The sequence below is a fragment of the Panthera pardus genome, unplaced genomic scaffold (genome assembly GCF_024362965.1).
Source record: "Panthera pardus isolate Hobbes unplaced genomic scaffold, ASM2436296v1 HiC_scaffold_13, whole genome shotgun sequence".
NCBI lineage: Eukaryota > Metazoa > Chordata > Mammalia > Carnivora > Felidae > Panthera > Panthera pardus.
Window position 1 is genome coordinate 106,766,318 of NW_026526688.1, and position 144,179 is coordinate 106,910,496.

At 35.8% G+C, this 144,179-nt stretch overlaps 1 pseudogene; it reads right to left on the minus strand.

Moving 5' to 3' along the window:
• Window positions 1-1,875: 1,875 nt before the first annotated feature.
• Window positions 1,876-2,707, minus strand: LOC109246672 (AN1-type zinc finger protein 5-like; annotated as a pseudogene).
• Window positions 2,708-144,179: the final 141,472 nt, after the last annotated feature.

Consider the following 144,179-nt stretch of genomic DNA (forward strand, 5'->3'; position numbering starts at 1 on the left):
CACAATGCAAATATGTGACTATAACATAATTGTCAATGTACTTGTTTATGAACCACCTAACTCTAAAATACCTTTTCAGACAACTCTATAGGCAACTCTGTAGAGAAAGGTTCTAGTATGTCATATATTACTATTGACTGAGATCATAGGGATACTTATAATTCAGATATAAAATCTCTCCTAGAATTTTAGGAAAATTTAATTGGAAAATTGTGAAGATTAAGAGATTTATCAAATTAGTTACATTTGCAAAATATCACATGGACATTGCATAATACTTAATGCAAGGAGTCTGGATTCTGATTGTTATAATAGCACTATGTTCACTACCATCCAGAGAATAATTTTGATCTGACTTTTTATGTTAAGGCACTTAAAATGAAATACACTCTCACAATGCTGTATTATGCACTCAATATTTTAACTATATGCACAATGTTGTAACACAGATCACTAAAAGGGATGCATCTTATATAACTTTAACTTTATACCCGTTGTAAAGCAACTCCTCATTTCTTTCTAGGCCCTAGCAACCACTATTCTATTCTCCGCTTCTATGAGCTTAACTATTTTAGATAACTAATGCAAGTTTCTCTTTCTGTGACTTTTTGTTTTTCACTTAGCATGATGTCCTCCAGGTTTAACCATGCTGTCACATATCACAAAATATCCTTTCTTTTTAAGGCTGAATAGTCCATTTTATGTATTTATCACATTTTCTTTATCCATTCATTTGTTGATGAGTATTTAGGTTTTCTCACTACTTTGGCAATTCATATAATGCTTCAGTGAACACAGATACACAAATATTATCTTCAAAATCTAGTTTTCATTTTTTTAAGTGGGATTGCTGGACCATGTGGTAGGTTTACTTAATTTTGAGGAATCTCCATATTGTTTTCATAGTGGATGGAATGTTAATCCAACAAACAGTCCAATGTCTGCTTATTTCAGTTACTAATTTTCATTTTTCAGAGATTTTTTGACATTCTGTTCCTTGATTTCTATTTTTTCATCTTTTATTCTTTGATTCATCTTCCCTTCTTTCTTTCCTTTCAATTCCAGTATAATTAATATACATTGTTATATTGGTTTCAGGTATACAAGTTAGAGATTCAACAGTTCTATACATTACATAATACTCATCACGATAAGTATACTCTTAATGCCCTTCGCCTATTTCACCCACAACCCCACACACTTAACCTCTGGTAATCATTAGCTTTAAACATCCTTTCTTGAACCAAAACATTCAATAAAAGTTGCTCATGAAAAATTAACTTTTCAGATACTTTTGCAACTTAAAATTCAGATGCGTGTTATTCAACAGGGACTCTGTATGTAAAAACCAAATGTAGTTTTAATTTCTTCTTATAAACAAATAAATCCTAGTGCAGTTCTTTGCTACACAACATTTTTGGCAATCAGAGTAATGCAGACATCTTCTAGTGCAGGCCAGCACAATAAGCTTCAAAGATAGCTCAAGACCCTATTGGCTTGATGGCTTTACTCACGATAACCAGTTGTGATGTTTACCGTTCACAGAATGTCTTATTTGACAGCTTTTAGAAGACCAATTAGCCAGGCTCATATATGGTAACAAATACTGATTTCATGGAAACGTCTGATCCTCTTTATAGCTTTCCTCCTTCCAAAGAACATGTTGTGGAAATTAACAGGATGAAGTTTAACTACGGTAGAAGTGGACTGCCAGTCTTTTTCTGGTGTACCATTAAAAATAAAAAATACAGGTATATAACACTAGCAAAAGATTATGTCTTGATTACATTCCAAAAGGCAGATATGCTGCAAGCCTGCAGATATTTCATGTATTATGTTTGGCACATGAAAACTAAATTTTGTCCCTAACTGTGTATTGCAATTTGCTGTGCAGATTTTCATCCTATTTTATTTATGGCAAGGGATATACATTTTGCAGGGCTGGATCTATCCATTTCTGCCTGTAACAAACACCCAAACATCCTAAAATTTTAATTATAAGACAGAAAAGTGTGAAGTAAAACTCTAGAGAACATCAAAGGAAAATGGCCATGCATCTGCTCTTTAATGTTTTCCTATGATATATTAAAATAAAAACAAAGTTTAAGTCTCTTCACAAGTAGTAATGTATATTCTTTGGATTTTTTTCAGCCACAACAACTGGATTCTCTTTTCTGATTTTTGCTTCATCTTTTGCTTTGTAATCATATGGACAGTTGTGCTTCTCGGAGTAATGGTGAAATCCACAAAACAAATTTCCACATCAGCAGTCACACCCTGTAAGGCCAAACTTTCTTTCTGCACATAAAACATCTCTTCTTTGGTTTCAGCAACCCAGGAGCTTTTCCTTCACTTTGAGAAGTACTGGACTGAGAAACTGGTGGACTGGGCTGAGTGACAACTGGGTCTGATACCTCTGTTTTGGAGGTATTTGTTTCGTCCTCTCGAAATGCTCATTTCTGTCATTTGGTGAGTTACAGGCAAGGCAGCCACGGGGCCCCTTCCTTGATTTTTCAGATATGTTGCCAGCAGCACCTTCGCAGTTGTTTGAACTAGTCTCTGCTTTCTGTACAGTAGCAGAATCTGAGGTAGGACTGTTGGAACCACTAGACTTACTGGGCTCATTCTGCCACTATTTCTGCTGTCTCTGATGATTTTCTTTGTAGCAAACGGAATCTTGTTTTTTTATTATTATTATTTTAGCCATCCTGACAAGTATTAAGTAATATATCATGGTGGTTTTGATTTGTGTTTCCTGATTATCATTTATTTGAGCATCTTTTCACGTATCTGTTGGCCATCTGTATATCTTCTTTGGAGAAATGTTTATTCATGTCTTCTGCCCGTTTTTTAATTGGATTACTTGTAGTTTTTGGTGTTCAGTTGTGTAAGTTCTTTATATATTTTGGATACTAAACCATTATCCAATACTACTCATTATCATTTGCAAATATCTTCTCCCATTCTGCAGGTTGTCTTTTAGTTTTGTTGATTATGGTTTTTGTTTTTGTTGTTGTTGATTACTTTCTTTGCTTTTCAGAAGCTTTTTATTTTGATGTAGTCCCAACAGTTTATTTTTGCTTTTGTTTCTCTTGCTTCAGGAGACTTCTCTAGAAAAATGTTGCTACAACCAATGTCAGAAATTACTGCCAGTGCTGTCTTCTGGGATTTTTGTGGTTTGAGCTTTCAAATTTAGGTCCTTAACTCATTTTGAATTTATATTTTGTCTATACTGAGAGAAAATGGCCTAGAAAATGAAACTAGAAAACTGCATGTTACTGTCCAGTTTTCCCAATACCATTTGCTGAAGAGACGGTCTTTTTCCCATTGGATATTCTTTCTTGCTTTGTCAAAGGTTAATTGACCATATAGTTGTGGATTTATTTCTGTATTTTTTATTTTGTTCCATTGATCTAATTTTTATGCCAGTACCATACTGTTTTGATAACTACTGCTTTGTAATATAACTTGAAGTCCAGAATTGTGATGCCTCCAGCTTTGCTATTCTTTTCCAAAATTGCTTTGGCTATTTGCAGTCTTCCATAGTTCCATACAAATTTTAGAATTATTTATTCTAGGTCTGAGAAAAATGTTGTTGGTATTTTGATAGGGATTGCATTACATGTGTAGATTGTTTTGGGTAATATAGACATTTTAATAATATTCTTCCAATCCATGGGCATAGAATGTCTTTCCAATTCTTTATGTCTTCTAAAATATCTTTTATTAGTGGTTTATAATGTTCAGAGTATAGGTCTTTCACCTTGTTAGGGATGCTTATTCCTAAGTATTTTATTACTTTGGTGTAATTGTAAATGGGATTGTTTTCTAAATTTCTCTTTCTGCCACTTCATTATTGATGTATAGAAATGGAACAGATTTCTATGCATTGATTTGGTATCCTGCAACTTTACTGAATTCATTGATCAGTTCTAGCAGGTTTTTGGTGGAGTTTTTTGGGTTTTCTATATATAGTACCACATCATCTGCAAATAGTAAAATTTTACTTCTTCCTTACCAATTTGGGTGTGTTTTATTTCTTTTTATTTTCTGATTGCTATGGCTGGGATTTTTGGTACTATGTTGAATACAAGTGGTGAGAGTGTACATTCTTGTCTTCTTCCTGACATTAGGGGAAAAGCTCTCAGTACTTCCCCATTAAGGATGAGGTTAGCTCTGGGTTTTTCATATATGACCTTTATTATGTGGAGGTATGTTAACTAATAGTATGTTAACTATTAACCTAACTTTTTGAGGGTTTTTGTCATGAATGGATGTTGTACTTTTTCAACATGCTTTTTCTGTATCTATTGAAATAATCCTATGTTTTATCCTTTCTTTTATTGATGTGATGTATCACATTGATTTATTTGTGAATAATGAACTGTTCTCTCATTCTGGGAATAAAACCAACTTGATCATGGGGAATGTATTGTTTTAATGTCTTAATGTAAGTTTTAATGTATTGCTGGATCCAGTTTGCTAATATTTTGTTGAGGATTTTTGAAATCTGTGTTCATCAGAGATTTTGACCTGTAATTCTCCTTTTTTCTGTGGTGTCCTTATCTGGTTTTGGTATCAGCATAATGCTGCTTCATAGAATGAATTTGGAAACTTTCCATCCTCTTCTATTTTCTGGAATAGTTTGAAAAAAAAATGGGTATTGACTTTAAATGCTTGGATTAATTCACCTGTAAAGCCATCTGGTCCTGTACTTTTGTTGGGAGTTTTTTATTATTGATTCCATTTCATTTTTGATAGTTGGTTCATTCAAAATGTCTATTTTGTTTTGATTCAGTTTTGGTAGGTTATTGTTTTAAGAATTTATCTATTTCTTCTAGGTTGTCCAATTTATTGGCATATAATTTTCATAATATTCTCTTATAGTTCATTGTATTTATGTGGTGTTGTTATTTCTCTTCCATTTCAGATTTTGAGTATTTTTTTTTTTATGGGTATGGCTAAACATTTATCAATTTTGTTGATCTTTTCAAAGAACCAGCTCCTGGTTTCATTGATCTGTTCTTTTGTGTTTCTAGTTTCTTTTTCATTTATTTCTATTCTAATCTTTATAATTTCCTTCCTTCTGCTGGTTTTGGGTTTTGTTTGTTCTTGTCTTAGCTGTCTTAGTTTGTTTATCTGAATTTTTTCTTGCTGTTTGAATTAGACCTGTATTGTTATAAACTTCCCTTTTAGAGCTGCTTTTACTGCATCCCAAATATTTTGAACCATTGTTTTTTTCATTTGTCTCTTTTTTTTTAATTTCTCTTCTTACCCATTCATTGTTTAATAGCATGTTTTTAATTTCCATGTAATTGTGCTCTTTCCAGATATTTTCATGTGATGGATTGCTAGTTTCATAATGTTATGGTCAGAAAAGATGCATAGTAGGACTTCAGTCTTTATCAATTTTTTGATACTTGTTTTGTGGCCTAATATGTGATCAATTATGGAAAATGTTCCATGTACACTTAAAGAGAATGTGTATTCTGTTTTAGGATGGAATGTTCTGAATATATCTGTTATCTTTCTGGTCTAATGTGTCTTTCAAAGCCACTGTTGCCTTGTTGATTTTCTGTTTGCATGATCTGTCTATTAATGTAAGTGGGTTGTTAAAGTCCCCATTATATTATATTAGTATTGATTACTTCTTTTATGTTTATTGTTAATTTTTATGTATCTGGATGCTCTCATGTTGGGTGCATAAATATTTACAATTGTTACATCTTGTTGTATTTTCCCTTTATTGTTATAGTGTCTTTCTTTGTCTCTTGTGATAGTCTTTATTTTAAAGTCTATTTTCTCCATACTTATATTGCTACCTTGGGTTTCTTTTGACATCCATTTGCAGGATAAATGTTTCTCCATCTCCTCATTTTCAATCTGTAAGTGTCCTTAGGTCTGAAATAAGTCTCCCACAGGCAGCATATAAGTGGGTCATGTTTTTTATCTACTCTGTCACCCTATGTCTTTTGAGTGGAGCATTTAATCCACTTGTACCCCAAGTAATTATCGATAGGTATGCAGTTATTGCCACTTGGTTTCTTGTTTCATTGTTATTTTTTTGAAGTTCTTCCCTGTTTCTTTTTTCTCTTGTTCTCTCATGTTTAGTTGACCTTCTTTAGTGATATACTTGAATTCCTTTCTATTTATTTTTTGCCTGTCTAACACTAGTTTTTGATTTGTGGCTACATCTTCTGCATATAGCAGTCTATATTAAGTTTATGGTTGCTTAAGTTTGAACGCATTCTTTACTCCTCTTTGCCCCCATGTTTTAAGTATGTGGTGGAACTCCACATTCTTTTTGCTTTTTGAGTCCTTTGACTGATTTTTATAGATGTACTTGTTTTTATCACTTTTGTGCTTTCTACTTTTATTACTCTTACTGTCTTTCCTTTCCACTCAAAGAGTCCCCTTTAATTTCTTGTAGGGCTCATTTAGTGGTCATGAATTCCTTTAGCTTTTGTTTATCTGGAAAACTTTATCTCTCCTATTCTGAATGCTTTCCATTACTCTGTCCTCCAGGTTGCTGATCTGAGCCTTGTAAATTGAATATTCTTGGCTGCAGATTTTTCTCTTTCAACACTTGAATATATCATGCCACTCCTTCCTGCCCTGCAAATTTCTGCTGAAAAATCAATTCATATCTTTTTAGGTTTCCCTTGTATATGGCTGTTTTCTTGTCTCTTGCTGCTTTTAAAATTCTCTCTTTATCACTACTTTTTGCCATTTTAATTACTATGAGTCCTTGTGTAGACCTTCTTGGGTTGATTTTTTGGGGGGCTCTCTGTGACTCCTGGATCTGGATTTCTGTTTTCTTCTCCAGATTTGGGAAGTTTTCAGTTATTACCTATTCAAGTAAATTTTCTGCCAGCTTTTCCCTCTCTTTTTTTTTTTTTCTGGGATCTTTATAATGCAAATGTTATTACACCTGATGGTGTTGCTGAGTTCCCTAAGTCTATTTTCACTTTGTATTGTTTTTTCTTCTTACCTGTTCAACTTGATTGCTTTCCATTACTCTGTACTCTAGGTTTTTGATCCGTTCTTCCTTTACTCTAGTATTTATTTCATCTAGTGTATCTTTAATTTCATTTATTGAGTTCTTCATCTCTGATTGGTTGTTTTATGTGCATCTTCTTACCAGTCTCACTGAGATCCTCTATTCTTTTCTCAAGTCCAATGAATATCTTTCTGATTATTACTTTAAAGTCTCCATCAGGCATATTGCTTTTCTCTGTTTCACTTAGGTCTCTTGCTGGGATTTTTGTCCTGTTCTTTCATTTGGGACATATTCCTCTGTCTTCTCATATTGTCTAACTCTCTGTGTCTATTTCTGTCTGTTAGTAAAGTCAGCTAGATCTCCTTTATTTGAAAGTAATGTCTTTATGAAGAAGAAGTCCTGTAGTGTCCTGCAGGACAGTGTCCCCTGTTCACTTGAACCTGGAAATTTAGGGTTGTTGCCTATGTGTATTGTATGCACCCTGATATTGTGGCCAAGCCACTTTTTCCTTTAGTCCATTGGTTTGTAATGGCCCTCTTTACCTGTTGTAGGTAGTGCTTAGTCCTTATGTTGTTAGTGGGCCAGTCTGGGGCCACCCTGGGCTTCAGTTGAGTCACACCAGATAGGTGCAGAGATACAATATCACCAAATTACTGCCCCCCACCGAAACTCTTATTTTTGTGGGTGGGGCATGTACTCAGACCAGCAGTCTGTACCCAACCCACTTCTGGGACTGCAGCCTGACTTGTGTATGGTTATCTTCCCATCTCCCCCAGGGAGTGGGAGGGGGAGCCACTTTGGATAATGCTGACCCCTATTGGGGCTGCATGCACACTGCCAGGCTTGTACTGCTTTTGATGGACTCTGACCAAGAGTTTATTAAAAGGGTAAGATTTACAGAAGCTTATGAAAATAGGATGTGATATTAGCAAAGTTTGTGTGCCAGTCCTCTGTTGAGAGGATCACCATTCACAGAGACTGAGGAAAGGTGGTCTGGAATTTGGCGATTTGGAACCCCCAAAGCCCCAGAGGCAGGATGTGTAGTGCTAGCAAGTTTTGTGTGCTACCTATCCTCTATGTGAGTGGACCTGTAGCCAACAGGACTAGTGCCAGCTGAATTGGTGCTTGATTTATATTTTTAAACATGACCTCAATGTGACTTTCATCAATCTCCACCATAGACTCTTTCAAGGTAAAGTTGTATTTTCTTCTCTGAGTTATTTATGTATTTTTTAAACCTCAAATCTCCTCTATAGTCAGTCCTTTAGATATGGTACATTAAACACATATATTCCCATATTTTATTTCTATTGTTAACCATAAAAATAAAACTGTCAGTTATTTTACTACTGAAAATTAGTTTATTTAGGAATAGTGGAGAACTGCAATTCAGGACAAGCAAGCTACAGCAAAACCATAGACAATTTGAAGAACAAAGGAGAGGAGTGCTCTTTTATAGAAGAAAGGGGAGTTGAGAGAAACTCATAAATAAAAAGTCAATTGGAGGGAGTGAACTGGCAGTTTGAAGTATAGTGGCTTTTCATTGGTTGAGTTGTGACACATTCATTTGCTATTACTGCACAAAGGGGAATCTTTCTTCCTTCTTCTTAGGTAGTAAAGTGCAGGCTTATTCCTGTTAAGAATGTAAGATACCTCTCTTCCCTGCAGTAGACAAGGAGGGGTAGTGTGTGAGAGCTCCCCCTACTGTCCCCATATCTAATGTGGTTTACTTTTATCACTTTCACACTATTAATTTGCCTTTTAATCATATTTACTACTTCCCTATAACTTGTCTGAACTTCTGAATCCCATCTTTGTATCCAAGTAATTAAAAGGAATACAAGTATTCAGTCCCAAGTTTCCTACATATGAATCTATTTAGCAAAATATTTTTTTGCTCTATACAAGGTCTTTAAAAAATAATATCCAAATGGCTTCAAGCTGTTTCTTTTCTTTTTATTGAGATATAATTGACATATAATATTATATTCAGATGCACAAGTAATTATTTGATATTTGTATACATTGCAGATGATTATAATAGTATAGTTAGCATCTATTACTGTACAAAGTTGAACTTTTTTTCTTGTGATCAGAAAATTTAAGATCTATCCTCTTAGCAATTTTAAATATGCAATACAATATTAACTATAGTTATCATGCTGTATATTACATCCTCATGACTTATTTTTTAACTGTACGTTTGTATCTTTTGAACCTCTTGACATATTTTGCCCATCTTCCATGCACAGCATCTAGCAACCAAAAATCTATTCTCAGTATCTGTGAGTTTGTTTGTTATATTTCACATGTAAGTAAAATATATATTAGTGTTCTCTTACTTAATTTTGCATAATGCCCTTAATGTCCACCCACACTGCCAGTGTGGAGCCTGACACGGGGCTTGAACCCACGAACCATAAAATCATGACCTGAGCCAAAATCAAATCAGATGCTTAACTGAGTGAGTGCAGGTGCCCCAGTTTTTAATTTTTTTGTTTATTTATTTTTATTTTTTTAATTTTTTTTTTTCAACGTTTTTTATTTATTTTTGGGACAGAGAGAGACAGAGCATGAACGGGGGAGGGGCAGAGAGAGAGGGAGACACAGAATCGGAAACAGGCTCCAGGCTCCGAGCCATCAGCCCAGAGCCCGACGCGGGGCTCGAACTCACGGACCGCGAGATCGTGACCTGGCTGAAGTCGGACTGTTTATTTTTTTTAAGAGAGAGGGAGTGAGTCCTAAGCAGTCTCCACACTGTCAGTGCAGAGCCTGTTGCAGGGCTTGGACTCATGAACCATGAGATCATGATCGGAGCCAAAATCAAGATGTGGACACTTAACCAACTGAGCCGCCCAGATGCCCCAGATTTAATTCTCTTTTATGGCTAATATTCCATTGTGTGCATATAGCATATATTTTTTATCCATCCACTGATGGACAATTAGGTTGTGTTCATATATTGGTTATTGTGAGATATGTTTTTGAGTTAGTGTTTTTGTTTCGTTCAGATAACTACCAAGAAGAGAATTGCTGGATCATATAAATACCTGTATTTTTAACTTTTTGAGGAACATTCATGCTGTTTTTCATAATGGCTGCAACCATTGGGAATTTACCTTCCCAATAGCATACAAGGGTTTCTTCTTGTCCAAATCTTTGCCTACACTTGTCTCTTGATTATTTGATAATAGCCAATCAAACAGATGTGATCTATTCAGACCTATTCAGATCTTCCCATTTTTTAAATCATTTTTTTATTTGCCGTTGAGTTGGATGAGTTCTTTATATAATTTGGATAATAACCCTTTATTAGATGTACAATTCACGACTGTTTTTCCCCATTCATTAGTTGCCTTTGTATTTTCTTGATAGATTTCTTTGCTGTGCAGAAGCTTTTTAGTATGATGTAGTCCCACTTAGTTGTTTTTTGCTTTTGTTGCTTTTGTTTTTAGTGTCCAAGCCAAAAAATCACTGCCAAGAATAACGTAAAAGAGTTTTCTATATGTTATAAGATAGTGATCTAGTTCCTTTGTTTTTCAGATGGCTGTCCAATTTCCCTATCACTATATACTGAAGAGACTGTCTTTTCCCCATTGTAAATTCTTATCTCCTTTGTTGTAAATTAATTGGCCATAAATGGGTAGGCTTGTTTCTTATCTCTGTTCTGTTCCAAGATCTATGTGTCTGTTTTTATGTCAATATCATACTGGTTTTGATTAGCTTTGTAATATACTTTAAAGTCATGGTATGTGATGCTTCTAGCTTTGTTCTTCTTTCTCAAGGTTCTTTTATCTATTTGGGGTCTTTTGTGGTTTCATACAAATTTTAGAATTGCCACTGGCATTTTGGTAGAGGTTGCACTGGATCTCTAAATTTCTTTGGGTAATATAGACAATTAACAATATTCTTCCAATCCATGAGTATGGAATTTTTTCCATTTATTTGTTTCATCTTTAATTTATTTCATTAATGTCTTAAGTTTTTAGCATACAGGTATTTTGTGATGGTTAAATTTATTCCTAGGTATTTTATTCTTTTTGATGGAAATGTAAATAGATTCTTAACTTTTTTCTAATAGTTTGTTATTAGTGTTTAGATACACAACAGAATTTTGTATATTGATTTTTTTATACTGCATTTTTACTGAATTCATTCATTAGTTCTAACAAATTTTTTTGGTGGAGTCTTCAGAATTTTTTATATGTAGTGTCACTATCATCAGCAAATAATGATTGTTTTACTTCTTTCCCAATTTGTATGCTTTTATCTCTTTTTGTTGCCTGATTGTTCTGGCTAGGACCTCCAATACTATGTTAATTAAAAGTGGCGAGAATAGACATCCTTGTCTTCCCGATTTTAAAGGAAAAGCTTTTAAACTTTTTACCATTGACTATGATGTTAGTTGTGAGCCTGTCAAATATGGATTTTATTATGTTGAGACATGATCCTTCTATACCCACTTAGAATTTTTACCAAAGACAAGCATTAAGTCAAATGCTTTTCTGCATCTATTAAGATGATCAAATAATTTTTAACCTTTGTTACTGTGATGTATCACATTGATCAGGTTCAGGATGTTGAACAATTCCTGCATCCCTAGAATGAATCCCACTTAATCCTGGTGTATGATCATTTTAGTGTACTATTGAATTCAGTTTGTTAAGGTTTGTTGAGGTTTTATTTTTTTAATTCTGTGTTCACAAGGATATTTTCCTGTAATATTCTTGTGATGTGCTCATTTGGTTTTGTTATCAGGGTAATGCTGGCTTCCTCATAAAATGAGTGTGGAAGTGTTTCCTTCTCTTGCATTTCCCCCCCCTCCCCCTTGGAAGAGTTTGAGAAGGATTAGTATTAATTCTCTGAATATTTGGTAGAATTCACAAGGGAAGCATTTTGGTTCTGGACTTCTGTTGATGGGAAGTTTTCAGTTGTGGATTCATTTTCCTTATTGGTAATCAGTATATTCTCATACTCTATTTCTTCATGATTCAGTCTTGACAGGTTTTAGGTTGCTAGGAAGTTATTCATTTCTTCTAGGTTGTCCAATTTGTTGGCATGTATTTGTTAATAGTAGTAATCTCTTCTGTTTTGTATTTCTGTGATGTCAGTTATAATGTCATCTATTTCATTTCTAATTGTGAGTTCTCTTTTTCTATGTGAGTCCAGCTAAAGATTTGTCAATTTTTCAATCCTTTCAAAGAACAAACTCCTTATATCATCTTTTCAATTTTATTTATGTGTTTATTTATGTATTTATGTATGTATGTATGTATTTATTTATTTATAAATTTCCACTATGATCTTTGTTATTTCCTTCCTTCTACTGACTATGGGCTTTGTTTTTGCTTTTTATCTAGTTCTTTGAAATATTGAGTTAGGTTTTTTAGTTTCAGTTTTTCTTGATTCCTGAGGTAGGCATTTATTGCATGAACGTCCCTTTTAGGACAGCCTTTTCCATCCCGTAATGTTTGGTATTTTGTATTTCCATTTTAATTTGTCTGAAGGTATTTTTACTTTTCTCTTTTGAGATTTTCTTTGCCTCGTTGGTTGTTCATTGTTTTTGTTTTTGGTTATTGAATTATAGTTCTTTATATATTCTGGATATTAACCTCTTAACTAATATATAACCTGGAAAGAGTTTCTTTCCATAGGTTGCCTTTTTACACTATTGATGTTCTCTTTGCTGCAGTGAAGTTTTTAAGTTTGAAGTGGTCCCTTTGTTTATTTTTGCTTCTGTTCCCTGTGTTTTTTTGTGTTATATCCAAGAAATCCTTTCCTATTATGGTGTTGTGAAATTGTTTCCTTGTATTTTATTCCAGGACTTTTATAGCTTCAGGTCTATCTTTAGATCTTGATTCTATTTTGAGTTAATTTTTTGTTGTAGAAAAAAAAGACCACTTTAATTCTTTTTCATGTGTATATTTGGTTTTCCTATCACAATTTGTTGAAACTATTCATTTTCCATTGTCTTTTCACCTTTTCTGAAGATCATTTAACTATATAAATGTGGGTTTATTTCTAGACTCTTTATTCTGTTTCATTGCTCTGTATATCTGTGTTTATTCAAATAACATTCTTTTTTGATTAATGTAGCTTATGTAACTTTACTAATTAGGAAGTATAGACCTTCAACTCTGGTTTTTCTCAAGATTATTTTGGCTACTGGGGTCCTTTGAGATTCCTAGTTAATTTTACAATGAGTTTTTCTTTTGTGCAAAAATTGTCATGAAGTTTGATAGGGATCATTTTGAACATGTACATTTCTTTACATAGAATGGACATTTTACCAATATTGTCTTGCAATTCATAAACATGAGGTGTCTTCACTAATTTATGTCATGTTTAATCTCTATCAACAGTGTTTTGCAGTTTTCAGTATACTAGATCTTGCCTTCTTCGTTACATTTATACCTAAGTATTTTATTTTTAATTATTATAAATAGCATTAGTTTTTTAAATTTCCCTTTGGTTTGTTCATTGTTCATATAGAAAAATGTAATTGATTTGTGTGTGTGTGTGTGTGTGTGTGTGTGTGTGTGTGTGTATTTGATGTTGTTTTATTCTGCAAATTTGCTGAATTCATTTTTTAGGTCTACCTTTTGTTTTTGGAATATTTAGCATTTTCTGCATAGATCTTGTCATCTGTGAATAGAGATAATTTTACTTTTATTCCCAATTTGGATAAGCTTATTTCTTGTTTTTGCCTAATTTCCACAGCTAGCACTTCCATAATGTGTTGAATTAGAAGTAACAGGAGGGGGAAACCTTGCCTTGTTTGTATTGGAAGAAAATCATTTTTCACCATTAATTGTGGAATATTCATATATGAACTTTATTATGCTAATGTAATTTTTTTTAATTTATAGTCTGTTTTTTATTATGAAAGTGTATACTCTGTCAAGTGCTTTTTCTGCATCAGTTGAGATGATCATGTGATTTTGTCTTTAGTTCTGTTAATGCGGTGTGTTATTTACATTATAAATGTTCATACATTGAACTACCTTACCTTTCAAGAATAAATCCCTCTTGGTCATAGTGTATAGTCTTTTTATGTGCTGTTGAATTTGGTTTGCTAGTATTTTGTATATCATTTCAACAATACTCATCTAAGATACTGGTCTGTTGTTTCATTTCTTGTGGTGTCTTTAGCTTTAGTATCAGGGTAATACCAGTCTCATAAAATGCATTTGGAAATGTTCTCTCTTCCTCATTTTTTGATAAGAATTTGAGAAGCATTGGTGTTAGTTCTTCTTAAAATGTTTAATATAATTCTTCGCTGAAGCCATCTATTTGGTTCTGGACTTTTCTGTGGGTTAGTTTTGGATTACTGATTCAAATTATATATTTGTTACAAGTCTGTTCACATTTTTTATTTCTTTGTTATTCAGTCTTTGCAGATTGCATATTTCCAGAAATTTATAATTTATTTCTTCTAGGTTCTACAACTTGTTGACATAATTATTCATAATATTCATAATATTCATAATTATTCATAATATTCTGTATAATATTCATACATACATACATATATATATTTAATTTTATTATAGTGTAATGGGCATAAAATCTTATATTAGTTTCAGATATACTACATATTGGACAATTCTATACATTATTAAATGTCTATCACAATAAGGGTAGTCACCATAAAACATTATGATGATATTGACTACATTCTCTATACTGTACTTTTCATCCCTGAGATTTATTTTAAAACTGGAAGTTTGCACCCCTTAATCCTTTTTATCCATTTTACCCATCTTCCTGTGTGTCTCTTTTCCGGTAGCCACCAGTTTTTCTCTGGACTTGAGTCTGTTTGTTTTACTCTGTGGATTCCACATATAACTAAAATTGTATGGTATTTGTCTTTCTCTGACTTATTTCTCTGTCTGACTTATTATATGAGCATAATATACTCTAGGTCTCTCTATGTCCCAAAGAGCAATATCTTATTTTTTACCATTAACTAATATTCCATTATGTATATGTAACTCCTCTTTAAATCCCACCTATAGAGGAACATGGGTTGCCATGTCAATATTGCTTTGGCTATTCAAGTTATTCGTGATTCCATAGAAATTTTAGGATTATTCTAGTTCTGTGAAAAATAATATTGTATTTTGATGGGTAGTGCATTAAATTTATAGATTTCTTCATGTAGAATAGGTGTTTTAACAATATTAATTCTTATACTTAATGAACAGGATATATATTTCAGTTTGTTTCTGTCACCCTCAATTTCTGTCATCACTGAAATGTCTTACACATTTTAGTATAGAGGTCTTTCACCTCCTTGGTTAAATCTATTCCTAGACATCCAATTCTTTTTGGTGCAGTTGTAAATGTGGCTGTTTGTTTACTTTGGGTTTCTGATACATTGTTATTAGCACAAAGAAATGCAACTAATTTCTGTGTATTTTATATTCTGCAACTTTACTGATTTCATTAATCAGTTCTCATATATTTTTGGTAGATTCTTTAGGGTTAGTACACTGTCTTCTGCAAATAGTGACACTTCATTCTTTGCCAAACTGAATGATTTTGTCTGGTTTGACTGCTGTACCTAGATTTCCAGTACAATATTGAATGAAAATAGTAAAAGTAGACATGTGTGTCTTGTTTCTGATCTCAGAGGAAAAGCTTTCGGTTTTTCACCATTAAGTATGATGTTAGCTGTTCGTTTTTCATATATGGTCTTTGTTATGTTGAAGTATGTTCACTCTAAACCCATTTTTTGAGATTTTTTTTTATCATAAACAGATACTGGATTTCGTCAAATGCTTTTACTGCATGTATTGAGATGATCATGATTTTGCCTTTGTTGTGTTAATGTGGCATGTCCTGTTGATGTTGATTGATTTGCAAATATTGAATCACCTTTGTGTCCCTGAAATACATCCCTTTTGATCCTGATGAATGATCCTTTTAATGTATTGAATGAAGTTTTCCAACATTTTTTTTGAGGATTTTTTCGTCTGCTTTCATCAGATATATTGGCCCATGATTTCCCTTTTTTTGTGATGTCTTTGTCTGGTTTTGGCATCAGGTTAATACTGGCATCATAGAATGAATTTGGGGTTTTCTTCCTCGATTTGTTTTTTGGAATCGTTTGAAGAGAATAGATATTAACTCTTCTTTAAATGTTTATTAGATTTGCTTGTGAAGCCAACTGGTCCTGGACTTCTGTCTGTTGGTAGTTTTTTTTTTTTTTTTTTTTTTTTTTTTACTGATTTAATTTCATTACCAGTGATCAGTCTGTTCATATTTTCTATTTCTTTCCAATTCAGCTTTAGAAGACTGTATGTTTCTAGGGATTTTTCCATTTCTTATAGGTTATCCAATTCGTTGGTATATAGCTTTTTATAATATTGACTTTTAATCATTTTCGGTTCTTTGGGGTTGGTTATTTCTCCTCCTTCATTTCTGATTTTGAGTTTTCTTGATGGATCTGACCTTATTAATTTTATCTTTTCAAAGAAACAGCTCTTGCTTTTATTGATCATTTCTATTGATCTCTCAATTTCTTCTCTAATCTTCATTATTTCCTTCCTTCTACTAGCTTTGGGCTTTATTCTCTTTTTTTAGCTCCTTTGGGTTTAAGGTGAGATTGTTGGAGATTATTCCTTTTTCTTGAGATACGCTAATATCACTATAAACTCCCCTCTTAGAATTCTGTTGCTGAATTCCAAAGATTTTGGACCATTGTGCTTTTATTTTCATATATATTCATGTATTTTTTATTTCCTCTTTGGTTTTTTGGTTGACTCATTCATTGTTTAAGTTCCATTTATTTGTGTTTTTCCAGATACTTTTCTTGTAATTTCTAGTTTTGTGATCAGAAAGGATACTTGATATGTTTTTAGTAATCTTAAATATATTGAGGTTTGTTTTGTGGAATAACATATGATATATCCCAGAGAGTGTTCCACGTACACTTGAAAAAAATGTGCATTCCATTGTTTTTGTTTGGAATGTTCTGTGTATATTTGTAATGTCCATGTTGTCTAAGATGTTATTCAAAGCTACTCTCTCCTTGTTGATTTGTTATCTTGATGGTCAATCCATTGATGTAAGTGGGGTAATAAAGTCCTTTACTATTATTGTATTACTGTCTATTTCTCTCTTTATGTATGTTAATATTTGCTTTATGTATGTATGTGTTCCTATGTTGGATTCCTAGATTTTACTATTGTTATGGATTGATTGGTGGCTTTATTATTATGTAGTGCCCTTCTTTGACTCTTGCTATTGTCATTATTTTAAAGCATAATTTGTATGATATAAGCATTGTTATCCTGGCTTTTTTTTTTTTAATTTCCATTTGCATGGTATCTATTTTTCCATCCCTTCACTTTCAGGCTATATGTGCCTTAAGGTCTTAAGTGAGTCTCTTGCAGGCAGCATACAATGGTCCTGGTTTTAGTATCTGTTTAGTCCTAATTTCTTTAGATTAGGGCACTTCATTTATATTTACAATAATTATCAGTAGATTAATGGTTCATCCTGGATGGCTGGTTTGTACATGTCCACCCTGAATGCCCTTGTCAATCATTATCTTGAAAATGTACGGATCTGTCTTCTCTCTGTGTTCCCATCAAGCAGGGTATGTAGAGAAACCTATGGTTCAGCATTCAAGGTCAGGGGCTCCGGCGGTGGCCAACTGGAATATCTCCTTTGTAATGACGAATGTCTGGATGAGGGGACTTGATCTTGGAACTCTGGCAAAAAGGAGGTAAAAGGCTACAGATAGTTACTAGGCCAGTTACTACACAATAAATGCCTGCTATGTAGGTTACAGCAGTGGATGCTTTGTCCAGACTGCCACTCCTCAGCTCCCTGTATATAACTTCTCCTAATAAATCTATGTCTCAATTGCTGTCCCAGGTCATTTCTTTTGGCCCTGCTGAGTTATTGCCCACTCTTGGCTTTGAGTCTTACACAACAGGTATGTACTTACTGCCATTTTTTTTTTTTTTCATTTCTAGGTTTGTTTGTTTGTAGTTCTTCTCTGTTCTTTTCTTCTTCTCTTGCTTTTTTCCTCTGTGGTTTGATGGCTGCTTTTAGTATAATGCTTGGATTTCTGTGTCTATATTACATGAAGTTTTTTGATTTGCAGTTATTTTGGGATTAATATATCTATGCGTATAGCAGTCTATGTTAGGTGGATGGTCACTTAGATTTGAACACATTCTGAAACAGTACATTTTTATTCCTCGATGTATTATATATATGATGTCATATTGTAATTACATGCTTTATTTTATGTATCCCTTGATTAGTTTTTGTATTCATTTTATTACTTGTTGGGTTTTAACCTCAATACTGGCTTTTCAAGTGATAAACCTACCTTTATTATATATTTGCTTTCACCAGTGAAATGTTTTCCTGTCATAATTTTTTCTAGATTTGGCTTATTCTTTACACTTGACGAATTCTTTATAACATTTCTTGTAATGCTGGCTTGGTGATAATGAACGCCTTTAACTTGGGGAAATTTTTTATCTCTTCTTTAATTCACAATGATGACTTTTCTAGGTAGAATATTTTTGGTTGTACAATTTTTCTCTTTCAGCATTTAGAATATGTCCTGCCATTCCCTTCTGGGCTTGCAAGGTTTCTGCTGAAAAATAAACTGATAGGGATTTCCTTTATAACTGTTTTCTTTTAGTGCTTATAAAATTCTCTTTTGATCACTACTTTTTTTTTTTTTTTTTTTTTTTTTTTTTTTGCCATTTTAATCATCACGTAGCTCAGTGTGGACCTCCTTGGGTTTATCTTGTTTGGGACTCAAACTCATAAACCACGAGACCATGACCTGAGCTGAAATTGGAAGCTTAACCAACTGAACCATCCAGGAGCCCCTGCCCATGTTTAGTAAGGTGTGTGTGTGTGTGTGTGTGTGTGTGTGTGTGTGTGTGTGTGTGTGTTGAGTTATATAAGTTCTTCATGTATTTTGGATATTAACCCCTTATGGGATATATCATTTACAATATCTTCTCCCATTCTGCAGGTTGCCTTTTTGTTTTATTGATTGTTTCCTTTCTGTGGCACAGCTTTTTTGGTTTTATCCCCCCATAGTATATTTTTGCTTTTGTTTCCCTTGCTTGAGGAGACTTATCTTAGAGAGGTGTTGTTAAAGCCTATGTCCAAGAGATTACTGCCTATGTTTCCTTCTATGCATTTTATGGTTTCAGATCTCACATTGATCCATTTCAAGTTTATTTTTGTGTGTGGTGTAACAAAGTGCTCCAGTTTAATGTTTCTAAATGTAGCTTTCTAGTTCTCTTGGCACCATTTTTTGAAGAGAAAATCTTTTCTGCATTGTATTTTTGCCTCTTTTGTCATAGATTAATTGATAATATAGGCATGAGTTATTTCTGGGCTCTCTATTCTGTTCCAGTGACTTATGTGTCCATTTTTTTTTTTTTTGCCACTACCATAGTGTTTTTCTGTTTTGTTTTGTTTTTATAATTTTTTTAATGTTTGTTTCTGAGAGAGACAGAGTGCAAGTGGGGGAGGGGCAGAGGGAGAGGGAGACACAGAATCCGAAGCAGGCTCCAGGCTCTGAGCGATCGGTCCAGAGCCCAATGTGGGGCCCAAACTCACTAACTGTGTGAGATCATGACCTGAGCTGAAGTTGGACACTAAACCAATTGAGCCACCCAGGCGCCCCACTACCATAGAGCTTTTATTACTACACCTTTGTAGTGTGTCTCAAAATTGGGATTCTGATACCTCCAGCTTTGTTCTTTTTTGTTTGTTTCAAGTTCGTTTTGGCTTTATGAGGTCTTTTGTGATTCCATACATCTTTTAAGATTATTTTAGTTCTGTGAAATATTCTTGTGGTATTTTGACAAGGATTGAACTTAATCTGTAGATTGCTTTGGGTGGAATGGACATTTTAATAATATATTTCCAATCCATGAGTGAGGACTGTTGTTATATTTGTGTTGTCTTCAATTTCATTCATCAGTGTTTACAGTTTTGAGAGTACAGGTTTTTCACCTTTTTGGATAAGTTTATGTTTAGGTATTTTATTCTTTTTGGTGCAATTATAAATGATTTTTTTTCTTAATTTCTCTGCTACTTGAGTATTTTTTTTAAGTTTATTCATTTTTGAGACAGAGAGACAGAGCGTGAACAGGAGAGGGGCAGAGAGAGAGAGGGAGACACAGAATTCAAAGCAGGCTCCAGACTCTGAGCTGTCAGCACAGAGCCCAAAGCAGGACGTGAACCCACGAACTGTGAGATCATGACCTGAGCTGAAGTCAGATGCTTGACCAACTGAGCCACCCAGGTACCCCTGTAGTAAATTAAAATACAACCAATCTGAATATTTTGCATTAATTTTACTGAATTTATTCATTACTGCTAATAGTTATTTGGTTCAGTCTTTAGTATTTTCTGTGTATAGTATAATTCTTTCTGCCGGTAGTATCAGTTTAAATTTTTTCATACCAATTTGGATGCTTTTTATTTCTAGTCTCATTGCTGTGGCTAGGACTTCCAGTACTATATTGAATAAAACTGCTGAGAGTGGAAATCCTTGTCTTATTCCTGATCTTAGAGGAAAAATTTTCAGTTTTTCATCATTAAGTATGATTCATGTTAGCTGTGGGTTTTTCATATATGATTTGTATTATAATGAGATATGTTCCCTCTAAATCTATTTTGTTGAGAGTTTTTTTAATCATGAGAAGATATTGACTTTTTTCAGCTACTCTTCCTGGATCTATTGAGATAAACATGATTTTTATCAATGTTGTGTTAGTGTGGCATATCATATTGATTAATTTGCAAAATGGTTCAATATCCCAAGCAGGCCCCACAGTGTCAGCATGGAGCCTGACATGGAGCTCGAACTCCCAAACCAAGATATCATGACATGAGCCGAAGTCAAGAATAGGACCCTTAACCAACTGAGCCACCCAGGTGTCCCACTGGCAAATAAATTTTTGTAGTAGTCTTTAATAATCCTTTGTATTCTGTGGTGTCATTTGTTACTTCTTTTTTATTTCTGATTTTATTTGTATCTTCTCTTTTACTTGACAAGTCTGACTAAAGATTTACTAATTTTGTTTATCTTAAAAAAACAGATCTTGGTTTCATTTATCTTTACTATTTTTTATTCTTAATTTCATTTATTTCTGGTCTTTATTATTTCTTTCCTTCTACTAACCTTGAGCTTTGTTCTGCTAGGAGCAGCCCTGCAGCCCAGGAATGAATCCCACTTGATCATGGTGAATAATTCCCTTTATATGCTGTAGAATTCGATTTGCTAGTATCTTATTGAGAATTTTTGTATCCATATTCATCAGGGATATTGGTTTGTAGTTCCCTTTTTTTTTTGCTGGGTCTCTGTCTGGTTTAGGAATCAAAGTAATGCTGGCTTCATAGAATGAGTCTGGAAGTTTTCCTTCCCTTTCTATGGTTTGGAATAGGTTGAGAAGGATAGGTATTAACTCTGCTTTTAATGTCTGGTAGAATTCCCCTGGGAAGCCATCTGGCCCTGGACTCGTATTTGTTAGGAGATTGTTGATGACTGATTCAATTTCTTCGCTGGTTATGGGTCTATTCAACCTTTCTATTTCTTCCTCTTTGAGTTTTGGGAGTGTGTGGGTGTTTAGGAATTTGTCCATTTCTTCCAAGTTGTCCAGTATGTTGGCATATAATTTTTCATAGTATTCCATGATAATTGCTTGTATTTCTCAGAGATTGGTTGTCATAATTCCATTTTCATTCATGATTTTATCTATTTGGGTCATCTCCCTTTTCTTTTTGAGAAGCCTGGATAGAGGTTTATCAATTTTGTTTACTTTTTCAAAAAACCAACTCTTGGTTTTGTTGATCTGCTCTACATTTTTTTTAGATTCTATATTGTTTATTTCTGCTCTGATCTTTATTATTTCTCTTCTTCTGCTGGGTTTGGGGTGCTTCTATTTCCTTTAGGTGTGCTGTTAGATCTTGTGTTTGGGATTTTTCTTGTTTATTGACATAGGCCTGGATTGCAATGTATTTTCCTCCCAGGACTGCCTTCGCTGCATCCCAAAGCGTTTGGATGGTTGTATTTTCATTTTTGTTTGTTTCCATATATTTCTTAATTTCTTCTCTAATGTCTGGTTGACCCATTCATTCTTTAGTAGGGTGTTCTTTAACCTCCATGCTTTTGGAGGTTTTCCAGACTTTTTCCTGTGGTTGATTTCAAGCTTCATAGCATTGTGGTCTGAAAGTGTGCATGGTATGATTTCAATTCTTGTATACTTATGAAGGGCTGTTTTGTGACCCAGTATGTGATCTATCTTGGAGAGTGTTCCATGTGCACTCGAGAAGAAAGTATATTCTGTTTTTTGGGATGCAGAGTTCTAAATATACCTGTCAAGTCCATCTAATCCAATGTATCATTCAGGGCCCTTGTTTCTTTATTGGCTGTGTGTCTAGATGACCTATCCATTTCTGTAAGTGGAGCATTACGTCCCCTGCAATTACCACATTCTTATCAATAAGGTTGCTTATGCTTGTGATTAATTGTTTTATATATTTGGGGGCTCCCGTATTCGGCACATAGACATTTATAATTGTTATCTCTTCCTGATGGATAGACCCTGTGATTATCCTATAATGCCCTTCTTCATCTCATGTTACAGCCTTTAATTTAAAGTCTAGTTTGTCTGATACAAGTATGGCTACTCCAGCTTTCTTCTGACTTCCAGTAGCATGATAAATAGTTCTCCATCCCGTCACTTTCAACCTGAAGGTGTCCTCAGGTCTAAAATGAGTCTCTTGTAGACAGCAAATAGATAGGTCTTGTTTTTTTTTAATCCATTCTGATACCCTATGTCTTTTGGTTGGCACATTTAGTCCATTTACATTCAGTGTTATTATAGAAACATATGGGTTTAGAATCATTGTGATGTCTGTAGGTTTCATGCTTGTAGTGATGTCTCTGGCACTTTGTGGTCTTTGCAACATTTCATTCACAGAATCCCCCTTAGGTTTTCTTGTAGGGCTGGTTTAGTGGTGACGAATTCCTTCAGTTTTTGTTTGTTTGGGAAGACCTTTATCTCTCCTATTCTAAATGACAGATTTGCTGGATAAAGGATTCTCGGCTGCATATTTTTTCTGTTCATCACATTGAAGATTTCCTGCCATTCCTTTCTGGCCTGCCAAGTTTCAGTAGAGAGATCCATCACAAGTCTTATAGGTCTCATATAGGTCACATATAGTCTTTATATGTTAGAGCGTGTTTATCCCTAGCTGCTTTCAGAATTTTCTCTTTACCCTTGTATTTTGCCAGTTTCACTATGATATGTCATGAAGAAGATGGATTCAAGTTATGTCTGAAGGGAGTTCTCTGTGCCTCTTGGATTTCAATGCCTTTTTCCTTCCCCAGATCAGGGAATTTCTCTGCTATGATTTCTTCAAGTACACCTTCAGCCCCTTTCTCTCTCTCTTCCTCCTCTGGAAATCCTATTATACGGGTATTGTTGCGTTTCGTTGCATCACTTCATTCTCTAATTTTCCCCTCATACTCCTGGATTTTTTTTATCTCTCTTTTTCTCAGCTTCTTTTTTTCCATAATTTTATCGTCTAATTCACCTATTCTCTCCTCTGCTTCTTCAATCCGAGCTGTGGTCGCCTCCATTTTATTTTGCAGCTCATTTATATCATTTTTTAGCTCCTCCTGACTGTTTCTTAGTCGCTTGATCCCTGTAGTAATAGATTCTCTGCTGTCCTCTATACTTTTTTCAAGCCCAGCGATTAATTTTATGACTATTATTTTAAATTTATTTTCTGTTACATTGCTTAAATCGTTTTTGATCAGTTCGTTAGCTGTCGCTACTTCCTAGAGTTTCTTTTGAGGAGAATTCTTCCGTTTCGTCATTTTGGATAGTCCCTGGAGTGGCACAGAACTGCAGGGCTCTTCCTCTGTGCTGTCAGAAGTAACTTGCGTTGGTGGGCGGGGATGCAGTCAGACCTGATGTCTGCCCCCAGCCCACCACTGGGGCCACAGTCAGACTGGAGTGTACCTTATCTTCCCCTCTCCCAGGGGCAGGACTCACTGTGGAGTGGTGTGGCCCCTGTCTGGGCTATTTGCACACTGCCAGGCTTGTGGTGCTACTTCCATGGTATCTGGCCTATTAGCCAGGGTGGATCTGCTAGGTGCACAGGGTGGGAGGGGCAGACTCAACTTGCTTTGCCTTCGGTGGTCCCCTGCAGGGGGGGGCCTGCAGCACCAGGAGGGAGGCACCCTCAGAGGGATGGATCCACAGAAGCACAGCTTTGGGTGTTTGAGCAGTGCAAGCGAGTTCAGTGAAGGGAACTAGTTCGCTTTGGGATTTTGGTGGGGGGATGGGTGAGGGAGATGGCGCTTCCCAGCACCTTTGTTCTTGCTGAGCTGAGCTCTGTCCTCCGGGGCTCAACAACTCTCCCTCCCATTGTCCTCTCACCCTCCTGCTCTAGGAGCAGAGTTGGTGACTTATAACATTCCAGATGTTAAGTCCTGCTGGCTGTCAGAACACACCCTGTCCGGCCCCTCCACTTTTGCAAGCCAGACTCGGGGGGCTCTGCCTTGCCGGGTGGGCTGGCTGCCCCTCCGCTACCCTGGCTCCCTCCTGCCAGTCTGTGTAGCATGCACCACCTCTCCGCCCTTCCTACCCTCTTCCGTGGCCCTCTCATCTACGCTTGGCTCCGGACAGTCCATTCTGCTAGTCTTCTGGCAGTTTTCTGGGTTATTTACGCAGATGTGGATGGAATCTAAGTGGTCAGCAGGAGTGGTGAGCCCAGAGTCCTCCTACACGGCCATCTTCCTCTGAAAATCTCTCATTCTGTAATTTCTTTAGGTCTGCGATAAGTCTCTTGTAGGTAGCCTATAGATGGGTCTTGGGTTTTTTTTCTTTATTTTTTTTTTAATGCTTATTTATTTTTGAGAGAGAGTGACAGATAGTGAGCATGGGAGGGGCAGAGAGAGAGAGGGAGACACAGAATCTGATGCAGGCTGTCAGCATAGAGCCTGACGCAAGACTCAAACTCATGAACCGTGAGATCATGACCTGAGTTGAAGTCAGAGACTTAACTGACTGAGCCACCCAGGCAGTCCAGGTCTATTTTTTATTCATTCTTTCACTCTATTTCTTTTGATTGGAGCATTTAGACCATTTACATTTAATTATTGACAGGTATGTGCTTATTGACATTTTATTACATGTTTATTGGTTGTTTTTGTAGTTCCTCACTGTTCCTTCAGTTCTCTCTTGCTTTCTTTCCTTAAAATTGATGAGTTGATTTCTCTTTAGATCATTGAGCTCCTTTAAAAATATTGAATTTTTTGCTTTGGATTCTGTGTATCTCTCTCTCTCTCTCTCTCTCTCTCTCTCTCTCTCTTCCCCTCCTTTGCTTGTGCTCTGTCTCTCTCAAAATAAACATTTAAAAAAATTTTTTTGAAAAGGGTTCCTGGGTGGCTCAGTTGGTTAAGCTTCTGACTTTGTCTCAGATCATAATCTTGTGGTCCATGAGTTCGAGCCCCATGTCAGGCTCTGTGCTGACAGCTCAGAGCCTGGAGCCTGCTTTGGATTCTGTGTCTCCCTTTTTCTCTGCCCTTTCCCTGCTCATGCTCTGTCTCTCTGTTCAAAAATAAACATTTAAAAAAATATTTTTTTTATTTTTTTTTATTTTTTTATTTTTTTATAATTTTTTTTCAACGTTTTTTTAATTATTTTTGGGACAGAGAGAGACAGAGCATGAACGGGGGAGGGGCAGAGAGAGGGAGACACAGAATCGGAAACAGGCTCCAGGCTCCGAGCCATCAGCCCAGAGCCTGACGCGGGGCTCGAACTCACGGACCACGAGATCGTGACCTGGCTGAAGTCGGACGCTTAACCAACTGCGCCACCCAGGCGCCCCTAAAAAAATCTTTTTAAATATTGAATTTTTCATGGAATCATAGATCTCCATTTCTTTAGAGTTAATTACTGGATTATTTTGCCCCTTTGTTTGGGCCATGTTTACCTGTTTTTTAATTTGTGGTGTGTCTGTGTGTGTGTGTGTGTATTGTGTTTAGTTTTATGCATTTGTAAAAATAATCACCTTTTCCAGTTTTTATGGACTATTCTATTTCACTCATCCCTCCACCTATCTCCCCTCTGGTAACGATCTGTTTCTTTTTTCTCCATAGCTCAGAGTTGTTTATTAGTTTGTCTCTATCTCCTTTTCTTCCTTTGCTTATTTTGTTGTTGTTTCTTAAATCCCATATGAGTGAAATCACATACCATTTGTCTTTGACTTATTTCACTTGGCATTATACACTCTAGCTCAATGTTCTTGCAAAGGGCAAGATTGCATTCTGTTTGTGGCTGAGTCATGTTCCAATTTACATATATATATATATATATATATATATATATATATATCACATCTTTTTATCCATTCATCTACTGGAGGACAGGTGGGCTGCTTCTATAATTAGGCTATTGTAAACAATGCTTCAATAAACATAGGGGTGCATGAATCCATTCGAATCAGAGTTTTTGTAATTTGAGGGTAAATATCCACTCGTGTGATTGCTGGACCATAGGGCACTTGTATTTTTAACTTTTTTGAGGGACCTCTGTACTGTTTGCCATAGATGCTGCACCAATTCTCTTCCCATCAACAACGCAAGAGGGTTCCTTTTCCTCCACATCCTTGCCAATATTTGTTCTTGTGTTTTTGATTTTGGCCATTCTGACAGATACATACGTTTTTTATGAACATTACAAAACTAAAACCTAACCATATATGTATGTGTGTGTGTGTGTGCACACACACACATATACATGTATACATATACACACACATATATATATGTGAATTAAAAACATTATGTTTTTACATAATGTTTTTCATACATTTATATGACATCAAAAACATAATGTTATATATATAACAGATTAGGGTTTTTTTTCCTAATGTTATATCTAGGCCAAACATAAGGCCTAAGTATTAATACTTATAAGTGCACCAAAATCCCAACTAAACGTTAGCTACAAATACCAGTATTACACTTCCATCGCAGCTATCTGTAGACAGGCAACCTTGAGTTCTAATTTGTCCCGATTGAGCAGTATTTTCCCACAACCAACTAACTAATCCAACACTCCTTGTTAATGTAGCTTAAACACACAAAGCAAGGCAGTGAAAATGCCTAGATGAGTCACCAGACTCCATAAACACAAAGGTTTGGTCCAAGCCTTTCATTAGCTATTAATAGGATTACACATGCAAGCCTCTGCACCCCAGTGAAAATGCCCTCTAAGTCATTAATGATCTAAAGGAGCGGGTGTCAAGCACACAACTATTGTAGCTCATGATGCCTTAGCCACACCCCCACGGGATACAGCAGTGATAAAAATTAAGTTATGACTGAAAGTTCGACTAAGCCATATTAAATAAGGGTTGGCAAATTTTGTGCCAGCCACCGCGGTCATACGATTAACCCAAACTAATAGACTTACAGTGTAAAACGTGTTGCAGAAAAACCCACACTAAAGTTAAACTTTAGGCTATAAAAAGCTACAGTTAAGGCAAAAATACAACACGAAAGTAACTTTAATATCTCCGACCACATGATAGCTAAGACCCAAACTGGGATTAGATACCCCATTATGTTTAGCCTTAAATTTAGATAATTAACCAAACAAATTTATCTGCCAGAGAACTACTAGCAACAGCTTAAAACTCACAGGACTTGGTGGTGTTTTATATCCCTCTAGTGGAGCCTGTTCTATAATCTATCAACCCCTATACACCTCACCACCTCTTGCTAATCCAGTCTATATACTGCCATCTTCAGCAAACCCTAAAAAGAAAGAAAAGTAAGCACAAGTATCTCAACAAAAAAAAAACTTAGGTCAAGGTATAGCTCATGAGGTGGGAAGTAATGAGCTACATTTTCTATATTAGAACATTCCCCCACCAAAGTCCCTATGAAACTAAGGACTAAAGTCCCTATGAAACTACTAAGGAGGATTTAGTAGTAAATTGAGAACAGAGACCTCAATTGAATTGGGCCATGAAGCACGCACACACCACCAGTCACCCTCCTCAAGTGACAAAACCCAAAGACAACCTATTCAAACTACAAAAACCATAAGAGGAGACAAGTTATAATAAGGTAAGCATACTGGAAAGTGTGCTTGGATAAACAAGGTGTAGCTTAAACAAAACATCTGGCTTACACCCAGAAGATTTCATATCAAACTGACCATCTTGAGCCAAAACTAGCCCAAAATGACTATAAGTTCAACTAATACAAGACAATAAATCAAAACATTTAGTCAATTCTTAAAAGTATAGGAGATAGAAATTTAACTTGGCACTATAGAGAGAGTACCGTAAGGGAAAGATGAAAGAAAAATTAGAAGCGCTACACAACAAAGATTACCCCTTGTACCTTTTGCATATGAATTAGCTAGAACAACCTAACAAAGAGAACTTAAGATAGGCCCCCCGAAACCAGATGAGCTACCTATGAACAATATTTACAGGATAAACTCATCTATGTTGCAAAATAGTGAGAAGATTTGTAGGTAGAGGTGAAAAGCCTAACGAGCCTGGTGATAGCTGGTTACCCAGAACAGAATTTTAGTTCAACTTTAAACTTACCCAAAAACCTCAAAATTCTAATGCAAGTTTAAAATATAATCTAAAAAGGTACAGGTTTTTAGAACTAGGATACAGCCTTTTTTAGAGAGTAAGCCAAAACACCAAACATAGTTGCCTTAAAAGCAGCCATCAATTAAGAAGGTGTTCAAGCTCAACAATTAAAATATCTTAATACCAAAAATATGCAACCAACCCCTAACCTAGTACTGGGTTGATCTATTTCATAATAGAAGCAATAATGCTAATATGAGTAATATGTAATATATATATCACTTAGATATAACACCCAGTGCTCATCACATAGTACTGTCTATAATAACCACCACCCATTTAGCCCATCTCCCACCCACCTTTAAACAACCCTTAGTTTGGTCGCTGTAGTTAAGAATCTATTATGGTTTGCTTTCCTTTTTCCCCCTTTCTTTATGTTTATATGTTTTGTTTCTTAAATTCTACATATGAGTGAAATTTTGTCTTTCTCTGACTTATTTCGCTTAGCATAATACATTCCATATCCAGTCATGTAATCGCAAATGGGAAGATTCCATTCTTTTTCATAGCTGAGGATTAGTCTCTTGTGTGTGTGTGTGTGTGTATACCACATCTTTATCCATTCATAAGTTGATGGACATTTGGGCTTTTCCCACAATTTGGCTACTGCTGATAATGCTGCTATAGACCCTGGGGTGTATGTGCCCCTTCAAATCAGTATCTATGTATCCTTTGGGTATATACCTAGTAGTCCAATTGCTGGATCATAGGCTAGTTCTATTCTTTAGTTTTTTGAGGAAACTCCACACTGTTCTTCACGCTGTTGCATATGCACTAACAGTGCAAGATGGTCCCTCCTTTGTCGGCATCCTTGACAACATCTTTTGTTTCCTGTGTTGTTATGTTTAGCCTCTCTGGCTGGTGTGAGGTGGTATCTCATTGAGGTTTTGAATTATATTTTTCTGATATTTAGTGATGTTGAGCATCTTTTCATGTGTCTGTTGGCCATCTCTATGTCTTCTTTGGAAAAACATGTCTGTTCATCTCTTCTGCCCATTTCTTCACTGGATTATTTGTTCTTTGAGTGTTGAGTTTGGTAAGTGTTTTATAGATTTTGGATACTAGCTATTTGTCATAGATATCATTTGCAAATGTATTCTCCCATTATGTAGGCTGCCTTTTACTTTTGTTCATTGTTTATTCACTGTGCAGAAGCTTTTTATCTTGATGAAATCCCAATAGTTCACTTGTACTTGTGTTTCCCTTGCCTCCATAGATGTGTCTAGTAAGAAGTTGATATGGCTCATGTCAAAGAGGTAACTGCCTGTGTTCTCCTCTATGATTTTGATGGCTTCAGGTCTCACATTTAGGCTTTTCATCCATTTTGAATTTATTTTTGTGTATGATATAAAAAGTGGCCCAGTTTTTGTAATATCATTTGTTGAAGAGACCATCTTTTTTCCATTGGATATTCTTTACTCACTTGTTCAAAATTGGTTTACCATAGAGTTGTGGGTTCATTTCTGGATCTTATATTCTGTTCCATTGGGTTTTGTGTATGTTGTTGTGCCAGTACCATACTGTCTTGTTGACTACAGCTTTGTAATACAGCTTGAAGTTCAGAATCATGATGCCTCCAATTTTACTTTTCTTTTTCAAGATAACTTCAAATATTTGGAGTCTTTTGTTGTTTCATACAAATTTTAGGATTGCTTGCTCTAGCTCTGTGAAAAATGCTGTGGTATTTTGATAGGGATTGCATTAAATGTGTAGATTGATTTGGGTAGTATACATATTTTGACAATATTTGTTCTTCCAGTCCATGAGCATGGAATAGTTTTTCCATTTCCTGGTGTCTTCTTCAATTTCTTTGATGAGTTTTCTATAGTTTTCAGAGTACAGATCTTTTACTTCTTTGGGTAGGTTTATTCCTAGGTATTTTATGGGTTTGGTGCAATTGTAAATGCGATAAATTTCTTGACTTCTCTTACTGCTGCTTCAATTTTGGTTTATAGAAATGCAGCAGATTTATGTACCTTGATTTTATATCCTGTGACTTTCCTGAATTTGTGCATTAGTTCTAGCAATTTTTTGATGGAGTCTTTCACATTTTCTACATAGAATATCATGTTGTCTTCATATAATGAAAGTTTGACTTCTTCCTTGCTGATTTGGATGTCCATGTATATCTTTTTCTTGTCTGATTGCTGAATCTAGGACTTATATGTTAAAGGACATACTACGTCAAAGAACAGTGGTGAGAGTGGACATCCCTGTCTTGTTCCTGACCATAGAGAAAAGTTCTTAGTTTTTCCCCACTGAGGATAATATTCACTGTGGGTTTTTCCTATATGGCCTTTATGATGTTGAGGTATGTTTCTTTTGCCCCTATTGGGTTGAGAGCTTTTATCAAGAATGGATGTTGTATTTTGTCAAATGCTTCTTATCCTTTCTTTTATTAATGTAGTGTCTCACATTGATTCATTTGTGAATATTGAACCACCGCTGGAACTCAGAATAAATCCCACTTGATCATGGTGAATAATTATCTTAATGTACTATTGGATTTGATTTGCTGATATCTTGTTGAGAATTTTTGTATCCATATTCATTAGGGATATTGGCCTGTAATTGTCCTTTTTAGTGGGGTTTTAGTTTTGGAATGAAGGTAATGATGGATTCATAGAATGAATTTGGAAGTTTTGCTTCCATTTCTATTTTGGGAACAATTTGAGAATAGAAATTAACTTTTCTTTAAGCGACTGGTAGACTTCCCCTAGGAAGCCACCTGGCTCTGGACTTTAGTTTGTTCAGAGATTTTTTATTACTGATTCAATTTCTTTGCTGGTCATATGTCTGTTCAAATTTTCTATTTCTTTCTATTTAAGTTTTGGTAGTTTGTTTCTAAGAATTTATACATTTCTTCCAGTTTTCCCAGTTGTTGATATATAATTGTTCATAGCATTCTCTGAAAATTTTTGTATTTTTATGTTATTAGTTGTGATCTCTCCTGTTTCATTTGTGATTTAATTTATTTGGGTCATTTCTGTTTTCTTTTTGAGAATTCCAGCTAGGGGGTAATCTTTTATTCTTTCAAAAACTAGCTCTTAGGTATGTTGCTGTGTTCTGTTTGGTTTGTTTGTTTGTTTGTTTGTTTGTATATTTTTTATTTCTGCTCTAATCTTTATGATTTCTCTTCTGCTGGCTTTAGGCTTTATTTGATGCTTCTTTGTAGCTCCTTTAGGTGTTAGATTATGCGTTTGAGACTTTTCTTACTTCAGGTAGGCCTGAATTACTATATACTTCTTAATATTGCTTTTGCTTCATCCGAAAGCTTTTGACCTGTAATGCACGCACTTTCATTTGCTACCATGTCTTTTTAAAATTTATTCTTTAATTTCTTGGTTAACCCTTTCATTGTTTAGTGTATGTTCTTTTACCTCCATGTATTTGTCATTTTTCCAATTTTTTCTTGTAGTGGACTTTAAGTTTTGTAGCATTGCAGTATGATAACATGTGTGATATGATCTCAGTATTTTTGTACTTTATGAAGCCTGATTTGTGACCAGGTATATGATCTATTCTAGAGAATGTTCCATGTGCACTGGAAAAGAATGTGTTTTCTGCTGCTTTAGGATGAAATATTCTGAATATGTCTGTTAAGTCCATCTGGTCCAGGGTGTCATTCAAAGCCATCATTTCCTTGCTGATTTTCTGTTTTAATGATGTTTGTTGCTGTAAGTGGAGTGTTAAAGTCCCCTGCTATTATTGTATTATTATGAATGCATTTCTTTATGTTTGTTATTAACTGATTTATATATTTGGGTGCTACTAAGTAGGGGAATAAATATTCACAAATGTTAGATCTTGTTGGATAGACCCCTTTATGATTATATAGTGCCCATCATCTTCTCTTGTTACAATCTTCAGTTTAAATTTTAGTTTGATATAAGTATGGCTACTCCAGCTGTCTTTTTTTTAGTGTTTATTTTAGAGAGAGAGACTGAGAGAGAGAGAGAGAGAGAGAGAGAGAGCATGAGCAGGGGAGGGGAAAAGAGGGAGACACAGAATCTGAAGCAGGCTCCAGGCTCTGGGCTATTAGCACATAGCCCAACACAGGGCTTGGACCCATGAGCTGTGAGATCATGACCTAAGCTGAATTCAGATGCTTAACTGACTGAGACAACAGGGAGCCCCTACTCAGGCTTTCTTTTGATGTCCATTAGCATGATAGATGGTTCTCCATCCCCTCACTTTCAATCTGCAGGTATCTTTAAGTCTAAAAATTAATCTCTTGTAGGCAACATATAGATGGCTCTTGTTTTTGTTTTTGTTTTTTTTAATCCAGTCTGATACCCTATGTCTTTGGATTGGAAGCATTTACTTCATTTACATTTAGAGTGATTATTGATAGATATGAATTTAGTGCCACACTCTGTTACGCATAAATTTGTTGTTTCTTGGAGATATTCTCTGTTCCTTTTTTAGTCTTTGATACTTTGCTCTTTCTTTTCCAAAGAGTCCTCTATAATATTTACTGCAGGACTTGTATAGTGGTCATGAACTCCTTTAGTTTTTGTTCATCTGGAAAGCTCTTTATGTATCCTTCTATTCTGAATGACAGCTTTGTTGAATAAAGTAATTTGGGCTGTGTATGTTTCCTTTTCAGCACATTTAATATATCATGCCTCTTCCTTCTCTCCTGCCCAGTTACTGTGGAGATATCTGCTACTAACCTGATCTGTCTTTCCTTGTTGGTTAAGGGATTTCTTTTCCCTTACTTCTTTCAGGATTCTTTCCTTACCTCTGTATTTTGCCAATTGAACTACAATATGTCTTGGCGTTGGCCCACTTTGGTCGATTTTGATGGGAGTTTTCTGTGTCTCTTGGATTTGTATGTCTGTTCCTTTACTCAAATTAGGGAAGTTTTCAACTCTAATTTATGCAAATATACCCTTTTCTGTCTCTTCTTCCGGGACTTCTCTGACATGAATGTTATTATGCTTTATGGAGTCACTGAGTTCCTTAAGTCTGTGTATGATCTAATACTTTTCTTTCCCTCTTCAGCTTCATTATTTTCCATAATTTTACCTTCTATATCACTCATTCATTCCTCTACTTCCTCCATCCTTGTGGTCATTACACCAGTCAGGTTTGCATCTCACTTATAACATTTTTTATTCTGACCTGACTAGTTTTTAGGTCTTTTATCTCTGTGGTAAGGGTCTCTCTTGTTTTGTCTATGCTTTTCAAAGGCCTGGCTAGAATCCTTATGATTGTATTAAATTCTTATTCAGGCATATTACTTGTATCTATTTTGATTGGCTCCCTGGCTGTGATATCTTCTTGTTCTTTCTTTTGGATTGAATTCCTCCATCTTGGCATTTTGTCTAGGTCTTGGTCTTTTGTGTGTTAGGAAAGCTTGTGCCTGGTCCTATTTCAACTAAAGCTGAAGTTTTGCAGCACTCTTAGGTCAGTATACATGGTATGTGTGGGGGGTTGTGCTGGTAATCAGGTTGCTGCTGGTCCTCTGGCTCTCAATTAGACTTGTCTCATTAAAAAAGTCAGAGTATATTGGGGCGGGGGCTTGATATAAGCAGATCAAGTCTCCAATGCGTGCTGTGTCACTCACTTAAGCCCATATGTGCTGATGAGGGATGAAAATGGTATAGGCCTGCTCTGTCCCCTGAAGAGGGGAATTCAAACCCACACTATCAGGAAGCCCCCACAGTAGAGCAAACAATGTACCCTCTTGTGTCTCAGGGTTCTGTAAAATCCCTGGCTTCACCTTGTCTGTGTCCAGGCCATCTGTCCACCTGGCGGTGCAGTGTCCTTGTTTTACCTCAGGTATGCGTGTTTCAAAACTCCAAATTTTAGGAAATCAGCACTATGGGACCTGCCTTGGTCCTCTAGAAGAGCGTCTTGCTGTGCTGTTGTTGGTACCAGTGTGTCCCAGAAATAGTAGGAGCATGTCCACGCAGGGGCTTCGATTTTATGGTAAAGTACAGAAAAAGCCTGGTTAGCTGCCCTCAGCAGGCATCTCTGCTTATATGCTAATAAATGGGGCATCTCAATGGTACAACAGCTTCTTGTGCCCAGAGAGACAGGGCTACCTCTCCTAAATGTGCTCTAAGAAGGGGCACCACTTCTCCCAGCTCGACCCAGGGTATCCTCAGAGCATGTTATCTATTCCCGGGCTTCTGTGCTCTTTCTCCACAGGAGCACCTCTCTGGACACCAGGCTTGACACTGGAGATGGTGCAGGCTTCTAAAACCTAAGACTTTCAGCTCTGCTGCTTAACCAGCCTCTCTTGTTTTCCCAGTCATGGTTTCAGGAAAGTGTTTTTCTTGTGTAATCTCCTGTACACAATTTTCTCTTTCTCTCTCTGTTTCCATGTTTCTCTCTCTCTCTCTCTCTCCCCCTCTCTCTCCCCCCCTCCCCTTCTCTCCCCCTCTCTCCTTTCTCTGTGATCAGGGATCCTTCCCGACTGCAGCAGTGTGATTCTTTTCTCCCCCAAATCACATCACTACACCTCCTACTTTCTGCATTGTGGCCTCTTTTCTCCCTCTAGTTGTGCAATTTGTTTTCTCAGTCCTCAGACCAATTTCCTATGTGTTCTGGATGATTTATAATTATCTAGCTAATTTCAAGGGACAAGGAAAGCATGAGGTCCTCCTCCTCCTACTGCCATCTTAACTCCTCCAAGTTCTCTAGAATCATGCTTTTTATATAAACCTAACTCATTTTCTTTTTGAAGGACTGAAAAGTTTGTATGAAAATTTTCACATCAAGTCTCTTCCAAAATCAAGATTCTGTTTGTGTTTAATATTAGTTAGATGTAAATCTGATTATTTTATTAAAGTTACACAAATGTGTGAGTCTGGTTTAATCCACCTTGGGTCTGTATTCACATTTCAAAGTAGTGGTTTTAGTGAGATATGGGGAGTGGAGATGATAGGCATAAGGATGGCAGCTCATAATTTCTCCTGATTTGTCTCTTAAATATTTCACTTATCAGAAAAGTATGTGGAATATGCATATTGTTTCACAGTTTGCAAGTAAATATCATTCCTTTAATAGGCCTCTCATTGATGTCCTAGTAACTTTAATCCCAGGGAGTCTTCACTTGGAGTTAAGGCACTGTGTAATAATAAAGTAATAACAATTAAAATCTAAGTAATATAAGGATAGCCATTTGCATTTTCTTAGCTATGGTTATAATGTGCTTTCATCATTATTTCACTTATAACTGTGAACAATTTAAAAATATATGTATTTTTAACATAGCTGACCTGAGAAAACAATAAGCAAAAGCAATGAAATACTCTCTAAGCTTTCTTAGAAGGACTTTTCAGAATCTAGTCACTATTTAAAGTTTAACTTGGATCTTAAGTTCTCAAATCAAGACCAAAACTGAAAGGAAATCAAATCCATACTTCATTGAAAAAATATCAACAAATAACAGGACTTTTAGGAAAACTTTTAGATGCATAAAGTGAATGATAGTAATTTTTCCCTTTGAATCAATACAAAATCTGACAATAAAAATTTATTACTCCATTTGGAAATTGCAGAAATCTGGGTTTTGTTTTATTTTCAAATAAGATTATTTTAATTTCAGAAAGCTAAAATACATATAAAGTTAGCTAGCTTGTAATCTAAAAATATTTATGAATAAATTGTCATCCTTCATTAAAATAAATTTTATTAGTAGTCCCACAATTGTATCCAAGATTTTTTAATTTTAAAAAATTTCAAAAAGTATTAAATTAAAACCCCTTAAAATTTCCAAGGTATACGTCACTAAAAACAATTAGTACTTTTGATATTCCATAAATAACAAGGATCTAAATATTTGAATTGATTTTTTATCATAGTATCTGGCTGTTAATACTGCTACATGATATTGGCCCCATCAATTAACATTTGGCACATTTGGTAACCTTCAAATATCGTAATGACCTGGAACATTCTATACGTTTTGGGGTACATTGATTGGGCCATCTGTTTCCACACACTGATCTTGGGTTGGCCTTATTATAATCTAAATTTTTGAAAGTCGCTTTCTATGTGTTTGGAATTTTCCTCCCAGCTCTTAAGATTTCTTTTTGGTGTCCTCTGCCAGCTGCTTATTATCTATTATCTATTTATTTCATAAATATCTATATTCTGCTAAGTTTGATTCTGGGTCATTGTCTTCTAATTCTACATGGACTTCTTGGATCATATAACCCTTTCCAATGGATTCAGTTTCCTTCTATGTGCTAAAAATTTTCCAATTTCCATTTCTACTGTATAATTGTTTCCTGAGTCCTGGACTCCAGATCCTTATGTTTTACTGCCACCTAAGCACATACGCTGTGGGATTACACAGGAAGATGTCTAAAATACCATCTTTATTATCCTGTTTTCTCAACCTCTATACTCTTTTCTGTTTCTTAGAAATGTGAATTGATTCACATGAAACCAAAGCCACTAGTCTTGCTGTCACCCTTGACCACTTATTTCCCGCCCCCATACCTAGTATTTAGCAGTGTTTACCAAGTACAGTATTCCAAAATGTGGAGTTACTTTGAGAAGTACTGCCACTGCCTTCATCCATATTCTGTGCCTATCCTTTCGAAAAAATGTGATGGGAGAAAAACATGAAGCCACACTAATAATTCTTATTTTAATTTCTTGCTTACAAACATCAAGTGGACCCTTTAAACTGTGCAACAGACATACAGAAAGTTGCTAGTGCACTCGTACCCCTCTCCTTCATGATCGTTTTATACTTCCTCCTCTCCATTCAAACCACTTTAGCTGTTTAACCATTGTCACTCACCAATTGCTTTTCTTTCTACTCCACTGAAAAAAATAGAAGTCATAAGAAATTTAGACTCTGATAACTACAACTATCTAATTACCAACATAGGCAACCGTGCTCTCTGCCTTACAGCCCTTGACTGTACATGCAATTACCATTCTCCAATGGAAAAATATATATCTCAACTTGTACATAAGAGTCAATTTTCTCTCACTTAAGGGCAATGCTTTAGGACTTGTTCCTTTTCTTTAATACAATATGAAATTTTCACTTTCTACCATATCTTTTTCATAAGCACACCAGCATATATAAGCTCTCGATAACATTCTCCTGTCAGTTACTGTGCTGTTTTTGGCTCTTTTTCTCAAGTGATTTTCTTCAAGTGATTTTTTTTTTATATATTGTTTCTCTAATCCCTCTCATCTCATGCTCTCAAACCTAATTTATTCATCAATCTACAGAGATTGTTGAGGTCAACAATTATCTCTATTTTGGAAAATCAAATAGTAAATTATCACAGATTGTTTGAACTATAGGCAGCACTTAAAATAGTTAGGCATTCCCTCCTCTTTCATCCATTTTTCTACTTGGCTTCACTTTGTCTAAGTGTTCACTCTACCTCCACTTTCTTTATGGATTCTCCCCTTTACCTAGATATATTTCATTTTTATGTGTTTCCTATAAATATATTTTTCTGAGATGATAATATAATCATTTTCATGAAGTATCCTGTGAATATGTGTATAATTAATGGGTCAAAAGTAACAGTCATTTATTGAATGAAAACATGCCAAGATTTATGAGTTAAAAAACTAAAAGTTATCTTAGAAAAGGAATTTCTATGACTTTCTGTCATTTCCCTAAATAAAAAGTTAATTTTGTAACATTATAATCATGGAGTTACTCATATTTGTTCCATTAACATATCAAAGTCATTCAATCAAATGCCAGAACTATTTCCAGTATAACCTGTGTTGAATTGATAAATTAGGGCTTGAATGCTTTGCTTTTTAATATCAAATCAATGACTTTTCCCGTGCTTCATCAACAATAATGTTCTCAAAACATTATATGAGTGGGAAATATATTTGCCTTTTACCCACTCATAACATGCTTTGTCTGTATGATACTGGACATCATTTACTGGTATTTATATAATTCACTTAAAAATATATTCTATCTTAACATCCATATTTAAAAATGAAACAGGAAACTTAGTCAAGTCTTGACTATTTATAAAATATTTCAGTGATATGATCCATCCATGAAAATTAAAAGTCATTGGTTGGCAACTGTGTTCAGAATTTACTACCAAAATGCTGGAACATTCTGTGCAGTGGAATTCCATGTGTCAAATTTAGTCATAACTTCCCATTAGTCAGGAACACCTCCCATGGTGAAATAGTCTCCATTTTGAAAAATTCTTAAGGGAAATGTTGAAAAATATTTCAGTTATCTTGGCATAGTATCATTTCTACAGGCTAACAACCTTCTGAAAAAAAATCCTATTAAGATCTTTGACTGCCTTTTTATATTCTTTACTTGTAGGATTTACAAGTTTTATATCTGAAGTCTCCAGATATTTCTCATACAATGCAGAAATCTAATATTTTCTGAGGTTTTGTAGCAACACTCCAGTAACTAGATTCCTGTAGATAAGTGGGGATTCAACAGACTGTACCTCACACACCTCAGAGGGTCAGGCCTGGCATGAACAACCTCTAGAACAGGCTCTAGAACAGCCTGCTATCCCACCTCCTTCCTGCCTTTTAAAGGTGACTACTGGCAGAGAAACCTTAGATATTCATAATCTTTAAACACTGAGGTACCTTATGTCTCAGTATTTCTCAATTCTCGTGGTAGATCTCAACCAGCCCCATATCTTTAATATATGTGCTGACAGACTCCTAAATTTATATCCTTTGCCAAGATATCTCTCTTGAAGTTCATACTCATGTCAAACTGACTAATTGACATCTCTTCTAGAATGTGAAATGAAGATTTAAATTGATCATATCTAAACATACTCCACATGGCCCCTTACCTCCATTGGGATCTATAGTTTCCAATTGCACAGGAAAATAGAGCCATCCTCAACTACTCTTTTCCAAACCACTTACCCAGTACATCAGAAATATTTATTGTCCCTAACTTCAAAATAGATGCATTATCTGATCACTGTATACTACCTTAATTGTTGTCACCCCAGTCTACTCTGGGGATCCTGTACTAGTTTCTTAACAGATCTTCCCGCTATTACATCTGTCCTCTCAGTTTCTTCACAAAATAGTAGGGTGTTTTTTTGTTTGTTTGCTTTGTTTTTTGTTTTATTTACTTTTTTTATAATAAAAGTTTGTCAGTCCATTGCTCAAAACTGCAATGATTCTCCTTTTTTTTTTTTCCACTGAGACTAAAAGCCAAAGTCCATAAAGTGGCCTATGGGCTCATACTGTCTGCTTCAACCATAGACCTTCTAGTCTCTCCTTTCACTCAGTCATTCCAGCCTCCTATCTTCCTTGCTCTTCCTTGAGCACTTTAGGCAAACTCTCACCTTATAGCCTTGCTCTAGCTGTTTGTTCTTATTCTTTTTATAATGCTTGTGTCTTTACAACAGAATATGCAATTTATCAGTTAATTTTATCTCTGAAAATTCCTGAAGAAATGGATGGCAAACCTTCTCACCTAGCTAATATGTAAGATTTACACTTTTTGAATATTGGGTCCATACTAGTTTCTAATCCAGCAGATATAATTAATTGTCTCTTGGTTGATTAGCTTTTCATTATATTACTTAAAATATAGTCTCAAGATTCAGAAATCATTTAAAGTAGACTGATATAAAATGGGACATGTATTCTTCTAATCATTAAAAGCTATTGTTTGAGTAATGTTTCTTCCATTTCATTTATTACTAAACAACTCTGTTACTCTCAGTGTTAGCCTTATGCACTTTAATCAGTAACTTTATCTTTTTGGGTCTTACTAAGAACATTTAAAGAAGCCCATATGAGAAAATAATTTGAAATATTTACATTTACACCAGAAATGTATTAATCCAAAAATATTTATAAAAACTCAATATTTCATATCAATGCCTTGAATAATTTTTTATGAAAGTGACTTTATTTTTATTAATTTTTTTTAATTATTGAGGGAGAGAGAGACAGAGAGACAGAGAGAGAGAATGAGTGAGAGAGAAGCAGAGAGAGAGGGAGACACAGAATCCGAAGCAGGCTCCAAGCTCCAGCTGTCTGTCAGCACAGAGCCCATCAGGGGCCGTGAGATCAAGACCTGAGCCGAAGTTGGACGTTCAACCAACTGAGCCACCCAGGCGCCCCGAAAGTGACTTTATTTTCTTAGAAAACTGAATAATGATACCAAGGAAAGGAATGGCTCATATACTTTACTATGCAACTATTCTCGGGAAACATGTCATCCTATCACAAAACACATTGAAGAGCTTTTAATATTTACATTTTTCTTAAAATAATTCTCCACTTATTTTTGTTCACCCAGAATACATTTTAACTTATTTAGCATGTGAATAGTTAATAATAGTAGTATTACCTTGTATAACTTATCTCTTAGGTGAGTGACTGTATACAAGTAAGATATAGCATTACTTGGTGTTTCTCTCAGCTCTTACCCTCTTCAGAGTCCTTTTATTAATCCAATTTCAAAGTAAAATACTCTATTGTAATTGAATTTTTATATACAGACTTTTAGATGGCATTGCTTTATCACTCAGGATGAAGGGATATTTTAAAATGTATAAAAAAAGGTAAGCCTATGTGGGGGGGGCAAGGGGGGATTGCAGAGAAAACAGTTACAAGTTAGTACAAGTCAGCACAAAGTGCTCCTTTTTTCTCTCTCTCTCAAGTAATGTAACTTAAAATTTTGAGAAAATAAAATCTGATAAATAAAATATGAGAAAATAGAATCTTTAAGATTTTCATGAGGAGGGGAGCCTGGGTGGCTCAGTCGATTAAGCGTCCTACTTCAGCTCAGGTCGTGATCTCACAGTTTGTGAGTTCGAGCCCCGCATAGGGCTCTGTGCTGACAGCTCGGAGCCTGGAGCCTGCTTAGGATTCTGTGTCTCATTCTCTCTCTGCCCCCTACCCTTGTGCTCTGCCTCTCTCTGTCTCTCAAAAATAAATAAAAATGTAAAAAAAAATAATTAAAAAAAAAGATTTTCATGAGGAAAATGTTCTCAGTTCTTTTTTTTTTTTTTTTTCCTACCATAAGCTAAACCTTCTCTTGATATATTAGAGGGAGAGAAGAGATTTATCACTAAGGACTTTTAAATATAATTTATATTGCTTTTTAAAGGAACAGTACTAAGTTAAATTACAAAATAGAATTAGAAGATTATTTTCTTTATACTCTTCCCCTGTGTGGAAAAATATTTATGAAGACCTCACCATTCTTTTACATATATATTTAAATTTACAGTATATCAGAACATTATAAGTGAAATATCTACAGTGTCGTAAATCACAGGAGAAGGATTTATTTGAGTTAAAATATCATATCCTCAAAATGACCTTCCTCACTCACTAGCTTGGTTAAACCCGTATCTGTTGGTACATTAAAGGTTTTTATTGGCTCTCTTTTCTTGCTATTTTATATATTTTTGGTTTCCTTTATAACCAGCAACTCCTCAGTAACTCTCTAAGGCTTTACTTTCTTTCTGATCCTTAATAGGAACAAAAATTACCATATTTTATCCCTTTGTTAATTTTTTTTATTACTCTCTACTAGATTTTGAGCTCCAAAGGGTACTCCCTTGTTCGTCTTAACAAAAAACTCTCTCCATGACCAAACTGTAATCAGTGTCTTCTGAGTATGCTTTTTGACTAGACCTAATCTTGAGAATTTGCCTTCACCTATATCCTCCAGTTTTAGTAAGAATTACGCTAGGTCAGCCTAGCAAGAACCCCCCACCTTGATATCTTACCACTATTCCAATAGTCTTAAATAAAGTCTATGTTATAATTCTAACAAGAGTTAGAATAATTTTTCTCTTTAACAACCTTCTGTATCATTTTATCCTTAGCATCTATAATAGCCTCTGGTATGCAGGAAGACACAGTATATATTTCTTAAAGGAATGAATGATTCCACGATTAATAGTGATATCACTATTAATTATACTTTTGTATAATTAAAGTGTACAAGAGAGTTAAAGTTTATACGTTTATGTGTAATATATAACACACTGAAGAGACTCATACTTGTAAGATGGTATAAAAGACACCAGAGGCTCTGGCTCAGGCCCAGTTTCATGAGATTGACTCATGGTAGGGTCACTGATTAGTTGCGTGACTTTAGATAAGTCATCAATCTTGTGGAGGCTCAGTTTCCTCAGTTGTAGCATATGGTTAATAAAAATACCTGAAGAAGGGGTGCCTGGGTGGCTTAGTCGGTTAAGCAACTCTTGATTTCAGCTTAGGTCATGATCTCATGGTGAGATCCCCATGAGTTTGATCCCCACTTCAGGATCTGTACTTTCAGCACAAAGCCTGCTTGGGATTCTTTCTCTGTCTCTCTCCAGCTCTCTCCCACTTGTGCATGCTCACTCTCTCTCTCTCTCTCGATGTCTCAAAATAAATATTATTTTTTTTTAATTTTAAAAAGTCCCTGAGTAATGGAGTTATTAAGGCAATAATGAGTTAATACATTTGAATTCTTAAACAATAACAATAAAATATGCAGTCAATAAACAGTGGCTCTCATTAAAGACTGTAATAGCATTAGTAATACCACTGACTCAGTATGTATTGTACACATTAAAGGGACTATCCCATTATACCTATTTTAAGAGATTTAGTCTGGAAAAAAAAGAAAGCGCCATCTATTCACTTGAAGTGTTGTTACATTACAGGTTTTTATTTGCTCTCTTTTCTTGCTATTTTATATACTTTTTGCTTCCATTATAACCAAAATTTCGAGACCTCACCATTCTGTGACTATAGAACCTTAAACCTGGGTGAACACAACAACCCCCTTTTTCATGCTCAATCATGTTTCACATTGTAGTCAGTAATCATGATTTTCCCCCAGTTTTATTGAGATATAACTGACATAGAACACTATAGCAGTGTAAGGTGTTTAATCTAACCAGTTAAATTTAGCATAACACTGGCTTATGTTATAAAGAGATTTTAGCCATTAGTTTAGTTAGTGTAAATCATCTCCTATAGATACATAAAATATTTTTTTTTTCTTTGTGATGAGGACTCAGGATTTACCCTAACAACTTTCACATCTACTATACAGCAATGTTAACCATAGTCATTGTGTTATACATTACATCCCTAGTACTTATTTATCCTTTAAATGAAGTTTTGTACCTTTTTATCACCTTCCTCCAATTCCTTCTCTCCCAAACCTTATGCCTCAGGTAAACACAAATCTGATCTTTTTTATGAGTTCAGGTTTTGTTTTGTTTTGTTTTTTAATCTACATATAAGTGAAATGACAAAGTATTTGTCTTTCTCTTACTTCACTTAGCATGCCTTCAAGGTCCATCTATGTCACAAATGTCCCTCTTTTAATGGCTGAATAATATCCCATTTTATGTAAATACAGCTTAATTTAGTCATCTGTTGATAGACTCTTAGGTTGCTTCCATGTTTTGACTATTCTAAATAATGCTGCTATAAACATGGGGACAGAAACAGCTCTAGAAATATTCCCAGATGTGGAATTGCTGTGTCAGATGGTAGTTCTACTTTTAATATTTTGAGAATTTTCCACATATATTTCCATAGTGACTATACCATATTATAATTCCACTAACAGTGCACAAGAATAACATTTTCTTCACATCCTTACCACTATTTATTTTTTGCCTTTTTGATGATAACCATTTTTAAAAAGCATAAGGTAACATCTCATTGTGGTTGATTTGCATTTCTTTCATAACTAGTAATGTTGAGCATCTTATACACTTGTGGGAATTTCATATATCTCCTTTGAAAAATGTCTATTGAGGTCCTTTGCCTATTTTTTTAATTGGATTGTTTGGGGTTTTTTGTTTGTTCGTTTGCTTGGATATTGAGTTGTATGAGTTATTTATATATTTTTGACATTAACCCCTTTTCAGATATAAAGTTCGAAAATACTTTTCTTATTCTATAGGTGGCCTTTCCACTTTGTTGATTTTTTTTTCTGTGTAGTCCCACTTGTAGTCATGCTATTTTTTTAAATTTATTGCTTGTGTTTTAGGTGTCATATCAAAAAAAAAAAATCATTGCCAAGACCCACGTTAAGGAGATTTTTTATTAGGTTTTTATCTAGGAATTTCATGGTTTCAGGTCTTAAATTTAAGTTTTTAATCCATTTTAAGTTAATTTTTCTGAGGTGTAAGATGTGGCTCTATTTTCATTCTTTTTCTTGTGAATATCCAATTTTTCAAGCACTGTTTATTGAAGAAACAATCTTTATGCCATTGAGTATTCTTAGCTCACTTGTCAACTACTAGTTGACCAAATGTACGTGAGTTAATTTCTGTGGTCTCAATTCTGTTTCATTGATCCATTTTGTTGCCTTTATGTGAGGACCATATTGTTTTGAATACTATAGTGCAATAGTAGCTTGAAAAGCAGGAAGTGTAATGCCTTCTGCTTTGTTTTCCTTAGGATTCCTTTGGCAATTCAAGGTCTTTTGTGGTTCCATATAAATTTTTAGGATTGTTTTCTCTACTTTTGTAAAAAAATGTTTTGGAACCTTGATAGGGATTGCATTGAATCTAGAGATGGCTTTGGGTAGTATTAACATTTAATAACACAGACCCTTCCCCTCCATGAACATGGGGTACCTTTCCATTTATTTGTGTCTTCTTTGACATATTTCATTAGTGTTTTGTAGTTTTCAGAGTAAAAAAATTTCACCTCCTTGGTTAAGTTTATTCCTAAGTACTTTATTGTTTTTGATGCTACTGTAAATGGTATTATTTTATTTGTACATAAATGCTACTTATTTCTGTATGTTAACTTTTTACCTTGTAACTTCACTAATTTAATTGATTAGGTCTAACAGTTTTTGGTGTAGTCTTTAGGATTTTCTCTATATAAAATCATGTCATCTGCAAACAGATATTTTTATTTCTCCCTCTCCATTTCTGATGCCTTTTATCTGTTTTTTGCCTGATTGCTCTGAGAAGGACTTCCAATACTATGTCGAAACAAATGGTGAGAAGTGGGCACCCTTGTCTTATTCCTTATCTTAGAAGAAAAGTTTTCAACCTTTTATCATTGAATAGTATATATTGGCTTGTCCTATATAGCCTTTATTATGTTGAGTTCCTTCTGTTCATAATTCGTTTTTATTATAAATGAATGTTGAATTTTGTCAAATACTTTTCCTGTGTACATTGAGATATCCTGTTTTATTTTCCTTTTTATTAATGTGATGTACTATATTAATTCATATATTGAACTATCCTTTCATCCCAGGTATAAATACCACTTGATCATGGTGAGTGATTCTTTTAATGTGCTGAATTAAGTTTGCTAGTATTTTGAGAACTGCATATATTCATCAGATATATTGACCTTTCTTTTCTGATAGTATCCTTTACTTGTTTTGATATTAGGACAATGCTGGCCTCACAAAGTGAATTTGGGAGTTTTTCTCCTTTTTGATTTCTTGGAAGAGTTTGTGAAATATTGGTATTAATCCTTCTTTAAATGTTCAGTAAAATTAATCAGTGAAGCCATCTGTAGTGGGCTTTTCTTCATTGGAAGATTTTTGATTATGGATTGAATCTCCTTACTAGTAATTGGTCTATTTGAACCTTCTTGATTCAGTTTTAGTAAATTGTATGTTTCTAAGAACTTTTTCACCTCTTCTACATTATAGTTTATTGGAGTATAGTTGTTTATAGTAGTCTGTTCTAATCCTTTGTATTTCTGTGGTATCAATTGTAATGTTCCCTATTTCATTTATAATTTTATTGATATGGGTCCTCTTTTCTTCTTTAGTCTAGGTACAGTTTTGTCAATTTTGTTGCCTTTAAGAACCAGCTCTAAGTTTGGTTAATTTTTTTATTGTTTTCTTATTCTCTGTTTTATTTACTTCTGCTGTAATCTTTCTTATTCCCCTCCTTCTGCTAACCTTTGGCTCAGTTTATTCTTTTTCTAGTTCCTTAAAGGGTAGAGTTAGGTTATTTATTTGGGATCTTTCTGCTTTTTAATGTAGGTGTTTATTACTATGAATCTCCCCTTTGATTTTTGCTGTCTCAATATACTTCTTTAATTTTTCCTTTAATTTCTTCCTTGACACATAGGTTGTTTTGCAGAGTGCTTAGCATTCATGAATTTTCCAGTTCCCTCTTGCTATTTTTAGTTTCATACTGTTGTGGTGAGAACTGACACTTCATATAATCTCAGTCTTCTTGAATTTATTGACTTGTTTTGTGGCCTAACAAATGTTTTGTCCTAGAAAATGTTTCATGTGCACTTTAGAAGAATTTTTATTTTGGTTTTGTCAGATAGAATGTTCTGTATATGTGTGTTTAGTCCATTTAAGTCATTTGTGTTGTTCAAATCTCCTATTTCTTTGAATGTCTGGATGAGCTCTATCCAGAGAGTGAAATATTAGAGTTCCCAACTATTGTATTACTTAGTATTGTATTGTTTAGGTCTCCTTTTAGTTTCATTATTTTTTGCTTTATATATTTAGGTGTTCCAATGTTGGGCATAAAATTATATAAAATTGATAAATCTTGGTGTATTGATCCCTTTGTCATAATATAATAAGATTCTTTGTTTCTTTTCACCAGTTTTAATTTAAAGTCTATTATATCTAAGTATAACTATATTTTTTTATCATTTTCTTGAAATGGATATTTCATCCCTTCACTCTGTTTATTTGTGTCTCTAAGGCTTATCTGAGTCTCTTATAGGTAGCAGATTGTTGGATCTCGTTTTGTGTCTATTTATCCATTCTGTGTCTTTTGGAGAATTTAGTTCATTTATGTTTGAAGTAATTGATACTTAAGGACTTGCTATTTTTATCATTGTTTTCTGGTTGTTTGTAGATCTATTGTTCCTTATTTCTAACCCTCTCTTTTATTTGTGTTTTGATGTATGTTAGTATCATTATGCTCTGGCTTCTTTATCATGTCCTTTTAGAAATTACTACAGGTTTTTCCATGTGGTTACCACGAGGCTTACATAAAATATCTTAAACTTATAACACTCTATTTTATTTTATTATTTAGATTTTTTTTTAACATTTATTAATTTTTGAGAGACAGAGCACGAGCAGAGGCAGGGGAGGGCAGAGAGAGGGAGACACAGAATTGGAAGCAGCCTCCAGGCTCTGAGTTGTCAGCACAGAGCCCATGTGGGGCTCAAACCCATGAACCCATGAGATCATAACTTGAGCCGATGTCAGACACTTACACAACTGAGACACCCAGGTGTCCCTGTAACACTCTATTTTAAAATAATAACTAAATTTAATAGAATTCCTAAGCTTTACACTTCTCCTTCTCACATTATAAGTTATTGATGTTACCATTTACAATGTTGGTTTATGCAACTAATAACAGATTATTATAGTTATGGATATTTTACATTTGTTTTTTAACTTTAAAACTAGAGTTGTAAAAGAATTATGTACCACCATTACCATATTACAGAATCTAGCTTTGGTTACATATTTATCATTACTAATAACATTTATGTTACCTTTTTTTTTTTTAATGATAATTAGCAACCTTTTGTTTCTACCCAAAGAAGTTCCTGTAACATATCCTATAAGACTGGTCTAGTGGCAGTTAACTTTCTAAGTTTTTGTTTATTTGGGAGAGTACCTTCATTTTTGAAGGATAGTTTCATCAAGTGTAGTATTTTTGCTTGAAATTTCTTTCTTTTAATATTTTAGATATGTCAATCCCATTTTCTCCTGGTGTAAAGTTTCTGTTAAGAAATCTGACTGTCCTGTGGGGGTCCCCTTGCATATAAATTCTCTTCTTCCACCGCTCTTAAAAATTCTGTCTTTGACTTTTGACAATTTAATAATATTGCGTGTTGATGTAGTCTTATTCAGGATCAATCTATTTGGGGTCCTTTGGGCCTCTTGGATCTGGATGTCTGTTTCTTTGCCCTGGTCTGGGGAGTTTTCACCCATTATTGCTTTAAAGATACTTTGCATCTTTTTACTATTCCTCTTCTCCTTTTATAATTTCCATAATGTGAACATTGTTTCTTTTCACTGTGTCTCATAAGCACTATAGACTTTCCTCACTCTTTAGTTGTCATTTGCTCCTCTGACAGGATAATATCAAATGTCCCATCTTCCAGTTTGCTGCTTTATTATTCTACGTGGCTGAGGGTGCTTTTGAAGTTCTCTGTTGAACTCTTCAGTTGTGGTATTTTTCAGTTTTAGAATTTTCTTTTTATGCTATACCTTTGTTGAACTTCTGTTTTCCTAGTTTCACTCAGTTGTCGGTATGTTCTTGTAGTTCACTAAACTTGTTTAAGAGGATTATTCTGAATTCTTGGATGACTCATAGATCTTTACTTCTCTAGGGTCAGTTGTAGCCTTGTTAGTTTCCCATGTTGATATCGTATTCACTTGATTTTTTTGTGAACCTTGATTCCTCATCTTGGAACCTGTACATGTGAGTAATAGGGCTTCTCTTTCAGACCCTGCAGGTTTATTTTGGCAGACGGTTCATCATCAGTCAGCCCAGTTTGTATTTTTGCACATGTATGCTGGTAATGTCATTGGGCAGGTTGGGCTGGCTATTAAGACCTATTTTTAAATGAGGCAACTGTTCAAGGTAAGAGCTAAGTGTGGGGGGGAGGCGGGATTGTAAAACTGGCTGAGAACAGTTGGATAGGACTGCTAGCTCGGATCTCTGTCCAACTGAAGCAGTAGGATTGGTTCCATAGTTCCCTGGAGTCTCTGGTTCTGCTTACTAGATGATCAGGGCTGGGTACCATACTGAAGGATAGTTGGAGCTCAGAATTAGTTTTCCTTCTCTGACAGGGCAGCATGATGAGTGCTAGGGCCTGTCCAGCTCATTGTTTAAAGACCTGAATCAGGCAAGAGTGTGCACTGAATATCCTGGTTAGGTGAGGCCATCATTTTTGCTCTGCAGACAAAAGCAATGGGCTGTATTCTCTTTTCAAGTGCCAATCTAAACAGGGATCTTGGATGGGTTACACGGCTTCCCCTGTGCTCTGGTAAAGTTTTCTGGTTGGGCAGGCTGAAGGCTGTATTCCACCATGAGTGGGGCTTCAAATTAGTTTTCCCTCCCTAGGTGGAATAAAAACTGCTCCAAGATCAGGAAGGCTTATTGTATGTGGTCTTGATTCAAGCTGACCTGTGCCTCAAGTTCCCTTGAAGAATAGGGCCACTGCTTTGTTTGGGGAGCAATTAAGTATGCCTATCCACCTTTCAGCATAAGAGTTGCTGAGTTATGCAGCAGCTTCCAGGTGTTCTCTTCAGCTCTCCTTGTCAGATGAATCTCAGAGCTATGTTCCCCAGCTCAAGGGGTTAAGACTACACTCTCCTGCCTGGGTAGGACTGTCAGAGCCCACTTCAGACAACTCCCAAATTTTTCAGAATAGGCTTTCTGGCTAGTAATTGCTAGGTGCTACACTTATGAAGTGAATGTCTAAATTAACTCCACTCACTCGAGGTGGAAGAGAAACCCTGTACACCTGCTATTGGCTCTACTCTGTCCACTCGGTGCTGAGTTATGCAGTTTCCAGGTGTTCTTGTAGTCCTTCCTGTAAAATGTAGCCGGGATCCATGGTCCACAGTAGGTGAAGCTATGTCTCAGTTTCTCTGCCTGGACAGACAACATTTCAGGAGCAGAAAAACTCCCCATTTGGGGACCCAAAAGAGGCAGCACTGTACCCTGTCAAATTCCCTGGTCAGACTGTGTTATCACCTTGGTTCCACAGATGTGCAAAGCCAATGGTTGGGACTACTACTTGGGCTTTGAAGATAGGAATTTGGTCTACCAAGATCCAAGTGAGGATTAATGGAAGCCCCTTTCCATTCTCCATCACAATCTTATTCCCATTGGTTGAGCCCTACAGATTTTTACGTAATGTCCATCGGATTAGATCAGAGTAGGGGCTCCCACAAAGTGATCCATGTTACTAAAGTAGGGCTGGATGTCACCCTTGGTTCTCATTCTTAATAGAGGAAATTTAAGTTCAGAGGAGATGTATGTGGTGCTGCACCCAGAGCAAATGTCCCCCCAGAGAAAGGCCAATACCAGCCTGGGGGAGGGACAATATGGTTAACACACAGTTGTTCCTCTTACCCTTCCAATGCAGCCTGTGTTGGTCTCTATAGTGCAGAGATTTGTTTCAGCCTCACATCCATGTTCTAGGATTCTCTCAGTTGTGCCTTGTCCATGAATAGTTGTGAGGGGGAGTGTGTTTAAGAATGACCTGTGTCATTATCTTAGTGACATCATTCTCCATGACTTTCTCATATGGTAGTTCATGGCAATGAAGTTTAATTTTTTTTGAATTTATTCATTTTTGAGAGAAAGAGAGGGACAGAGTGCAAGCAGAGGAGGGGCAGAGAGAGGGAGACACAGAATCTGAAGCAGGCTCCAGGCTCTCACCTGTCAGCACAGAGACCAACACGGAGCTCAAACTCACAAGCCATGAGACATGACCAGAGCCGAAGTCAGACACTTAACTGACTGAGCCAACCAAGTGCCCCTTTAATGAAGTTTAAAAGTGTTTTGGTATATTAGGAAATAATTCAAATACATAGAATGTTTTCATAAATAATAAAAAGAAAAATAATTGTGCCAATCCAGCTTAGTCTGCATATTACATGGCATACCATGCATTTATCAGTGAGTGTGAGTTAATATATTCCAGGAATTGCACTATGTGATAGAAACACAGCAGTGAATGAGCCTCAGCTCAAACAGACATCTTCACTGAGCCACGTATCTGAAATAGAATGATTTTTCAAACATTCTCTGACTTTTTATTTTGTCTCATTTGTATTCACAGATGTGATAACTAAGTATAAATACATTTAACTGTTTTTTTCTCACATACCAAACTCTACAGGCAGGGATTCAGGTTGTTTTATTCATTCATTCTTCCCACAGTTTAAATTGGATCCTAGAATTAACTCATTTAGAAATCATACTAAAATTATTACCAGATATTATTGATCGGAATGAAAAAATCACTTAGTGATTTAGTTATACAATACTACAAAATGAAGAATAGGTTTTAGAAATGAAAATAGGTGCAGATTTAATTAAGATGTTAAATTGAAGAAATAAGTCATAATCAAAATTTAATCAAAGACTAAGTTATACTGTACTGTAATGTTTATTTCATTTTATTTTTTTAATTTCTTTTTTCATTTTTTTTTTAAATTACATCCAAATTAGTTACAATATAGTGAAACAATGATTTCAGGAGTAGATTCCTCAGTGCTCCTTACCCATTTAGCCTATCCCCCCTCCCACAACCCCTCCTGTAACCCTCAGTTTTTTCTCCATATTTATGAGTCTCTTCTGTTTTGTCCCCTTCCCTGTTTTTATATTATTTTTGTTTCCTTTCCCTTATGTTCATCTGTTTTGTGTCTTAAAGCCCTCATATGAGTGAAGTCATATGATTTTTCTCTTTCTCTGACTAATTTCACTTAGCATAATACCCTCCAGTTCCATCCATGTAGTTGCAAATGGCAAGATTTAATTCTTTTTGATTGCCGAGTAATATTCCATTGTATATATATATACCACATCTTCTTTATCCATTCATCCATTGATGGACATTTGGGCTCTTTCCATACTTTGGCTATTGTTGATAGTGCTGCTATAAACATGGGGGTGCATGTGTCCTTTCGAAATAGCACACCTGTATCCCTTGGATAAATGCCTAGTAGTGCAATTGCTGGATCTTAGGGTAGTTCTATTTTTAGTTTTTTGAGGAACCTCCATACTGTTTTCCAGAGTGGCTGCACCAGCTTGCATTCCCACCAACAATGCAGAAGAGATCCTCTTTCTCCGCATCCTTGCCAACATCTGTTGCTTGAGTTGTTAATGTTAGCCATTCTGATAGTGTAAGGTGTAAGGTGGTATCTCATTGTGAATTTGATTTGTATTTCCCTGATGATGAGTGATGGTGAGCATTTTTTTCATGTGTTAGTTGGCCATCTGGATGTCTTCCTTGGAGAAGTGTCTATTCATGTATCTTGCCCATTTCTTCACTGGATTGTTTTTTGGGTGTTGAGTTTGATAAGTTCTTTATAGATTTTGGATACTAACCCTTTATCTGATATGTTACTTGCAAATATCTTCTCCCATTCTGTCAGTTGCTTTTAGTTCTGCTGATTGTTTTGTTTGCTCTGAAGAAGCTTTTGATTTTGATGAGGTCCCAGTAGTTCATTTATGCTTTTGTTTCCCTTGCCTCCGGAGACGTGTTCAGTAGGAAGTTGCTGCGGCCAAGATCAAAGAGGTTTTTGCCTGCTTTCTCCTCGAGGATTTTGATGGCTTCCTGTCTTACATTTAGGTCTTTCATCCATTTTGAGTTTATTTTTGGGTATGGTATAAGAAAGTGGTCCAGGTTCATTCTTCTGCATGTCGCTGTCCAGTTTTCCCAGTACTACTTACTGAAGAGACTGTCTTTATTCCACTGGATATTCTTTCCTGCTTTGTCAAAGATTAGTTGGCCATACGTTTGTGGGTCCATTTCTGGGTTCTTTATTCTGTTCCATTGATCTGAGTGTCTGTTCTTGTGCCAGTACCATACTGTCTGGATGATTACAGCTTTCTAGTATAGCTTGAAGTCTGGGATTGTGATGCCTCCTGCTTTGGTTTTCTTTCTCAAGATTGCTTTGGCTATTCAGGGTCTTTTGTGGTTCCATACAAATTTTAGGATTATTTGTTCCAGCTCTGTGAAGAATGCTGGTGTTATTTTGATAGAGATTGCATTGAATATGTTGATTGCTTTGGGTAGTATTGACATTTTAACAATATTTGTTCTTCCTATCCAGGAGCATGTAACATTTTTCCATTTTTTTGTGTTTTCTTCAATTTCTTTCATAAGCTTTCTATAGTTTTCAGTGTATACAAAGTGTATATAACCTCTTTGGTTAGATTTCTTCCTAGGTATTTTGTGGTTTTTTGTGCAGCTGTAAATGGGATCGATTCCTTGATTTCTGTCGCTTCATTGTTGGTGTGTAGGAATGCAAAAGATTTCTGTGCATTGATTTTATATCCTGAAACTTTGCTGAATTCATGAATCAATTCTTGCAGTTTTTTGGTGGAATCTTTTGGGTTTTCCATATAGAGTATCATGTCATCTGTGAAGAGTGAAAGTTTGACCACCTCCTAGCCGATTTGGATGCTTTTTATGTCTTTGTGTTGTCTGATTGTAGAGGCTAAGACTTCCAATACTATGTTGAATAATAGTGGTGAGAGTGGACATCCCTGTCTTGATCCTGACCTTAGAAGGAAAGCTGTCAGTTTTTCCCCATTGAGGATGATATTAGCATTGGACCATTCATATATGGCTTTTATGATCTTCAGGTATTCTCCATCTATCCCTACTTTCTTGAGAGTTTTTATCGAGAAAGGATGCTGTATTTTGTCAAATGCTTTCTCTGCATCTACTGAGAGGATCATATGGTTCTTGCCCTTTCTTTTACTGACGTGATGAATCACATTAATGTTTTGTGGGTATTGAACCATCCCTGCATCCCAGGTATGAATCCCATTTGGTTGTGGTGAATATTTTTTTTAATGTATTGTTAGATCCAGTTGGCTAATATCTTCTTGAGTATTTTTGCATCCATATTCATCAGGGAAATTGGTCTATAGTTCTCCTTGTTAGTGGGGTCTCTGTCTGGTTTTGGAATCAAAGTAATGCTGGCTTCATGGAAAGAGTTTGGAAGTTTTCCTTCCATTTCTATTTTTTGGAACAACTTCAGGAGAATAGGTGTTAACTCTTCCTTAAATGTTTGGTAGAATTCCCCTGGAAAGCCATCTGGCCCTGGACTCTTGTTTTTTGTCAGATTTTTGATTACTAATTCGATTTTGCTTACTGGTTATGGGTCTGTTCAAATTTTCTATTTCTTCCTGTTTCAGTTTTGGTAGTGTATATGTTTCTAGGAATTTGTCCTTTTCTTCCAGATTGCCCATTTTATTGGCATATAATTGCTCATAATATTCTCTTATTGTTTTTACTTCTGTGTTGGTTGTGATCTCTCCTCTTTCATTCTTGATTTTATTTATCTGGGTCCTTTCTGTTTTCTTTTTGATCAAACTGACTAGTGGTTCATCAATTTTGTTAATTCTTTCAAAGAACCAGCTTCTGGTTTCATTGATCTGTTCTGGTTTTTTTTTTTTGGTTTCAATAGCATTACTTTCTGCTCTAATCTTTATTATTTCCTGTCTTCTGCTGGTTTTGGGCTTTATTTGCTGTTCCTTTTCCAGCTCCTTAAGGTGTAAGGTTAGGTTGTGTATCTGAGATCCTTCTTCCTTCTTTAGGAAGGCCTGGAGTGCTATATACTTTCTTCTTATGACCGCCTTTGCTGCATCCCAGAGGTTTTGGGTTGTGGTGTTATCATTTTCATTGACTTCCATGTACTTTTTAATTTCCTCTTTAACTTCTTACTTAGCCCATTCATTCTTTAGTAGGATGTTCAAGTATTTGTTACTTTTCCAAATTTTTTCTGGCGGTTGATTTCCAGTTTCATAGTGTTGTGTTCTGAACATATGCACGGTATGATCTCAATCTTTTTGTACTTACTTAGGGCTGATTTGTGTCCCAGTATATGGTCTATTCTGGAGAACGTTCCATGTGCACTGGAGAAGAATGTATATTCTGCTTCAGGATGAAATGTTCTGAAGATATCTGTTAAGTCCATCTGGTCCAGTGTGTCATTCAAAGCAATTGTTTTCTTGGTGATTTTTTGATTAGATGATCTGTCCATTGCTGTGAGTGGGGTGTTGAAGTCTCCTACTATTATGGTATTACTATCGATGAGTTTCTTTATGTTTGTGATTAACTGATTTATATATTTGGGTGCTCTCACATTTGGTGCATAAATGTTTACAATTGTTAGGTCCTCTTGGTGGATATACCCCTTGATTATGATATAATGCCCTTCTGTATCTCTTGATACAGTCTTTATTTTAAAGTCTAGATTGTCTGATATAAGTATGGCTACTCTGGCTTTCTTTTGTTGACCATTAGCATGATAGATGGTTCTCGATCCCCTTATTTTCAATCTGAATGTGTCTTTAGGTCTAAAGTGTGTATTCTACAAAGAGCATATAGATAGATCTTGTTTTCTTATCCATTCTGCTACCCTATATCTTTTGATTGGAGCATTGAGTCCATTGACATTTAGAGTGAGTACTGAAAGATATGACTTTATTGCCATTATGATGCTTGTAGAGTTGGAGTTTCTGGTGGTGTTCTCTGGTGCTTTCTAATCTTTGTTGCTTTTAGCATTTATTTATGTATTTATTTCTATATGTATATATAGAAATATTTTCATCTTTTCTCCCCTCAGAGAGTCCCCCTTAAAATTTCTTGCAGGGCTGGTTTAGTGGTCACAAATGCCTTTAATTTTTGTTTGTTTGATAAACTTTTTATCTTTCCTTCTATTTTGAATGACAGTCTTGCTGGATAAAGAATTCTTGGCTGCATATTTTTCTGATTCAGCACACTGAATATATCCTGCCACTCTTTCCTGGCCTGCCAAGTTTCTGTGGATAGGTCTGCTGCAGACCTGATCTGTCTTCCCTTGTAGGTTAGGGACTTTTTTTCCCTTGCTGCTTTCATGATTCTCTTTGCCTGAGTATTTTGTGAATTTGACTATGATATGCCTTGTTGATGGTCGGTTTTTGTTAAATCTAATGGGGAACCTCTGTGCTTCTTGGATTTTGATGTCTGTGTCTTTCCCCAGGTTAGGAAAGTTTTCCACTATGATTTGCTCACATAACCCTTCTACCCCTATTTCTTCTCGGATCCCTATGATTCTGATGTTGTTCCTTTTTAATGAGTCACTGATTTCTCTAATTCTTTTTTTTTAATTTTTTTAATGTTTATTTTTGACAGAGAGAGATAGAGTGGGGGAGGCGCTGAGAGAGAGGTGGACACAGAATCTGAAGCAGGCTCCAGCCTCTAAGCTGTCAGCACAGAGCCCTATGCGGGGCTCAAACTCACAGACTGTGAGATCATGACCTGAGCCGAAGTCGGATGCTCAACCGACTAAGCCACTCAGGCGCCCCTACTGATTTCTCTAATCCTTAAGTAGTGCTCTTTTGCCTTAATCTCCCTCTTTTTTCTTGCTTTGTTATTCTCTATAATTTGTCCTCTATATCTCTGATTCTCTGTTCTGCCTCATCCATCTTTGCTGCCGCTGCATCCATCTGTGATTTCAGCTCAGTTATAGCATTTTTAACTTCTTTTATCTCTGCAGAAAGGGATTCTAATCTATTTTTGACTCCACCTAGAATTCTTATTATCATGATTCTAAATTCTGGTCCAGACATCTTGGTTGTATCTGTGTTGGTTAAAAAGCTGGCTGTCATTTCTTAATGCTCTTGCTTTTGGGGTGAATTCCTGCTGAATTCTGTGGTTCATGTTGTGAAGATTGTTGTGTTAATCCTCCAATCAGTTTTCTAGGTGTGTAGGATGGTTTAGTGTTGGTCTGGCTGTATTTCATGGACGTGAGACACACAAAAAACTTCCATGTTGCTCCTCCATGTTTATTTCATTTTAAATTGTATAGTGCATATCTGCCATTTAAGGGAAAATAGGTATCACTTCACTTGTAATTTATATGTAATGAAACATCTTCCAAACTCCTTATTAGTCACTGTAGCATTTTTTTAAGGAGAATTTTTCGGTTAATTCAGTGTTCATGCCTAGTGTATTAAAATGTTTTACATTATCAACTATTCTTTTTATCACTAGCTTATAAGATAATTTTTCAGAGCCTTATTAAATTTCTCATCATGTATGTGACTTGTAGGTGCTAGTCTCGTTGTATCTTAGAAGACGCACAGAATGTGTATTTGAGAGCTAGGGCCTAGGTGTCTGATGCTGTCCCTGTTACACCTCCGGGATGAGGAAGGAAACATAGTGTAAGGGAAAAAAAGTGTTTCATTGGGAAACTCAAATAATCTGTTAGCTTCATGTTTCTGGAAAGAAATCAGCAAACCTCTCTCAGCTATAGTTTTCACATTGATAAAAGACTAATGGTCATTATCGATCTTTAAATTTTACTTTTTCTGAGTAGTACAAGATAGCAGAGGAATTGCAAAATTACTCTTCCTTCCTTTGTATTTTGGCATTGATAAAAATAATTATTTTTTTCCATAATAATTTTTTCCACTTTCTACCATTAGTAGATTTGAGACCAGATGCTTACACAATGTCATTGAGAAAATTAGGATATTTGAGTATTAATATATTTTAAAACTTTGGTACTCAGGATAGAAATTTTGAGTTTGGAAGGATAGAACTCATGGGAATAATGATGAAATTACTACCAGAAGTTTGAAAATTATTTATATATCCAATAGATATATCAATTTTTAAATATTTTGATAATTTACAATTGCTGTGAATACTGAGTTGACTTCATTCTAAAATACTTGCTGCATATTGTGCTGAGCAATAATTGAACTGCTTCTCCTCTCTTAAAGCAAATATATGTCTAGCTCTATTCCTAAAATTCAAACATTTTCTGGGGAAATTTTTGCTATATTAGGTGTTATTGACTAACCTTACATATCAGAAAGAAAAAGGTATGTGTGGAAAGGGTCATTTCAGTTTACTTTTGATGCCAAAACACCAAAGATGTATCATATTAATGAATAGCTCATAGTACTGTTAAGGTTTTCTTCCATATTAATTTTCCCCATGGAATTATTGTGAATAAGTACATTTCAGGCTTTTAGCAACAAAGCTTACTGTTTGATCATAGTTTTCCTTATGCTAAAATATATGGCATTTTAAATGCTTATTTTTTTCAAGTTGTACTTTTTGTAAGAGTAATTCTGTTTCTGGGTTAATTGTGCCTGTTATGAAAAGAAGATCCTTAAATTGTAAAGTATCAGTCTCACAACTTTCATAAATAAGTCATATTAAATAACATACATTAGTATGAGAGAGCATCCACTAAAATGGGTTGAAAACCCAGAAATGAAGGAATCAGATTAATATTGTATGTAAATCTGAAAACATATTCCTATTAAAACTCTAAATCCTATATTCCGATTCTGTTCATTTGTTTTTTCTCACCTGTTATTAGGAATCCCATAACTTTTAGAAAATATGTAAATTTTATGAAGAAAATGCAGTGTAGACCTCATTACTCTTTGAAATGCATGATTCTTGGGGCGCCTGGGTGGCTCAGTCGGTTGAGCCTCCGACTTTGGCTCAGGTCATGATCTGGCTGCTTGTGAGTTCGAGCCCCGCGTAGGGCTCTGTGCTGACGGCTCAGGGCCTGGAGCCTCTTCAGGTTCTGTGTCTTTCTCTCTCTCTGTCCCTCCCTCGCTCACACTCTTTCTCTCAAAAATAAATAAACATTAAAAAAAATTTTTTTTTAAATGAAATGCATGATTCTTAACAAATTGTATTACATGAACAGTGTAACGTTCTAAAAGTAGCTGGATGGTATACTTCCTCATTTCTACATAGTAATGAGTATTTAGATCTCTTTATTTCATATTTGTAAGTATCCAAAACTGGAAGGAGAAGCAAAACATCATTGGGAGTGTAAAATTGATGATTTTAATTAAAACATTTTTCAACCTTTATACATAATCTTATTATGATTATTATAACTAACATTTACAAATAAAAGTGTTGGTGCTAATTCTAAAACCATTTTTTTTAAATGAGATTATATATCTGCATATTAGAAAAAGATGATGGAAACAAAGAGACATTGCATGTTTAAACTAATATAGAAAATTAGTAAAGCAGAAATACCAGAAGTATATTTTGTATGACAATGTCTGTGAAAACACAGAAGAGCCTATCTCCCTTCTGATTATAAATACATATACTGAAAATTAAGGTAGGTTATGTGGGAAGAAGAAAAAAAAAAGCCCTTGAAACTTAGTTTTATCTGTAAAACCTTACGTCTTTATGGCACTAGTCATGATTTATATCCATTTATCTCTATGAAAAAAAAGATGTTAACTGACAAATTGTTATATTCTAAACTTCCATCAGTCAGATGTCAGTTTCTCTTCATTTCCCCACACAAATGATTCGTGGGCTAACAATACTTCTATATATAACTGTATATATAATGAGGAAATAAGGTGCATTTGTAAAAGAGAATTTGGTTAATCTAATGTTTTTGATACACAGTAACTTGAGAATATTCAATATTATACAGTATTTATAATCTTACCTAAAACAATCTATCTTGATACTATTCTTTCTCATTTTCTAAAGCTGTGCAGACTTCAAAACACTACCTCAGAACACCCATAAGACTAAATATAAGAATGAAACTTCACAGGTAACTAACTTTATTATGCTGCTTGTTGTCTCATTAAAGATTTAAATTTTTGGGGTGTCTGGATGGCTCAGTCGGTTGGGTGCCTGACTTGATTTTGGCTCAGGTCATGACCTCAAAGTTCGTGGGTTTGAGCCCTGAGTCCAGCTCCACACTTAGTGTGGAGCCTACTTGGGATTCTTTTTCTCCCTCTCTCTCTGTCCCCCCCAAAAAAATAAACATTAAAAGGTTTAAAATTTTGATACATGCATATATTAATGTTATGACAGTCATATTTTTTAAATTTGTAAAATTATTTTTTCCAGTTTTAAAATATTTATCAACATATCTGACTGGATAATCTTTGAGAATCAATTAAATCATAGTATATTGCCTGAGTAACATACATTATAAGCTACTTAAGTCCAGGTACCTCATTGTTTCTGAAGTGAATCTCAAATTTAAACAGAACAAGAACATAATAAATTAATGTGTGTTTAATCGTCTTTCAGTCCCATGCCTATAATGTACAACTTACATATTTATTCCTTTTTAAATATTATTTCTGCTTCTCCCACAAGCTTTCTTTTTTAGAAAGCCCTCTACCTCAGGAGTTAAGATGGCAGAGTGGTAGGAGGACCCTATGTTTGCCTCATCCCTCGAACACAGCCAGGTAAATATAAAATTATTCTGAACACCAACAAACTTGATCTGAGGACTGAGAGAACAAGCTGCATATTTAGATGAAGAAAAATGACCACATTGTGGAAGGTAGGAGGAGCTGTGGAGAGTTGATTAGGGCGAGACAAGAATTGCAGGTGCTGTGGAGGGGAGAGATCCCTGATCACAAAGAGAGGGAGAGAGAGAAAGCACCACTCAGGGTATTGTACAAGAAAAACTCTTCCCCAACTATTGACTGGGAAAAGGAGAGGGCTTAACTATTGCAAGTTCTTATAAGCAGAAGAGCTCAAAGTCTGGAGTATTAGAAGTGCCGGCCATTGTCTGGGTTGTGCTTGGGAGGCTTAATGATGCTCCTTTGGGGAAGGGAGGCAGAACCTGTGAGCAAACAGCTTGCTCTGAAAATTCCCTGGGTCACATGGGGAGAAAAATTTCTCTTTCTTGGAGTGCATTTGGGAGAGATGGCACTGCCTCTCAGGACAAGAAAAGTCAGGCACCATTGAGGGGCTCCATTAAATAGCATAGCAGCTGAAGCACCAGCTGAAGGCTGCTAACCTGCACTTGGTTGTGCTTTCCTGTAAGCTCCTAGCCCCGCAGAATCCTGCAACTCCTTTTCTAGGACAAACCTGCATCAGCCATAGCATGGTGAGACTCTCCCCCAGAGGATCAGCATAGGCCTGTGTGAGAGGCCTGAGAAAAAGGCCTGAGAAAACTGAAACTTAAAAGCTTAAGTTACGGGAAACTGAAACCTAACCAAGCCTAACCAGCTTGTTCTGCTTCTGTACAATTGCTTGGTGCGCCCGTGTATTCCTGATCAATCATTGAGATACCCGTACCCCCGGTTGTGGTCTGACCTAAAGGCAGGAACCAATCCAATACTGCTAAGTGTCCAACTTTAAACATCAACCAATCACAGCTCTGTAACTGTGGAAAATCCTTGATTTCCCCATGACTTGTTTGTACCTGTCTATAAAAGGGGTGTAAAAACCTCTCTCGGGGCCTCTTAGCGTCACCGGCAACGAGTGCGCAGAGGCCCAGGTTTGAACCTGCAACAAATGACCCTTGCTGCTTAGCTTTGACTCTGGACTCTGGTGGTTTGTTTTTGGGATCTCTTGGACTCTGGGCGTTGCACTGGGGGATTGTCCGGGATAACTCCCAAACCCACCAGACCCCAAGTCAATGGGTCATTTCTGAGACCAATCGGTAAGTGAGCTGGCTCTGTCTGTTTCTGTTTGTTCGTTTCTGGCTCTCCCGCGCGGGATCTGTATCAGTGACTGACCTAGCCCTGGCAGACGCGCTATAGGGAAGTCAGTCGGGACCAGTAGGAGACACCCTCTGGCACCTGTCTGGGGCACTATTTTGGCCCATCATAACTCTTTGTTCGGGTTACGGACACCCGTTCTGTATCTGGTCTCTTCTCCAAGGCACTTTCTGTTTGCCGCCGCACTTGTGATTTAACTTGTCACCTCTCCTCTACAGGTATATCCGGCTTGCTCCCGGAACATAAACTAACTTGGCCCATTTATTTTTTTCTATACGGACTATGGGACAGAACCAGAGTACACCTCTCTCCCTTCTTCTAGCTAATTTCAAGGATGTCCAGGCTAGAGGCCATAACCTAAGCCTGGACATCCGCCAGTCGAGACTCATCATTTTCTGCCAGTCTGAGTGGCCCACTTTCAGGGTGGGCTGGCCTGCTGAGGGCACTTTTTGTTTGCCTATAGTTGCCAAGGTCAGGGCCACCCAGACCAGGTTCCCTACATCCTCGTCTGGCAAGATCTTGTTGAAAACCCTCCACCCTATCTTCCCCCTCCCCTTGCACCCCAGGCCCTGCCCACAGCGGCCACCCCACCTGTTGCCCCTCAAGGGGAAGCGGGGGGGGGGGGGCGGAAGCGGCAGCTGTGCCAGAACCAGGGAGGCTACAGGCAGCAGCCGTGCCAAGCCCTATTGAAAATGAAACCAACCGTGAAGGGCCAGCCGGCCGAACTCGAGGGCACATCCAGCGTGAGCCAAGCTCTTGCCTCCCTGACTCCACTGTAGCCCTACCTCTGCGGGAAATAGGACCCCCCCCATGAAACGGGCAATCCCCGACTCCAGTATTGGCCCTTCTCCACCAGTGACCTATATAATTGAAAAACCCAAAATGCTCGGTTTTCTGATAACCCTAGAGATCTTATAGCCCTCCTAGAGAGCATAATGTTCACCCACCAGCCTACCTGGGATGACTGCCAACAGCTTTTGTAAATCCTGTTCACCACAGAAGAAAGGGAGAGAATTCAACTTGAAGCGCGGAAGCTGGTCCCTGGGGAAGATGGTCGACCCAGTGTTAACCCTGACCTCATTAATGCTGTGTTTCCCCTGACTCGGCCTAATTGGGACTACAATTAGGTAGTAATTGTAGGCAGAAGGTAGGGGATGACAGCTCATTTATCGCCAGACTCTAATGGCGGGTCTCCGGGCTGCAGCATGCAAGCCCACCAATTTGGCCAAGGTGTACTCGGTAATACAAGGTAAGACAGAGAGCCCTGCCAACTTTTTAGAAAGATTAATGGAAGCCTTTAGGAAGTACACTCCCATGGACCCTGAGGCCCCTGAAAATCTGTCTTTTGTAAACCAGGCTGCCCCTGACATCAAAAAGAAACTCCAAAAATTAGAGGATTTAGAAGGAAAACAGATCCAGGATTTACTCCACATTGCTCAGTGGGTATATAATAATCGGGACGCTCCAGAGGATAAGCAGCTCAAAGCTACCAGGGAAATGACTAAAGTCTTAGCCGCTATAGTTCAGAAAAATCAAGGGCCCACAGGAGAACAGAAAACTCGCCCCCCCCCCAGGCACCCCCTAGACAAAGACCAATGCGCCTACTGTAAAGAAAAAGGACATTGGATTCGTGACTGTCCCAAAAAGAAGCAACTGCGCTCGGGGTCAGAGCCATGGCAAACCAAAGCGGCCCCCATCCTATTTACCCAGAACTCAGGAATTCCTGGGGTCTGTGGGATTCTGCCAGTTGTGGATCCCAGGTTTTGCTGAAATGGCCAAACCCCTTTACGCAGTCTCTGAAAACCAACCATCATTTGAATGGTCTGCGGAAGCTGAGCAGGCATTCCAACAGATAAAGAGAGCTCTCCTATGGGCCCCAGCTCTAGGACTGCCCGATATCTCTAAGCCTTTCCACTTATATGTGGATGAACACAAAGGCATAGCAAAGGCAGTGCTAACCCAGCATCTAGGTCCGTGGCCCAGACCAGTGGCCTATCTCTCAAAAAAACTGGCCCCTGTAGCCACAGGATGGCCCCCTTGCCTCCGGATAATAGTGGCTACAGCCAATAAGCTGTCCCTGGGTCAAGAGTTACATGTCACCACACCCCCACGCCATTGAAGGAGTACTCAAGCAGCCCCCCGATAGGTGGATGAGCAATGCTCGGATGGTCCACTATCAGGGACTCCTGTTAAATCCCTTGCGGATCACATACACCCCTCCCCGAACTTTAAACCCGGCCTCGCTGCTACCCAACCCTGACCTGGACTCCCCGCTCCATGACTGTGCCGACATCCTAGCACAGATCCATGGAACAAGAGAAGACCTACAGGACCGGCCGTTACCTGATGCTGAGGTCACCTGGTTCACTGACGGAAGCAGCTTCGTCCATCAAGGACAGAGGTATGTGGGGGCAGCAGTGACATCTGAGACTGAAGTGATATGGGCAGAGGCTCTGCCCCCAGGGACTTCTGCCCAAAGGGCAGAACTAATTGCATTGACTCAAGCATTAAGAATGGGGCAGGACCGCAAAGTGATTATATATACAGACAGCTGGTATGCCTTTGCTACGGCCCACATACATGGGGCAATATACCGTGAGAGGGGGCTACTCACTGCTGAAGGCAAAGACATCAAAAATAAAGATAAAATTCTGGCCCTATTGGCCGCTATTTGGGCCCCTAAGAAACTGGCCATAGTACATTGCTCGGGTCACCAAAAAATAACTGATCCAATCTCTCGAGGAAATAACCTCGCTGACCAAACTGCATGCCAGGTAGCGCAAAAACCCATCCAAGTACTACCTGCACAGCTACCAGACCCAGGGCCCTGAGATTTACCCCCATAGCCTGCATACTCAGAAGATGATCTTATCTGGATGCGCAAGCTCCCCATGACCCAAGTTACAGATGGATGGTGGAGGGACTCCAGAGACCGCCTTATCCTTCCCGAAAAATTGGGCCACGCAATCCTGACAAAAATACACCACTCTACCCATTTGGGGCCCCGAAGACTTCAGGATCTCCTCAGACACTCCAAACTGGTATTAAGAAACATCTCTGACCAGACAGACAGGGTTGTGACAGCCTGTTCTGCATGTCAACTCCAAAACGCGCACCCACACGCCACAGCCCAAGGCCACCGAAAAAGAGGAACCATACCAGGAGCCCACTGGGAAGTGGACTTCACTGAGGTAAAGCCCGGCAAATACGGCTATAAATACTTACTAGTGTTCGTAGATACTTTTTCAGGATGGACTGAAGCCTTTCCAACCAAGAAGGAAATGGGGCAGATAGTAGCCAAAAAGATCCTAGAAGAAATCCTGCCCAGGTATGGTTTTCCAGTCATGATAGGGTCAGACAATGGACCTGCATTCGTCTCTAAGGTAAATCAGGGATTGGCTTCCGTACTTGGGGCAGATTGGAAATTACATTGTGCCTACCGGCCCCAAAGCTCAGGACAAGTAGAAAGAATGAATAGAACATTAAAAGAGACCCTTACTAAATTGACTATGGAGACTGGCGCTAATTGGGTAGAGTTGCTCCCCTATGCTCTGTACAGGGTTCGTAACTCCCCATACAAGTTGGGCCTTACACCCTATGAAATCATGTTTGGAAGACCCATACCTATCATACCTAATCTTAAGTCAAACCTCATTCAATTAGACCAAGGTAACAGCCTCTTGTCTTCTCTCAGGGCTCTACAGCAGGTTCACGAGGCCGTGTGGCCTAAACTAAAAGAACTGTATGAGACGGGGCCCCCACCCACTCCTCATCAGTATCATCCAGGAGACTGGGTCCTTGTCAAGCGACACCGGCAGGAGAACCTTGAACCCAGGTGGAAAGGACCTTACCAAATCATCCTGACGACTCCCACTGCCATCAAGGTAGATAACCTCCCCCCCTGGATTCACCACACCCACGTGAAACCTGTCGACCCGCTGTCTGACCTCGTGGGACACACTGATAAAAATACTACTTGGACTGTAAACCAGAGTAAGAAAAACCCCCTCAAACTAACCTTGCGCCATGCCTCCCCTAAACATGTTCAGGATAGTGACCCTTGTCCTACTAGCCCTCAACCTCAAACTCCTGGAGGGAGGACTAAATGCCCCCGTTGACAAACAGAAATTGTACGAAGCTCTGTATGGAAGGCCCTGTGATTGCAGAGGTGGTGTAATTAGAACCCTTACCCTGCCACATGGTAAAAGACTAGTAGCCGGCTCTGTAGGAAGGGGTGGTCACTATCAGCGAAGATACACTCAAACCCAAGACTGTGGGACCACAATTGCTCACTTAACCCAGACCTATGACAGCACAGGACTCCAAAAACAGCAGTGGTTATGTGTTGACAAACCTAAGCCCCTGCCCCCCACAGCAGAATGCCCTTGCTCTACTTTCCAGGAGTCGATGCATAGCTCTTGTTATGACTCCTATCAGCAATGTATAGGGCCAGACAACTCCACTACCTACTTTACAGCTATCCTACAGAGTAACAGGGCAGCAAAAGCTAGTGATGATAATATGCAACTTCAAGCTGGCTGCCGTGGCTCAGTTGGAGAAGCCGTCTGCTGGAACCCTCGAGCCCCCATACATGTGTCTGATGGCGGAGGACCCCAAGACACTGTCAGACAGATAGAAACACAAGCAAAGCTTAAAGAAATTGCAAACCTCCCAGAATAACAGCATAGATGTAGGAATCATATCCCTTGCCCAATACGTCCTTATTGATTCCTCTTTATGCAGTACCAACACCACCGTTTTCGTCTGTGGAAATAACCTAGCCTACACTTATCTACCTCATAATTGGACTGGAGTATGTATCCTGGCTGCCTTACTGCCAGATATTGACTTAGTTGCAGGAAAAACCCCCATGCCCATCCCTAGTCTAGATTTTGCCACTGGCAGATCCAAACGAGCTGTGGCTATTATCCCCCTCCTGGCAGGCCTAGGAATTACAGGGACATTAACTACCAGGACAGCAGGATTAGGAGTCTCCATACACTCCTATCTGTGACTCTCTCGTCAACTCATTAACGATGTCAAAGCTTTGTCAGGGACCATCCAAGATTTACAAGATCAGCTAGATTCCCTAGCAGAAGTGGTGTTACAGAATAGAAGAGGGTTATATCTACTAACTGCAGAACAAGGTGGCATATGCTTAGCCCTACAGGAAAAATGTTGCTTTTATGCCAATAAATCAGGAATAGTTAGGACCAAAATTAAACAGCTCCAAGAAGATCTCGCACGCCGACGAAAAGAACTAGCCGAAAACCCAGTGTGGTCAGCACTCCACGGGTTTCTCCCTTACCTTCTCCCCCTTTGGGGCCCCCTACTATGCCTCCTCCTCCTTTTTACCTTCAGTCCTATTATAATCAACGAAATAATGAGCTTTTTCAGGGACAGACTAAACACCATTCAGGTTATGGTCCTTAGGCCACAGTATCAGCTCCTAGACATGGAAAGTGGGCTTGATTAGGTAACACTGTAGGACCCAAGATTGGTTCCTCAGGTACTTGAGAAAGGGGGGAATGAGAGGCCTGAGCAAAAGGCCTGAGAAAACTGAAATTTAAAAGCTTAAGTTACGGGAAACTGAAACCTAACCAAGCCTAACCAGCTTGTTCCACTTCTGTACAATTGCTTGGTGCGCCCGCGTATTCCTGATCAATCATTGTGATACCTGTACCCCCGGTTGTGGTCTGACCTAAAGGCAGGAACCAATCCAATACTGCTAAGTGTCCAACTTTAAACATCAACCAATCGCAGCTCTGTGACTGTGGAAAATCCTTGATTTCCCCATGACTTGTTTGTACCTGTCTATAAAAGGGGTGTAAAAACCTCTCTCAGGGCCTCTTAGCGTCACCGGCAACGAGTGCGCAGAGGTCCAGGTTCGAACCTGCAATAAATGACCTTTGCTGCTTAGCTTTGACTCTGGACTCTGGTGATTTGTTTTTGGGGTCTCTTGGACTCTGGGCATTGCATATGTAGCACTAGGTCCCTAAAATCTGGAGCTTCATGCCTGAGATAAAACACAGGGGTTCTGTGCTCGAAGGCAGACAAATGGTTTGGACACAGAGTGAAGGCAGGGTTCTGATGGAAGTCTGGGACAAAAGAGGGGAGAGTGTTTGCTTTTCTGTGAGAGGTTCCTGACAACAGTGGACATGAACTCCCCTCTCTGGGGATGAGAGAGTGGGGTGACACTGTTTTCCCTCTGCCTATCAGCCTAGCCAGAATTCAGTGAGCAACACAGAACCCTCAGTAGAAGCTGTAATGACTTACACCAAGCCCCACCATCCTGCTGGTGAATCTTTCCTAGGCAAGTCCCCCTGAGAATCAATGCAGCCAGCCCCTCCCCTAGAAGACCGCACAAACCCATCCACCCCCTTGCACACGTCAAGTTTTCTGACCATAGAGGGCTACGATGCTTCAACTCTAGGGGAAATAGGATCTAGCCTTTTAAAACAAGGAGGCCTAGTAAAAATTTGGCTCACATGCTAGACCAGCCCAAACATTTGACACTGCAGGAAAGAGAAACTCTGCAGAGGACTCATCTGAGGAAAAGAGCAGCCAAAACAGAGTGCTCACGGTGTACACCAAGAAAAAAACCTTCCTGAAGCATCAGGCCTAGACAGCATATGAACTCTTCTTAATATAGCCATTACTCTCAGAAGCAGGAAACAGGACAGGTTTTCCTAACACACAGTCCACTGAGTTCTAGGCAAAATGCCAAGATGGATGCCTAAAAGAAAGAATTGGAAGATGTCATGAACCTGGATCTAATCAGAATAGACATAAATCTGAACCAGAATTTAAAACAACAATCACAAGGATGTTTGCTGGGCTTGAGAAAAACATAGAAGACATGGGAGAATCACTTTCTGCAGAGATAAAAGAACTAAAAACTTGTCATGCTGAAATAAAAAATGCTATAATGGAGATGCAAAACTGGGGGCAATGACAACAAGGATGGAAGAATAGGAGGAACAAATCAATGATATAAAAGATAAAATTATGGGAAATCATGAAGCTGAAAAGAAGAGGAGAAGAAAAGTATTACATCGTACATGTAGACATAGTGAACTAAGCAACTCCATAAAGTGTAATAATATTCTTATCATAGGAATCCCAGAAGAAGTCAGGGAAAAAAGGGACAGAGGCTTTATTTGAGCAAATTCTAGCTGAAGACTTTTCTAATCTGGCGAAGGAAACAGACAGATCTTAATAAAATTTTCAAATACAGAGATAAGAAAAGTATCATAAAAGCAGCAGGAAAAAAGAAATCCCTAACCCGTAAGGGAAGACAATTCAGGTTAGCAGTAGATCTCTCCATAGAAACCTGGCAGTCCAGAAGGAAGTGGCATAACATATTCAACAGTCTGAAGGAGAAAAATATGCAGCCTAAAATAAAACATCCATTCTTAATTTTAAAAAATGCATTTTACAAAATACAACATCCATTCTTGACAAAAACCATGAACAAAGTAGGGATAGAGGGAATATATCTCAACATAATAAAGGCCATGTATGAAAGACCCAAGCCTAATATCTTCAATGGCAAAAAATTGAGAGCTTTTCCTCAGTGGTCAGGAACAAGACAGGGATATCCACTCTCAACATTGTTATTTTACATAGGTCTGGACGTCCTAGCCTCAGCAATAAGACAGCAACAACAATACAAATAAATAAAAGGCATCCAAATTGGCAAGGAAGAAATCAAATTTTCATTATTCACAGACAACATGATACCCTATATGTAGAAAGACTTCACCAAAAAATTGTTAGAACTGATACGCAAATTTAGCAAAGTTGCAGGATATAAAATCAGTGTACAGAAATCTGTTGCATTTCTGTATACCAATATTGAAGCAGCAAAAAGAGAAATGAAGGAATGGAATCCATTTATAATTTTACTGAAACTCATAAGTTACCTAGGAATAAACCTAACCAAAGAGGTAAAAGATCTATATTATGAAAACTATAAAGATATTATGAAAAAATTGAAAAAAACACAAAGAAATGGAAAAACATTCCATGTTCATGAACTAGAAGAACAAATATTGTCAAAATGTCTATACTGCCCAAAGTAATCTACACATTTAATGCAGTTCCTATCAAAATATCACTAGCATTTTTTCACAGAGCTAGAGAAAGCAATCCTAAAACTTGTATGGAACCACAAAAATCCTGAATAATCAAAACAATCTTGGAAAAGAAAAAGATGAAGACATCACAATTCTGGACTTCAAACTATATTACAAGGCTATAGTCATCAAGACAGTATGGTACTGGCACAAAAACAGATACAGATCAGTGGAAGGGAATAGAAAGCTAGAAATGTACCCATAGCTTTATGCTCACCTAGTCTTGGACAAAGCAGGAAAGAGTGTCCAGTGGAAAAAAAGACAGTCTCTTCAACAAATGGTGTTGGGAAAATAGGACAGCAGCATGTAGAAGTATTAAACTGGACCACTTTCTTATATCATACACAAAAATAAATTAAAAATGGATGAGAGACTAAAATGAGATGGGAAACCATTAAAACCCTAGAGGAGAACACAGGCAGCAACCTCTTTGACCTCAGCAGTAGCCAATTCTATCAGACACAACTTTGAAGGCAAGAGTAATAGAAGTAAAATGACCTGTTGGTACTTCATCAAGATAAAGAGCTTCTGCACAGCAAAGGAAACAATCAACAAAACTAAAAGGCAGCCTATGTAGTGAGAGAGGTAATTGAAAATTACATACTGCATAAAGGGCTAGTGTCCAAAACATATAAGGAACTTATCAAACTCACACCCCAAAATTAAATAATCCAGCTAAGAAATGGGCAGAAGACATGAACAGACATTCCTCCAAAGAAAACCTACAAATGACTAACAGACATGGAAAAAAAAATGCTGAACATCACTCATCATCAGGGAAATACAAATCAAAACCACAATGAGATACCACTTCACATCTGTCAGAATGGCTAAAATTAACTTAGGAAACAACAGATATTGCCAAGGATGCAGAGAAAGAGGAACCCTCTCAGACTATTGGTGGGAATGCAGACTGGTGGAGCCACTCTGGAAAATAGTATGGAGGTTCCTTAAAAAGTTAAAAATAGAACTACCCTATGACCCAGGTATTGTACTACTATTCACACAAAGGATAAAAAAATACTGATTTTAAGGGTCACTTGTACCTCAATATTTATAGGAGCCTTATCAACAGTAGCCAAACTATGGAAAGAGCCCAAATAACCACCAACTGATAAATGTATATGGAAGAGATGGTATATATACACACTGGAATATAATTCAGCCATCAAAAAGAATGAAATCTTGCTATTTGAAATGATGTGGATGGAGCTAGAGTGTATTATGCTAAGTGAAATATGTCAGAGAAAGACAAATGCTATATGATTTCACTCAAATGTGGAACTTAAGAAACAAAACAGATGAATATAGAGAAAGGGATTTAAAAAAATAGGAAGGAAACTGTAAGAGACTCTTAAATACAGAGAACAAACTGAGGGCTGATGGAGGGAGTTGAGTGGGAGATGGGCTCAAAGGGTGAAGAGTATTGAGGAGGGCACTTGTGAGGAGCACTTCATGTTATATATAAGTGATAAATCACTACATTCTACACCTGAAACCAATTTTATCATATGTGTTAATAAAATTTAATAAAAACTTTAAAAAGAAAATCTCTACCTCATTCTCTTCAGAATGTAGAATTTCCCTTCTCTGCTACCATTTTTCACTTATCATTTGTTTTTAATTTAACCGCTTATAATCCTCATATTACCTCTTAATAAAAATGATACCAAGTATACTACCTTTCAATTCATTGCAGCAATAATATCTAATATATCTCTTAGTGTATATAGATTATTATATTGATACTATTAAAGATCCTAAACAATATAAACTGAAAAATCAGTTTTCAAATTTAGTTATATTCATAATATTCTGAACTTCTAAAAACTGTGTTTACAACAGTATTTGCTATGATTGAGGCATTTGTATTCTATTGTTCCCATAAAAAAAATCACGAGTTTGATGTCATACACAGTAAAAATTTATCCTTTTATAGATCTATATGTGAAAAATGAAAAATAAGTCTCCCTAGGCTAAAACCTTGGTGTTTCCTTTGCTCCATTCCTGTCTAGAGGCTTTTGAGGAGTGTCATTTCATTGCGTATTGTAGCTTTTTGAGTCTGGCCATATTCCTAAAGTCTTCATCCCTTCCTCCATTTTTAAAGCCAGCAATGCAAGATCTTTATGACTATCCTGCCATAGTCACATGCTCTTTGTTATAGCCAGGGACATTCCTTTAAATGATCTATGTAATTAGATCATCTTCCAAATAAGAGAAACCATTCACAAGTTCCTGGCATTAGGGAGTGGATATCTTCAGGAGGGTATAATTTGTCTACCACAAGATTTACTCACCATATATCATTTGATGAACAGCTAACTAACAAAGAACTATTTGGAAAACAAAACAAAACATGCAAAACCCTGAAAATTATAATATTTTTAAAACCCTGAAGGAATTCATCAAGAGGTATTCTGCAGCATGAAGCTTTTTATTTTAATGGGGTAGCGTGTGAGCCATAAGTCAGATAAATACATACTTTGATTCCAAATAGTGAAAAGTGGTATAAAATTATACAACTGTGTCAGAATACAGAGAATGTTGTATGTAAAGGGGGAACTAATTTGGGTACTTATGTAAGGTGTTCATGAGCAATTGAACTTTAAAGAGAAAATGCAATCAAGTCAGGCATCAGATGAGCCTTCAGAAGATATGAACAAAAATATTCTATAAGTTGAAATAAAGAAGCAGTGTTTAAGGAATTCCAAAAAGAGCAGTGTACCTAAAACAGGGTAAGCAAGAAGAGAAAATTTTGGACATGTTAAATTTGAGATGTATTTATAAATGTAAATAAATATGTCAGATTTGAAACAGATATAACAAGTCGGGGATAGAGTTGGTGAGGTCTCTAGCAAATGGTTGTTAGTGTAAGCACTGAGATTTAGTGCTCCAGGAGGATCCACAAGTGGAGGCCAATATGGAGGAAATAGGAGGTAAAATAATAAACAGGACAGTGTTCTATCTATAAAGCCGATTTCAAGAAGTGATCAACTGTAATTACATAGGTGATTAACCAAAAGTTAAAATAAGAGATTCTAAAAATTGATATGAACATACTTTAAACATTTTAGTTTTATTTAAATATTCAGTGATGTGGTAAACAAGACGATTTATTTCCACCCAATTAATTTATAAAAGTGCAATGTAAATGGAGAATGATTTTTTTTCAAAGAGCTTCCTCCCATTTACAGTTGTCATGTTGACACCTAATGCTATAATGTATATTTTCAAGTAGCTTTTCCAAATAATTTTCATTAATGCCAAAACCCTTTTCTTCTTTACAGCCATATTTTACCACTTTATGTAGTAAATATAATTGACACATTTAAAAACAGGTTTGGAAATAAACAGCATAGTTGGAAGAAGACTTTTAAGGATATTAGATGTTAAATTATAGCCTAGTAATGCCATAAGAGCTGTTGTCAGAAGATTGGAGAGTGTCAGGTAATGGATTGAGTAAGAAAGTGAAGATTAAGAAGACTTCTAAAACATACCATATGTTAAATATTAAGTGAATAAAATGATCATTGCAGGGTGCTTTAAAAAAAAATATACGTAGTCATCACCTAAAACTAGTAAAGTCAATCAGATTACTGTTAAAAAATAAAAACAAAAAACAAAGTGTTCAGCAGAAGGATTAAGTACATTGCCAAAGTCAAATTTGGCATAGTAGTGACATGGCCATTATTTGAAAACACAAATGTGGAGCCCAAATTCCAACATTTTTCCTATGAAATATCTATGTAAAATACAATTTTTCCTTAACTTGAAATATTTTAAAGAACAGTTTTTTCTGATTTGATCTTACTTTGAATCAAATGTAAACAGTTTAACAAATTTTCAAAGTATATATTAAATGACACAATATTTTTTGATGGGTTCCATCTAAGATGTTGCAATGTTCTACAGGCAATAAAGTCAAATATTTGGCATGTTTAATGATTTATACTATTACCTGTCTGAAGATAATTTAATGAAAATAGTTTTATTTTTTAAATTTACAAAAATGTAATTGAATGATTTTTTTTAGTTGGCACTTCTTATGAAACTGCTGTGCCCTTCTCATTTGATAAAGTTTTAACTGCAGACGAAAATGAATTGATAGCAGTTGGCAAGGAGAAAATCAATGAAGTAGAAAAAAGGAATTTTAATCATGGGAGAACACATTTTCATTAAAAAAAAAGTCATTATTTTATATGGAATACTTTTAATTTTCCTCAGCAAGCTTTTCAAAGAATATTGAAGGTCATATAAAAATGTATATGTTCTTACATCTTTTTGTTAATAAAAAATTCATTTAAAACCCACTTTAAAAAATACTTTGTTCTTTCTAATACTGCTCACATTTGTCCTGTAATTCTCCTTTTCTCATTTTTTCCTGTGTTCTAATACTCTTTTTACTCTTTTCATTTGATAACTACTGTGACCTAGTGTTGAAGTATTGATGCAATCCATAAAAATCTATGCTGTTTTAAGAATTTATTTATAATCTACTGTATTTTGTATTTTCATTGATATGAAAAATTATAAACTGCATATATACCTGTGAAGCCACCGCCATAATCAAGATAATTAGCATACCCTTCATTCTCAAAAGTTTCTTGTTCCAGAGGAAAGTTGGAAGATGATGGCAGAGTAGGAGGACCTTAGGCTCACCTCATCACATGACTATAACTAGGCAACTATCAAATCATCATAAATACCCCAGAAATTAATCTGATGACTAGCAGAACAAAGTCCACAACCAAATGGAGAGAAGAAGCCACATGGAAGAAGGTAAGAAGTTGGAAATGGGTCATGGCCATTGCTGTGAGGGGCAGGGAGCCACAATTGCAGAGAAGCATGTGACATACACTAACACAGATGGGAATGCACACGAAAAACAAATCCCTGCAGTAGTTGGCTTGGAAAGTGAGAGGTGCCAAATTTTATGAGTTCTTATAACCAAAGGGGCTTAACATCAGAAATTTTAAAAGTCCGTGTGCTTGGCTGTGGGAAAACTGAGAGGGCTCTGAGGCTGCTCTTGGAGAAAAATGGCAAACAGCCTGGGAACATACAGCATGGAAACAGTGATCTGAAGAGCTCTCAGGGCACACAGGTGGGAGGTTATTCACTCATCTGGGAGCATATCCCAGAGACAGTATTAATGGAGAGATATCTCTGGGATCAAAGGAACTTGGCCGTGTCATTCTTCTCCTTTACCCTTGTGTATAAGCACAGGGCCACCTGAAGGAACTACCACAGTACCCACACTTGTAATTTAAATTGCTTATTCCAAGACCCCCCAAGAAGAACCACCGTTCCTAGTCACACTTGCCTCAGTCCCAGCTCTGTGGGCCCCAACCCCAGAAGAATGGCCCATACCCCTGCTCATACCATGTCTCCCAACAGAGGAGTTTTGTGGAGCCTCAGTTCCCGTGAGGGTGGCAAACAGTCTCATTTCACAAATAGGCCAGAGGACACATAATTAAAATGTGCTACATTCAGGCCACAGACCAAACTGCCAACAGCAGGCAAAAAGAGCCTCTGTGGACAACTGGCCTGAAGGATAAAGCAGCCAGGACAAAACAGCAGAGCCCACACAGCACTCCATGGAGATACTACAGGAATACCAGGCCCTAAGGAACAGGGAAACACTACACCGCAGAGCACTACAGGACCTCTTTTTCATAAGGCCATTACTCTCAAGCACAGGAGACATAGTTGACTTTCCTAACACAGAGAAACAGACACAGAGTATTTGGCAAAATGAGAAAGCCAAGGAATTTATCCCAAATGAAAGAACAGGACAGATCATGGCCAGAGATCTAAGTTTAACAGATATAAGTAACATTCTAGATAGTGAATTGAAACTAATGAGCATAAGGATACTCGAACTTGCGAAAAGAGTGAAAGACATGAGACAGACCCTTAACACCCAGATAAGGAATAACATAGCAGAGATAAAGGGCTCAATAAATGAAATGAGAAGCACACTTGTGGAATGAATAGCAGGATAGAAGAAACAGAGGAACAGATTAATGACCTAGAACACAGAGTAAAGGAAAATAAACTGAATACAAAAGAAAAAAGAATTACATAAAATGACATAAGACTTAGGAAACTCAGTGAATCCATAAAACATAACAACATATTGTAGGAATCCTAGAAGAAAAGAGAGAAAAGTGGGTACAGAATTAGAAGAAATAATAGCTAACAGCTTCCCGACCCTGGGGAAGGAAACATATCCGTATCTAGGAGGCACAGAGAACTATCAAAATCAACAAAAGCAGAACCACACCAAAACACATTGTAATTAAATTGACAAAATATAGTGATAAAGAAAAAAAATTAAAGCAGCAAGACAGAAGTCATTAACTTATGGGTTTTCCCTTGGAAAACTTGCTGGAGATTTTTTAACAGAAACTTTGCAAGCCAGAATGGTGTGGCATGATATATTCAATTTGCTGAAAGGGAAGAAAAAATGCAGTCAAGAATACTCTCTCCAGCAAGACTATCATTAAGAGTAGAAGAAGAGATGAAGAGTTTCCCAGACAAAAACTAAAGGAGTTCATGACCACTAAACCATCTCTGTAAGAAATACTACAGGGGACTTAAAAAAAATTTTTAATGTTTATTTTTATTTTTGAGACAGAGAAAGAGCATGAATGGAGGAGGGTCAGAGAGAGGGAGACACAGAATCTGAAGCAGGCTCCAGGATCTGAGCTGTCAGCACAGAGCCTGCTGCAGGGCTTGAACTCACAGACTGTGAGATCATGACCTGAGCCGAAATCCGATGCTTAACCGACTGAGCTATCCAGGCACCCCACAAAGGAGACTTTTGAATGGAAAGGAGAGACCCAGAGTGACAGTATAAAGGTAGGAAACACAAAACCAGTAAAAATGAATATTTATGTAAAAAATGAGTGAAGAAAGGAACAAAATAAAAGGCTATAAAATATGACAGCATGGGGCACCTGGGTGACTCAGTCGGTTGAGCATCCAGCTTCAGCTCAGGTCATGATCTCACAGTTTGTGGGTTCGAGCCCCACATCCGGCTCTGTGCTGATAGCTCAGAGCCTGGAGCCTACTTCGGATTCTGTGTCTCCCTCTCTCTCTGCCCCTCCTCCCCACTCATGTTCTCTCTCTCTCTCAATATATGTTAAAAAAATTGAAATATAACAGCATGTTCCTACAATGTGAGGGAGGAGAAAAGAATGGGTTCAAGCCTAAATGATCATCAACTTAATGTAGACAGCTATATGCAGAAGTTATATACAAACCTAATGGTAATTGTATATCTAAAACCACTAATAAATATGCAAAAATAAAGAGAAAATTCCAAATATATCAATAATGAAAATCAGAACATCAAACAGGATCAGAGAAATTCTTCAGAAATAACCACAACACAAAAAAATGACAGTAAATACAATCTATCAATAACTACTTTGAATGTAAATAGACTACTCCAATCAAAAGTCATAGGGTGACAGGATGGGTAAAAAAGCAAGACCTATCTATAATATGCTGCTTTCAAGAGACATTTTTCAGACCTACAGACACTTGTAGATTGAAGGTAAGGAGGAGAAACATCTATCATTCAGATGGATGTCAAAAGAAAGCCAGAGTATCAATACTTACACAGAAAAAGTAGACTTTAAAACAGAAACTGTAACAAGACAAAGACACTATATAATAATAAAGGGGATAATCCAACAATATGGTATAAAAATTGTAACTATTTATGTACCCAACATGAAAGAATTCAAATACCTAAAAGCAGTAAGAAACATAAGAGAAGTAATCAATAGTAATACAATAATAGTAAGGGACATTAACTGCCAAGTTACATCAATGGACAAATCTAGGAAACAGTGGCTTTGAATAACACACTGGAAAAGATGTATATAACATATATTCAGAATATTCTATCCTAAAAAATTAGAATACACATTCTTTTCAAGTGCACATGAGACATTCTCCAGAGTAGGTCACATATTAGCCACAAAGTAAACCTCAGTGAATTCAAGAAGATCGAAACATACCATGCATCTCTTCTGATGACAACATTATGAAACTAGAAGTCGACAACAATAAAAAATTAGGAGAGAAAAAAATACTTGGAGGTTAAATAACATGTTACTAAACAATAAATGGCTCAACCAGAATATTAAAAAGTACATGGAAACAAATGAAAACAGTCCAAACCTTTGGGATGCAGCAAAAACAGTTCTAAGAAGTTTAGAGTAATATAGGCCTAACTCAAAAAGAATGAAAAATCTCAAACAGCCTAACCCTACAACTAAAGGAGCTAAAAAATAACAACAAAACCCAAAAACATCAGAAAGAAGGAAATTATAAAGATTAAAGCAGAAATAAATGATACAGGAACTAAAAAATTAATAGAACAGATGAATGAAACTGAGTTGATTCTTTGAAAAAATAAAATAAAACTAATAAACCTCTAGGGAGACATATGAACAAAAAAGAGACAAGAATCAAAATCATAAATGAGAGAGGATAAATAACAACCAATACCACCAAATAACTAGAATATTATGAAAAATTATGCCAACAAATTGGACTATCTAGAAGAAATGAACTCTTAGAAACATGTAAACTACCAAAACTGAAACAGGAAGAAATGGGAAATTTCAACAAACTGATAACCAACAAAGAAATTTACTCAGTAATCAAAAAACCCTCAGCAAACTCCAGAACTAGATAACTTTACAGATAACTCTTCTTTATATATTTGGTAGAACTTAACACCTGTTCTTCTAAAAATATTCCAAATAATGGAAGAAGAAGGAAGACTTCCAAATTCATTCTATGAAGCCTGTTTTACACTGATACCAAAACCAGATAAAGACACCACTAAAAAAGAGAACTACAGGCCAATATCCTTAATGAACATAGATACAGAAATTCTCAACAAAATACTAGTAAACAAAATTCAACAATACATTAAAAAAAATCATTCACCACAATCGAGATTGATTCCTGGGTTGCAAAGGTTGTTCAATATTCACAAATCAACATGATAAATCACATAATTTAGATAAAGGATAAAAAAACATGTGATCATTTCAATATATGCAGAAAGAAGGATCTGACAAAGCACAAAACCCATTCATGATAAAAGCCCTCAACAAAGTAGGTTAAGAGGGAGCATAACATAATAAAGACCATATATGAAAAACCCATAGCTGACATCATCCTAAGTAGGGGGAAAATGGGCTTTTCCCCTAAGGTCAGGAACAAGACAAGGATGGCCACTCTCACAACATTTTTCAACATTGTACTGGAAATCCTAGCCACAGCAATCAGAAAACAAAAGAAAGAAAAAGCATCCAAATCAGCAAGAAACTAGTAAAATTTTCACTATTTGCAAAGGACATGATGATGTATATAAAACCCAAAAGACTCTATCAAAAAACTACTAGAACTGATTTTACAAAGTTGCAGGTTACCAAAATCAATGTACAAAAATATGTTGCAGTTATACACCATAATGAGGCAACAGGAAGAGAAATTAAGAAAATAATCACATTTAAAACTTCACCAAAAGTAATGATACCTAGGAATAAACCTAATCAAAGAGGTGAAAGAAGTATATTCTAAAACTATAAAACACTGATGAAAGAAATCAAAGATACAAAGGAATGGAAAGACATTCCATGCTCATGAATTGGAAGAAAAAATATTGTTAAAATGTCTGTACTACCCAAAGCAATCTGCACATTTAATGCAATCCCTATCAAAATACCAACAGCATTTTTCACAGACCTAGAACAAACAATTCTAAAATTTGTATGGAACTACAAAAGATACCAAATAACCAAAGCAACCTTTAAAAAGAAAAGCAAAGCTAGAGGCATCACAATTCTGGACTTCAAGTTATGTTACAAAGGTGTAGTAATCAAAACAGTATGATACTGGCACAAAAATAGATCAGTGGAACAAAATAGAAAACCCAGAAATAAACCCACAATTATATGGTCAATTAATCTTTGATTGATAATACAGGAAAGAATATCCAGTGGGAAAAAGACAGTCTCTTCAACAAATGGTGCTGGGAAAACTGGACAGCAATATGCAAAATAATGAAGCTGAACCACTTTCTTATACCATACAAAAAAATAAACTCAAAATGGATGAAAGACCTAAATGTGAGACTTGAAACCCTAAAAATCCTAGAAAAGATCACAGGCAAAAACTTCTTTGACACGAGCTATAGCAACTTCTTACTAGATATGTCTCCTGAGGCAAGAGAAACAAAAGCAAAAATAAATTACTTGGACTACATCAAGTAGCTTATGCACAGTGAAGGAAAACAATCAACAAACTAAAAGGCAACTGGGACACCTGGGTGGCTCAGCTGGTTAAGTGTCTGACTTAGGCTTAGGTCATGATCTCATAGCTCGTGAGTTCAAGCCCCACATCAGGTTCTGTGCTGACAGCTCAGAAACTAGAGCCTGCTTCAGATTCTGTGTCTCCCTCTCTCTGCCCCTCCCCAGCTCACTCTTTCTCTCTCTCTTCCTCCCTCCCTCTCCCTCTCTACCTCTGTCTCTCTCTCTCTCAAAAATAAATAAAGGTTAAAAAAAAAAACAAACTAAAAGGCAACCTACTGAATAGAAGATATTTGCAAATGACATATCCAGTAAGGGGTTAGTATCCAAAATATGTAAATCACTTATAAAACTCAACACCCCAAAATGAATATCAAATTAATAGATGAGCAGAAGTGAGCAGACATTTCTCCAGAGAAGATAGCCAGATGGCCAAAGGATAAATGTAAAGATGTTCAAGATCACTCATCATCCGGGAAATGCAAATTAAAACTACAATTAGAAATGACCTCACACCTGTCAGAATGGCTAAAATCAACACATAAGAAACAATAGATGTTGGCGAAGATTACATAGAAAAAGGAATCCTTGTGCAATGCAAAGGGAATGCAAACTGGTGCAGCCATTCTGGAAAACAGTACTGAGGTTCCTAAAACAATTAAAAATAGAACTACCATATGATCCAGGAATACCACTACTGGGTATTTACCCAAAGAATATGAGAACACTAATTTGAAAGTATCTATCCACCCTGTTTATTGCATTGTTACTTATAATAGCCAAACTATGTAAGTAGTCCAAGTGCCCATCAATTTACGAATGGATGAAGAAGATGTGGTGTATATATAAGTGATATACATACACACACACACACACACACACACACACACACTGGAATATTACTCAGCCATAAGGAAGATTGCAGCACTGCCATTTTCAACAACATATATGGAGCTAGAGAGTATAATGCCTACTAAAGTAAGTCAAAGAAAGACAAATACTGTATGATTTCACTCATATGTGGAATTTAAGAAACAAAACAGATGAACATAGGGAAAAAGAGAAACAAGAGTCAAGAAACAGATTCAATTATAGAAAACAAACTGATGGTTATCAGAGGGGAGTGGGTGGGGAAATGGGTTAAATTGGTGATGGGGATTAAGGAGGGCACTTGTGAAGTGTACCAAGTAATGTTTAGAAGGGTTGAATCACTGTATTGTTCACCCGAAACTAATATTACACTGTTAACTGGAATTTGAGTAAAGTTTCTTGTTCCATTTTAAATATATTTTCCTGCTTTCTTTCTATCTCTCCAGACAACTACTGACCTGTTTTGTCATATTAGCTTTCATGTTCCAGAATTTATATAAGTGGAATACAAGCATACATCATTTTATTGTATTTTCCCGATAGTGCATTTCTGACAAATTGAAGGTCTTTGACAATCCTGCATCAAGCAAGTTGCTTGGTGTCATTTTCGAACAGCATTTGTCATTTCATCACATTCTAGTAATTTTTGCAATATTTAAAAATGTTTCATTCCATTTGTTATCGTGATCTGTATGATTTGCTAAAAGCTCAGATGATTATTAGCATTTATTAGTAATATTTTAAATTAAGGTACATACTTTTTTTAGACAAGATGCTATTGTATACTTAATAAAATACAATATAATATAAACATACACTGGAGTTCTGGGTATATGTGCAAATTGTAAAAACATTGTACAATTAGGCAATTGGAAAGCAGTTTGGCATTCACTTACATAGGTGAATATTTGAATATACTATGTATCAAACACCTCAATCCTAGAAAGAAATCCCAAAAAACCTCTATGTTAACATTGAAATATTATAAGAATGTGCATCACAGCATTGTGCACCATGGCACTAAAAAGAAACTTTTAATAATGCAAAAATATTAAGTAATCATATAATGTTGGAAGGACTGTCCAAAGGAACTTTCCCACTTAACTGTTCCCTGGAGCTACTTGAGAGTTAGTTACAGACTGATACTTAATTACCCTAGAATTCTTAGTCTTATTTACTACAACCATGACATTCTGCTACATTAGAAAAAAAAGGGTGAAATTTTAAAAGCTAATTCCTACCTATGGAAAACTAGTTGAACAGAATGTGGGGTTTTTATAGAACAGTGAACTCAATGAACTAAGATTTAATCTGTACCTCTCTGTATTGTTCACTAACATAATGTTGATTGAAAAAAAAAAAAAGAATTCTTAGATGATAACATACTCCATAATTGGCTCCTTTGTTTCAAAACAAAAACTTCAACATATTGTGTAGCTATACATATATGCACGATATAGGTTTAAAAAATTATTTTTTGAAATATCAGGATAATGTTCAATCTAAGGGTGATGTTTGGATGAGATTGATAGGAAGAGAAGTAAAGTTTGGTATTGGCAATACTCTGGTTTGGGAGTTAAATGGTAGCTATTATAATTATATCCAATTATTTGATAACATATTTAAGAATATAAATAAATGCATGACCAATTTTGCCAATACGGTACAAAATGAATTTAGTCTAATCCTAATGTCTATAAAATATTATGAAAATAACAAATATAGGTAATTTAATAGAAGCTGATATTAGAAAACTAGTTTTATATGCAGAGTTCATCTCAAACAGTGACATTATGGTCAGGTAAACAAATATGATTCTAAAGTTGTATGTAGGTGTACATATGTGTGTGTATATAGGTAGGTATGTATATGTGTGTATGAAAATGATATTCTGAAGGAATATATATATATATATATATATATATATATAGTTAAAACTAGTCTGACATAGACAATACATGGCAGGATCTTATAATTCTATCAACATTTTTTACATACATGTTTATAAAAATATATTACATGTGTAAAATTATATATATATAGATAGATATTATGTCAAAATACCTCACATAAACAGAAAATTTGCAGCAAAGAAAATTCTGAAAGGCTAACTAATAGGAGTTAATAGTCAATCCCATTATAATTAAAAAGGGAAAAATGAAAAATAAAACCTAATTATTCACATATAGACATGAAAACTCAAGCTCGTCAGAGTTTAGATCAATACAACTGTCATGGAAGATAATTTAATATGTTCTCAAATTTATACACTCTCACACCACAATCTGCTATTGAATATATAGCCCAGAAAAGTCTCACTAAAGTACTTGAGGAAATATTAATGGAGATATTCACCTTTGTGCTAGGGTGATAGTGATATGTTCAAAGCAAAATTAAGTTCAATGAATGGGAAAACGTTAAAGGAAAATATGGTTCATGCTTCAGGTGACAAGTAATAAAATAAGCAAGAGTGCCCTTATTTAGTTCAAAGGAAGCACTTTTGATAGTAGAAAATGAGGGGTTAAACAAACCGGAACAGTAGGCTTGCATAAAACTGGCAAATACTGGAAGGGGTCAAGATGGTGGAACAGCATGGAAGTTATTTTGCGTCTCTCATCCCTGATATGCAGCCAGATCAACACTAAACCATCTTGCATGCCTAGAAAACTGATCTGAGGATTAACACAACAATCTGCACAACCTGAAACACAGAAATTGGCAGGTATGCAGTGCAGAGAGGTGAACTGGGGGAGAGAGACATCAGGGAGGGCAGGGAGCTATTTTTGCTTGTGGAGACAGGACAGAGGTGGAGGAGAGTCCAGGAAAAGCACTCCCCCATAAGCAGCTGGAGAGAAATTGGGAAAGTGGAAACAGCTGCAAGGACTGAACAAAAAAAGGGAGAAAGGAGAAAGGAGAGGGTTTAAATTCCATCAAGACTCTATAAGCGGGGGGAGCACAGAGTCTGAAACTCCACAGCCCCATACCTGGTGGTGCTCTGGTGGGAAGGGCAAATCCCCAAGAGTGGAGAGTGAGGTCCATGGGCCACACGGGGAGTGGCAGTTCCTCTGCAGAGAGGACATTTGGTAGAGGCCATGAGGCCACCCCACAGGCAAAGGTCCCCGCAGACCCCAGAGAACAACCACATTCACTGGTGTTGGAACAAGGATGTGAAGGGGGAAGACTGGTGCTAGATGTGTGTTGTGATTTTCCATAAACCCTGAAATGCTGCTGCTACAAGATCGTTCAAACTTTTTCTGGGGCAGGCTGGCACCCAGCCACAGTCTCTGTGCACTGGTAGCAGCATGGTCTCGTGAACATTCTGAGGATGGGCCAGCACCTGGCCATTGCTCAGTGAGATCCTCCCACAGAGGATCCGAGCGAGTCAAACCACAGTTGCTTGGAAGGGAAGGGCTGGAGGGGGGGCCAACATGGCAAAGTAGAGGGGTCCAAAGTTCCCTCCTCTCTCAAACAAAGCGGTGTTGAGGCCAAAGGACTTTGAACCCCACGAGTCCAGGAGAAAGGCAGAAAAGCTTCCAGAGACCCACCAGGACAACCTGACAGGCCATAGGTGGGGCGCTACAGGGAACAGACAGCATGCCCAGAGTGGAGGTGGGACTTGCCTACACCAAACCACGTCCCTCCACGCCCGGTAACTATGTATCTACTAGAGCAGGATTGACAATGATGAACCAGACAGCCCTCATCCAGACCGGCTCTGTTGCATTGCCTGGTTTAATTCTTGGACAATTCTTACCATACATATATATTCTTCCTTTTCTTCTTATCTCTTCCCTCCTCTGGTCTGGTTAGTCTGGTTGTTGGTCTGTTTAAACACACATATTTAATCCATTCTCTTGACACATGTTCTACACCTCCTTCCTTATTTTCCTTTCTCTCTCTCTGGATTAAGCCATATAGTTTCTTTGATCAATTTTATTTTTCTCTTCCTTTTCCCTGTCCCATTCTTCAACTTTTTTTTTTTTTTTTTTTTTTTTTTTTTTTTTTTTTTATTTTTTATTTTTGGGACAGAGAGAGACAGAGTATGAACGGGGGAGGGGCAGAGAGAGAGGGAGACACAGAATCGGAAACAGGCTCCAGGCTCCGAGCCATCAGCCCAGAGCCCGACGCGGGGCTCGAACTCACGGACCGCGAGATCGTGACCTGGCTGAAGTCGGACGCTTAACCGACTGCGCCACCCAGGCGCCCCTCCCTGTCCCATTCTTTATTTTCATTTCTTTCTCTCTGGATTAAGCTGTGTAGTTTCTCTGGGAAAATTTATCTTCTTTTCTTTTTCCCTGTTTCCTTCTTTATTTTCCTTTCTCTCTCTCTCTGGGTTAAGCCTATACTTTTTCTGCCTGGTCAGTTTTTATTTTTTTTCTTTTTCCCTGCCCTGTCATTTCTCTCTTTGTATGGGATAAGGCCTCTTCCATCAGCACTGCCTCTCCCTGTTGTTTATTTCTAGCTGGTGTTTCTAGTTTTTGGTTTTGTTTTTTTTGTGTGTGTGTTTGCCTGTTTTTTGTTTTATGTTTGTTTTTTGTTTGTATGTTTTCCTTTCCAGGACTACTTCAATGAACAAATCAAAGCACACCTGGTGGAGGGTCCAAAATATCACTACGAGTAGGGAGATAAAGTAACCAAAGTCACAACAACAGAGAGCAAGTAACACTCTCCACATAACACCTCCTGAAGGGCCAGGCCCTGGAAAGTGTATGACCCAACTTTAATATAGTAGTGTTCACAGAAACAGGGTACATAACAAGCTTTGGGACATAAGGGACAGAAGAGTAGCCAAAATGATGAAATGGAAGAATTCTTCTCCAAAGAGATTCCAGGAAGAAATGACAGCTAAAGAATTGTTCAAAACAGATATAAACAATGTAACTGAACAAGAATTTAGAATAATAGTCATAAGAGTGATCGCTGGGCTTGAAAAAAGCAAAGAAGATAGCAGAGATTCTATTGCTGCAGACATCAAGGAACTGAAAAATAGTCATGATGAATTAAAAAATGTTGTAAATGAGGTGCAAAATAAAGACAGTGACAGCAAGATTGAAGAGAAAGGGGAGATTGGTGAAATAGAAGATAAAATTATGGAAAAAGATGAAGCTGAGAATAATAGAGATAAAAAAATTCTAGATCACAAGGGGAGAATTAGACAACTAAGTGATACAATGAAACGGAACAATATCCGTATCATAGGAGTTCCAGAAAAAGAAAGAGAAAGGGGCTGAAGGTGTACGTGAACAAATCATAGCTGAGAACTTTCCCAATCTGGGGAAGCAAACAGGCATTGAAATTTAGGAGGCACAGAGAACTCCCTTCAGATGTAACTTTAATTGATCTGCATGACATATCATAGTGAAACTGGCAAAATACAAAGATAAAGAGAGAATTCTGAAAGCATCCAGGGATAAACAGGACTTAACCTACAAGAATAGACACATTAGGGTAGTAGCAGACCTATATACTGAAACTTGGCAGGCCAGAAAGGAGTGGCAGGAAATTTTCAACATGATGAAGAACAGGAAAAATATGCAGCCAAGAATCCTTTATCCAGCAAACTTGTTATTCAGAATAGGAGAGATAAAGGTTTTCCCAAACAAACAAAAAGTGAAGGAACTCATCACTACTAAATCAGCCCTACAAGAGCCTAAGAGGGCCTCTGTGAGTGAAATGTTGCAAGGACCACAAAGGATCAGAGACAACACTACAAGCATGAAACCTACAGATAACACAATGATTCTAAACCCATATCCTTCAGTAATAACACTGAATGTAAATGGACTAAATGCACCAATCAAAAGACATAGGTATCAGAATGGATAAAAAAAACAAGACCCATCTAGTCACTGTTTACAAGAGACCCATTTTGGACCTGAGAAAACCTTCAGATTGAAAGTGAGGGAAGGAGAACCATCTATCATGCTATTGGAGGTCAAAAGAAACCTGGAGTAGCCATACTTATATCAGACAAACTAGATTTTAAAAACTATAACAAGAGATGAAGAAGGGCATTACAAAATAATTATGGCGTCTATCCATCAAGAAGAACTAACAATTGTAAATGTCTATGCACAAAATTTGGTAGCACCCAAATATATAAAACAATCACAAACAAACAGTCCTGTTGGTAAGAATGTGGTAATTGCAGGGGACTTTAATACTCCACTTCAACAATGGACAGATCATCTAGGCAGAAAATCAATAAAGAAACAATGACCCTGAATGATACACTGGACCAAATGGACGTGACAGCTATATTTACAACTTTTCATCCTAAAGCAGCAGATTATACATTCTTCTCAAGTGCACATGGAACATTCTCCAAGATAGATCATATACTGGGTCACAAAACAGTCCTCAATAAACATAAAGGAATTGAGATCATACCATGTACACTTTCAGATCATGATGCTATAAAACTTGAAATCAACCACAGGAAAAAAGTTTGGAAAGCCTGCAAATGCATGGAGGTTAAAGAACATCTTACTAAAGAATGAATGGGTCAACCAAACAATTAAAGAAGAAATTTAAAAAACTATATGGCAACAAATGAAAAAGAAAACACAACAATCGCAACCCTTTGAGATGTAGCAAAGGCAGTCCTAAGAGGAAAATACAATGCAATCCAGGCCTGTCTCAAGAAACAAGAAAAATCCCAAATACAAAAGTTAACAGCACACCTAAAGGAACTAGAAGCAGACCAGCAAAGAAACCCCAAACCCAACAGAACAAGATAAATTTAATAAAGATCAAAGAAGAAATAAACAATATAGAATAAAAAAAAACACACAAAAAACAGATCAATGAAATGGAGAGTTGGTTTTTTGAAAAAAATAAACAAAATTAATAAACCTCTAGCCAGACTTCTCAAAAAGAAAAGAGAGGGTACCCAAATTGATAAAATCACAAATGAAAATGGATTTATCACAACACAACCAATCCCTTAGAAATACAAGCAATTATCAGAGAATACTATGAAAAATTATATGCCAACATACTGGACAACCTGGAAGAAATGGACAAATTCCTACACACCCACACTCTACTGAAACCCAAACAGGAAGAAACAGAAAATTTGAACAGACTCATAACTGATGAAGTAATTGAATCAGTTATCAAAAATCTCCCAACAAATAAGAGTCCTGAACCAGATGACTTCCCTGGGTAATTCTACCAGACATTTAAAGCAGAGTTAATACCTATATTTCTCAAGCTATTCCAAAAAGCATAAATGGAAGGAAAACTTCTGGACTCCTTCTATGAAGCCAGCATTACCTTAATTACCAAATCAGATAGAGACCCCTGTAAAAAGGAGAATTACAGGCCAATATCCCTGATGAACATGGATGCAAAAATTCTCAACAAGAATTAGCAAATTGAATTCAACAGCATATAAAAGAAATTATTCACCATGATCAAGTGGGATTCATTCCTGGACTGCAGGGCTGATTCAATATTTGGAAATCAATCAATGTGATAAATCACATTAATAAAATAAAATATAAGAACCATATGATCCTGTCAATAGATGAAGAAAAAGCATTAGACAAAATACATCATCCTTTCTTAATAAAATCCCTCTAGAAAGTCAGGATAGAAAGAACATACTTAAACATCATAAAAGCCATATATGAAAAGCCCACAGAATATCATCCTCAATGGGGAAAAACTGAGCATTGCCTCTAAGATCAGGAACTCAACAGGGATGCCCACTCTTACCACTGCTGTTTAACATAGTGCTGGAAATCCTTGTCTCGGAAATCAGACAACAAAATGAGGTAAAATGCATCCAAATTGTCAAAGAAGAAGTCAAACTTTCACTTTTTTGCAGATAGCATAATACTCTACATGGAAAACCTGAAAGACTCCACCAAGAGACTGCTAAAACTGATACATGAATTCAGCGAAGTCACAAGGTACAAAATCAATGTACAGAAATCAGTTACATTTTTATACAGCAATAATAAAGCAACAGAAAGAGAATTAAATAAAATGATCCTATTTACAATTGCACCAAGAACCATAAAATACCTAGGAATAAACCTAACCAAAGTTGTAAGAGATCTGTATGCTGAAAACTATAGAAAACTTATGAAGGAAATTGAAGAAGAAACAAAGAAATGGGAAAACATTCCATGCTCAAGGATTGGAAGAGTAAATATTGTTAAAATGTCAATACTACCCAAAGCAATCTACACATTCAGTGCAATCCCAATCAAAATTGTACTGATACTCTTCGCAAAGCTAGTACAAACAATCCTAAAATTTGTATGGAACTATAAAAGACCCCAAATAGTCAAAGTGATATTGAACAAGAAAACCAAAGCGGGAGGCATCACAACCCCAGACTTTAGCCTCTACTACAAAGCTGTAATCATCAAGACGATATGGTACTGGCACAGAAACAGACACATAGACCAATGGAATAGAATAGAGAACCCAGAATTGGACCCACAAATGTAGGGCCAACTAATCTCTGACACAGCAGGAAAGAGCATCCAATAGAAAAAAGACAGTCTCTTTAGCAAATGGTTCTGGGAGAACTGGACAGCAAAATTCAGCAGAATGAAACTAGACCACTTTCTTACACCATACACAAAGTAATCTCAAAATGAATGAAAGACCAAAATGTGAGACAGAAAACCATCAAAACCCTACAGGAGAAAGTAGGTAACAACCTCTTTGACCTCAGCCACAGCAATTTCTTACTTGACACATTTCCAAAGGCACGTGAATTAAAAGAAAAAATGAACTATTGGGACCTCATCAAGATAAAATGCTTCTGTGCTGCAAAGGAAATAATCAACAAAACTAAAATGCAACTAATGGAATGGGAGAATATATTTGCAAATGAGATATTGAATAAAGGGTTAGTATCCAAAATTTATAAAAACACTTACTAAACTCAACACCTGAAAAACAAATAATCCAGGGAAGAAATGGGCAGAAGACATGAATAGACACTTTTCCAAAGAAGACATTCAGATGGCCAACAGACACATTAAAAGATGCTCAGTGTCACTCCTCATCAGGGAAATACAAATCAAAACCACACTCAGATATCACCTCACACTGGTCAGAGTGGCTAAAATGAACAACTCAGGAAACTACAGATGCTGGCAAGGATGTGGAGAAACTGGAACCCTCTTGCACTTTTGGTGGGAATACAAACTGGTGCAGCCACTCTGGAAACCAGTGTGGAGGTTCCTCAAAAAATTAAAAATAGTACTACCCTACGACCCAGCAATAGCACTACTAGGAATTTACCCAAGGGATACAGGAGTGCTGATTCATAGGGGCATATGTACCCCAATGTTGATAGCAGCACTTTCAACAATAGCCAAATCATGGAGAGAGCCTACATGTCCATCGACTGATGAATGGATAAAGAAGATGTGGTTTATATATACAACGGAATACTACTTGGCAGTGAGAAAGAATGAAATCATGCCATTTCCAGTAATGTAGATGGAACTGGAAGGTACTATGCTAAGTGAAATAAGTCAGTCAGAGAAGGACAGATATCATATGTTTCACTCATGTGGATCTTGATAAACTTAATAGAAGACCATGGGGTAAGGGAGGGGTAAAAAATAGATACGGAGAACAAACTGAAGGTGGATAGTGGGGTGGGGGAGAGGGAAAATGGGTGATGGGCATTGAGGAAGGCACTTGTTGGGATGAGCACTAGGTGTTGTATGTAAGCCAATTTGACAATAAAGTATATTAAAAAATAAGAATAAAAGTGCACCAATAAAAAAAAAAAAAAACTTGGCAATTACTCCTTCAATTAGAAGATGTTATTGTGTAGCTAACAGCTAGTATAGTTTTTCTAGTGATGCTCCTTCAAGGAAAGATGAAGCATGAAAATTTTTCTCCTCAGTAGAATAGATTTTTAGTTATTTATAATATGTATTGCTAATAACTAATATCTTTGGGCACTCCCTTATTCAAGGTACCAATCTATGATGTTTACATTTATTATACCATTAAATTTTATTACAGCACAATGAGAAGATATTATTCTTCTTAATCTTATTAGAAATATTATTTTACAAACTTTAACTTACTCACACTCATGCAGAATGAAACCTAATTCTTAATTTTAAGGCTGTGCTATTATCTATCAAATGAAAAAATTCATATTGGAAGTTCAAAGATAAAAAGTTATGGCAATACTTGTTTGAAAAATAAACTTTCGTTACCAGATGAGTGCCCATCAAAAATGAATCCTTTCTATTTTTTTCTCCATATCATTTGAATATCTAGCATTTTCCCACCTTACCCTTTAACTTCTATCAATTTGGAAATAAGATTTTTATATCTATAATATGTTATGATATCCGCAGTTTCTTATTAAATCATCTTGTTCAGTCTTTACTTAACCATGTGAAAGGGTTATCAACCTTTTTTTATTCCTACAGCTCAAAGAATTTTAAACCAAGATCATACTACTAATAAATGGTAATGTACCAAAACCAGAAATTTTTTTGATAGTTCAAAGTGCACTCTTATATTATCCTAATTTTTAAATACTAAGCCAGCAGTTTAAAGAGCTCTTATGCTTAGAAGCAACTTTCTCCTTTTGAAAACTAAAGAAACAATATAACATTAAGGCTACAAAATATGCATGTACTATTTCATTTTAACACGAAAATTTTGTTCTACAAATTACAATACAAGACTCATGTCCACAGGAGCTTGAAACATTCCTGATATCAATCCAATATAAGGATATATTAAATGTATACAAATATTTGTTCAATTCTCAGAATTTCTAAATAAAGCAAATTAAGAGAAACTTTGTAGACTATAAAGTTAATTTTAGTCAGTTGAAGTGAATCTGAAATGGACGTTTTTGACATTGATTTTATGTGGTAGAAGATTCAGAGATAGTTTATAAGCATACATAAGCCCAGAACAGTAGACATGTTGAAATCTAATTAAATCATATTAATACGTGTAATTGAAAATGAAAACTACTAAAAGTTTACTCATTTTCATTTATATAATAACTTTAATTTTTGTGATATTAAATGACTGTTTTACTAATGATATTAACTAGAGTCAATATAGAAGAATAAAAGTTCCAACCAGTCTCAAAACAGAGACTTTTCATTTTCTGGATTTTTCAGGTACACACTAGAAGGGATGAAAAGAGTACAAACACAGGGCTATGTGCTCAACAGCCAGTTAAGTGATACTGATAATTCTTTTGTCATGAAAATATAAATGACAAGTATTTCTATATTTTAAATATAATTCAACACAGGGGCTCCTGAGTGGCTCAGTCAGTTAAGCATCCAACTTTGGCTCGGGTCATGATTTCACAGTTCATGAGTTCGAGCCCCGTATCAGGATCTGTGCTGATAGTTCAGAGCCTGGAGCCTGCTTTGGGTTCTGTGTCTCCCTCTCTCTCTGCTCCTCCCCCATTGATGTTCTGTCTCTCAAAAATAAATAAACATTATTTTTTTTAATAATACATATAATTCAAGAAAATAACACTAAAATTCATTAAAGTTTATAGCCTAATTTGATATCCCTCTAAAAGTACGTTACATTTTTGATTCATAAGTGACACAAATTGCTTAATTAGTTTAAATAGGGGTCCTTTTCTCTGTTAAATGTTGCATTGTCCCATAGGCAGCACTTTAAATTCAATAGAGGAAAAAGTATATTTTCTAAATTGCATACAGCATATTGTTACTAATTACAGAATCTTAATGTGAAGTGTAAAGTATTAAGTTCTTTGCATAAAATTTAGGGACTAAAAGGCTGAATAAGAATTTCATGGTTATGAATTAGTAAGCTAAATAACAACTTAATCACAGTAAAGATAGACATTTAAGCACATGCTTTAATAAGGAATATAACTGAGAAGAGAGAAGTGAAAACTCACCTATTTCCTGTATTCTAATTGAATTAGAAGTATTCCTAAAAATGAGGCACTGATTTTAAGTTATCATTAAATTGCCTAATTCAATACTTAAATATTAAATGTTATTGGAACTATCTTTTAAACTACAAAAATGTTACAAGAGCAGTAAAAAAATTCTGCACCTTCCACACAGATCCACAGATTTTTAATTTTTCTACTTTTGCATTACTACTTATCTGTCTGCTTTATTTATATATACTTTTAAACATTTGGGCACATATCTATATATCCTTTTCTATGTGCTTTGAAGAGATACATCGAAAATATTATTAATTACTCAACATGAAATGTGAAGTTTAAGTAACCCACAGCAATGCAAAAACAATTATAACAACGAGATCTAGAACAAGAGAAACCTTGATATTGTTTTCTTTGGTGGCTGCACTAATTAACATTCCCACTAGGAGTTCATAAGTGTTCCTTTTTCCACACATCCTTGTCAACATTTGTCATTTATTTGATAATGGTCATGACAGGTGAGGTGACACACTACATGGTATCTCATTGTGGTTTTTATTTGTACTTCCTGATAGTGATCTTTCATGTCTGTTGACCATCTGTATGTCTTCTTTGGGGAAAAAATGTATATTCAGGTCTTCTTCCCATTTATTAATTGGATTGTTGTTGTTGAGTGTATGAGTTCTTTATATATTTTAGATATCAACCCCTTATTGAAGATATCATTGCAAGTATCTTCTCTCATACAGTAGGTTGCCTTTTCATTTTGGTTTCTTTTGTTGTGCTAAAAGGTTTTTGTTTATTTTTACTTTTGTTGCCCTTGCCTGAGGAGATATAGCAATATATATACCAAGATAACATATCTTACATAAGACTGATGTTAAAGAATTTACTGCCTATATTTTCATCTAGAAGTTGTATGGTTTCAAGTATTAGGTATTTAATACATTTGAGGTAAGTTTTGTATATGGTATAAGAAAGTGGTCCAATTTACCCAGAATCATTTACTGAAGAGACTGTCCTTTCCCCATTGGATGTTCTTGTCTCCTTTGTTGTAGATTAACCATATAAGTATGGATTTATGTCTGGGCTATCTGTTCCATTGATCTATTTGTCTTTTTATGTTCCAGTACCATAGTGTTTTGATAATCATAGCCTTGTAGTATAGTTTGAAATCAGGGAGCATGATGCCTCCAGCTTTATTTTTCTTTCTCAAGAGTGCTTTGGCAATTCAGTCTTTTGTGGTTCCATATAAATTTTAATTTGATTTAAATTCTTTGAGAGATTCTATTGCTATTTTGATAAGGATTGCCTTGAATCTGTAGATTGCATTGGGTAGTGTGGACATTTTAGCAATATTTTTCCAAATCATGAGCATGGTATTATTTTCCATTTGTTTGTTTCATCCTCAATTTCTTAATATCTCCTTTTTCATAATATAGGTATTTCATATTTTTGGTTAAATTTATTCCTAGATATTTTACTTTTTTGATGCAATGGTAAATAAGATTATTTTCTTAATTTCTCTTCCTGAAATTTTGTTACTACAGTGCAGAAATGCAATATATATCTGTATGTTGATTTTGTATCTTTCAACTTAACTGAATTTTTTTATTCTAATATTTTTGGTAGAGTCTTTAGTGTTTTCTCTATATTATCACATAATCTGCAAATATTAACAGTTTTACTTTTCCCTTTCACTTCTTTTTATTGCTCTACCTAGAGCTTTCAATACTATGTTAAGTAAAAGTGGTGAGAGTAAGCAACTTTTTTCTTATTCCTGATCTTAGAGAAAATACTTTCAGTTTTTCACCATTGAGTATGATGTTAGTTGTGGGTATGTTATATATGGTCTTTATTATGTTGAAGTATGTTCCCTGTATGCTGACTTTGTTGTGAGTTTTTATCATAAGTAAATGTTGAATTCTGTCAAATGCTTTTTCTACACATATTGAGATGATGTGATTTTTGTCCATGTATCATGGACATACTTTTGTCCATGCATACATGGAAAAGGTCTAAATAGATGAAAGTAAAGAATACACTTCTAAATAACCCATGTGTTAAATAGGACATCTCAAAAATAAATAAAAATATATAAAATAACAAAAATTAAAATATAAAATGTAAAATATGTCAATACAACTAAAGAAGTAATTAGAAAAATTTCTGCTCTTATGTTGGAAAAGGAGGAAGTTCTCAAATACAAATCAGATTTCCTCACCAGGTTATCCAGGAAAAGAGAATCAAAATGGGAAAAGAAAAAAAAAAAAAAAAGCAAGATGGAAATAATCATTAAAATAACAGAGCATAAATCAGTGAAATGGAAAACAATGATGTGTAAAGCTCTTTAAAAAAATCAAAGCTGATTAACCATTAGCATGGCTGTCAAAAATAGAAGACACAAATCTCCAATTTCATGAATAAAAGAACCTATATCACAATAGATCCTGCAGTTCTTAAAAAGACATAAGGGAATACTATGAATCATACTTTAAAAATAGACAATTTCAAAAATGGAATAATTTCTTAAAAAAAGGATGTGACTCAACTAAGATGAAATAGAAAAATCTGTAGTATATACAAAGTAATTCATAGCAATTGTACACAGTTTCTTCCAAATATTGAAGATGAAAGGATGAATTCTGATCCATTTTATGAGTACATTCCCTAATACCAAAACCATGCAAAATCACAGCACAAAACAAACTGCAGAATATCACTCATATAGAAACAAATATTTTAGCAAACTGTTATCAAGTCGAATTTAGCAATATATTAATTTGTACACCACAACCAAGAGCGATTTATTCTAGGTATGTAAAGCTACTAGAACATTTTTAAAAAGCAACATACCATATCAACAAGATACTGAAGAAAATTCATATGATTACATGATACATGTAATATAAAACATCATTGGAGATAATTCAATGTCCATTAATGATAAAAGATAAATTTTTGAATAAAATAATAGTGCTAGAATGCTTGATATTCCACTAAAAGTAAGAAAACACGAAGGGCATCTGATCTTATTACTCTTATTTAGTATAGTCCTGGAAGATCTAGCTAGTGAAACAGGTAAGGAAAAGAAATAAAAGGCATACCGATTGGAAGGAAGGTGTACAATATATCTATTTCCAGAAGTCATGATTTTCTCTATAATAGAATCTAAAACTAAAACAAAGTGAGTTCAAGAAATTTTCAGGATAAATATTAATGGAAAAAGATTTAAGAGCAAAGTTTTGTATATTAAAATTGCATCTGCAGAAATAAAATTTTTGAATACCATTTACAATTGTTTCAAAGAATAAGAAATGCTTAGACATATACTTAAACTATGCATAGGACTTATGTGTTATGACTGCAAAATGCTGATAAAAGAAATCAAATAAGACAAACAAATGGAAGGACAAACTGTATACATTGATGAGAAAACAACATTATAAAGATGTCAATTCTTCCTAACATGATCTTTCAATTAAAAAAATAATAATGTTTTTTTTTGAGAGAGAGCACAAGCAGGGGAGGAGCAGAGAGAGAGAGGGAGACTCAGAATCTGAAGTAGGCTCCAGGCTCTGAGCTGTCAGCACAGACCTCAATGCAGGGCTTGAACTCACAAACTGTAAGATCATGACCTGAGCTGAAGTCAGACGCTTAACAGACTGAGCCACCCAGGTGCCCCCTGACTTGATCTTTAGATTTACTGAGATTCTCACGAAAATATCACCAAGATATTTTGGGCATAGAAGAGCTAAATTCATCTTGACAAAAACATCAATTTATTATCAAGGCTTTCTATATAGCTACAGTAATCACAAATGTTTGATATTAGTAAAGACATAGACAAAGATCAATGAGATAATAACAAATAGACCCACACAACTATAATCAATTAATGTTTTTTATAATGATGAACAGGCAATTCAAAAGAAGAAAAATAGCTTCTCCACTTGAACCAATAAGATGTAAACCAAAAAATTAAATTTTATCTAAACTCAAGTTTTTGGAATATTAACTCAAGATGAATAGACTTACATGTACATATACAACTATAAAATTTACACAACAAATGGAAAATCTCTGAGATCCAGGTGTATGCACAGTGTTCTTAGAGCTCAATCAAAAGCACAATCTATAAAGATGAAAATTGGCAAATTTTATTTCATCAAAATGAAAATACTTTTCTATAAATGTCCATATGTAAATACTTTTCTATAAATGTCCAAATATCCATATGTACAAGCTTAAGACTGGAGAAAATACTTTCAAACCACATGTCTACTAAAGGACTGGTATCAAGAATATACAAAAAACATTCAAAACATAGTGAAAGAAAAACCCAGCAGTCCATTTAGAGAATTGAGTGAAAGACATAGATAGTTTTTTCAGTAAAGAAAATATACAGATGGCAAATAGGCCCATAAAAAGATAATCTATGTCACTCATCACAATTGTGATGATTGTGGTTCACAATCACAAGTGAAAACCACAATCTCACTACCTACCTATCATAATGGCTAAAGAAAGGTGATAACAACAAAGATGGGGGAGGGGATGTGAAGAAACTAGATCACTCACATATTGCAGGTTGGAGAGGAAAGTGGTGTATACACTCTGAAAAATAGATTGCCCATTTCTTTAAAACAAAACAAAGCAAAACACCTAAAAACAGCATTATAAAACTGAGGAACTAAGCACCTGGGCATTTATTCCAGAGGAAAAAAAATGGAATATATTCACACGAATGTGTATAGCAGCTTCATTAGCAATATTTGTAACCTCCAAACAACCCAGATTTCATTTTACTGAGTAAATGGTTAAACTGTTGTGCATATACATCATGAAAGGACAAGAGTGGTCCTTAAGGTGATAGAATATTCAGTATCTTGACTATATCAAAGTCAACATTCTCCTTGTAATATTGTTTTGCAGTATCTGCCTATTGGGAGAAACTGGGTAAAAGAGAAATGTGATATTAGTGTTTCTTACAACTCCATGTCTATATACATTATCTCAAAATGCAATTTTGTTCATAAGTTAAATGAAGTCCAAAGTTCACTTCTTCAGCCACAGTATCTGTATTTCAAATACTCAGTAGCCACATTTGGCTAGTAGCTATCATATTGAACAGAGTAGAATGTTTCTATAAACTTTACTAGAAGCTACCAGTTATACTATTGAACAGAAATATTTATAATAACCTTATTTAACCTATTTTTTTCTTTTTTTTTTTTTTTTGTTTATTTATTTTTGAGACAGAGAGAGACAAAGCATGAACGGGGGAGGGTCAGAGAGAGAGGGAGACACAGAATCCGAAACAGGCTCCAGGCTCTGAGCTGTCAGCACGGAGCCCGACGCAGGGCTTGAACTCACAGACCGCAAGATCATGACCTGAGCCGAAGTCGGCCACTTAACCGACTGAGCCACCCAGGCGCCCCGAACCTAATTTCTAGGTAATGGGAGTTTCCAGTTTACTGAAGTCTCATGCTACTTAAAATTCTTAATACCATAAATCCTGTTCATTTTCATTTAGAACATATGCCTCCTGAACTCACAGGAATTTTCTACTATATTGACCTTATTTTTCAACTTTTGCTTTACCAGGGATGAATTTTTAATTAATTAAACAATTGGACAGAACATTTTCCAAAAGAAAATATGAATACTAATTTAATTATTAAATAAGTAACTAGGGTTAAACTTTATAAGCAATGGAGAATCATTATCTACATTATTTACATGTATATATAAAAATTATAGTGTTCTCATACATAATTTAATATAAATCTATAATTTATGTGTCTAAGTTAACTAAAACTGTATGATTTCATATAAAATGTAAAAGCTCTAAATTCAGCTACCTCAAGGGGGAATATCCAAAACAACTGAATAAATTAAAATTCAGTGTTTTTTTCCAACTAAACAACAACTTGAAAAGTAAAAAATGAGGAACTTAGAGTTATCTCTAAAACTAAATAAAGTCATTTATAAAAAAACAAGCTGTCTCAACACATTTTCAAATTTTAAAAATATAAAATGTAGTTTGGCTTCAAATTGTTTCATACTCCAAGTTAACTTAGTTTGAATCTAGGCTGAATAATCTTCACCCTTGGTTGATTACATTTTGATATTTCATAGTAAAACGAGGTTGCAGGGGATTTTTTTTATTTGGAACTCCATTTCTGCCTTTACGTGCACATCGTCAGTCATCTAGCTAGTAAAGTCAATTTCCTGCTTCCATTCCTTTTACCTTTGCTTATAGGTATGTGTTGTCAAGGAGATGAGGATTAATACCAAAACAAAGAGGAAACATGCTGTGAAGTTTAAATTCACCACAATGTTAGAATTGCTTTGAGGCAACATTTATAATAATAAAGTTTACTTTTATAAAAACAGTCTAAAATATATAATGTCTAGGAATTATAGAAAGTTTTACTGAAAACGATTAAATTCTAGGTAATGTCTGACTGATAAAAAAATGTCCAGCATTTTAATGTTGCAATTGAGAGACGATTAAGTTACACATTGGCTATATTTACCCCAGAACTAAAAAAAAAAAAAATCCCAAAACTTGAGTGAGATTGCTGAGTAGGATGATCCTGAGATCACCTCCTCCCATGGACACACCAAGTCTACAACTACTTAGAAATTGTCTCTGAGAAGTACCTGAGACTAGCAGAACAGTTCTTGCACAGCTAAAGATATAAGGAAAAAGCCATATGGAGAGGAGTAGGAAAGGCCCTGGTCCTGCAAGCAGAAGGGTTATCATAGGCAATGAGGCCCTCCCTGAGAAATGCGGGGTTCTAGCCCCAGATCAGGGAATGCCCTCCCAGCGTACCTGCACTGTGTGCCAGAGGGTAATAAACTGTATGTTATCTCTACTAGTTATCTTAATAACTAGGGAAGATCACAGCAAGCCTTCTCACATTCTGGTAAGAGCATACATTAACCTCCATTGGGCCTGGAACTCATCCCCAAGGAAGTTCACTGTATGGGCATGAACAAGATGGAGGGCCAAAGATGGAGTCAGTGTTGTCAACATTCTTATAATTTCATAACACCAGGCTTTGAAAATAAGCAGGAATCCAGGAAAGCCGGGGGGACTATAGGAACTGAGACTCTGCTCTCCATATGCCTTTCTAGCACCACACATCCTAGCATTCCCCTGAAGTCTGAACCTATCCACCCCAGCAAGCATCCATCTAAAGCAGCTCCTTCCCCTCATACCCACTGGGTAGACTTGGACAAGAATAATGCACAGGTAAATAGTCCTGCCTGGGCCTCACAGCCAGTCACAACAGGGGTATCCTTATCCTCCAACATGCCTGTAGCTAAGCCTCTCAAACTTCTAAACTGGAGGCCAATCCCACTTCCCAGTGTGCTAGACAGCTGTGGCCAGGAATCCCAGCCAACCAAACAGGGGTTCAGCTCTACCCACCAGTGTGCCCAAAGCAGTCATGGTGCAGCCATAACAGGGAAATGCCACACATGGTGGGGGGACACCGCTGAAGCACCTTGTTCTGATAAACAGGAGTATTATACTTATGGGCCCTACAGGACACTTTCTACATAAAGCCATTCTTTAAAGACCAAAAGATATAGCTAACCCACCTAATATATAGGAATAAACACAGAGAGCCACGCAAAATGAGGGACAGAGGAATACATTCTCAATGGAGAAAAAAAAAACAAAAAAAAAAGAAAATAAATGAAAAATAAAACAGAAAATGCTCTACCAGGTAAAGTTCAAAGTAATGGTGATAAAGATGCTCACCAAACTCCAAGGAATAAATGAATACATTGAGAACTTCATCAAAGAAATAGAATATCTGAAAAAATAATGAATCAGAACTAATAAATAAAATGAATAAAATGAAAAATACACTACAAGGAACTAATAACTGATGACGTGGAAGAACAGATCAGCAATCTGAGAAAGAGGGTCTGGAAATCATCCAAGCTGAATAGAAAAAAAAAAAAAAATTAAAAGTAAGGATGGCTTAAGGGATATATGGGACAAATTTGTATTATCTGGATCCCAGAATGTGGAGAGAGAAAAAGCAGTAGAAAAGTAAAGAAATAATTGTTAAAAACTTTCTTAATCTGGAGAAGAAAACAGACATCCATTTCCAAAAAGCAAAGAGAGCCCCAAACAAGATAAACCCAAATAGGTAGGAAGGGCAGAGATACACTTGGGTATCAAACCCTTGTGAGATTAACCAGAAATGGAAGCACAGAGAAGCAAGAAAATCAGACCTCCACTAGGTACCCCAGGCATGGGGATTCACACTGGGAAAACAAAGCCCCTAATGTTTGACTTTGAAAACCAGTAGGGTTTAATTTTGCAAACTTTTGGGATCAGGGAGGTTTAACTCCAGATAGTTCAAAAATCAGTGGGCTTAGCTGTGGGAGACCAAGAGGGTGATAGGAAATGGAGTCCCTGCCTCTAAAGAGCCAGGATGATAAATAACCAGGACAAAACATAGCATAGAAGGTTCAGTTTGAAAAGTGCCTGGGGTATACATGAAGGAGAGTTTATTTACTAATCTCAGAAAGTGTATTGGAGGTATAGTGATCTTTAGGAGAAAAAAAGTGCTGGTGGGCACCATTTCTTTTCCTGTTCCCCCAGCTTAGATAGCCAGAGATTTATGGGAAAAGTACAAAGACCTTCTACCTATCTTGTCAGCACCGTGTGCTGCATCCACACATTCCCTTTAGGCTGACATCATCTAACCTATCTACCTTGGCAAGTATCCCTCCAAAACAACTTCTACCTAACACCCTACAAGCAGCCCCTGCAAAGACTGGTGTAACTTCATAATGACTCCTGCTATGGGAAGATAACCTCACACACCAGTGGGCTCACAGATATAGCAGCTGAGACTTTCAGCTGGCTGTGCGGGGAAATAACCATGACTTTTGGTGAATTTTCAGCTATGGCAGATACTGGGAGGACATGTACTGTGACTGCCATGCCTACACACTAACAAAAGCTACCTGGGGGACTGTGCATCTTAGGGCCCTGTCCTTTGATGTGCATGCAACTACAGCTGAGTGAAAACATCAAGTCTGAAGGTCGGCTGCATCCACCAAGAAAGCACCTCAGGAGCCTGTGCAAGAAGAAAGCCCCACCATTCAGCAGACAGTGAAGACTGCTAAACTGACTACTGATACCACCAACCTATTAGCTGCTGGAAAAGTCAGATAGGCCTCTTAACAGTACATGGACAAAATTCTCCCTGATGAGCCCATAGCAGAGAAGATCATTGAAGCTGACTGAACTTATGGCAAATGTGCCTTAGTCACAACAGTGGGATGCACATCCCACATAGGAGACACCACTAAGTACCTGATTCTGTAACTAGGGGACATTGTGCTATAGGGCACCATAGGACCTATTCAAAAGGCGGCTACTTTCAAAAACAGGAGACAAAATTGATCTTCCTAATACATAGAAACAAACACAGAGATTTAGACAAAATGAGGGGACAGAGGAATATGTCCCAAATGGAAGAATAAGAAAATATCACAGAAAAAGAGGTAAAGAAGACAGTGATAAGCAATATGCTTAAGAATTCAAACAATAGGCATAAAGATACTCACTGGACTTGAGGAAAGAGGGGAGGATCTCAATGAGAACTTCAACAGATACAAATTTAAAAAAAAGATTAAGAACTCAATGACTGAAACGAAAAATACACTAGAAGATTAGAAGATACAGAAGAACAGATGGGTGAACTGGAAGACAGCGTAATGGAAAGCAACCAAGCCTGTCTGCAAAAAAGAAAATAAAAAGTGAAAATAGGTTAAGGAAACTAAGTGATATCAAGCAGAACAGAATTTGCATTATAGAGATCCCAGAATAAGAAAGAGACGGAAAACATATTTGATGAGATTGCTGAAAACTTCCCTGTTCTGGGAAAGAAAATAGACATCCATATCCAGGAAGTACAGAAAACTCCTAATAAGATGAACTCAAAGAAGTCCATACCAAGACAGATACTAATTAAAATGGCAAAATACAATAATGGAGAATTTTAAAAGCAGCAACAGTTATAAATAAGGGCAACTCCATAAAGTTATCAGCTGATTTGTCAGAAATTTTGTAGACTAGAAGGGAATAGCATGATATATTCAGTTCTGAAAGGATAAAATACCCACAAAACTCTGCAACCAAGAATATTCTACATAGCAAGTTTATCATTCAGAATAGTATGTGAGCTACATTCCCAAACAAAACCTAGAGGAGTTCATCACATCTAACCCACCCTTTCAAGAAATGTTAAAGGGAATTATTTAAAGAAAAGGAAATAACAGGCCATAGGTAAAAGTAATAAGATTTTGAAAGAAAAAAAATTTACGGTTAAATACAAACATATAATAAAGATAGTAAACCAATTACTTTTAAACCTTTTATACAGGTTAAAACTTAAAAATATAGCAAAATCAATTATATCTACAAAAATAGTCAAGGGACTCACAAAATGAAAATATGTAAAATAAGACATATACTGAAATATACTGGGGGGAGTAAAATTTTTAGTGCATTTAAAATGTGTTCACACATAAATTACCAACAACTTAATATAAATTACTACCCGCAGGAGATGTTACATATGAAGCTAATGGTACTACAAATAAAAAAACCTATGAGAGATATACACAGAAAGAAAAAGGAATCCAAGCATAATACCTAACAAAGCAATCATTTCACAAGTGAAGAAAGCAAGAGAAGAAAGGAACAGAGAGGAAGTACAAAAACAAACAGGAAGCAAATAATAAAATGGCAACAATTACATATCTATCAATAATTCCCTAAATGTAAATGGACTAAATGCTCTAATCAAAACTCATAATGTGACCAAGTTGATAAAAAAGCAAGAAACATCTATATGCTCTTTATAAAGGATTCATTCAGACCTAAAAACACCTGCAGATTGAAAGTGAAGGAATGAAAAAAAATCTACCGTGCAAAAGGAGCAACAGAAAAAAAAAAAGCAATATTAATGTCATACAAAATACATTTTACAAAAGGACTCTAGCAAGAGAAAAAGAATACTACATAATTATAAGAGGAACAAGAGAAAGAAGTTGGTATTGCTGATATCAAAGAAGTTACTGCCTGTTCTCTTCTAGGATTTTTATGGTTTCAGAGCTCACACTTAGGTCTTTTATCCATTTTAAATTTAGTTTTGTGTATGGTAGAAGAAAGTGGTCCAGTTTCATTCTTTTATAGGTTGCTGTCCAGTTTTCCAACACCATTTGTAGAAGACAATATCTTAATGATACAGAGCAAACTGATGATTATGAGAAGGGAGGTGGCTGAGGGGATAGGTTAAATAGGTGATGGGAATTAAGGAGTGCAATTGTTGTGATGAACACGTGTGATGTATGGAATTGTTGAATATATTGTACACCTGAAACTAATATCACACTGTATATTAACTAACTGGAATGTAAATAAAAACTAAAAAAAAAATTTTTGTTCTATCTACCATTTAATATGTGTTTTAAATTTAATTATTTTTTTTAGATACTTTTAATGGTTATTTATTTTTTTAGAGAAAGAGAGAAGAGCACGAGCAGGGGAGGGGCAGAAAGAGAGGGAGTCACAGAATCTAAAGCAGGCTCCAGGCTCTGAGCTGTCAGCACAGAGCCCAACACAAGGCACGAACCCATGAACTGTGAGATCATGACGTGAGCTGAAGTCAGATGCTTAACTAACTGAGCCACTCAGGTGCCCCAAATTTAATTCCTTTTTCTAACTTCTTTATGAGGAAAAAAGAAGAAGAAAACACAATGGTCTAAAATCTTTAGGATAAAGGAAAAGCAGTTTTAAGAGGGAAGTTTATAGCAATATAGGTCTACCTCAAGAAAGAATAAAATCTCAAACAATTTAACCTTATACCCAAAGGAAAAGAAAAAATGTCCAGAGCTAGTAGAAGGAAGGAAATAATAAAGATCAGAGTAAAAATAGAGACTAAACAAAAAACAACAAAAAACAAAATAAAAGGAAAAGATCAATGAACCTGGGAGCTGGTTCTTTGAAAAGATAAACCAAATTGATAAACTTTTAGCCAGATTTATCAAGATAAAAAGAGAAGACTAAAATAAATAAAATAAAAAATGAAGGAAAAACAAAAATGCTATGGAAATACAAAGTTCAGGTGAAAAGAGAATATTATGAAAAATTATATGCCAACAAATTAGACAAACTTTAAAAACTAAATACCTAAACACATACAACTTTCTAAAACTGAATCCAAAAGAAATAGAGAACTTGAACAGATTGATTACCAGCAATGAAACTGAATCAGTAATCAAATACTCCCAACAAACAAAAGTCCAGGACCAAATGGCTTCACAAGTAAATTGTACCAAACATTTAAAAAATGGTTAATAGAAGAGGAAGGAAAACTTCCAAATTCATTCCAAGAGACCATTATTACTCTGATACCAAAACCAGACAGAAAAACTACAAAAAACAAAAACAACAAAGTCAAAAAATCTACAGTCCAAAAGTTCTGATAAACATAAATGCACAAATTTGCAACAAAATATTAGAAAACCTAATTAAACAATACAGTTTTAAAAAATCATTCACCATGTTCAAGTAGGATTTATCACAGGAATGAATAGTGATTCAATCAATGTGATACATCTCATTAACAAAGGATAAAAATCATATGACCATCTCAATATATACAAAAAAAAGCTTTGACAAACTCCAACATCTGTTCAAAAACTCTCAACAAAGTAGGTTTGGATGAAACATACCTCAATATAATCGAGGTCATATACAAGAAATCCACAACTAACACCATACTCAATGGTGAAAAACTGAGAGATTCTTCTATAAGTTCAAAAATAAGACAAGGATGTCCACTTTTTTCATTTTCATTCAACATAGTACTGGAAGTCCTGGCTGTAGCAATCAGACAAAAGGGAGGGAGGGAGGGAAGAAGGAAGGAAGGAAGGAAAGAAAAGAAAGGGAAAAGGAAGGGAAAGGAGGAAGGAAGAGAAGGAAGGGAAGGGAGGAAAAAAGAAAGGGCATCCAAATTGGTAAAGTACAAGTGAAAGTGTCACTATTTGCAAATGACATGATACTACATACAGAAAACCTTAAATATGCCACCAAAAAACTATTCTAATTGACAAATAAATTCAGTAAAATGCAGGATACAAAATCAATACACAAAAACTGGTTGCATTTCTATATACTAACAACAAACTAGAAGAAGTAATTTTTTAAATAATTACATTTAAATTGCACAATCAATAAAAATGCCCAGGAGTAAGCTTAACAGAAGAGGTGTAAGCTATGTATTCTAAAAACTACAAAATATTAATGAAAGATATTGTAAACAACACAATGGAAAGAAAGTCCATGCTCATGGATTGGAAGAACAAATATTGTTAATTTACAATACCCAAGACATGGAAGCAACCCAAGTGTTGGATGGATGAATGGATAGATGGATGGATAAAGAAGTGTAACACACACACACACACACACACACACACACACACACACACACACACTGGCATATTAGTCATAAAGAACGAGATCTTGCCATTTGCAGCAACATCAGTGGGCCTAGCAGCTATAATGCTAAGTGAAATAAGACAAACACAAATATCATATGATTTCACTTATATAGGGAATATAAAAAACAAAACAAAGAAACAAACAAAAACAAACTCTTTAATACAGAATACTTGTGGTTGTCAGAAGGAGGATGGGGTGTGGTGGGATGGGTGAAACTGATAAAGGGAATGAAGTACAAACTTCCAGTTATAAAATAAGTAAGTCACAAAGATAAAAAGTAACATAGTTTGGAGTCAGATGTTCACTATGCTTATCATTATGAGCACTGAGTAACGTATAGAACTGTTGTATCATGTAGTACACCTGAAACTAATAACACTGTATGTTAATTATACTTCAATAAAAAGTAAGTCATCAGGTAACAAGGGAAGAGAGCAAGGGAAGAAGAACAAAGAGCTATAAAAACAACCAGAAAACGACAAGATGCAATAAATACTTAATTATCAAAATTATAAACAAAATGTTCTAATTGATCCTTTCAAAAGACATATGGTGACTGCATGGACAAAACAAAACAAAACAAAACAAAACAAAACAAAACAAAACAATCTCTGTGCTGCCTACAAGACATTCACTTACTACTAAGGACCCGTACAGACTAAAAGTGAAGGCATATACATTTACCTTTAAGTTAATATGTTCTTGATTGCATGTGGCAGAAAACTACCCTGGCTCATAAATAAAGAGGGAAAACTGGCATATTTAATTGAAAAAGTCCACATGTTTGGGCGCCTTGGTGGCTCAGTCGATTAAGCATCCTATTTCAGCTCAGGTCATGATCTCGCAGTGCACAAATTCAAGCCCCGTGTCAGACTCTATGCTGACAGCTCAGAGCCTGGAGCCTGCTTCAGATTTTTCGTCTCCCTCTCTCTATGCCCCTTCCCCACCTGTGCTCCCCCTCTCCCTCTCTCTCAAAAATCAATAAAAACATTAAAAAAAAAGAAAAAAAAGAAAAAGTCCACATCTTGAAGAGGTGGCCTACCAGTGTTCAGTCAGTTAAGGCTTCAGCTCCTTTTTCTGCAAATCTCTCAGCTCTGTCCTTGGTTCCTTTGCAGTTTCAGTCTTGGCCAGTAGTAAAATGTTTGCCATTTTTCACACAAATATATGACATACAGAGAACAAGCTCTCTCTTTGAGTATTCAGCAACAATCTCTTAACAGAAAATAAATGAAGAATCTGAGATCTCCCTAGAATACTTCTATCTAATTGGCCTGATTGGAGCACATAATCTTCTGAAATAGTCCCTGTTGAGTGTGATGCCATGCTCCAACTCTTAATTCTGGGTCCTTAAATTAATCACTAGCAAAGGAAAAGGATAATCCTTAATAATTAGTTCTGTCTCTGGATATGGTGCAGAAACCTGCTTTTTAGAAGGACATGGAGTGTGTGGCCAGAAAGTATGTAACAGAATGGAAAATGAGAAACTATCATTGAAATGGGAACTGGACACTTTGCAGGCAGTGGAAGTGTCTTTTATAAATTCAAAAATTAAAATCATTGATGAGTTATCAGAATATGTTTTGAAACATCAACATTTTTTGACTTAGAATTATTCCTAGAAACTCAGTGATGAGTTGCAAGTGCTTTGATGGGTATTACTATAGTAAAAACTATATGCATAACTAATGAATATAAACAGAAAATGCATAGATTATTATAAAACTGGAAAGGGTCACAGGTACTATCTTTAAAAGAAGCATAGTATCTATCTCATTAGAAAATATATTTTAATCTTGGAGCTAGTAAACCTGAATTTTTGTCCTGTAATAAGGATGCTAGACTTCAACTTCAAAGAAGTACAACAAAGAAGTCTCAGTTGGGGCACCTGGGTAGCTCAGTGGGTTAAAGTGTCTGACTCTTGATTTCAGGTCAGGTCATGATTTCAGGGTTTGTGGGATCCAGTCCGACTTCAGGCTCTGTGCTGAGCATGGATCCTGCTTGGGATTCTCTCTCTTCTCTCTGTCCCTTGCCTGCTTTCTCTTTCAATAAATAAATAAATAAATAAATAACATTAAAAAAATTCTCAATCAGTTGAACATTCTGAAACTACAAACAAGGAGAACGAGAAAATAAAATCCCATATATCTGATAAAATATTATGTAAAATGTAAACAACATATATAAAGGTTTCTAAGACCATTGCAATTTGGCTATTAAGGAAAGAGAGTGCTGATTATTAGTGATCTAGGAGAAGTTAACGAAGACATGAGTTTTATTGAATAGACTGCATACTCGGGAAAAATAAACGCTCCCTGTTTGGTATAATGTAAGCAGAGTGTTTGGGCTGGCTACAGGAGTTTCCCTGAAACTATCTGCCATTGCAAATGACAGCACATATGGCACTAAAAGAAGATATATGTATATACACATGGCAAAGTGGTAGTGTATATGTTTCTAGTGAAGACACAGAATATTCATTTTTTTTTCAAGTAACAGCTTTTGGTATGACTGGAAAAGGGGAAAACATAAAAGACAATCAGCTTTATAACAACCATAGTCTATCAGCTGAAGATAAGTAAAGGCAAATTAACACACACTCTCAGGAAATGTTTTTGGCAACAGGAAAAAGATCTATACCTAAAATCAGAATAGTGATTAGAGAATTTTCCACAGACACAATGATCCCTATTTTTGAAGCACATAAAATCATTTCAAGAGGATAAGAGCTGATAATTAATTGCTGGGAAATAACCACAAGTGAAAAAGTTGAATTCTGAATTAAAAAATGAATAGAATAAAACAAGAGGATCTAATTTTATTGCATCAGTGTAGAATATAGCAGTAACGAAATGAGAAAATGTATTAATGGCAGTTTATATATGCAGTAAATAAATAACGTATATATGCTTATGCATATATATTTGTACATGTATATGTATGTATCTGATGAACAACTGAGGCTACAAGTGACATCCAAGTAAATCCCACAGGTATAAATGTTTAAGTATTTTAACCCATGGTTTAATAAAATTAAAAATTAATAAAACATAAACTAAAAATCTTAACTATTTAAATATGGTGAGGTGCTCATGAACAACTTAAGTTCATATTAAATCAAAAGAGCAATGCTATAATGTTTTAACATGATAATGAGAAATAAACTTATTGTTATTTACGAGATTTATAAAGAATATTAAATACTTACAGTATATAAAATGAAAAAAAAAAAGAAACCTGCATCTAATTCATGAAAATAAGAACAACAAAATCTTTGGAAAGCTATAAGAAGGACCTTATACACAGTAGTAAACAAAACTGTATTATAAAAAGAACAGTACTGAAAATTATTTCAAGTAGTTTAAATATACTATAGTTTATGAATGTAACAAATGAAAAAAGAGATACAGTTATATATCTGAGAAAACTAAACCATGGAAAATATAAAATTATATGTTAAAAAGTTGAAAATTTAAAAATGAATAATTCTCTATGAAAACACAAGTGCTAATATACACCAACACCAAAAAGTATTTTTTTATGCCTCCCCAAGTATTTCCCAAATTATCCTGAACACAGGAATCTTCAGGGATACTTGTTGCAAATCTTCTCCTGGAGATTCTGACCCATGAAGGACATTGGGATCTTGGACCAGTATTTTCAACAAGCACTGGTGAATATGCTAATCAGGAATGTTTGTGTATGTTGCCTAAAGCAAGTTTCCAGGTCAAGAGTTTATTACAGATAAATTATAAATTTTTCATAACTGCATATTTTACATGCTAAATAAACTTTTTCACAGGCTGCAAAAAAGGGAAAACTTCCACTTTTTTGTGAAACTATAACCCTGTTATCAAAATATGTCAGCCCTGCAAAGAGAATATAAAGCAAACTAGAAAACACAAAGGCTTACTGACTTTCATTAGTAGCTTAAGACTGGGCAAAACCTCTTCTGACATTATTGTTCAGAAATATTAAAATATATTGCTTAATATAAGCCTGGCCCCAAAAGTAAACACCAAAGAAGAGGAAGGGATTAATAAAACCAGAAAATAATATCCAGAAACTGTTCTTTAAACAAGATGGCCTTATGCTGCAGTGACTGGAGTTTGCATTTTCTAAGAAAATCAGGGAAAAGGATTATACACCAAACTGGAACATTTCTATCAGCTTCAGTGAGATCCCTTGATATCAATAAAGGAAGATATTAATGTAAAGACAGAACAAAACACTTTTCCTATCATTTTTGAAATATGTGTAAAATATTAAAGGTTTTTTCTGGAGCATAGATGCATCAGACTGTTTACATATTTTAATGAGTAAATATATTTTGATTTTCTTTTTTTAAATTTTTTTTAATGTTTATTTCTGAGAGAGTGCAACCTGGGGAGGAGCAGAGAAAGAGACACACCCAGAATCGGAAGCAGGCTCCAGGCTCTGAGCTATCAGCACACAGACCCACGCGGGGCTCGAACTCACTAACCGTGAGATCATGACCTGAGCTGAAGTCTGACGCTTAACAGACTGAGCCACCCAGGCGTTCCCCGTTTTGATTTTCACAGTACAGAGAAACAGATGCAAAGGATTAATTTTAAAAGCAGATTTAGCATCTATTGTGGAGGAGGTATAAACCCTTTATGACTTCAAATTGTTTTTGATGTTTAAAATTAGATCAATATTAATGGCAAATAGATCATTACTGTGCATGTATAGGCACTCAAGATAAAACATTTTTCTCTGTGTTTATTACGTAAAACACACAAATGCAACCGGCAAATGCCCTGTACTTGCCTGTTTGTTGTGACCATTCTCTCCAGCTTTTAAAAAATTTATTTGATTTATTTCTGGCATCAGGACACCTTTTTACCTCATCTTCCTTCTCTGGGGACATGTTAGCCTGGGTATTCATTTGTCCACTTCCTTTCATCAAATCCTGATCATTCTCTCAGATTCAGATATAGCTAAATATAGAGGATTCATGTGATATTTATTATTTACGTTTATATGTGGCATGAAGTGATGTAATATGTTAGTGCTCTTAGACAAACAAGCCATAACTTGGTTAAAAGAAATATGTATTCAGAATTCAGTGAAGAGGGTTTTTACTCATGGTGTTTTTATATATTGTATCATCCAATAAGGATGATGTCTTATATAACATGCCCCTAAAACTACATTATATAGAATGATTTTATGTAACACACTGTACATACAATTTACTAGATCTTTAAAAGATGAAATAGAATATTAGAAATGACTTAGACATTTATATTTTTTTCTAGAATAGGAAGCATATTGTATGTATTCATATTTTCATAAACTGGTTTGTTAATGCCAGGATTTTGTAGCCATCAACAAAAAGATTTGGCAAGGGGGCAAGGTTTATGACAGCACATCTATTATCTAGCCATGTGTCAGATATTTATTAATATATCTGTACTACAGTAAACACATTTTTATCATTTCTTACTTTTGCTTGTTATTTCTATTGCCATATTGGGACTCTCTGTGCTCACTTTGAACATTATTTAAAAAGAAAAGTCATTTATAAATTTCCAGTTATATATAAATATATATACATATATATATCATTCTCTAAAAAAGGATCACTTTAATGATATTATAATTATATTCTATTTATTCAAAGCTCTTAAAGCATTGTTATCATAATAGCTTGACTAATATGAATACCCTTTTATTACATGAGCATAAATAGACTAGTTTTATGAAGAAATGCTTAAACATTATTTTATACAAAATAGCATATGTAATTATATGTATTGTGTTATATATTGTTATTATAATTCATTCTGTGATTACCCTATCTCTCTCTATGAAAATAAACAGTGAAAAAAATTTTGGCCTTTGTGATTGTGAATAACAATCATTTTAACAACTATTTTAAAACTTCTTGTATTATAAGTCTTCCTTGGGATATATTCTTTGTCTAATTTGAGCTCAGTTAATGAAGATGCTCTCATTAACCTTCAAGAGACATTATGTAAACACGTTTATAACAATAATAACAACAACATACCAGAATTCTATCAGTGTTGTTATAAGAATAACATGTCACATTTCTTTAATACATTATAAAATAATGTTAAGAAGAGCTTATTAACATTTCCTCACAATTGTTTAGTTTGACAAGCTTGTCACAATTGCTCTGTCACCTGCTCACTTGCTGTTCATGACAAGTCTCTGACATTAATTCATAATTGCTTGGGAAAAATTAGCATTTGGCCTTTAACAGCCAAACTCAACTAGATGTATAAAAGCTGTATTTTTTCTACCTTTGGATAAATAAGACCTGATAAAAAATTAGATTATACATGGAATTCATGAATGTATACATACCTGCAATTTAACCAAAAGTCATAAAGGGAACACATCAAGTATACTTACAGATTATATAATTAACAGAACATGATGATTTATAAATTGGCCACAACGGATAATTTGATATGTTTGGTTTATAATATTTCATTTGCAAACTGCACATCCAATTGCCACTTCAAAACTCTGTCTTCCATTGTGAACATTTTTTACACGTGATACACACCTATACTGCTATTTTATTTTCTGTTGTTCACATCCTAAATTAAATATTTACTTCTTTAAACATGGAATTCTCATTTTCAAACTTCTGCCTCTGTACAAACTTTAATATAATATCATAATTAAAATCAATATATGTCGTATTCAGTGAGATTGAAATTAATACAGCAAAAGACAAAACTTAAGACAGAGGTAGAGGCCTAAGAAATGTTATGGGAACAAAAGAATACTAAATTAAGTTTTTCCTCCTTAAAAAAAGAATGGAATTCAGAAAACAATTTGATTTTAAGCTTCCTAGTCTCAATGAAAATCAGGAAAAATTTGATTTGCATAGTTCTCACTCTCTACATACTTTGAATTTATTTCTCTATCGAAGATACTAATAGTTTACATAAAATTTTAGTTACCATAAATTTGCTTTGAGATCATATTTATACAGGAAAGTTAAGCTGGTTTCATTTTAAGTATAATTTTAAAATAATGTCAGAGTTGTGTTTTCTTTGCAATGTTAACAACTTTTATTTATTTTTTTTCTTTTTTGTTATTCTAGCTATTATCTCCAGGCCAATGAAGAAAAGAGTGATCACTTAGTGGGAACCTTTGTTTTTCTGATAAAGAGACTTCTCTTCTTTGACAAAGAAAACTTTTGTCTCCTCTCTTTACCTTTCATTTATTATTATATTAAATTATACTGATTCATCTTATATTAATGGAACTAAAACTATTCCTTACATAAATTCAACTTGGTCACACTGTATTATCCTTTTATCCTATTGTCTCTAGAATCAGGTTAGGTAAGTGGTATTTTCTGCAACGTAAAATATTATTAGCATAATGTTATCCATAAGATTTTTAATCACCTGCTTAAGCTCACCAGCATCAGCGGCTCTGTTCTTTTTCTTATCCTTAACATTTCCAGTTTTATATTTTATTAATTCATATTTCCAGGTGCTTGCTCTTTTATTAGCTAAAAAGACAAAAAAAAATTTATCTAGCTTATGTTTCTCACTCATTATTTTTATATTTTCCTTCTTCCTTCCTTCCTTCCTTCCTTCCTTCCTTCCTTCCTTCCTTCTTTCCTTCCATTAAATTACCTTAACTCTAAAATTGGATGTTTAGATTATTATATAGTAGCCATTCTTTAAATATACATATTATCCTCTAGTTTCCACTCACTTTAGTTTCAACCTATAATTTTTTTAAGTAAGCTCTATGCCCAACAGGGAACTTGGTTTCATGAACCCCAACTCAAGAATCACATCCTTTACTGATTAAGCCAGCCAGGCACCTCTTAACCCATAATTTTTGATATTAAGTATTCTCATCAGGTATCATACATTATGTCTTCTTCCTTTTTTTTTGTAGTTGTAGGATTTCTTTTATTTTGATATAATGGGTATTCAATATATTTATAAATATTCTGTACATTATTTGTGCTCAGAGAAAGGATTAGGTTTACTAATACTTTTCACTTTGATGGAATCTTGATGTTTGACCTTGAAGATGGCCAAATTTCATAAATGTGATATTTATCTAGAAAACAATAGGCATTTTTCTATTTTGGAATAAAAGCATCTGTGCACACAAAACTTTAAACCTACTTTTTATCAATGTAATATACCACATTAACAAAATAAAAAATAAAAATCATATTATCATTTCAATAGACACAGAAAAAGCATTTGTCTAAAATCACCATCCATTATGATAGACACTCTCAACAAAGAAAATATAGAGGAAATATACCTCAACTTAATAAATGCTCTATGTGACAAGCCCATAGCTAACATCATACTCGATGGTGAAAGCTTAGACCAGAAACAAGACAAGGATGCCTCCTCTGGCTATATTCATTTAACATTGTACTAGAAGTCCTAGGCTATATAATCATAAAAGAAAAAGTAGTAAAAGGCACACAAGTTGGTAAGGACAAAATAAAAATCTCACTGCAGATGACATGATGCTATATGTGGAAAACACTAAATTCCATGAAAAAAAAAACTATTAAAATTAATACATGAATTTAGTAAAGTTGCAGGATACAAAATTAAAATACATAAATTTCTTATACATCTATACACCAATAACAAAGTAGCAGAAAGAGAAATTAAGAAAACCCCATTTACAATTGCATCAAAAACAATCAAGAAGGTGTAAAACATGGACTCTGGAAACTGTGAGACTTTAATACAAATTGAAGATGTAACAAATAAAGGGAAAGGTATACCTTACTTATGAAATGGAAGGATATTTTTAAATGTCCACACTATCATTATAGTGTATTTGGATTATAATACCAAAATCATTTTTCACAGAACTAGAACAATCCTAAAATTTGTATGAGACCAAAAAAGACCTCAGATAACCCAAACAGTCTTGAGAAAGAAGAACAAAACTGAAGGTATCATGATCCTAGATTCAAAACTACACTACAAAGTACTAGTAATCAAAAGAGTATGGTACTGGCACAGAAAGAGGTCACAGAAAGATCACTGGAATAGAATAGTGAGCCCACAAATAAACCCACACTTAAATGGTCAATGAATATATGACAAAGGAGGGAAGAATATACTAGGGGGAAGAATAGTCTCTTCAATAAATGGTAATAGGAAAATTGGATAGCTACATGCAAAATAATAAAACTGGGCCAGTTTGTTACATCCCCCTACAAAAATAGACCCAAGATATATTAAAAACTTAAACGTGAGGCCTGAAACCATGAAACTCCTGAAAGAACATTGGCACTAATCTCTTGGACATCAACCTTAGCAACACATTCATAAATCTGTCTCTTCAGGCAAGGGAAACACAAGCAAAACTAAACAATTGAGACTACATCAAACTAAAAGTCTTCTGCATAGCAAAGCAAACCATCAACAAACCAAAAATACAATCTACTGAATGGGAGAAGATATTTGCAAATAATGTACCCAATAGGGGATTAATATCCAAAATATATAAAGAACTCCTACAACTCAACATCAAAAACAAAACAAAACAAAACAAAACAAAAAAACCGCATACATGATCCAATTAAAAATTGGGCAGAGGACCCGAACAGGCAATTTTCCAAGGAAGACATGCAGATGATATGTTCTATATCATTAATCATCAGGGAAAAGAAGATCAAAACTATAGCAAGATATCACCTTACACCAGTCAGAATGGCCAGTATCAAAAAGACAACAAATGACAAGTGCTTAGAGGATGTGGATAAAAAGGAACCCTCATGCACTATTGGTAGAAATGTAAATTGGTATAGTCATTAGGAAAAATAGTATGGAGGCTCCTCAAACGATTGAAAATAGAACTGCCATACTATCTAGCAATTCCATTTCTGGGTATTTGAAGAAATAGAAAATGCTCATTTAAAAAGAGCATTTTATATATATATAATATATATATAAATATATATTAATATATATAATAAAATAATATTTTATTATCTATATCTATATCATCTCTATATCTATCTATCTATCTATCTATCATCTATCTATCTGTAATGGTAGAATATAGGCATAAAAATGAAGAAAATCTTTCTTTCTTGGACCTAGAGGGTGTTATGCTAAGTGTCAGACATAGAAATACAAATAGCATATGATTTCACCCATATGTGGAATCTAAAAACTAAACAAAGGAAACAATTCAGAAATAGACTAATACATACAGGGAACAATGATGGTTGTCAGAAGGTGTGAAAGGTGTGTAGATAGGCATTATAGGTGAAGGGAAGCAATATGTACAAAACATAATAAATAAGCCACAGGAATATGAAGTACAGCATAGGGAATGTAGTCAGTGATATTAGACTAATTATGTATGATGACAAATGAGAACTAGATTTATTGTTGTGGTCATTTTGTAATGTATATAAATGTCGAATCACTTTGCTGTACACCTGAAAAATAAAGTATGTCAACTATAGTTCAATAAAAAAAGGAAAGTCTAACTTTTTTTTTTTTTTGGTTGCAATGGAAATGTGCCTTTCTCTTTTCTTACTCTGGGAAGGGCGTTGATTGACAGCCATTGACTGACTGCCCCTCTGCTGCCCTCCTTGATCCACTGCTGCATTCCTGCCAAGGCCACACTTCCCCCAAGATGCTTGTAGGCAATGACTGAGCACAGTAGCATACTAGTGCAGATCCATTCCTGTATTATATGGACCTTCTCAACTGTAAAACCCTGGCTTGAGAACTGTATTTGTTGCCAAGTCTATAATAATGGCCAGACACTTGTGGCTATAAACAACCAAAATTCTTTCTCAATCAGTTCTAGATGTCAGAATTCTGAAATCAGTAGCACTGGACTGAAATCAAGTAATCTTCAGTTGAGTGTTTTCTCTGGATGTTCTAGAAAGGAGTCCATTCTTTGCTTCTTCCAGCTTCTGGTGACTTGTTGGCATTTTGGCACTACAGCTACATCACTCCAATCTGTCTTTGTGGTCACACTGCCAACTCCTCTTCTGTGTGTGTGTGTGTGTGTGTGTGTGTGTGTGTGTGTCTTCTTTTCTATGTGAAATCTCCCTCTGTCACTCTTATGAAGACACATCTGATTGCATTTTTCGAGATAACGTCCACAGCTCAAGATCCTTAATTTTATCATATCTTTTACCATATAATGTGGCATCCATAAGTTCCAGGATCTAGGGCCTGATATTTGGGGAGGAAGGGGTATTCTCAGCATACCACAAAGGCTCTCTTTTAGCCTGGCCAAAATTTTCTTGGAGGTGTAAGACGTGTCCTATCCGGTTGTCCTTTACTACCTCACTAATTTCACAGTTGGCAGATATGCACTGCTATCTGAAGATTCATTCTGCACACTCCTACTTCCTATTTTTTACCCTCCACTTTAGATTGCCTGTCTAAATCTACTTGGTCTTTACCATTGGTCAGCAGAACTAGCACATGAGCATATTAATAGAGTGGCCAAAGTAGCAGAGACACTACTATATATACTACTATATATAGATGATATATGGTCCCAAAAGCATAGATTCCCACGAATGAAGTTCAATCTAGCCATGGACACTTCTGAATATCCAAAAAGTCTCCAACAAAGATCAATGCCAAGAAACTGATATGACACTACTACTTGGATAGACAAAAAATCCACTTGGTGACAAAAGGAATACATTGGAAAGTTTTCATCATGGAAGATCCAGTATTTTGTTCTCACAAGGACAGATACCTATTCTGAATCTAGATTTGCATTTTAGTCCACAAAGGCTCACGTATAATCTATGGGTTTATGAAGTGCCCAATCCATAAGCACAAAATCCCAGGCAACATAGCATCTGACCAGTGATCCACTGGACTGTGAAAGCGATGAAGTATGGTGCATTGCACAGTACCTGGAATAATACACATTCAATAAATATTATGTAAGTTAATAAATTGAGTTATATGTTTTATATTCACATAAAATAATGGAGAATGTTGATTAAAATAGATAGTAATAACAGTTAACCTTTACTTAGTCCATGATTTATAATCATTATGTCATTTAATTCTCACACTACTAAAAATGGTTCCCCAGTTTATAAATGAGGAAAATTAGGCACAAATAGAGTATATCAATTCCGTAATTCACACAGCTATTAGGTAGAAGAATTGGTTCATACCATAAGTTGTTTGACTCCAGGGCCTTTCTTTACCATCACTTTAGAGAAAATATGATAAGCTTTTATCAGGTCAAAATGCAGATCACAAAGTAACCTATACATTTTGTAGTGAATAATCTCAATATGAGGATATTCTTTGAAAATTCAGGCTGCATCATGACACTAGGAAAAGTTATAAATGATAGAACTGATAGCAGTAATGCTCTTAACATCAAAAACGATGCAATCTTTAAATGACAATGAAAAAATTGAAGAATATATAACTATAAAATATTAAATTATAAAGTTCTAGAAATTTAGCCCAAATTCCTTAGTCTTAGGCCAATATTCTGTACAAGTAAACTTTAACTGTATTAAAGAAATATTCACTTCAGTACAATTTTCAAACTAAAATTTAATGCAGCAGAGAAAACAAATGTGAAGTTCCAATTTGACAAATTGCACTTTTGACAAAGACTAAGGACAACCTACTTTTTCAAATAATTACATTATTTTATCTAAGGTTCTGTCAGGTAGCATATATTTACTATACATTTAGATATTTAGATATCAGATAATCTTGCATAATTAATTAGGATCATAATTATTTAAGAGTTTGGTTAATATGTGTACATTTTAAAGTTTATTTATTTTGAGAGAAAGAGAGAAAGAGAGCGTGGGCAGAGAAGGAGAGAGAGAGAATCCCGAGCAGGCTCCGCACAGAGGCTGATGTGGGGCTCCAGCCCACAAGCCATGAGCTCATGACCTGAGCTGAAATCGAGTCAGATGCCCAACCGACTGAGCCATCCAGGTGACCCACTCTTTTTTTAAGTTTATTTATTTATTTTGAGAGAGAGCTGGCTCTAGTTTTGTTTTTTAAAGGTCATTTCAGAACCTTTAAAATATGTGTCTATACATACACACAAACACATGCACATATAAAAATATAGAGAGACAGTTGAAGAAACATTGCTACAGAAGCACTAAAAACTGGACCCCCTACTATAATATCCCATTTTGCTTTTCTACTTTCTATCTATGCCTTTTTCCCTATTTTCTGTGAGAGAATCTCAACATTATTATAAGCTTTCATGAAATGTCTAGTGATCTTTGGCTATTGAATCATGATTTAAAGTGAGATACTAAAAAGCTTATTGAGACTCTACATATGTGTTTGATGAGGGTGCTTTTGAACGAAGGACTTCAGAATAAAGTTCTACCATGGAATCTCAAATTGCTTATGTCTGTAGTTTTGTTGTGATTAATGTTCGTTTGCTTGCTTATTTGAATCTTTTTAGGCTAATTTCTTCAGAGATGAGTCTTCAAATCTTTCACCTGGTGCTACAGACCTGGCTGTTTCCATACTGGTAACTGATTGGAGGAACAGGATGGGAACTGTAAAGTTTAATTAACAATTTCATTTATTTTCCTCATTGTCAGGGCACTTTTTCACCCTCATCCTCACCACCAGCTATCCCTGGTTTTTCTGAGACTGGGATCACATCATCTCAGTTTTTCCTAAGAATAAGCATGCATCTGTGGCTGTGTTCAGGAAGGGCTGTTCAGATGCCTGTACTGGGTTGGGGAGGGTCTTGGACATTCTAACTCCTCTTTGGTCAACTATGAGAAACTCTTACGCCTACCGCATTGAGATACCATGTGCCTCCATTACAGGAAACTACAGTGGTAGTTCCATAGCATAATTTGCTTCTTTGTGGCCACCCTTCCATGCAGGCTCTTAGCTCTTGGCTTTATCTTGCTGTCATTTACCTCTTATTGATTGTTCCACTTCCCATCTCCAGAGAAAGTATTGATACCTCTTACCTGCTGTCATCTCCTTCCTAGTACTCTATTATATAGTTAATGGGTTCAAACATTTTCTTTACTTTCTTTACTGTCATTTCAAATTTCAGGAGGAGCTAGAGAAAAGCACACATGTTCAAATCTTTGTGCTAAAGATATTCTTCAACTCTTGACCTTTGCCTTGGTAAAATCCCCTTTCATTCTGTCACATAATCAGTATCAATAACCAAATCTAACAATCCTCTGTAAGCTTATTTCTTCTTGATCTAATCACATTTAAAAAAACTTTTCATTCATCTCTTTACTGAAATTCTTTTATCCCTTAGTTTCTATGACTCTATTCTCCAAGTTTCTCTCAAACATCTCTATAATATTTTAGACTCCTTCATGCCTCTGTTTTTCTGATTACATCTGAAATGTGACAGGACAGGGATGGGGAGAATTCAGAATATTTGTAATCCCAGCATTCCTATGCTATGTTACTTCTGTAAAACTCCACGAGGTTTTGCACTGCTATCCTTCAATAGCAGCCCAGTCATAGAAGGGAAGAGATTCTTGCTCCAAATGCATTGTTGCCCAGACTCTGCCAGATAAAACAAAAAGAGAACTTTCATAATATTTTTTCTATAGTTCTCTCATTTCTTTGATTCTAAAATAGCCATATCTCATTTGTAATGTTGCTGACAGTGAGGAAATTTTCCATTTCAGTATGATCCAAACTAGGAAATAAAAAAAAAAAAAAAGACCGAATAAGTCTTCCCATTCTCCTTCATAAGAGCAAAATTTTAGAGCTGCCCTGACCTAGAAAGAGAAAATCAAGTCTATTACAATATCACAAGAATAGTACAATAACTGGAAAAAGTGCACTGAGAAATATTAAAGAATTTGGTTACCTAAACAACTTTGCCTGGTGCTTCATTGAAAAATGTTTGGTGGCATTCGCCTTAAAAATTCATCCTCTCAGTACTTTTCATAGTCAGCAAATTGAGAAATCAGTGGGGAGTGGGCATAAAACAAAGCTAAAATAACCTTGCAATACTGGGCCAAATTTTGAATCAGGATTGCTTTGCTTTGCAATATGCTCTTGAGGTTTCCTACACAGACAGTTATGTCATCTGGAGGCAGAAATAGTTTTATTTCTCCCATCCCAGTCTTCATACCTTTTACTTCCTTTCCCTGTGTCATGGCATTACCTAGGACTTACAATATCATATTGAATAGGAACAGGGACAGAGGATGTCCTGTCTTACTCCTGATTTTACAGGGTAAGCTTTGAGTTTCGTGCCATTACATATGATATTAATTATATATAGTTTTTTGAAGACATTATTTTTCAAGTCAAGAAAGTTTCCCTCTATTATGGATGGTATTTAAATGTCATTCCCCTCATGTAGTTTTTGATAATGGAATTTTAACTACTTTATGAGAATAGAAATCTTAGGAAAACACTGTCACTTTTTGGTTCTAATTAATGATATTACTATTGTTAATGCATAACTCTGTTTTTGGCTTAAATTAAAATCTAAGTAAATCTATGCACTGCTTCCCCTAAGCAATTGTACTTTTTATGTGAAGCTTAATAGGAAGCTGAAAATGGATTAATTTTGTAGAAACTGTAAATCTCATGTGAGGTATTGTTTACATTCTTACCCCCTTAAAAGAGGCAGTGAAAGCTGAATGCAGTGAAGCTTCTGGGAAAGTGACAGAGAAATGTGCTTAGGGAATACATTTTAAAATAGTATTTAATGAGCCACTGTTGTTTTCTCTATGAAAAGGCAGAAATGGAAGTCATTTTGAAAACTCATTTGCCTCAATAAGGGAAGGTTTCCTCTTCTCTGTGTATATGTAGGGAATAAGGATATTCATACATGCACAGTCCTTAGGGCTTGAAAATGTTATTCTTCTGATTACTCATACTGAGCACTATTGAAATACTGTCATACACTAAATGTTTCCATTCATTTACAGTCTATAAAATTACATTAAATACAGCCCAAAAACGAGTCAAAAGCTTTTATTGTAAATTTTAAGTAATTTAAATTATTATAATGATGTATTTAGTAGTGATTCTTGATTTTCATACCTCCAATGATATGAATTTCCCTGAAATAATTTATTATTCTATTATTGCTTTTCATGCAAAATTGTTATTCTCCATTGATTTTGCATTACATTAGACTTAGTTCTTTGTCACCCAGTTTTAATCTCAAACTTTTTATTTCTATCAAATGCTCATCATTGAACCTATCAATGGTTTCATTTTATCACAGCAGAACTACAGTTTTTTTCCCAATTCTATAGCCTTTAACACTGATGAGACATGGCATAAAATAAAGCGTCTCTGTGTTGCTGAGGATTATTATTGTGCAAATAAAACACACCCAGCCTAAGCTGTTGTCTCACACTGGTGAGGTGGGTTGGAGGAGGTTGGGCAAATCTAGATGGAAAATTTTAAATGATGACATCAGCTTTTGTGCACTGCCATGCTCTGTCTTGATCCCTCAGTCCCTCACTCCCCTTTCTCTCCATTTATTCACTTACTTATCTAATTTTATTCTAAGATGGACTCATCTATGTGTTGGGCAAGGTGACTATTATTCCAAGGAAAGAAAGATAGTCGTTTTCAGTAGCTCTCCCAAAATTTCCAGGGAAGAACTTGACTTGCTGCCTTTAATCATGTATCAGGCAAGGGACTGAATTACTTGAAATACTCTGATTTGAGTCAGAGGAACCCTGGGTCATTTGTCATGGACCAAGATGGGGCTGATTCAAATCAAAAGGGCAAAGAACTAATATGTAGTGGGAAAGACACTTCTTCCAAGGAAGATGCATCCATCACTACTACCCCAGGGCTTAGTCTGCTTCTCTTGTCAGTCTTTGCCATCTCATCCTTGACTGAATGAATATGGACATAATTTGCATGGGGTTCTATGTTTATAAGTTCACTCGTTTACACACACACACACACACACACACACACACACACACACACTTCCATTTAGGCATTTATTTTATAATTGGAGTTTACTATGAAAGCAATCTAAAGGAATATATATATTTTCCTTGGCATCTGCTATTAAATTTGGAAAAAAAAAGAGAATGAGAGAGAGAGAGAGGGTATAGGATGAAGATGGAAAGGAGAGAAAGTTAACAAACTGTCATATAAATACTATTAAGAATTGGGTATAGAATTGGCTCCCAAGCCTGTATTTATCTTTGCCTTTTTTTTTTTTTTTTGCTAGAGGGATTGGTACCTGAGATCCAATTGAATATTTTGAGAGATATTCTTGACCTAAACATTTATGTATCAATAAATTTTTATATATAATCCTTTTAGTCAAATTCTATTCATATAATTTCTTTAAAAACATTTACCTCGGGGGCACCTGGGTGGCTCAGTCGGTTGGGCATCCGACTTCGGCTCAGGTCATGATCTCACGGTTCGTGGGTTCGAGCCCCGCGTCGGGCTCTGTGCTGACAGCTCAGAGCCTGGAGCCTGCTTCAGATTCTGTGTCTCCCTCTCTTTCTGGCCCTCCCCCGTTCATGCTCTGTCTCTCTCTGTCTCAAAAATAAAAAATAAACGTTAAAAAAAAAATTAAAAACATTTACCTCGCACTTATGGTTTTATTAATATTGCAGTTTGTTTCTCCTTTCTAGATATTTTGTTGATTTTAATCGTCCAACATGGCTTAATTTTCAGGAATGTATTACTAGAAACATACATACAATGAGCAAAGTATTTGTACATCTACGTTTGTATATAGTACTAATACACATTCTGGATCATAGCGGCATTCTTTCCTAATGTTCCTAACATTCCTTAATGTTTCTGCTAGAACAAATTACCACAAAAATAGTGATTCAAATGACACTGATTATCTTATGGTTCTGGAGGTCAGAAGTCTTAAATGAGTCATAAGGGGCTAAATCCCAGTGTCAGCAGAGGTGTGTTCTTTTTAGAGGCTCTGGGGAACAAATCTGCTCCTTGCCTTTTCCAGCTTCAGATTGCCCACATTTCTTGGCTTGTAGCCACATCACTCCTACCTCTGCCAGTGTCATCACATCTTCTCTTACCTCTATCCTCCTGCCTCTCTCAATGTGATTATATCAGCCCCACATACAATCCAGGATGACCCCTGTCTTATAGTCCTTAACCTTAATTATACTCTCAGAATCCCCTTAGCCAGTTAAGACAGGTTCTGGGATGAGGACTTAGACATCTGTAAGGGTCATAATAGCTTAACATAATAGCTTAACATAATAGCTTAACATAATAGCTCAGACAACTCAAGGGGTCCTTGGTTGCCTTAAAGTTATAGATATAAATCTCATAAGCAGACTGAAGTTTCAGTTTTATACATGCTGACAGCATAAACTTGACACTATACCCTGGAACACCAAAGCAGAAATCAAATTCCATTTGATAAGTATTTATTAGCACCATTGTTCGCCATCCAATGTATTATGGCTGCTGCACCTTCCCTCAGAGTTACTGATTCTGGGGGATCAAGGAGCCTGGGACAGAGGGAGAGAGAGAGAATCCCAAGAAGTCTCCATGTTCAGCATAGAGCCTCACATGGGGCTCTATCTCATGACCATGAGATCATGACCTGATCAAGACCAAAATCAAGAGTCAGAATCTTAACTGACTAAACTACCCAGGTGCCCAAACTTTGTCTACCTTTGTGATCATGTGATTGATTGGGATGTGAGGCTCATTGCTGCTGCCCAGAATCACTGATCACTGGATAGTAGCATACTACACATTGCTAGCCTGGAAAAAGATAAAAATCCAAAATTCAAAGTACAGTTTTTACTGAATGCTTACTTAACTGAATGCTTTCATACCGTGGTAAAGTAAAAAAAAATAATAATAAAAAATAAAAGTTGAACTTCCATAAATTGGAGACAGTTTACTTCTGGGACTTCCCTGGTTACTTTTGACACCTTTGTGACAGTTGAAAATTTAGAAGTGAGAATTTCTAGAAAATTCAGATAAAATATTCCTACCGAATCAAAGCAAAAGAGCTGAAGTTCCTAAACCTTTGGTCTCACTGGCCTCCCAAGGTATGAGCTGTCTATTGTCTTGCTGATATATCATCTAAACCATCTTACTTAGATTTTTGAGGGGAAGGGAGTGCCAATTCTTTTCAACCATGATTTGTCCTATGAATTCCTGTGACACGTACAGATCTCCTTTTCAAAACCAAGAATTGGAAATGTTATCAGTGTCATAGTCAGCATTTAAACACTGATTGACATATGGACCATCATCTCTAGTTCTTGCTGCATACCATTTAAGAGTAAACAAATAGCTTATGAAATTAAAACTGTCTACAGAGTTGGGATGAATTTATTTATTATGTCCTGTAGCATAACTGTCAGCTCTAATTAGTGACTTTCCATGGCTGTAAATTTGCGTGGCTTTTTTTTCCCCTTTGGTGCCCATAATGAATAGAACAACTCCAAAAAAATATTGTGTAAGAGACCAGATATGAATATGACCAAACAGCAGCTGCATAAACATGCTTTTCTTAATGTGGTCTGTGGCCCGGAACATAATGGGGCTTGAGAAAGCTGTGGTTACAGAAGCCTCACTAGTTAGAAGTATGTGTGTTATACCTTGCTAACAGATCTTAATAACTTATATACTATTATATGCTGTTGCATGCCTAGTTGAGTGTATGGGAAGTTTGATAAGTTTTTCATCAGTTAATAATTATTTTTTGACTGTGAGTTACAGTCATTTTTGAAGCTACAACCATATTTATTATATATAAGCTGTAAATACTTATCGTTTTGTAGAATTGTAGAAGTTTGATCTGTATGTAAGAATGAATACATGTTTGATTTAATGTAAAGTCTATTTACTTTTGGCTGTCATTCACATATATGCACTCGTTATCAAGGAAAAGTTTTATAAGTGAATTAGTAAAGTGATTGACATGTTCTATTAATAATCTTTAAGCATACACATACACAAGATAAGACACTAACAAAATATATTTTGAATAGAGCTTACATTTATTGATTTTTTTGTTACCATGCCTAGCTACTTGGATGCTAGCTGCATATTAGCAGGTTTCCCCAAATACGCTGCATATTAGTAAATCCTTAAGAATAACTAAAGGCTTTGAAATGGTGAGCTCTGGTATGAGCTGCCCCTTAAACATCTGCCCCTTAAACTGCCCCTTAAACATCTGCAATTACTTGAGGAGTTACTACATCTTTTTGCTTTTCATTACCACATCATGTTTGTCACATTAGGATAAGAGAGTTATTTCTTAATAACATTTCTATAGTGTACTAAATGGAACCAGAGATTAGCTGGTATGAAATGATAAATTATAATAACCTTGATCAAAAAAGATTTCTAAATATTGAACAATTATGAAGAAAATGGTATTTAATTATATGAAATGGAACCATTTCTCCATTATCTTTCTGTTATTTTTTAATGTTCATTAATATGTACAACTCATATAAGTAATTCATTTCTGTAGCTTTTCTATTATGGAGATTTAATTAAATGTTTTTTATAAATATACCATGTCTATAGCTATTATTGGAGAAATTAATTCATAGCTACACATTAAAATTATGAAAAATATTGGGTTATATGGTATTTGCAGCCTTACACTATGTAAATATTATGTTTTATTTGATATATCTTTATATTTATAGGTTACCTATCATTTCATTATAAGCTAATAATTTAGTAATTCAAAGACTTTTTATAAAATTATGTTTTACGATTATAAAGTAACATGCTCACTAGGAGGAAATAAATCATATTACAAAAAGAATTACAATGAAAATAAAATTCTTAGGGGTGACAAGGTGGCTCGGTTGAGCATCTGATTTCGGCTCAGGTCATGATCTCTCAGTTCTTGAGTTCAAGCTCGCATGGGGCTCTGTGCTGACAGCGCAGAGCCTGGAACCTGCTTTGGATTCTGTGCCTCTCCCTCTCTCTGTCCTTCCCCCCACATACTATCTCTAAAAATAAATAAATTTTTTTTTTAATTTTAAAAATAAATAAAATTCTTATACATTTTGATCACTTATGGATAATATTAAAGTTTGCTATGTAACTTTCTATGTAACTTTACATATAGTATATATGTGTAATATGTACTGTATTAATATATGTGAATGTATAATAGTATATGTATACAGTATGTAATTCTCTCTATATAATGTACAAACTTACACATTATAAGATCAATTCACAGTATAAAGAATGTTCATTATTATATATTGGTATAGTAAAAAATCACTTTTAATTGTAGCATATGTTTCATTGAACAAATCAAATTTATTTAATAAATTATCTAATACTGAGTATTAAGTTATTCTCAATTTTTCATTGTAAACATATGGTGATAGAGATTCTTGTAAACACACCTTTATGTGTATCTATATTTGTAGAGGATAAATTATTAGGAATGTAATTCTTGGGTCAGAGAGTATGTGCATTTTTTTTAAAGTTTGTTTATCTATTTTGAGAGACAGCACATATAGGGGAGGGGCAGAGAGAAAGGGAGAGAGAATCCCAAGCAGGCTCTGCACTGTCAGCGCAGGGCCTGATGCGGGGCTCAAACCCACAACCATGAGATCATGACCTGAGCCGAAACCAAGAGTCAGATGCTTAACTGACTGAGCCACCCAGATGCAACTAGACAGTATGTGCATTTTTAGTAATTGTCATCCTTATTATCAAATTAACTTTACGAAAATCTGTAGAATCTGATACTGTAGTTCCTCCCTTCTACGTTAAACATAATTCATTTAAATATTTGACATTGTGATCAGCAAAACATAGTACCTTGTTCAATTTTCATTACAAGTGAGGTTATTTTTTTCTGATGTATTGATAAAATCCAGATTCTGTATGTTTTAATTAATTATATTTTAATACCTGGTAGTACTCAATATTATTTTTATTTTTCAGAATATTTTTGGGCTATTTTCTTCTGTTGATAATGTATCTCAACCCTTTCTGAGATGGTGCATTTTTTTATGTATACATAAGTTTGCAGAGGCAATGTCATTTCTGTTATTCATGTACATTTAATAAATAAAATATTCAATTCAATTCTCTTTTGGTTTTACTAGAATTTTAGAATAAGTTGTATATTTGTATCAAAAAAGTTTCTCTTCTCCATATGCTAGATATATCTGTGTGGATTTACACATATTATTATTATTAATCAAAGACTTCGCATGTAAATCTTTGGCCAAGCTCTCTCCTGAAAAAGACAAATAAATTAACTTGGTAAAGAGAAGGGGGGTTTCTCATTGATGTTGGGTAGACAATGTCCCCACAATATAAAATATAGATGTTGATGAAGATAATTTAGAGTAGCCATATGATTTGTCATCCAAAACTTACACTGTTGAGAGGAAAGGTGGAGACAATATTGAAAATTAAGCCCTATGGCAGACAAGTGTGCACTGGAACTATTTTTAGAGAGATGTGCAATCATCCTAGCCAAGGAGAGTGCCCTGACTGAATAAGGGAAGTAAGGCTCCTCAGAGGTTACAGAAAACAAGGACTGGGAGGGAGGCTGAGCAGTGCTTAAGCACACACACTATTGACTCACATAATCTGGTTTCCTTACCAGCCTCAGTATCCCCACTAATAGGATCCAGAATACTGGCAGATCTTTTAGAGTAATGTTAAAATATTAAATGAGGGGCCCCTGGGTGGCTCAGTCGATTCAGCTCAGGTCATGATCTCATGGTTCATGGGTTCAAGCCCCTCATCAGGCTCTGTGCTGACAGCTCAGAGCCTGGAGCCTGCTTCAGATTCTGTGTCACCCCCTCTCTGCCCCTCCCCTGCTTGCTCTCTCTCTCTCTCTCTCTCTCTCTCTCTCAAAAATGAACATTAAAAAAAAAAACACATTAAATGAGATAATGTCCCTAGTCATTTGCACAACACCTGGCCCCAAACAAGTGTTCAGCAAAAGTCACATTTTCTTTTCCCTCCTTAATAGAAATAATAAATGTGCCTCAGATAAATAAATGTGATAAAAAATAGAATAAAAATTTAGACTAGGTGGTAAATCTGATTAGTGGTAGCTCTTAAGCATCAGGTAGTCAATATGACAGTCTGATAGTCATGTATCTGATAGTCAAAATGTTGTCTTCCAAAGTTGCTTAGGTAAATTCTTTTCTTCTTCACCACTTACAAATGCTATAGTCCTAAGTCAGAAAAGTCACTTTTTCTTTTTTTAACAATTGCAGGTAGATAAGATTTTCTCATATAAAATTAATATTGCCACACAAAGCTCTGAAAAACCTCAACTTCTATGTCTTTGACCTCATTGCTCTTCTGTTTCCTCTGATTTCTGATTTTGGATTCTATTTCTTTTCTTGATGAAATAGGAAAATTCACCCCCACTTCTGATTAAAAGGTTTTTCAAAAGCTGATCTTTTGGAGCAGTATTGCAAACCTGTTTCTGATATTTGCAGGGTCATTATTACAGATGGACTCTATAGACCATATGCCTAAATATTTAACAGTTAAGACTCGGCCAGCCAACTTAAATGAAATTTTCATTTAAGCTGTAATTCTTAGCCACTTGTGCAACTGTTACAAAGAGTTTGCTAATTTGTGAATATCTCTAGAATATGAGTCAGAATGAAAGCTGCATCTGAACACAAAAGGAAACAGTGAATAGATCTTCAGCACTACTCAGATGTGATGCGTCAGCATAACACTATCTTTTGCATTTGTGTTAGGCGGAGGAGTTTCACATGCTAGTAATTTGCTTTTTTATTCCCTTAAGAATCTGATTCCCAAGTCCTTCTTCTACTCCAGAAAAGTATCTATTTGTGAATACTGACAGTGGCATAAACCCAAAACCAACTTCACATTTGAACATAGCTAACTTTTATTTAAATGCTATCCTACAAGAGATGTGTCCTGACTCCCAAATAGAATAGTTTTCAAGCGAGGCCCTCACAATGTGCCAGCACTGAAGGCCAGACCCTGAGTGACAGAGGTGCCATATGCAAGTTTTAGAATAATTTTACTTTTCTTTTTTTTTTTTTTTCTAACATTTATTTGTTTTTGAGACAGAGAGAGACAGAGCATGAACGGGGGAGGGTCAGAGAGAGGGAGACATAGAATCTGAAACAGGCTCCAGGCTCTGAGCTGTCAGCACAGAGCCCGACGCGGGGCTTGAACTCACGGACCGCGAGATCATGACCTGAGCTGAAGTCGGCCGCTTAACCGACTGAGCCACTCAGGAGCCCCTACTTTTATTTTTTTAATGTTTACTTATGTATTTATGGAGAGAAAGAGACCGTGAGACACCATGAGAGGCTGAGGGGCAGAGAGAGAGAATCTTAGGCAGGCTCCACGCCTGCCATATTAACATGGCATAGTTGATTGGCCTGACATGGGGTTTGATCTCACAACTGTGAGATCTCCACCTGAGCTGAAATCAAGAGCCAGATGCTCAACTGAGTCACCCAGGTGCCCTAGAATAAGTTTATTTTTAAATAAATGTGCATGTGTATGTATGATACAAAGGCTCTCTACATCCTAAAACCATTACTGATCGGATTCTTTTAAATGTAGCCTTTTTCTCCTCTATAGGAGACAACCTCACTCAGCCTTTTCATAAACATTTTCCCAGGGCGCCTGGGTGGCGCAGTCAGTTGGGCATTGGACTTCAGCTCAGGTCATGATCTCATAGTTTGTGAGTTTGAGCCCCGCATCGGGCTCTGTGCTGACAGCTCAGAGCTTAGAGCCTCCTTCGGATTCTGTGTCTCCCTCTCTCTGTGCCCCTCCCCCACTCATTCTCTCTCTCTCTCTCTCTCTCTCTCTCTCAAAAATAAAGATTAAAAACAATAATAAAATAAAATAAAACCTTTTCCCTACTGATGGTGGTTTTCCAGAAATGTAATATTCCCATTCTAATGTAATATTCCCATTCTAATGTAGCTTTCCTTAAAGCTTCCCAGTTTTTCAAACAAAGACAAGTTTGAAACTTAATTAAGATGGTAGTAGACAAATAATGCTCCTCCCCACCTCCCTTCCAAGATGTCCATGTCCAGGAGTCTGGAATCTGTAAATATTTTACCTTACATGACAAAAGAGGAATTAAGATTACAGATGGAATTAAAATTGCTAACGAGTTGATTTTAAAATAGGGAAGTTCTCTGGATTATTCATTTGGGTCCACTGAAATCACAAGAATCCTCAAAAGTAGAAGGGGGATGCAGAAGAAAGTTATGATGTGAATCTGGTTTTGCAGAGGCACCCCTGAGCTGAGGAATGCAGGTGGCCCCTGGAAGCCAGACAAGGAAGGAAGCATTCTCCCTTAGAGCCTCCAGAAAGGCAATCAGCCCTGCAGACACCTTGATTTTAATCCAGTGAGTCCTATGCCAAACTTTTGACCTAATAATCAGAACTCTAAAATAAGAAATTTGCGTTGTTTTAGGCCTCTAGATTTTTGGTCATTTGTTATGGTATCATCAGGAAACTAATACAGAGTCTAATTTCAAATTCTTCCCCACAGAGTTTCTAGAACCTATTGTGGAAAAAATAAAGGAAACTTGATATAAACTTGAGTCAGGAAGCTCTACAACTATATTTGTTGTGTTGCCTAATTCCCCGAACTGTTAGGTCTTTCTTCTCTTGGTCCCTATAAAAATGTTAGGGAGAAGCTAGACCTGAGCAGTGGAAGAACACCTGAGGCAGAGTCCCAAGTCCTTGAAGGGGAACTATAGAGACATTAGCTAGAGGCAAGGATGGTGATAAATAAGCTACACATTAAAACCCCAGGGGCACAACTCTTGACATTGTGGCTTCTAAGATCTTGGGGTGGACAGATCAAGAGCTACAGGTGCAGAGCTTGAGTTTTCTTCTTCAACCTCTGCCCCTGGGCTAAGACTGACCCCTAGACTCCTTATAATACCTTTGTATTGTGGGTAGAGCCTCCTCCACCTTCAAGGAGAAAGGCTGCCAAGAGGGTTCTGGTGCAAACCTTGTAGGGTCAAAAACTCCCCATGTTGGCCTGTGGGAAGAATTTCCCAAGTGATAGGAAACAGCCTCCATGAGAAACAACCCCACTGTGCCTCACAGCTTCTCCCAGGCCAGAGAGACCCTATAATACCCAGTCCCAAAACAACCCAGCTCTGGTTCCACCTCTCAGAACCTGCCTTCTCTCCTACATTGAGAGAGCACTTTCACTTTAGTAAAGTGCTTTGTGCTCGCTGCTTTCCTTCTGGCTGTCTTTATTGGAGCGCCGATCCCTGACGGAGAACTCCATTCACACAAAGTAGATCCCATACTTTTGGTATTTTTGTTACTAGTGAGAAATTTTTAAAAAGCACAATTTGAGAACTTTACAAGAGAATAAATGTAGTGCACTATAAAATAAAATTTTATGTCATTTTCATAGCAGTAAAACATCAGATACCTGTTACTTCAATATCAATATGGCATAGTTGATTGGCCTTGAACTTTTAAAGATAGAGATTTAAGATTAGCTTTTTGTTTTTTGTACTTTTTGTGTTTACACTTCTAAAATATTTTATATAAATATTTAGGAATATATGTATATAAGAGACTTTTATATACAGAAAACAAACTGAGGGTGGAAGGGGGTGGGACAGGGAAAATTCATGACAGGCATTGAGGAAGCACTGGCATTTGTTGGGATGAGCACTGGGTGTTTTATGTAAGTGATGAATCACAGGAATCTACTCCCAAAGCCAAGGGACAATAAATTATACATTAAAAATATGTATTAAAAATAAATATATATTTATTTAATACATATTAAAAATAAATAAAAATAAAACACACACACACACAAGAATATATGTATATATTCAAAGGAAAGAGAAATAGCATTCAGTGAGATGAAAGTTAATAGGAAAGGAATGATAAGAAATGTATTATCCCAAGACTGAGTGTCTAAGGTTCCTCTAAGATTAGAACCAGTATTATAATATGAAAAAAGCATTATGTAGTAATTATCCTACAGGAAAAATCATTCTAAAAAAGGATTTACTGCAAGTGTAACAGATTTGTAATGTCTATTACATCAAAATAATTTGCTGAGTCATGGACTCAGTTCTAGTTTCAATTTCTTAACAATGACTCATTTTATAAAAGATGCATATACACCAATCAATGGTGTATGAATGGTAAATGACCTTTCTTTCTTTCTTTCTTTCTTTCTTTTTTTTTCCTGGAAGAATTGGTTGAATGCTCCTACTGTCTTCCCAGTTTCACTCTTAGAAATTAAGGGGCACAGGATGCCTATGGAGCATATGGTGTCAAAAGCAAGAGTGTGCTTTCTAAATAAACGACCCAGACACTCTGTCCAGTGAAGAAGAAAATAGTTGCTGGCTTCTGATAGACATTTTCTCTGCTTCTCCCATTTGACAACTCTGCCAGTATAGGCCAGACAATGAACGTGCATGTTGCCCAAATCTGATCACTGTTATCCCTCGGAATGAAAGGTACTTAGAAAATATGATAACGATTATGGCCACTTCCTGCATTTTTTTGAAATCTATGATAATCTAAAATTATTTTCAGTTAATTTTATTAACTGAAATTTGAAATTTCTATACTTTATAATAATCACAATACTTTAATCAAGCTGTATAGAGACTATTTGTCTTTAAGTTTGGTAACATTTTTGATAAATTCCTCTCATAAAGAATCTTAATGGGGAACTTTTCATTTTAATTTTAACTATCCAAGATTAGGAAAGTTTATTGCAAGTAAGTATTTGGAAACATTTGTGCCATCAGGACATCAAACACTCAAGTCCCACCTGGCCCAGTCTTGGGCCAGGCAGTCTCGCCTCCCCAGACTGGCCCTGCCTCCGGGGAAGGAAAACCCTGCTCACCCCTTGGCTGCACAGACTATGACCTGGCGGCTTCTTCCAAGTTGTTCTTCCAGTAAATGTGAAGTGAGACAGACATTCAGTTCTTTAACACTGAACTTTGGTGGAAAAAGAATTCAGCAAGAACCCAAACGCCCTTATTGGAAAAGTAGATAGATTTATTAAGTAATAAATTTAGAGACAAACTGCAGTTCATATTGCACAAGAATGTTTCCATAAGAATCAATATACATTCACTATGCTTATTTTACAATTAACCCACAGGTGTGAATCCTGAGAATATTCATTACTATCTGGCACACTAACCTTTATTCTAGGGTCCACTTCCTGGGGAGCCTGACTTGCAATACATACTTTATGGTGAAGATATTTTAAAAGATAGAATTTGATTAACAGGCATTAGATTCTTTCATTTTTCTTTGAACTTTCCGACGTCTTACAAAAAATGTGTTTGAAATTTTAAGAACATGAAAATCTGTCTCCATGGAATTGCGGATTAAAGGTATTTGAAATTTGTGAAGTCCTGACTGTGGAAATCTATGACCCTATATACTGGCCTGCTAGCCATCTTCAGAGTAAATACTGCACCAGTCTGTTAAAACTTCCCTTATGCCCATTTATTCATTCACAAAATACTGCTCATTTTCTCTTGCAAGCTGCAATCCCTTTAAAAACTTATCTTTCTTTTTTTCTACAACCAGGGGCATGATTTTTCACCTTACCATGTGCTCAGGGAATATCTTCTTCATGAATTAAATTAAATCCAGAAATTTAAAAACTCCTAACAGAGAGTTTATGAGTGCAATTGTATCATTAAATTGTTACAATTAAGTGTTTGGTAACAGAACACTGTTACTTGCAAGTTTGATCTCTGCCCCAGGCTATTCCACAAATAGGAGATATATGAAATTCATTCTTCAGTCACACTGAATCCAACCATCAATTAAATGTAATATATTCTGTGTGCCTTCTATGTCAAAATTGCCATTGTCTCTTTAACATTAATTTTAAGTATTGAGAAAAGTTTCCAATAAAGATTATATTTCTTTTATCAGGATTTTACTTTGTTCAGGAGAGATGAGCAGGCTCTATAATTATAAGCTCTAAGTAATTTGTAGTATATATTAGCTATATATGAAAAGAATGAAATGTAAAGATTAGAGTTTTATCCAACCAAGAGTCATTGAAGGGGGATCCTCAATACTTTTGAAAATAATTATGGGAAAAGAGAATGCTGAAAATGAGTTTTCTCTTTTTCTCCTGAAGCTAATAATAGGGGGAAAAATGAGAAGAGACTGTTTGCATAAATGTCATTAAACACATGCAATATAGTCTGGCTGCTTAGAGCATGACATCTGGAGTCAGATGGCCTCTTTTGTCATTTTCTGGCTCTGTCACTCACCAGCTGTATGACCTTGAGCGAGCTATTAAGTTGCTTCTGCTTTGGGTTATTATCCTAAAAATGGGGATGATGATGATAGTAATATTACCGACTTCAAAGCATTTTTCTGAAGGTTCACTGAAGTAATACACAAAGTACTTAGCTTAGTGCTGTAGGCCAGCAGATAGTAAACATGTGATAAAATAGGAATTTTTATTATTGCCTCTTTTTCTCTCATGATGATCATATTTTGGTCTCACTTGGATTTCCTTTCCAAACTGAAGGTGAATATCAAGTCCTCATCTTTTGGATGCTTCAGTATAGATGCTTCTCTTCAGTTACAAGGGACAAAAACCAATCAATTTTTCCTGACAGCCTCTGAGACAAAACTGTGGGAAAGTTAAATGGCTACAATAGCCGTGCTTCAGGAACTTGATTGGAAGCCATTTCTATATTGTACCTTATTTATGTGCACCTGTTCCAAAATTGGCAGCTTGAAATGACACATCTGCCAAGAGTTTAGATCTTCATATGATGTTGCCTTTATCCTGACATATAATGCCATGCTGTCTGAGCTTTCCATTCTGTAAAACAGAACTTCTCTTAGTATCATCAACATTACCTGACCATATTTTCAACCATTATCATTAGCATCATGATAATTTTCCTATAAAGAAGAGTTTCCCATTGCATCCTGGGGACCACCACCCCCCACCCACCTCAGCCCATGACAGTCTCAACTCCAGCTCTCTCACAAGGACATGCTCTGCGTGGAACACCCCAGAACACTTCAGCTTCCTCTGTCTTCTCAGGGTATCCTCAAAGCAGAGAGCCATGGGATACCCCACCCCCGAGCTTTACCCACTTCAGCTTTAGCTTTCTACCAGGGCACCCTCTGCACAGAGAGAGCCCCAGGACTACCCAGGCCTTCATCCACTTCAGTTCTGGCCATGCCACCTGGGAGGTCCCAGCACAGAGTGCCATAGGACCCCTAGTCTATGCCAGCCACAGCTCTAGCCAGCCCTGCCCATGTAGTCTACATAGGGGACAACCATACACAAGACTATTGCTATAAGTTTATTAGTGGCTGTTCCACCTTATTCATAGAAACAAACACAGAAAGTCAAGCAAAATGAAAAGATAGAAGAATATGCTCTAATCGAAAAGAACAAGAGAAAACTACCAAAAAAGAATTCAATGAAACAAAGATAACTAATTTATTTGACACAGAGTTCAAAGTAATAGTCATAAAGATGCTCACCAGACTGGAGAGAAGAGTTGATAAACTCAGTGTGAACTTTAAACAGTGAAACTATAAAAAAAGAGCGAATCAGAGTTGAAGAATCTAGTAACCAGAATGAAAAATACACTAGAGGGGTCAACAGCAGATTAGAAGATACAGAATAATGGATCAGTGATCGGGAAGATGGGGTCATAGAGAGCATCCAAACTGAACAGCAAAAATTAATTAAGTAAGTAATTAAATTTAAAAGAACAATAAAAACAAATGAGGATAGGTTAAAGAATCTCTTGGACCACATTAAGTAAACAAACATTTGCACTGTAGGGGTTCCAGAAGGAGAAGAAAGAGACAAAGCGGCAGAAAATTATTTGAAGAAAAATAGCTAAAAAAATAATAGTTAAAAATTTCCCTAACCTGGGGAAAGAAATAGACACCCAGGTTCAGGAGGCGCATAGAGTTCCAGACAAGATGAATCCAAGGAAGTCCACACTAAGACATACACTAATATGTCAAAGATTAAAAATAAAGATGTTTATTCTTCACCTAGAACCATAATTATGAAATTAAAACCTCTGAGAGTGGCATGAAAATCCACATTGCATAACAAGCCCTCTAAATGGAGGAAAAAAAGAGAATATTTTCCCATTTATATGAAATGTACATATTTATAGAATCTCTAGCATCTAAGATTAAAGGACTTTGGAGTTCTGAAAAACATTTTAAGAATCCTAAATATACTATATCTGGGAGTATTGTCATCGACTAAATGGCTTTTTTTTTCTTTAATTTTTTTTAACGTTTATTCTTGAGACAGAGAGAGACAGAGCATGAATGAGGGAGGGTCAGAGAGAGAGGGAGACACAGAATCCGAAACAGGTTCCAGGCTCTGAGCTGGCAGCACAGAGCCCGACACGGGGCTAGAACTCACATACCGCGAGATCATGACCTGAGCCAAAGTCGGACGCCCAACCAACTGAGCTACTCAGGCACCCACTAAATGGCTTTTTGTAGTATTTATACCTATTTGAATGTCTATTGACTGTTAGCAACATGGCAGAATATAGCACAAAATATTTTATCAAAAGGAATATAAAATCAAATTATGTAATATGAAATTCTTGTTGAACAGAGCCTTGTGAGTGAAGGGGGTGGGGATGAGAGGGACAAGGGCAGAGTTTCTGTGAGCTTGGGGATGGCCAGACCTGGCCAGTTATGACATCAGACCCTTAAGAGATCCCACTCTATTTATAATCTAATAATATCAACTCCTCTATGTTTCTCTATAGAACCAGTATGGTTTGGGGAACATAAGTTTTCTGTATTTTCTTTTTTCTTTTTTAATTTTATTCATTTTTCAGAGAGGGAGAGAGGATCTCATGCAGGCTTCATGCTCAGCATGGAGCCCCATGCAGGGCTTGATCTCACAACTGTGAGATCATGACCTGAGCCAAAATCAAGAGTTGGATGCTTAACTGATTGAGCCACTCAGGTTCCCCTCTTTTCTTTTTTTTAAAATTATTAGTCCTTTATACCCTTTTAAGGAGCTTACCGTCATACTTCAGAATATGAAACAAGTAACCATGTCTCTAATCATACTTGAAAAGTTCCCCAATGATCTTATTTATCTACATGCTATTAGTATTTCCGTTTACTGCATGTAAATCACAATCTATAAAAATGCCTTTCTTGCTTAATACTTGTGTGTATTTACTTTCGGTCACTTGATTTGTGTCCTTGGTTCTAATTGCCTTCATTTAAATTTTTCTTGTTTTGTTTGTATACTTAAATGCTTATACATTTTCTTTCACCTAGTTTAGAAATTGGCCTAAATTGGAGTTGATGAGTAGGAAGAATTTTATCTTTATATTTTTTTTGTCTGGGCCTGAGAATTAAATTGGTATTAGACAGATAAAAGGAGAAAAACATACAAATATATTTGATATAAAGTAATATATGGCACAGGAGCCCTCATAATAAATGAAAATCCAAAGAAATGGCAAAACTTACTTGCTTTTATATTAGGTTGAACAAAGAGAGGCAATTTGGAAAACTAAGCCATGTGAGGAAGTGAAAGGAAAATAACATTTATTTTAACAATGTCTGTTTGTATGGAATTCTCTAGGTCTCACTCAGTGTCTTGCCCTGATGATGAGAATGTTACTTTCCTTCTGGCATACAGAGGACATCTTTCATGTGAGAGGAGCATCTCCTGATTTTAGAAAAAAAAAGGTCAGAAAGTCAGAAGAAAAGAAGGAAGATGTTTCTTATATTTGTTATTTTCAAGCACCTATAACTCAAAACAGTCCATATGCCAGAGAGCCAGATTTTGGTGTTTTCTGAATTCCCTCAGAGTTGACAGTATTAACCATTCAGTAAAGAGGGAGTGAAGTAGTTATTGCAAAATTGACTTCATTTTGTATTCCAATCTGTTGGTAGTGACTATGTATAAATTCATTACAGTTTCTTACTAAGGACCTCCATTCTAGACAAGTTGGAGCATCGAGAGTTTAGAAATAAAACACAAACTGTGCAGACACATATGGAGGAATTTTCCACTTAAAAAAATATATACAAGAAAATCTTTAAAAATCAAATTATTTTATAATCAACAATTACTTTGAACACAACTTTTAAAGGGTTATATATTTTAAAAAATTAAACCCTTGGGGCACCTGGATGGCTCAGTCTGTGAAGTGTCCAACTTCGGTTCAGGTCATGATCTCACCGTTCATTGGTTCGAGCTGTGCTGACAGCTCAGAGCCCGGAGGATGCTTTGGATTCTGTGTCTCTTCTCTCTGCCCCTGCCTCGCTCATGCTCTGTGTCTCTCTGTCTCAAAAATAAACGTTAAAAAATTTTTAAAATAAACAAAACCCTTTATTGAGGTTTGATTGACACATAAATATCTGTACACATTTCCTGTACACAAGTTGGTGAGTTTGGAAGTAAGCCATGAAGTATCACCATAATCTGCACCATAAAGAGTCCTCACCTCCAAAAGTTTCCTTCACCTTCTTTGTTATTATTATTATTAATTTTATGATAGGAACACTTATGATCTACCCTCTTAACATGTTTTTAAGTAACAATACGATAGTATTAACTTGAGGCACTATGCTGTATAGCAAATCCTTAGGACTGATTCATCTTGCATAACGGAAGCTTTGCATCCTTGGACTAACACCTCACTCCTATATAAATCTTTGTACCTTATAATTCTAAAAAGGAATTCCTCATTTAAGCTTACCTTTCTCTATAAAATCTCCACTAAATAATTGAGGCAACTGAGTAATTCACATTGTTTTAATGATACAAGTCACAAACTATTATAAAATTGCTACATTACTAAGAATGGAGGACTAACGTTCTCCAAGCTCCCTTTGTGTCCTGCAACTTTACTCACTTCCCCATCCCCGATCTTCACTGAAATTATAATCACCTGTCCTTATTTGTCCAAGGCCATACTCCTCATGCTTTTCAGAGCAGCAAGGATGTAATCTAATAAGTGAATGTTTCAGAGCAGCAATGATCTAATCTAATAAATGAGTCTAATAAATGGATCTTCATCAGTGGATGGGTGGAATAGAGGAGACATATAGATTTTCTCTATATACCTGGCAGGAGTGGAGTTTCTTTATTTTGGAATGCTCACTTACAGTTTACTTAGATGGTTCTACTTTAGTGGGCCTTCTGGGAAGATGATTTATTATTAGAGGAAGACTGTCTTTCTTGTTGTAGGAAAAATGTTGAAGCTTCTTTGTCTAAAAATGCAGTTTGAATTCTGTCCAAGCAGAACAGATCATGCACATTCTGCTCACTAGGGTAGTAGCTGTAAATAAGGATAATGATTTCATTATGCTGCCAAGTGGTTAAATTTAGACCAAGAGAGTTTATGGGACTATTTTGGCTTAGTTATGAGCATCTATTTTCTCCCCAGCTCAGAATAAGCTATCAATTTTCTCTATAGGTCGACAGCCTTACTGTTGCACAGATTTCAACAATAGATGATAGAAACTATGCTACTATGAACAGTTAATGCCAGGAGCATAGTGGCCATGCATACGGGTTTCCTAGTTTTGTGCTCACTGGAAGATCATAGGAAATTCTGTTAAATTCTCTAAAATCTATTTTTGGAAGAATCTTTCCAGGATTAATAACATATTACTGAAAAGTTATTTTATTCTATGACACAGATAAATAGAATGACTTTAACTTCTTCCTCCCTACAATCAGTTCCTCTAAAGCATCAAATGCTGATGCCCAGTACACCGTGTGGCATTCACTGCCCTGTGTCTGTCCTTGGACTTTAGGATCATTTTACATGCAGAATCAATTTTAAATTAGAGTCACAAATGCCATACCTTTTCTTTGTTACTAGAATATTGAAGCAGAATATCAGGTAATACAGATACTTCTGCTCTCTAAGGGATCAGATTATCTTTCTTGGTTTGGTTGGCCTGAGGGTGTTTAATCTCTCAAGTATTGCAGCTGAGGATGTAGGTACCAAAGGAAAAGCTAGCAAGGAATGTTTGAATTTCCACCTTTACATTGTTTTTCTGCCTATCAACAGACATATTGCTTTTTTGTGTCCTTAATAAGACTTAATAAGTAGCTTTCTTTGTGACCTCTCCAAATTCATGTTTCAATGTTTTTATTTATTTTAAGAGAGAGAGAGAGAGAGAGAGAGAGAGAGAGAGAGCGCTTGCAGGAGAGTAGCAGAGAGAGAGAGGGAGACACAGAAACTGAAGCAGGCTCCAGGCTCTGAACTATCAACACAGAGCCTGACACAGGGCTTGAACCCATGAGCCGTGAGATCATGACCTGAGCCAAAGTCGGACACTCAACGGACTGAGCCACCCAGGTGCTGCAAATTCGTATTTGAATTGTCAGTTAATTATTTGTACTACACATTTATCCTTAGCCAAAAATAAGCAAAAATGTAATATTTTATGTCTCAGACATATATTTGATTTTATTTTTTATATTCTCAGTGAATTACTAGGAATCTTGATATGAAGAATAGTTTTTAAAATCAGAAAAACTTGATTTTTAAAAATAAAACTAAAATTCAATCTTGCATTTAGATTTATCACATCAAACTCTCAAAAATAAAACAAAAAATTGAAATCATTACTGCAGGACTAAGTTTATCTCTCTGGGTTCTTTGGATATTTTTCTCTGGAAGAAAGTGTATGAAGAAACAAGTATAGATTCCATGGGTGTGGTAGGTAGGAGAGTAGGGTTTGGGCATAAGGAAAAACTTAATTGGGGGTGTTTGCATATGTGAATTGCTTTTATGGGTAATCAATAATAAAACTTTTTGCTTTATTAGGCAAAGCATTAATCATTTTCTTCATGAAACTTGGTAGTAATTTGAAGACCTGAATTAAACTAAATAGCTATTTCTTATAGTTGAATTCTTTAAAAACATGACAGTAGTACTCCCTGTCTTGTTCCTTAGAAAAATAAGGATAATGACTCTCCCTATGGAAGCTCCTGGTAAAACTACTGGTCAAGTGAAAGTTGGAATCAGCAGAAATGGAGTGGGGTGAATGAAACATTGTAGTTGTAGCACTTCATGCCATTTGTAGTGGTTTTAGTGTTCGGGAGGGTGGTGGGGTTTAGATCAAATCTGAATTTCAAAAGCTGGGGTCAAAGCAGAAAAGGAAAACATCTGACATAAAAGCCAAAACCTGAGCAGATTGTAAAGAAGAGGGAAAGTTTTAGGGAAATTACATAAATACCAAAGATGTTTTAAGTTTGAATTTAATTGCCAGATAGAGTCCTGTGGTGAGAGTGCCTGCATTTGAATCCTGGCTGAACCATTTGCAAGCTCTTTGGTATCTGGCAGGTTAACCCTTGCATATCTATACTTTCTCATATGTAAATTGAGGGTCACAGTATTACCAATGTTATAAGGCTGCTGTGAGGACTAGAAAAATCATTAATGATAAAATGCTTAGAATAATGCATGGAACATTCATGTAGGTTTCAATACTTTTTGAGAAGGTCTGATGCATTCACCAGCTTTCAGTGTATTTTAGTTTTTAATATAATTATTTTTCTTATTATTAAATACATGACAAAGAATCTTAACTTATGTTTTATGTTCTATGCTAGATTGTTTTTACGTTTATTCATTAATTTGACAGAGAGAGAGAGAGAGCACTAGCAGGGGTAGAAGGGGCAGAGAGAAATGGAGAGAGAGAGAATCCCAAGAAGAGGGACTGACTCTGTCAGCGCAGAGCCTGATGTGAGGCCCAAACTCATGAACCGTGAGATCATGCCCATAGCCAAAATCAAGAGTTGGACACTTAACCAACTGAGCCGCCCAGGTGCCCCTGTTCTATAATAAATTGAATCTAACTACCTCTAAAAGATATAATTTTCTTGTATACAGAAGAAGATACCTGTTTCCAAGTGGATAAACGCTTTCACCAATGTCATATCACTATAAAGTAAGGGAGTGGGATTGAAAGTTCTTAGGAAAAGTCAGATATCCTAATGATCTTTTCAGTATACTTCACAGCTTTTGAAACTATCCCAAAATAATTTTAGATGAGAAAATTAAGATATAGGAGGTGAGCAGCATTTGGGGAAAATTTTTCAGAAAAATTGTTAGCTTTTTTTTTTTTTTTTTACTGAGTCTTGGATAAAGAATGAATAAACTTTCATAAGCAAAGAATAGTAAAGAGATATCATTTAGCATACAGATTGTGTACTCCCAGATGTGGGGATGGTAGTGATCGGGGGTCATCTGGTATGGCTGGGACATAGGATGGGTGAAGGAAATAACTGTCAAGGAAGCTGGGGAAGTTTGGTGGTCCACACTGCAATGGTCTTACATTCTAAAATTATATTATAATATGGGAGGAGGGAAAATTAAGCTTTAATTATATGAAAGGCACAATCAGATCTGTGCTGGGAAAGTAACTGGCAGCAATTTGAAGACTACAGTTACTAGGAAAGAAACTGGAGCAAGGAGAGCTGCAGACTATCAAAATAGCTATGGTGATAAATGATCATTACCCTGGGAGAGTAGAAATGGAGAGGGTGAG